A 124,261-nucleotide genomic window follows, 5' to 3' on the forward strand; every position below is an offset into this window, starting at 1 on the left:
TCCTAGGAAATATATATAAATATTTTCAGGATAAATTTGTAATTAGTAAAACAAAAACTATTGCTAAAGTCCTATCCTTCCTTATTAGTTGATATTTCTTGGAAATTCTATTAACTGTCATATGTTATTTAGTAACTTTTGTAGGTATATTGTTGAGGAAAATATTCGGGAATGGGATTCGGTGTTACCTCTGGAAGCTTTTACTGTGTGCTGTAGCGCCCAATTTAACCTGTGTGATTCAGTTTTGCTATTTTTACAGAGTAACATCTGATGCTTAGATCATAGGAAAATCAATATCTATATAAAAGTTTAAGTTAGGATGAGGGCTTACAATACAAATTAGAACTTAATAGGATATGTATTTTGAAACAAAATGGTCACGGGCCTATTATTAGCTTAATAGGCTCTTTTTTAACTTCTGAGTGGGAAAATGTGGAAGAAAAACTTTAATTATTCTCTGATCAAGAGAAAGAAGGAATATACCAAGTCAAACAACTCCCCTCTCCCCCCATAGATGGACCTAGAAAAACAAGCTCTAACTCCAAATGAGGAGATGCTACAAACATCTTTTAATGGGGGGGATCAGGACACATTTGTAATACCTTAACCAATAAAGAATTTTTAAAAATAAATAAAAATAAATTGGGACATTACAAATGATAATAATACCGTTTTATGAGGCTTTTTCCCCTCTCATTTTCTGAGATTTTGCAAAAAATTATTTTGGAAATTTTAAGGCAGAATCTCTGAATAAAGTTGATCTGACAAGTGAGGAGCATCATTCAAAGCACAAAGCCATATCTAAATGATAAAATCAGGATCACCCACTAGATATTGTACCTAAAGACACTGCACCACAAGGACGAATTTCTTGAGAAGTGATAGTCTTATAGTAAGTACCATAAGCAAAAATGAAAAATTCTACTCTTGTATGCCACAGGTTTGAACTAAGTTAAGGCAGTATCCTCTAGAGCAGTGGTTCTCAACCGTCCTAATGCCGCGACCCTTTAATACAGTTCCTCATGTTGTGGTGACCCCCAACCGTAACATTATTTTTGTTGCTACTTCATAACTAATTTTGCTACTGTTATGAATCGTAATGTAAATATCTGATATGCAGGATGTATTTTCATTGTTACAAATTGAACATAATTAAAGCATATTGATTAATCACAAAAACAATATGTAATTATATATGTGTTTTCCGATGGTCTTAGGCAACCCCTGTGAAAGGGTTGTTCAACCCCCAAAGAGGTCGCGACCCACAGGTTGAGAACCGCTGCTCTAGAGAATGCCATGTAGCCTCAATGTAAACATGCTCAAGGAACAATTAGGAAAAAAAGATAAGGTAAGCTATGAATTAGTTGCATTTAATGTATGGATTTTCTTTACTATTTCCCTGATACTAGCTAATCTCTTTGTTGGAAGACTACGTGTTATAACTCTTTTTCTTATAAAACTCCTGACATTTTGGTCATTTTTTTTTTCTAGTCTTGCTCTATCTGGGTAATAAAATGAATGGTAGAAAAATCACACGCATTTAGATTTGGGAAGAATCTTTTGCAGATTGTGTTGTAAATAGATTTAAGATCATTTTTTTCTTTTTTAAAAAATATTTTTTATTAGTTTCAGAGAGGAAGGGAGAGGGGAGAGAGAGATGGAAACATCAATGATGAAAGAGAATCATTGATGGGCTGCCTCCTGCACACTCCCCCATTGGGGATGGAGCCCGCAACCCAAGCATGTGCCCTGACCAGGAATTGAACCCTGGCCTTTTTGTTTATGGGACGCTCAACCACTAAGCCACACGATCCAGGCCATATTTTTTTTCAAATTAATGATAGGCCTCTTGGAACAATATATTGATATATTCTCCCCAAATCAAGTTATGTTGTATACATTTTGTATTAGATATTTGCACTCTTTGAAAAATAAGTAACTGAATACTCTTTCAGAAAGTAGTATGTTTCAATCTTTATATTTGCATAATTATAGAGACCACTGTCAAAATCTTTAGTCTAAGTACTTCACTAAGCTTGTAGCAAACAAAGTTTTCTAAATGGCATGTATTTACCTTAAACCCTTTTTTAAAATTAGTGAGCTTTATTTTTAAAAACTTATTATGAAGATAATTTTAAAAATAATCCTGCAGTAATGTTTTTCATGAAAAAACTAATATAGTTTAGCATAAATTCTGAATAAAATTATTATAATAAATGACACATTTCCCTAAACCCTGAAAATGCCAAATTATATCGGAAATTGGTAGAAAGAAGCATAAGCTAGAGTAGTTATATTACAAAATTCTATTACTGAAATTAAGTTGATAATTTTCAATGAGAATTAATTTTGTAAATACAATGAAAATACACAAAAGCTATTTCTGAACCGAAAGTGATTTTCCTTTGCTTCTATTCAGCACCACCGTGAGTCATACTAATTGTAGAAATACGTGACAATATTTAATTTTAAAATATATTTAACTTTTAGTAGTTTTAGAAATTATCAGAATCTGCTTGCACAAAAGAAATAGTAAGGTAGCTATGTTGCTGCTGGTTTCGCTTAATGAACACTTGGATTATTAAGGATAGTGACTGAGGTTAAAGGCTTGCTATTTTATTACTATCACCACATAAGTGATGGATATTGTATCAATACAAACACTGAATGGAAACTTCTGTTTAAATTACTTGTTAGGCTTTATTTGCAATGTAAACTGTTTAGAATCCATACCAGCCAAATTAAAATTTAAATATATGTATTTGATGAATAGCCAGGAAAAATTGATTTTGTTGCACTATTCTAAATATGGACTATTTGGTATGGCGTGACCTGACATAACTTTTATAGAGCATTTGACTTCTATTCCTTTTATTGCCAGCTTCTGATAAGAAGTTGTCCAAAGGGATGAGATATATATAAGAGCTTTCTTTAATTGGTTGGGGGAGGGGCATTACCTAGTTCTAAATGTGCATGTGCTTTATATAAAGGCTTTGATTTCTGTGATTGACCACTTAAGGAATATTTAAATTATACTGACTAATGCCTGCACAGAATAAAAGTTAAGGGTACAAGAGCCTTAAAGGGAAGAACATGGTCCTGTTGACTGCCTTACAACATGACTGACTAGCTCCCTAACACAGGCACACTGGTTCCTTTCCATGGGTCTGTTCAGTAAGTGGTGCCTTAATAGTGTTGGTGTTTCCGAAATACAGAACTCGCAGGGTCTTTGAGAGCTCCCACTCTTACGTACTGAATGGGAATTTAACTATCAAGTTTTCAAACCTGGTCGTACATTTGTAGTGGAAGCACCCGTGAGCAGGATAATCTGGGGCACTGGTGTGTTACTACATACGTGACTGTTAACATCATTACTATTTTGTGGTAGTTTGAGGTTTTTTATTGTTTTACATAACAAATTATCCAGGAAGCTGGACTTTGTGTAACCTCTCTAAGGACCAATTTGCATACCGTATTTTAAACACTAAATAAAAAAAGTTATACAGTTCCAAAAAAAATGGTTAATTTTTTAAGGGGATTTTTTCAAGACAAAAGAAAAATATTTTGTTTCAAGCCTACAAGCAAATTTCATTCAAAATGAAATGAGTGAATGTAGCTGTAAAAACATTACGACTATTGTGATTTGTTTGATTACATTCACATTTTTACATCCACTTTGCCTTTCAAAGCAGGAATCTTTTATAAAACTGAAAGAAAACTTTAAATTGTCAAGCTGGTGCTTAAAAGTATATAATTTCAATTTATAACAAGTGTCATTTTAAAGGACAGGGACCCAGAAGGAGGTGGGGATGGGGGGCGTCCTAGGTCTGTTGATAAACTCACTGATGCTTTGTTGAGTCTTCCAAGTTTTCAGTGTAAGTAAAATACCTAACAATGTAATTTTGCTGTTTTCTGATAGAAAATGGAAGAAATACTAATGTATTAAATTTATTTCATGATAAAACAGATTTCACCCATACTGTGAAATCCTGACTTTCTATCTTTGCAAAATACCATACTGAAAAAATCGTCTTAGACACGGATGCAGGTGGGCGCTATGCAAGCTGTTGCTGGTCAGTTGTATCATTGTAGATGTTGCTAGAAGTACCAAATAAAGTCTATGCACTTCCAATAATCGTCTTTCTATTTCTTTAAAGAAGTAAGAATTTTAAGATTATCATATGCCTTATAAATTCTAAGGCTTTTAGTGATCTGTTATATTTGAATAAGATGAAGATAAGGTTTTGATAACACTGGCCTTACAGTGCCTCTTTACATACTATTGTGTATAAGTATTTATTTAAAATATATGTGGTTTCAATTATAGGACCAAAACTACTGGATTTAATCAAAATGCACTTTCTTAAGACTTTTAAACAGGATTTTTTTGTGTGTGAAAAAATCTACTCAAAATCGCCTTTGGGGAAAGTTGACAGCAAAAGTCAGCTATGCAAATAAACCTTTTGTTTCAGTGCCAATTTGCAGAAATTTCTATCTGAATTCCCATAAATTTTTTCTGAAAATTTCTAAGATTGGAGCTGGAAGTTAGGCAGAGGGTGAAATCAAGTTACATCAGAATATACCCACAACTTTGAACATTAGGTTGATTTTATAGTTCTCTATTTAAAGATGATAGTCAACAGTTGTATGGAGAAAGGAAGATCAAAAACCATACGTTTCTCCATAGATGAAGGAAACGACTTAAAACCTTAAACCTTATGAAGAACACTTGACTTTAAAAATATTGCTTATATGGTGTCTTTTATAATATATACTAGAGGCCTGGTGCACAAATTCGTGCACCAGTGGGGTCCCTTGGCCTGCCCTGCGGGATGGGGCCTAAACCAACTCTGACATCCCCCGAGGGGTTCCAGATTGTGAGGGCGCAAGCCAAGGGATCTCACCAGTGCACAATCAGGGCGGGGAAGGATGCAGGAGGTTGGCTGGGGAGGGGTTGTGGGAGGGCTCCAGGGTCCAGCCTGTCTCGCTCAGTCCTAATTGGCCGGACCCCAGCAGCAAACTAACCTACTGGTCAGAGTGTCTGCCCCCTGGTGGTCAGTGTGTATTATAGTGACTGGTCGACTGGGGACTGTCTGCCCCCTGGTGATTAATGCACATCATAGTGAGTGGTTGAGCAACCTTAGTAAATCGTTAGCATATTATGCTTTCATTGGTTGAACAAATGACCAGACACTTAGCATATTAGGCTTTTATTATATAGGATTAGTTAGAACACAATAAAATCCAGATACATTTAAACCAAAGACACCTTTTTTCCTCAACAGATTTCCAGCTTCCCAATTAGATAATTGGAAGTTTAAGTATAAATTCGTGATAAAATGAGAAAACAAATGGCCTATTTTTTTAAAATATTAGCGGGGGGAAAAAGTTAACACTTTTCTTAAACTGGTCATTCTTTCTAACCTATGGTTCTGGGGGGGCAAAGGTTCCCACCCAGTTTCTTCTTACATTCTATACTTTCATCAAGCTGGAAGGTGTTATGGACTGAATGTGTCTCCCCAAAATTTACTGTTGAAACCCTCACCCCCAATGCGATGGTGTTTGAGGAGAAGGGCTTTGGGAGGTAACCAGGCCTTAGCCCTGGTGATGGGTGGCTGAGAGCTTGCGTTCTCTCTGCCGGGAAGATACAGCAAGACCTTGGCAAGAACCCAATCAGCCGGCACCTCGATCTCGGACTTCCCAGCCGCCAGAAGAGCGGGGAATAAACGTCCGTTGTCTCCCCCGTCCCGTGGATGTAACGTCCAGCAGCCGTGCAAAGGCATGGGGAGGAAGAAGAAACGGAAGTCGCCCATACCATGGGAGCTGGGACCTGGGCAAACCCGGGTCGGGTCCACAGTCCGACCTGCAACAGGCCCACGCTCACCTGCAGCTCCATTTACCTGCGGCCTCCTCGCATCCGGAAACATCCAATGGAGAAACCGCAGGAAGAACGCAGGCACCGGGCCTCCTGCGCGCTGGGCTGGGCGTGCGGGGAAAGCTCGCGTGGTGAGGTCTCGCGGTGAGGTCTCGCGCGATGAAATCTCGCGTGATGAAATCTCGCGAGGTCCTCCCCTGCGCACGCTCCTGCCCGTGCGTCACGTCGTGGCCGCGCCTGGGCAGGTGGACTGTGGCGGAGGCTCAGTGCTGCGGACCGTCACCCTTGTTCCAGTCATTGGAACATTTCGTAGCTAGACGATCCCACAGTCCTAGGGAGCAGTGATGCTTGGAATCGGGGTGCCCCCGAGAGGAGCCGGGAAGTGCCGCTCGTGTGTGACGAGGTGAGTGAGGGCGGTGAGGCCCTGCGCCTGAGAGCGGGCCCAGCCCGCCGTGTTGTTAATACGGGGCTTTGTCATACTTTTTAAAAAATATTTTTATTGATTTCAGAGAGGAAGGGAGAGGGAGAAGGAGATAGAAACATCAAAGATGAGAGAATCATTGATCAGCTGCCTCCTGCACGCCCCTACTGGGGATCAAGCTGGCAACTTGGGCACGTGCCCTTGACCAGAATCGAACCTGGGACCCTGCTGTCTGTCTGCAGGCTGAGGCTCTATCCACTGAGCCACACCGGCCAGGGCTGTCATACTTGTTCTGTAAGTTACCCTTCCTCCCTTCCTGTGCCGAATCCTAAGCGAGCACAGTGCGCATGCGCAGGGGAGAGCCTGGTGCCTTCAGGGGTGCACCAGCCCGGACGCTCTGCACACCCGTCCTTTTGGGTTTTTATGGGGATTCACCCCACAGGGTGAGTAAGTCATCCCTGAAGTCCCTCTTCCAGCCCTTCCCCCTCCCTGAAGGTGGGGATGGGCGCAAAGGTTCAGCCCTCTCCCACTTGCTTGGTTCCCCTGGCCGCCCGCCCCATCCTTCCTGGCTTTGCAGAAGTCCCCTCCTCCACACCGTGCAAATGCACACGGACGGGCCCACGGGAGAGCATCAGAGTTTAATACCCACGCGCGGGGACTCACGTAGGCATGAACCTCTACCCCACCCCCAACAGGCACCGTTCGCTGTGTGTGTGGACATTTGCACAGAGAAGAATGGGGCCTTCGATTTCAGAAGCGAGGGTGGGGGTTTCCACGAGCTGAGGCAGAGCTGCACACACGTGGCGGGAAAATCCCCGCTTGGCGACTGGGAAACGGTGGGACCTGGGGCATCTGGCTGACAGGCACCCGCGAAGCCCTGTTCTGCGTCCACACTTAATGCAGATTCGGCGAAGGTGGCATCCTCAGGTCTCCCTGAATCTCTTGGGCAGGAAAGCGGGGGAGAGTCAAAAGTTCTGAGCCTTTTGTTTCCTAATAAGCAGCTGAAAATCAATACCCCAAAGGCAGCTCCACGGTGGCCAAACTCTGGTTCCCCTCCGTTGCATTCCAGTGTTAGAACGGACCACGTGAGAATGAAACAGTCCCAGTTCCTGCTTCATCGGGGTCCCCCCAGTGGCAATTTCATAAACCCGCGTAGGGAGCCCAAGCCGCCGCCAGCTGTCTCCCGAGGGACTGTCCCAAGGTCCCCTGGTCCAGGTTGACCCCAGGGCAGAAGCACCCCACTTCTCTTACAATCCCTTTTCGTCTCTCTGGGTAGCTTCTCTCGTCCCAGCATCTGGTCATCGGTCCCTAGGACTGTGGGATCGTCTGGGAACACGCTTCCTAGGCACCACTAGTAACTCCAGGACGTTTCTGAATTGTTTCACACGGGGCGGACGTTTTCCTCCTCATTTCTGTAGAAGAGCTGCACGGAATGGAAGGCTTCGATGGGCAGAAGGGGTGAGAAAGGAAGCTTACAGCGGAGAGTTGGGGGAGCAGGGTCTCCAGGGGGGACCTCCCCGTGTGCTGACGGGGAGAGTCCAGGCTGACCGGCTACCTTTGCATTCCTGGGAGGGGCCGAAGCTGCAGTTAGTCTAGGTCTTGGGTGTGAGATCTCGGTCAGTGACGTGGGCCTGCTTTCTCTTTTTTCACGCTGCCCGCAGGTACAGTTCTGTTCTTTGGAACCACTAAGTCCTCAAATGCGTGATTTTGTTTTTCTGGAATAAGTTTCACTCCATCCTACCAATCCTCCTCTATCATAAAAGGCTAATATGCAAATTGTCTCCTTTGACCGGGAGTTCGAGCAGGGGGCGGGGCCAGCCAACCGCCTAGGGCCCCTACCCCCAGCGGTCCCTTACATTTTAAAGAGAAATTACACATCAACCCTCATCACTAAACTCTGTGAAAGGTAAGGCGTTAACACCTGAACAGTATACATAATAAAGAACACCAAATCTGTAAAATTCATATATAAATTCCCAATAAAACACATTTTTTCCTTTTCGTTGGACACAACTCCCATCCTCCGGTTTTAAACACCATCTCCTTTGCTCAAAAAAAAAAAAAAAATGGCAAGCAGGAAGGTGAGGTTTCCACAGCGATTTATTGTTCATCATTTTAGCGTTTTCATGAAGACTGTTCACATAGTGAGACATCCTCAAACACTGTCCCCGAAATGCTGGTTGCTTTTTTTAAATAACACCGATGAACCAGTGGAAGCAGTTTCCCGCCCTGGTGGAGCCTGTGGGTGTTGGTGTCCCTCCAATAAAAGTCCCATAGACAAATATTCTTGGCACCTGTCAGATACACAGAAGATCAGGTGTCACCCAGTGTCGGCAGCAGAACAGCACTGCGTGTAATGATGATGGGTGCTCACGTCCGGGTACCGTTATGGGCCGGGCACGACACTAAGGAAGCTCTTTCCTAAATCACCTATTTAAATCTTTCCATGCCGCGTCAGTTATAGTTTTTAGCCTTATTTTGGAGGGAAATGAGGCGGTTATTTGTCCAAGATCATAGTCAGTAAATGACAGAGCTGGGACTTAAATTTAGGACCATCGGACTCTCCAAGCCCTTCCTCCTAATCACCGCGCCACATAAAAGTCCCTAATTATTACTAATGTTTAACTCTCTTACAGATGTTGACTAAAGGGGAAGAGGACACAAATTTCTTCCATGCACATAAGAAGGAAAGTGACACCATGGGATATTTTTCTGATAAAGCATATTATGGGAAAACCCACAAAGTTCAAGAATCTGCCTGACGGGCATTGCTCAGTGGCTGAGCGTTGACCTATGAACCAGGAGGTCACGGTTCGATTCCCAGTCAGGGCACATGTGGGGGTTGTGGGTTCAATCCCCCATGTGGGGCGTGCAGGAGGCAGCCCAGCAATGATTCTCTCTCATCATTGATGTTTCCCTCTCCCTCTCCCTCTCCCTCTCCCTGTCTCTATGAAATAAATTTTTAAAAATATTTTTTAAAAAAAGAATCTAAGTACATGGAGCACTAAAGCACTCCTATTGAAACAGTCTGAACTGTCCAGTCAAACACACACGCACACATGCACACACATGTGCACACACGCACACACACAAATACACTATCTTGAAGGATAGAAATAAAACAAATTAACTCCCCTCTTTCCTAGTCTATAAATCTGGTTCCCGGATCTGCCATTTCTTGATCAATGTGAGATTTTCGGAGAATGTCCGGGTCCTGGTTCCTAACACGAGGGTGACCCCCCCCCCCCCCCCGCCCAGGTCAGCGCCCACTTTGGGGGGAAGCACCACAGAGCGGGACGCCCGTCCTCCCGCCAGTCATCCTGGCGAGCGTGTCCTGAGACCGGCTTCACATTCGGGTCAGCCCCCCGCTGCGCACTCCCGTTCACGTCCGGAAAAGCTCCTGGGCCAGGCTGCAGTGGGAACAGGATGTCAGCAGAAATGGTTTCCTGGCGTCAAACAAGTCATCTTAATGCCAGACGTTATCTTTCGGGAAGAAATCGAGGCAGCGCGGAAGGGCACGGATGCTGGGGGCTCGGGACTGAGTCGGGGCTGGGACCAGGTCTCCGTCCCCCCTTCCTCCTCGGTGCGGAGGGTAATAGTGTTCATTCCGAGGAACACGATGGGAACAAAGGTGCCACCGACCCGCCGATGGGAGGTGCTGGCCCGGAGTCCCGATGGCGGCAGCCGTTCATAGACACGAACACCCGTGTGCCTGACACGGCGCCCAGTGAGGCCGCTCCCAGTCCCGAGAGAGGCCCGGGGAAGGGACTAACTTACTCCAGGTCCCCGGCTACTCGGCGGCAGGGCCGGGATTTGAACCCCTAACAGGGACAGAGCCCAGGGCCGCGTGGGGGAGATGGGTGGGCACAGGGACCCGGGAGAGGCGGCGCGAGCTGGGGGGAGGAGGGAGGAGGAGACGACGCCGAGCAGCCTGGGGTCCCCGTGGGCTGGGCGGCAGGAGGACGCTCAGGTGCGAGGCAGTGCAGGGAAGGGGGCGCTTCCTCCTCCAGCCGCGCTCACCCGAGGCTGCCGCTGAACCCGTCCCCGCGCCGCTCCAGTCCCAGCCGCTCGGCAGGCGGGACCGAAGAGGGACGACAGCAGGTCGCGAGGCTGGTGCTGGCCAGGAGGGAGGGTGCGGAGCTGCCGCACTGGCAGCTGGGGCGAGGCCAGCAGGTGGTGGCCACCGCCCAGGGGCCCAGCCCAGCCGGGTTGCCCAGTGGTTGAGCTTCGACCTCTGAGCCAGGAGGCCACGGTTCCATTCCCATCAGGGCACAGGCCCGGGTTCCGGGCTCATCCCCAGTGCGGGGCGTGCGGGCGGCAGCCGATCCATGATTCTCTCATCATTCATGTTTCTCTCCCTAGAATGAATAAAATATATTTTTTAAAAAAGCGCGGGGGTGCCCTAGCTGGTTTGGCTCACTGGATGGAGCGTCGGCCTGCGGACTCAAGGGTCCCAGGTTCAATTCTGGTCAAGGGCATGTACCTTGGTTGCGGGCGCATCCCCAGCAGGGAGTGTGCAGGAGGCAGCTGATCGATGTTTCTCTCTCATCGATGTTTCTAACTCTCTATTCCTCTCTGTAAAAAATCAATAAAATATATTTAAAAAAAAAAAAAAAGCGCGGGGCCCAGAGTCCCCGGGGCTCCCGCAGACTGGCCGGGCCCCTGTGCCCGCGGTACCACTTCTTCCTGAGGCCACGCCCCTCTACGCGCGCGTCCCGCCTCCCTTGTGGCCACGCCCCTCGTCCTCGTGGCCACGCCCCTTCCTGCCTTCTGCTCTGTGTCATGGGTTTTTTTTTGTTTTGGTTTGGTTTTTTTTTTACAGAGAGGAAGGAAGAGGTTAGAGTAGACAGTTAGAAACATCGATCAGCTGCCTTCTGCACACCCCCTACTGGGGATGTGCCCGCAACCAAGGTACATGCCCTTGACCGGAATCGAACCTGGGACCCTTCAGTCCACAGGCGGACGCTCTATCCACTGAGCCAAACCGGTTAGGGCAATGTTTTTATCCTGAAATCGCGCATGAGTATGGCCCAGATTCCTCCCAGTAGCTAGTCAGGTAGCGTCCTGCCCGCTCTCTGTGCCCGTCGCATGCATCACCTAAGAATCCTCATTCACCCCAGAGCAGTTCTTCCTTGACCTCTTATCCCGAGAACTGGCGTTGGCCGTGGTGAACTCAGAAGCAGAAAATGCAGAGCTACCTATTCTAAGAGAATTTCTACCAGAGGATAGGTGCCTGGGCCATGTCACGCTGAGAGGACCTAACTACAGACTTGCGTCATGGCCTTTCCCACCGACTTCCACTCATGGCTCTCAAGACCCATAGAAGCTGAGGCCATCGTAGCTCAGGGAAACCATTGCACCTGTGTTTTTTTTCTGGAGCCTTTCCCTAGCAGGGGTAATACTACTTCCTTCCCCTATACAGCTAGGAGTGTGTTTGCTTCTGAATTTTTATGTCACCTTCCATAATCATTTATATGTAAAAAGTAATTAATAAAATATTTGATTGAAAGAAGTAGAAGGAAAGCTGTGCCAAATAGTGCTAATAAGGTACATACATGAAAAAATATTATATTTGTAAAGGATATTAGAATCATGGGTACAGCTTTATGAAATAATACATTAATATTTACATAATGTGCATAATTCTATTGAGACTGCATACAATCATGGAAATATGTGGCCTGGGCCTAGAAGGCGGTATTCAAAAAATCAATAGTTTTAGAAGAATGGTAGAAATATTGGTGATCACTTTTTTTTAATATATTTTGATTTTTTTTTACAAAGAGGAAGGGAGAGGGATAGAGTTAGAAACATCGATGAGAGAGAAACATCAATCAGCTGCCACCTGCACACCCGCTACTGGCGATGTGCCCGCAACCAAGGTACATGCCCTTGACCGGAATCGAACCTGGGACCCTTCAGTCCGCATGCCGACGCTCTATCCACTGAGCCAAACCAGTCAGGGCTGGTGATCACTTTTAATATTCTGTAAGTTTGTGGTGATATCATTTTTGCAACTGAGAAAATAGTACAAATACATCCTGTTGCTCTGTAAATAGCCTAATAGCTATGAATTGTGCCAGCATCCATTTTTAAGATATTCCCAAAAGCCGGTGCTATAATATGCATGCATGCCTACCGTCTCCACATGCCTTCCTCCCACTCTCTCTTTAATCCATTGCACCACTCACCTAGCTTTTCTCAAGGTGAACATAATGCACATCCCAGTGCTTAACTTCCAGTCCTCACTGTATGTACCTTATTAGCATTATTTGGCCCAGTTTACCACTCCTTTGTATTTGAATGCTTATCTGTAAATATTGCAGTATGTAGTTCTAATATAGACTATCACATAAGTAGCAACGTAACAAATTATAATACATCTAAAATAATAAACAGTAATTTCTCAATATCATCAAACATCTAGTTCAGGGGTGGGCAAACTTTTTGACTCGAGGGCCACAATGGGTTCTTAAACGGGACCGGAGGGCCGGAACAAAAGCATGGATGGAGTGTTTGTGTGAACTAATATAAATTCAAAGTAAACATCATTACATAAAAGGGTACGGTCTTTTATTTCAATAGTTTTATTCATTTCAAACAGGCCGGATCCGGCCCGTGGGCCGTAGTTTGCCCACGGCTGATCTAATTGGTGTTCCAATTTGCAATTGTCTCATAAATGTTGCAATCATTTTTCAGTTTGGTTGAGTCAGGATCTAAATAAAGTTTACACACAATGATTGGTTGGAGCATCTTTGGAGTTCTTTTAAATCTGTCCCCACTCCTTTTTTCTTCTTATGCAAATTCTTTCTTTGTTTTTTAAATATATTTTTATTGATTTCAGAGAGAATGAGAGAGGGAAAGAGAGATGGAAACACCAATGATGAGAGAAAATCATTGATGGGCTGCCTCCTGCATGCCCCCTACTGGGGATCGAGCCCACAACCCAAGCATGTGCCCTAACCGAGAATCGAACCATGACCTCCTAGTTCATACGTCAACACTCAACCACTGAGTCACGCTGGCGGGGCACCTTGCAGATGTTTATAAAGATGGACTCCATCTGTGTCACCTAGACCCGTGGTCGGCAAACTGCAGCTCGAGAGCCACATGCGGCTTTTTGGCCCCTTGAGTGTGGCTCTTCCACAAAATACCACGTGCGGGTGCACGTACAGTGCGATTGAAACTTCATGGCCCATGTGCAGAAGTCGGTTTTCAGCCTGGGCAAGTCTATTTTGAAGAAGTACTGTTGATATTTGGCTCTGTTGACTAATGAGTTTGCCGACCACTGACCTAGACCATAGGATTTTAACTAATTGTTGATAAAATATTAGACAACTTCTCCTTCCCATAAAGGGTTGAAGATGGAAAAACTTGATTCAACAGCAACTGGAGTAAACGGTATTGGAGATTGCGAAGAGGGGAAAGAAGATACGCAGAAAATCCTCTTCTCATCCAATAAATAACCCCTTGAAGAACTTCCTTCCCATTCAGAAGCTCACCCTTCCCCATGCCTGGCTCACTTTTCTGTTTTCACTAAAGGACAGTGCCTTAAGGAATACGAGGCATTTTTATTCTTTCTGACTGCTAAAAGTATCTCCATCTGTGATAGAAATGGCAGATGCCGAAATCCATTTTCATTTTTAGAAGCCCATGCTTTCCAATCCAGGGCAGCCGCAAGAATGAAAGTGAATGTTACTCTCCAAGGTGCCTCGAGGAAGAAGGCAAGAGGACTGAGAGTGGGTGTAAGAGGGGGGAAGGCAGGCCAGTGTCCCTTCTTGATCTTACCCATTCCTCTTCCCTCTCTGGAACTGCAGACACACGTGCGCGCGCACACAGTCAGTTTGTGGGAAAATACATCTCAGCCTCCTCCTAATACAGGGAGATTATGATGCAGGGGTGCCCTGTGAAGGACACTGGCCACATTGTGAAGTCAGATCTCCCTGCAAGGTTTGCCCGCGCGCCTTGCCGTGCATTAGACCTCAGTCAGGTTCCTCCCTGCCAACATCCTGGTGACCACTCAGACTCCTCGTCCCCACAGAATGGGATTGTAAGGTCAAAGGAATGAGTCCTAGAGCAACTGAGACGGCAGGAAGGCAACGTCACACCTGGGAGGTTATCCAAGTTGGCAAATTTGCGTTCTTTTTTCTGTACAGAAATAAACACTTCCCGGAGTCCCCATGGATGCCGGGAAGGAGAAGTGGCTCAACAATGCACTTCAGGTGGTCAGTTTCAAGATAGCCCTGAAGGGGTTCGAAAGGCTGGTCGAACGTACAGCGGCCCAGAAAAAGGATGAGAAAGCGGGCTTGTTTACCCAGAAAGAAGGTAAGCTCGGTGACTCCAGGGCGGTCCAGTGGAGTCTGTTGATTAGAACTGGGAAATGTTTGAAACAACACAGCTTCATAGCAAAGACACCAAATAGGGGGCCTGACTCCTCGTTCTGCCTCAGTCCTGAAAGCTAAGTGATCTTGGGGAAGTTTTTTTTTGTTTTTTGTTTTTTTCACTTGTCTGAACCTTAATATTCTCGAGCATAAAATTAGGGGGTGGATTAAATGACATCTAAGGGTTCTTCTAGCACAGTGATGGCGAACCTTTTAAGCTCGGCGTGTCAGCGTTTTGAAAAACCCTAACTTAACTCTGGTGCCGTGTCACATATAGAAAATTTTTGATATTTGCAACCATAGTAAAACAAAGACTTATATTTTTTATATTTATTTTATATATTTAAATGCCATTTAACAAAGAAAAATCAACCAAAAAAATGAGTTCGCGTGTCACCTCTGACACGCGTGTCGTAGGCTCGCCATCACTGTTCTAGCATATGGCTCAGTGAGCACGCTAACCTTGTTCTCATGTGAAAACTTGCAATCACAAAGCCGTATTGAAAAATCTCCTTCCTTTCCAGTATCCGTATGAGTGTATATATACACACACACACATATATTCCTTTATAGTATACGTATACATAGTATATGTATATACACCTATATAGAGAGGATATTATATATATATGTTTTATACGGATATTATAGTAGATAGTATATATTTTATAAAGTATAGATTTGATAAAGACTAAGTACTACTAGACAAACTAATACTAGACAAACTACCTTCTGTGACAGAGGGACTGACCTGACAGATTGAGAAGGGAGAGATGTAATCATGACTTTCATCAGACTGCTAATTCTGCCATACATTCACTTTTTGTTTGTCTGTTTGTTTGTTAATCCTCACCCTAGGATTTTTCCCATTGATTTTTTAGAGAGAGTGGAAGGGAGGGAGAGAGACAGAGAGAAACATCGATATGAGAGACACATCAATTGGTTGCCTTTTGCATGCACCTCGACCAGGGCCGGGGATTGAGCCTGCAACTGAGGTACGTGCCTTTGACCCTTGACTGGAATTGAACCCAGGACCCTTCAGCCCATGGGCCAATGATCTATCCACTGAGCCAAACCAACTTGGGCCACATTTTTGGTTGTTTCTTTGTTTAAATACATTTTTTATTGATTTCAGAGAGGAAAGGAGAGGGAGAGAGAGATAGAAGCATCAATGATGAGAGATCAAGCCCACAGTCCAGGCATGTGCCCTGACCAGGAATGAACTGTGACAATAAGAAAACTGTGATTCATTTCTGATCTTTGTATTCCTGAACCAAACTCCTAAAATAGTTGTAACATAAGCTACGGAGGAGGTATTAGACACCAAAGTAATACTTTCTTCTGACTACATAATCTTTTGCCAAGTCCTTAGTTCTATTTCCAATAGAAAGAAAACCTTTAAAGTGCAGACGAGCCCTAGTTGGTTTGGCTCAGTAAACAGAGCGTTGGCCTGCAGACTGAAAAGTCCCGGATTCGATTCCAGTCAAGGGCACATGCCCGGGTTGTGGGCTTGATCAATGATACTCTCTCATCAATGATGTTACTATCTATCTCTCTCTCTCTCCCTTTCCCTTCCTATCTGAAATCAATAAAAAAAAATTTTTTTAATTTTAAAAAAATCCTATATAATAAAAGGCTAACATTCAAATCGACTGAATGGCAGGATGACTGGTCACTATGACACGCATTGACCACCAGGGGGCAGACGTACAATGAAGGAGCTGCCCCCTGGTGGTCAGTGCAGTCCCACAGAGGGAGCACTGCTCAGCCAGAATCCAGGCTCACAGCTGGCAAGTGCAGCAGCAGTGTTGGGAGCCTCGCCCGCCTCCACCGTAAGTGGTTAGTACCGAGCGAGGTGTCCCAAACTGCGAGAGTCCCAGACTATGAGAGAGATGTCTGAGATCGGGCCTAAGCCAGCAGTCAGACATCCCACCAGGGGTCCCGGACTGCGAGAGGGTACAGGCTGGGCTGAGGGACCACCCCCTCCATACCAGTGCATGAATCTTGTGCACTGGGCCTCTAGTACATAAATAAAGTGCAGAAGAATTGAGCTTTAGTAGGCTGAGATAACGGAGCAGATTAGCAAATAGAAGAGGCCACAGCCACAGGCCGTGCAGCTCTTGGAATCTGATGCCCACGTGTTTGCCCTTTCTTCTGACGCAGACATGATTAACTATGAGAAGTTCTTTGCGGAGGTGCAGGACCTCTTCGGCATGGAAGTGAAGAATCAAGACGTGAAATGCTTCTACAGGAAACTCTGCAACAACCCCGATGTGCCCACAGACTGGTGTGAGGTAGTCACTCTTCATGTTTCTAGTATGAAATGCATGTCGTATTTTTCTTTCTCTTTTATTTTTTTTAATATATTTTATTGATTTTTTTACAGAGAGGAAGGGAGAGGGCTAGAGAGTTAGAAACACTGATGAGAGAGAAACATCGATTCAGCTGCCTCCTGCACACCTCCTCCTGGGGATGTGCCCGAAACCAAGGTACATGCCCTTGGCCAGAATCGAACCTGGGACCTTTCAGTCCTCAGGCCGACATTCTATCCACTGAGCCAAACTGGTCAGGGCTTTCTGTTCTTTTATTTTTTACAAGAAATAATTAAATCAAAGTGCCGGCTCCCAATAGAACTACCAGTCTGAGCAGGGACACCCGCCTGGTCCATCCATCTTTAATCAAAAAGGAAAATCAGGGATTGCTTAAGGACCATGCACCATCACCACACGGTGTGTTGAATGTATTAAACTGCCTTCTCTTCCTCTGGGGACCTTCTGCCAATATACAAAGCAAGGAGTTGACCTTTTTTTAGAAAATATATTTTTATTGATTTCAGAGAGGAAGAGAGAGAGAAAAACATCAGTGATGAGAGAGAATCATGGATCGGCTGCCTCCTGCACACCCCACACAGGGGATCGAGCCCACAACCCGGGCATGTATCCCGACCAGGAATTGAACTCTGACCTCCTGGTTCCTTGGTCGATTCCCAGCCACTGAGCCCCAGCGGCTGGGCAAGGTGTTGGGCATTCAACCAAGACTTTAAATCCAACCAGCATCCAATCTGTTACTTCGCAGTGGATTCTGAAATAGTATTCGTGTTGACATGTGTCGTTTGGGATTGTAGATCTTTGGGTATTACTCCTCTGAAGAAGATCCTCTTGCTTCCCAAATGAATGAAGAAAATTTGGTTTTCCTTGTGTCTAGAAAACAGCGAGTCATAATTACAGGTGATAGTATGACTTTCCCTTCCAAGTTAATATGGGTGCTACTCTTTCCCCCAAAGCAAATATTGGCATATAACGTTTCCATAGACTCCCTTTTCACTTACTTTACTTTGTAAGTGACGGTGTCACACGCAATATCAGAAGAAACTGTACCTGCGGTTGAGTTTGAAATGTTGTCATTGTTCTAAAGGACCTAATGGTGGGCCCCTCTCACCCCAACCCCCTCCCAGCGCCCTTCCCGCACCCCACAGCACTGTGTGTGCAGCTGTTCTTGTACCGCACGTACATCTGTGTGTTAGACACAGAAAGAGGGAGGCTCGTTCACATATCCCCAGCACCAGTTTCCGCCTTCTTGGGGGCAGTAGTTTCTCTGTTGAGCACAAGTTGGTTGTTTCCTTTTCTTCTTTAACAAACCTAACAAGTGACTTTTAGGGTCTTTACTGCTGGGAGTTGAACTGAATATTGTGCTGTTGACAGGGAGTCGGAGACGGGATGTGATTAAGTGCATGGTCAAGATCCCCCAGTTGGACTTACTAATAGCAGCTTCTCAGAGAGGATTAATAACAGTCTTTAACAACCAGGTAATTTGAACCTTGGACTCCTCCTTCCCTCTCTCCCTCCCTCCCTCCCTTCCTCCCTCTCGCTCTTTCTTCCTCCTCTCTCCCTCCCTCCCTCCCTTCCTCCCTCTCGCTCTTTCTTCCTCCTCTCTCCTTCCCTCCCTCCCTTCTTTCCTCCCTTCCTCTCTCTCCCTCCCATTCTTCCCTCCCTTCCTCGCTCCCTCCTTCTCTCTTTCCCTTCCTCCTTCCCTCCCTTCCCCCCTCCCTTCCTTCCTCTCTTTGTTTTGTCTATGCACTATACATATGTATCACATACAGCAGAAACCATAAACCACATTTCAGCGTTATTAAAAAAAACAAAAAACTACATATGAGTAAAATGAGAGGTTGCCGAACCCCAGAGCACTTTTTGAGAGTTTAGTAGCGGCATTTAGCACTGTCCCTGGCAGAGCTATCCTATGAACCAGGTGGCATCAGCACAATTACAGGATGAGCCTGGATAACGTCTCAGAGAACACCAGAAACATGCACAAGCCAAGTGATTTTGTCGTAATCCTCCCAAATGATAAAAGGTCTGAACAAAAACCTTGGAGTAAAAAAAAGGGGCGGGGGGGGGGGGGGGCTCAAATTCTAGCCACTCTAGTTTGCTAGCTATGATGTTAAGTAGGAACTTAAGGAGCCTACATGTGTTTTCACCTGTCTTTTCTTTGTAAAATGAGGACCGTAAGACCAGTCCTCTCTCCCTCAGAGGATTGTCACGAAGGTCAAATAAGATAATGAATATGGAAGCACTTTATGAACATGCATCCCCATGTAAATGTAATACATTGCTCTCAATGTCATTCTTTTCTAAATTGGACTTCTATTTTTAAAATAGGAGATATTTTAATGGAGACATAGTCTACATTGAATTTCATTATGAGAATATAAGGTGAATGTTTGGTGTTAAATATAAAAAAATAAGCCCTGGCCAGTGTGTCTCAATTGGTTGAGTATCATCCCATGCACCAAAAGGTCACAGGTTCGATTTCCACTCAGGGCATACGCCCAGGTTTTGGGCCCAGTTTCCAGTGGGGGACTGCGAGAGGCAGGTAATAGATGTTTCACTCTAACATCAATGTTTCTCTCTCCCTCTCCCTTCCTTTCTCTCTAAAATCAATTATACACACACACACACACACACACACACACTCACACTAGAGGCCCGGTGCACAAATTCGTGCACAAGTGGAATCTGGCTGGCCCACCCCAATTGGGGCCAATTGGGCCGGCCAGGGGGAGGGGCTACAAGTGGTTGGCAGGCCAGCCCCACCCCTGATTGGGGGCGGGTTGACTGGGGAGGGGCTGGCCGGGGGGGAAGGACTGTGGGTGGTTGGTGGGCCAGCCCCACCCCCTGGTCAAACTCCTGGTTAAACTCTGGGTCGAACTCCCGGTCGAGGGGACAATTTGCATATTAGCCCTTTATTATATATAGGATTATTTTTGTTGTTGTTGTTGTTAATCCTCACCGAGAATACTTTTCCCTTGAATTTAGAGAGAGTGGAAGGGAGCAGGAGAGACAGAGACACATTGATTGGTTGCTTCATGCACATGCCCCAACCAGGATAGAACCTGCAACCAAGGTACATGCCCTTGACCAGAAGCAAACCCAGGACCCTTCAGTCTGTGGACTGGCACTCTATCCACTGAGTCAGACTGGTTAGAGCAAATCAAAATATATTTTTTAAAATATCAAAAAATAATTCCAATTCCTGGTTCATTTCCAACTAGAGGTAAGCTTTATACAAGCTACCCCTCCTCACTCCCCTCCACTCGCTCTAAAAAATAATAATAATAATATCCTTGGGTGAGGATGTCTTTAAAAAGCAGCTAGTAAAGTGTAAGACCCTGAGAGCCGTCACCAGGCTTAAAGACAACACACAGAGCAGAGCGATTCCGTAGAGCTGGACCCTTCCGAGGGAGGAGGGGCCGGAGGGAGCGGTGGGAGAGGGAATGACCAGCAGGTTGGGCCGAGGAGAGAGTGGGCTGTTTCCGTCAGCATTCTCGCCTGTAACTAGGCCAGCGGGGCTTCCATATTCTCTCCCTTTGTTCACAGATGCGAGTGCAGAACAGCACCACGGTTACCGTAAGTGCATTTTACAAATTCCTACTTAAGTCACATGTAGGCCTAGGAGGATGGTGCCTCCATCACGAATCACAAGCTCAGTGACAGGCTCGGAGAATAAGATGTTTTCATGGGAGGTGCGTTCAGGTGTATGCACGACAGCTGAGCCTTGGGCAACAGCAAAGGGCACCCAGGTCCCGCTTTGTGGAGTTAAATGGGTTGCGGAGAATTGATGGGAAACTGATCACTCCCCGAAGCTTCCATTTAAAGCTTCACCGAGTTGTTCGGAGCACCCTCTACTCGGGAATGTAAACAATGGACACAACCCACACTGTGAGAAACAGCCAATAGAAGTAATTTTAAACATTTTTTTAAAACTGGAAAACAGCATAAACATTCGCGTGCAGTGTTGGAACTTCTTTCATCCATATTGCTAATTGGAAAGCAACCCAGCGGCAGGTGTAAAGCTAGAGCGGTTTGCTCCCAGCATCCCAGGGAGACGGGGATGCCTGGCTCGCCCCCTGCTTGCTGGCACCCAGTGCGCTGAACTATGAAGGAGGTGCCAGGCCATTAGGGAGGGAGTGAAAGGGGGGAGGGGGTGCCCGGTTTCTCTCCAGACCTCTGCGCCTTTCTCTCTCTCTCTCTAAATATATTTTTATTGATTTCAGAGAGGAAGGGAGAAGGAGAGGGAGAGAGAGAGATAGAAACATCAATGATGAGAGAGAATCATGGATCGGCTGCCTCCTGCACACCCCCTACTGAGGATCAAGCCCACAACCCTGGCACGTGCTCTTGACCAGAATGGTACAGTGACCTCCTGGTTTATAGTTGATGCTCAACCACTGAGCCACACCGATCGGGCAAGAAACATATTTTTTTATTTAATTTTTAAGCATGGCTACGGGGCCAGAGACCTGGATTAAGCTGGTCTCAATGTGTGTCCCTGTGAAGTTCTCACCTACATGAACAGGCCACACAGATAGCTGTGCTTCCAGGCCTGTGTGGGGCACTAGCTCCACTGTTCCCCAGCTCTGCTGTTCCCCACTGCTGCTGCTGAGAATCTCCGGGAAGGGGAGAGGGGAAAAGATGACACCCCCTCCTCAAACCAGCACAGAGGAGACCTTGGGAGGCTCCTCTGCAAATAAGGGGGCAAAACAGGGCTTTTCAGGTGACTAATCTATTTGTCAGTAACCATCGCCATTGACAGGACAAAGCACAACATACACCTCCCCGCCTCCTCCCCCCACCCCCCAATTCTGTGCTTTCCTATCAGGATACCTCCTGGATTACAGGATGTGACTACCTCTCTCAGCTGAAGCGAATTGTTGCCACGACGGAAAGGACCATCATTGTGTGGGATTATAAAGCTCAAGGGAGCAGCCAGGTACCGAAGAGAAATACTCAAAAAAATGAGATTGTCTTTTTTGTGCTGGGAGGATATGGGCACCACCTTTGTCTATGGAAGATCAGTTTCCTTATATGTAAAATGAGGGGATTTAACTAAATAATCAGTTTCAGCATTAACAGTACTATTAATATTTTCCACTTAGTGTGTATTTAATGTGGGGGTATTGGGGTTTGTTATTAGTTGTGTTTGTTGTTGTTGTTTTTTTTTAATTAAATCTTTATTGTTCAGATTATTACATTTGTTCCTCTTTTTTTTCCCCCCATAACTCCCCTCCTCCCAGTTCCCGCCCCACCCTCCGCCCTCACTCCCCACCCACTGTCCTCATCCATAGGTGCACGATTTTTGTCCAGTCTCTTCCCGCATCTCCCACACCCCTTTCCCCCCCAGGAATAGTCAGTCCATTCCCTTTCTATGTCCCTGATTCTATTATAATCAACAGTTCATTCTGTTCATCAGATTATTTATTCACTTGATTCTTAGATTCACTTGTTGATAGATGCATATTTGTTGTTCATAATTTGTATCTTTACCTTTTTCTTCCTCTTCCTCTTCTTAAAGGATACCTTTCAGCATTTCATATAATCCTGGTTTGGTGGTGATGAACTCCTTTAGCTTTTCCTTATCTGTGAAGCTCGTTATCTGACCTTCAATTCTGAATGATAGCTTTGCTGGATAAAGTAATCTTGGTTGTAGGTTCTTGGTATTCATCACTTTGAATATTTCTTGCCACTCCCTTCTGGCCTGCAAAGTTTCTGTTGAGAAATCAGCTGACAGTCGTATGGGTATTCCCTTGTAGGTAACTGAGTTTCTTTCTCTTGCTGTTTTTAAGATTCTCTCTTTATCTTTTGCTCTTGGCATTTTAATGATGATGTGTCTTGGTGTGGTCCTCTTTGGATTCCTTTTGTTTGGGGTTCTCCGCACTTCTTGGACCTGTAAGTCCATTTCTTTCACCAGGTGGGGGAAGTTTTCTGTCATTATTTCTTCAAATAGGTTTTCAATATCTTGCTCTCTCTCATCTTCTGGCACCCCTATAATTCTGATGTTGGTACGCTTGAAGCTGTCCCAGAGGCTCCTTACACTATCCTCGCATTTTTGGATTCTTTTTTCATTTTGCTTTTCCGGTTGGGTGTTTTTTGCTTCCTCGCATTTCAAATCATTGACTTGATTCTGGCGCTCCTCTGGTCTGCTGTCGGGAGTCTGTATAATATTCTTTATTTCAGTTAGTGTATGCTTAATTTCTAGTTGGTTCCCCAATATAACATCGAGGGTCTCATTAGTTTTCTTGTAGATCTCATTAAGTTTATCGGCGGCTTCTAAACAGTTCTTGAGAGACCTTAAAAGTGTGGTTCTGAACTCTATATCTTCCATTGACAATTTTGTCCTGTTTCTTTGTCTCCGCATTTTGTTATGCTTCCTTGGTGCACCCCCTAGTGGTCTTTGTTCGAAGTCTTATAGTTAAATCTTGATTGTTGTAGCTAATTCCAGGGAGGGTTTGACCTCCAGGCCAAGTGGCTATGAGAATCAGCTGTGTCAGCAGTGAGAGAACTTCTGTCCTCTAGGGAGGTGCTAATCTAGCCTTTGCCTGAGGCTATCCGGCAAATGCCTGTGTGCAGGGCTTGGGCGGGGCGGGTCACACAGGATCAACAGGGTGGGCCGGAGAGAGCAGTTATGGCGGCTCTCAGTCCCGTCCCCAGGGGCTCTGCCTGAGTCCCAGCACCCGCTGCAAAGCTCGGAGAGAAAGCTGCACTCCCTCTGACCGAAGCCAGACAGTCCCGCTTCTCCCGTTTGAGCCTGGGTCCCTAAAGACTCGCCCGGATCTGGAGCTCAGAGTCTGCGACTCCCTCCCGATTGAAAATGCCAACCGCGCCCTCCGCCGCCAGCCCGCTCCACGCACTCCGCACCTCAGAATTTGACTTCAGCACTGCGCCTCCTCTGAGTGTCCGTATGCGTTTCTCTTTCCTCCTAGTTGTAGGACTTCCACTCAGCCAGCGTTCCTGTGGTTCTGGGTGATGTCCCTTCCGTTTTTTGGTTTCACTTTTGAAGTAGTTGTTCAAGGCAGCAAACTCCGGCGTTAACCTATGCCGCCATCTTGGTTCTCCTCCTGGTCATACTCTGTTGTTTTTTAAATATATTTTTCATAGCTTTTAGAGGGAGGAAGGGAGAAGGAGAGAGAGATAACATCAATGATGAGAGAGAAGCATTGATTGGCTGCCTCCTGCACACCCCCCACTGGGAATGGAGCCCAAAAAAATGCAACCCTGGCATGGGCCCTGACCAGGAGTCGTGACCTCCTGGTTCATGGGCCTATGCTCAGCCACTGAGCTGCACCCACCGGGCTTGTTTTTGCTTGTGATAGAGGCTGATTCCTTTCTTCCTTTGACGCCCTTCTCTGAACCCAAGTATTAGCTTTTTGCCTGCGCTCTTATTATCAAGTTCACGGCTTTTCTCTCCAGTCCCGCTTCATTCGGTAAGAAAATTGCTCAAATCAAACGCCTCGTTCTGGCAAAAAATCTACTGGCGAAGCCCGGCCAATGTGGTTCAGTGGTTGTGTCGACCTGTGAACCAGGAGATAGTTGGATTCCCGATCAGGGCAGAGTGCGGCCGATCACTGATTCTCTCTCATCTTTGATGTTTGTCTCTATCTCCCTTCCTCTCTGAAATCAATAAAAGTATATATTTTCAAAATGTCCAAGTCTCACTCATTGTAAAGCAGTGGTTCTCAACCTTCCTAATGCCGCGACCCTTTAATACAGTTCCTCATGTTGTGGGGACCCCCAACCATAAAATTATTTTCGTTGCTACTTCATAACTGTAATTTTGCTACTGTTATGAATCGTCATGTAAATATCTGATATGCAGGATGTATTTTCATTGTTACAAATGGAACATAATTAAAGCATAGTGATTAATCACAAAAACAATATGTAATTATATATGTGTTTTCCGATGGTCTTAGGCGACCCCTGTGAAAGGGTCGTTCGACCCCCAAAGGGGTCGCGATCCACAGGTTGAGAACCACTGTTCTAAAGGGAACAAAACAAATAAAATTTTTAAAACATGTATGTTTGCTGCTTTAGGTAGAGACTGAGTTCCAGGAGAGCAATGGCTGTATAGCCTAGGGAACCCAGAGTGGCATTGGCAAATGCTTGTGACTAATTCTGGATAAGCCTGGATGTTAGGCTATTTTTCCCCTAATTACTCCTGGTGAAATAACTGGGACTTGGATTCTTAACTTTCCTGTTTGCCATCCAATTTTATGTCAATGGTCTTTTAACACCTGAACCTTTTTATGATTCCTGTTAATATTCCTTACAAACCCAAGAAAGGGGCATTCACAGAATTACACCAGAAAATCTCACCACTACTGAGCCACAGGCAAGCACCTCACCTTTTCCCCACTAAACAGCCCCAAATGCACTGTAGGGCTCACAGTGAGTATCCATTCACTTCTACTTAGTTAACTTGGTGATTCATTCAAGCTCCTTTAACACTGTGAACAGATCGAAAATAAGAAATATCAGAAGTAAAACTTTTTAAAAAATATATTTTTATTGATTTCAGAGAAGAAGGGAGAGGGAGAGTTAGAAACATCAGTGATGAGAACGTCTTTGATTGGCTGCCTCCTGCACACATCCCGATTGGAGATCAAGCCTGCAACCCAGGCATGTGCCCTTGACCAGAATCGAACCTGGGATTCTTGAGTCCACAGGCTGAGGTTCTATCCACTGAGCCAAACTGGCTAGGGCCAGAAGTAAAACTTTTATCAAACAATACAGACAGCCCAGCTGGAGTGGCTCAGTGTTTGAGCATCGACCTATGAACCAGGAGGTCACGGTTCAATTCCTGGTTAGGGCACATGCCTGGGCTTGTGGGCTTGATACCTAGGAGGGGGCGTGCAGGAGGCAGCTGATCAATGACTCTTTCTCATCATTGATGTTTCTCTTTCTCACCCTCTCCCTTCTTCTCTGAAATCAATTTAAAAAGTGTTTTAAAACAATAGGGACAATATTTAAATTTCATATTTAGATATTTGGAGCGATGTAATAACTTATGAAAAGTGCTCTTCTGTTCCCAGGAAAACTACTTCGTCATAAAGCCGATGGACCACTGCCTCCTGTGCGTGTGTGTGGTGCCCATGTCCGACCAGCTCTGCCGAGATGACATCCTGCTGGGAGACGACGGCGGGTTTGTGAACAAATTCACCGTGAATACAGAGGACTTTGGGTTAAAGCAGACCAAGACCAAAAAAAAAGTACTAAGTCAGGTCTTAGACTCCAAGGATTTTAAAAGGTCAGTATATCACACAGCTGGTCCAGTTGTTTTAATATAGACATTGTTCAAGTATTTATGTAGTTAAGTAAGCCCTAGCTAGCTTGGCTCAGTGGATAGAGCCTGCGGACCAAAAGGTCCCGGGTTCGATTCTGGCCAACGTCACATACCTTGGTTGCAGGCTCCTCCCTGGCCCCCCGGCCCTGGTTGGAGCTCCTGCAGGAGGCAACCAATCAATGTGTTTCTCTCAAATTGCCGTTTCTCTCTGTCTTTCCCTCTCTCTCCCACTCTCCCTAAAAAGATAAATAAATAAATGGAAAAATATCCTCGGATAAGGGTTAACAAAAAAAAAAACAACAACAATAAGAACAAAAGTATTTATGTAGTCAATAGGATGTGTCAGACCACAGGGTAAAGATCTGAAACATCAAACTGAATGAGGAATGCCTCATACCTCAAGGGACTTCCAGTACTAAGGGAAGACAGACAGAAAAGTAGCCACTGAAATTCCTATTCTAAGTGTCATTGACAATTAAAATCTATAGGCACTTAAATAAATTACAGAGTTAAATAAAAAATTAAATTATGTCCTAACGGTTTGGCTCAGTGGATTGAGTGTCGGCCTGTGGACTGAAGGGTTCGATTCCAGTCAAGGGCATGTACCTTGGTTGCAGGCACGTCATCCCCTGTAGGGGATGTGCAGGAGGCAGCTGATCGATGTTCCTCTCTCATCAGTGTTTCTAACTCTATCCCTCTCCCTTCCTCTCTGTAAAAAAGCAATAAAATATATTTAAAAAAATAATAATAATAAATTAAATTATGGAAAGCTATAAAAGGTCTGTGTAACTATTTACTAGCATTTAAATATGGAAAAAGATTCTAAACAAGAGCAATAGTTATAAAATTCAAAGAAGATAGATTTGACTCAACACAAAATAAAACCTGTGGGCCTCAAGAGCTAACCTATGTAAAGTAAATAAACTGAAATAAATATGTATAACCTATATGACAAACGATAGGTTAATACTCTTTCTTAGGTCTTAGACTTCAATTTAAAAAATAATTCCCTTCCCCTAACTGGTTTGGTTCAGTGGATAGAGCGTCGGCCTGTGGACTGAGGGGTCCCAGGTTCGATTCTGGCCAAGGGCATGTGCCTTGGTTGCGGGCACATCCCCAGTGGGAGGTGTGCAGGAGGCAGCTGATGGATATTTCTCTCTCATCGATGTTTCTAACTCTCTATCCCTCTCTCTTCCTCTCTGTAAAAAATCAATAAAATATATTTTTTAAAAAATAATAATTCCCCAAGAGAGAAAAATGGGCAAAGGTCATGAACAGGTAATTCACACACATGCACACACGGTACAAATAGTCAAGACACATTTCCAAATGCTCATCAGGCAAAAATGCTACCGACAGTTATCTCCAGCTGATGAGGTCCTGATTGACTACCATTGTCTTCTTCAGAACTCTAGTGTCTCTGAAGATTTCACAGTAAGTCATATTTTCTCTTATTAGCAGAGAAACAGATGTTGCACTGAATGTGTCCTCTCTATTCATCAAAGAAATGCCACTTCAAATTAGATATAATTTCTCTCTTATAAAATTGGAAAAGATTAAAGATGAGGAAGATGCTATGAGATGGGCAGACTCACCCACTACTGGTGCTGGTGGCTATGAGTTGGATCCCTTGGTGGAAAACACTGGGGCAGATGCATCAAGTGCCTTCATAAACATGTATGCACTGGGACCTGGGGTCCCCGTGTGTTAAAATACATACCTATCACAGTGTTATTTCTTTTAAATATATATGCTTATGTTTTTATTGATTTCAAAGAGAGGAAGGGAGAGGGAGAGAGAGAGAGAGAGAAACATCAATGATGAGAATCATCAACTAGCTTCCTCCTGCATGCCTTCTACTGGGGATCAAGCCGACAACCTGGGCATGTCCCCTGACCTGGAATTTAACCGTGACCTCCTGGTTCATAGGTGGACGCTCAACCACTGAGCCATGCTGGCTGAGCACAGTGTTCTTTCTTTCTTTCTTTCTTTCTTTCTTTCTTTCTTTCTTTCTTTCTTTCTTTCTTTCTTTCTTTCTCTCTTTCTTTCTTTCTTTCTTTCTTTCTTTCTTTCTTTCTTTCTTTCTTCCTTTCTTTCTTAAATATGGAATGCTTCACGAATTTGCATGTCATCCTTGTACAGGGGCCATGCTAATCTTCTCTGTATCATTCCAATTTCAGTATATGTGCTGCTGAAGCAAGCACCACAGTGTTATTTCTAATAGTAAATATCCAGTGTCTAACAATAGGGAAAGTATTGATTTAAAGATCAACAGCCATTGGAAAATATAAAAATGAATAGATTCATATGAGATATAAAACAATATGGAACACAGCTCTTCATCTGGATGATCAGAATTTTTTCAGTAAAGAATATAGTACCAGCCCTAACCGGTTTGGCTCAGTGGATAGAGCGTCGGCCTGTGGATGCAAGGGTCCCAGGTTCGATTCCGGTCAAGGGCATGTACCTTGGTTGCGGGCACATACCCAGTGGAAGGTGTGTAGGAGGCAGCTGATCGATGTTTCTCTCTCATCGATGTTTCTAACTTTCCCTCTCCCTTCCTCTCTGTAAAAAAAAAAAATCTATAAAATATATTAAAAGAAAAGAAAATAGTACCAATATGGTACCGAGATTCTTCTATATTATTTTTTTAATTCTGAATTTATAGCTCAAAAGATGATGATAATCTTTTATTTTTCCATTTTAAATGATTTAGGTTATAAAATTTTAATTAAATAATTAAAAGTGGCATAATGCATAGGGCGGTATTATATATTCAGGCTTTACTCCATTTCATAGTTGCACTTTGATGAAAGTCAAGTTGAAATGACAAATAGACACTCAGCATGATGTGTTTGTGTGTCTAACATAATCCCTCCCTTTTTTTCTCCTTTTAATTCCCAGTGTTAAAAGGAAGCTACATAATGACTGGGTTATGAAAATTAAATTTATTTCAACCCTAAATTGCTTTGGGTCCTGCTCCTTAGACAGTGTTCATTCGTTAGTTTTGGAATCCTTGAAGAAACTTGAGGATAATGGGTAAGTACAGTTTATATACATGAATATTCTGTGACTTTCAGGCTTTTTTTTTTTCTTCCAAATTATAAGAGGAAGTTTATTTAGAGAGTTACAGACATAGAAAGAAGTGAGCCAGTTGGGCTGCGTGGGCTCAGGAAACAAGTGACAGAGGCAGAAGAGGGCCCTGGAACGGAGGAGGGAGGAAGGCAAAGGTAATGTCCTGGAGGGAAAAAGGGGGGAAGGGAAAGGCTCGGGTGTGCTCCGCAGAGGGAGCGTGCACCTCGGGCTTTTTGTAATTGATAAGCCCTTGGCAGCCTTGGAGCTATCAAATTGGCTGTTAGAAAAAATCAACGTTAATTATTCCATCAGTTTGACAAGTTCAGGTTTTCAGGAGGAAATTGACATTATTTGTGCCAACGATGGGTCCTCCTGGCAACAGTTTGGCTCATTTGTTGTTGGTGGCTATAATCGATCGGAATAAATCAAGACAGGTATATCCACAACTATATTTTCCTTGTGATTCCTTTTTTTTTTAATATTTGCTCTTAAATGCTGGTGTTCTTTAAAGTTCTGTAGGTAGCCAATGTTAACTCTCACTTTCCGTGCAATTCTTAGAAATTCATGCACACATACATTCTAATGTTATGTATTCTTAATTTATGTAGTAGTACTGAGGAGAATTTAAATGCCCACTGTCCATAGTTTCCCATAGATTTGGTGCTTGGTGGTTGTAAACACTGAGATTATCTACAGCGGTTCTCAACCTGTGGGTCGTGACCCCTTTGGGGGTCGAACAACCCTTTCACAGGGGTCGCCTAAGACCGTCCTGCATATCAGATATTTACATGACGATTCATAACAGTAGCAACATGACAGTGATGAAGTAGCAACGAAAATAATGTTATGGTTGGGTCACCACATGAGGAACTGTATTTAAAGGGCCAGAAGGTTGAGAACCACTGATCTAGAAGGTGCGTTGTTGTTTTCCCCAACTAGCCAGCACTTTCTGTTTTGCTCTGAAAAGCACCCATTTTGCAATGGTCAGGAGTTCGTCTTGGAGCCCAGTGTTGTGCTTCCTGGTATGTACCGTGTCTCCTGGGATTTGGTTGATGATACATTCAGCCCAGGGGCGTCAGTCAACTGGCTGGGCTTTTCAGTTGCTTCCCTGGGCCCCTCTCCTTCTAAATCTGGAAGCAAAAGAGTGTTCTCAAGTGCTACAGTGTCATCCTGCTTTCCCGAAGCTCACTGCCACTGGAGTGTCCGTCACCCCAATAGGAGGAGAGCGGGGGCCACTCCATCCCCAGGTGCAACATATTCCTGCTCCTGTAGTTCCCTGTAATGAGTCTTGAGCTGAGCCAGATGAAACCACGTTTATCCCAGTCCATAACTGGCCAGCTGTTAAATGGGAGCTAGCACGGCTCCCAAGAAAGCTGAAAACAAACTCCTCTCAAAAAAATTTCCATTTCAAAAATGATTACTTATTCTGGTTAAAATTTTGTGTGATAATTTCACGAAGTTTTGTATCAGCAAAGTGAGCACTTACTATTAATTATGTCATGGAATGCATGTTGGCCGGTTGCAAGACATCTGCTGAAACGTTCACCCTTCCACAGCTTGATCATTTCCCAGAAATGTGCAAATAACTACCAGGCGGTTATTTATTTTATATATATATGTATATATATATATATAATGATTTCAGAGAGGAAGGGAGAGGGAGAGGGAGAGAGATAGAAACATTAATGATGAGAGAGAATCATTGATCCTGCACGCCCCCCACTGGGGATCAAGCCCGCAACCCGGGGATGTCCCCTTGATTGGAATCGAACCCAGTACCTTTCAGTCTGCAGGCCGATGCTCTATCCACTGAGCCAAACCTGCTAGGGCCAGGCAGTTACTTTTTGTCAATTACCCAATTCAGAGGCAGATTATTACATTGGAAAGCATGCAATGCCCTTTGGTAGGGTTGCGTGAAGCCAGACAGAGCTGGCTTCGGTCCTAGTGCCATAGCTCTTCTTTAATCTTCCCATCTTTAAGTGGGAATACCTACCTTACCATCTAATAAAAGTTTCCTGGCTGCAGTGGCTCAGTGATTGAGCACCAACCTATGAACCAGGAGATCATGGTTGGATTCCTGGTCAGGGCACACGCCCAGCTTCAATCTCAATCCCCAGTGTGGGGCGTGCAGGAGGCAGCTGGTCAGTGATTCTCTCCCATCATTGATGTTTCTATCTCTCTCCCTCTCCCTTTCTCTCTGAAGTAATATATAATAAAGAGATAATACTCAATTGACCGTCACACCTTCACACAAGATGGCTGCCCCCATGTGGTCACAAGATGGCCAGCAGGGGAGGGCAGTTAGGGGGGACCAGGCCGGCAGGGGAGGGCAGTTAAGGGTGACGGGGCAGGCAGGGGATGGCAGTTGGGGCGATCTGGCCTGCAGAGGGGCAGTTAGGCATCGATCAGGCAGGCAGGCAAGGGGTTGGGAGCCAGCAGTCCCGGATTGTGAGAGGGATGTCTGACTGCCAGTTGTGGGATCGGGCCTAAACCAGCAGTCGGACATCCCCTGAGGGGTCCCAGATTGGAGAGGGTGCAGGCTGGGCTGAGGGGACCCCCCCCCCAGTGCACGAATTTTGTGCACTGGGCCTCCAGTATATGGATATGTGTATGTATTGCCTAAGTTAACTCACATGAGGTGCCCAACCTAACGTCTGGAACAATGGGCACGCCCCACACTGGGGATTGAACCTGCAATCCAGGCATGTGCCCTGACTGGGAATCAAACCATTATCTCCTGGTTCATAGGTTGATGCTCAGCCAATGAGCCATGCCCGCCGGGCTGGAAATTTTTTCTTCAGTAGAAACAATACAAAGTATTGTGCTAATATCACCACATTATGGAGTAAATAAATCTGTGTGTCAGTGCGGATTTAATAATTACTTACAGTATTTTCTGTGCGTAAATGGATTTATAACCAACTGAGAATCATGAGCCCTATTGAACATAATCTACTTAAATTAGAATTAGCTTCATTCAGGAAAACCCAAGTTGGACATCGGATTTGTGTTTCCCAGGCCTGTCAGGGAGTTTTCCATGCCAAGAGGAGCGAACACTTTTTGCTACTGCATAAAAGCCAATGTCATTGTCACCGGAGGTAAGAGGACAGTCCATGAGATTTTCTATGTTGCAGACTGTGCTCTCCTTATTGAACATGGAATTTTCATAAAGCCGCATCATTTTACTGCTGGGAAAACCTTTTAGAGAATCTAAACATGTAAATAAAGTCAAAACTGTCTGCCTCTTGCTTGTTTGTTTTTGTTACTCCTCGCCTGAGGATATTTTTCCATTGATTTTTTTAGAGAGAATGGAAAGGAGGGGGAGAGACACAGAGAGAGAAACTTGGATGTGAGATATACATATCGACCGGTTGCCTCCCACACGCATCCTGACCAGGGCTGGGGATCGAGATCGAGCCTCCAACCGAGGTACAGGCCCTTGACTGGAATCAAACCCAGGACCCTTCAATCCTCAGGCCGACACTCTAGCCACTGAGCCATACTGGCCAGAGCTTTTTTTTTTTTTTTTTTTTTTTTTTGGTGGCTTCTGGGTTCTTAGAAGACCTTCTGTAGCCCAACAATATGTGAAGCAAATTCCTCTGTATTTCAATGTTATTTTTTATTGTTTCATTTTTACATTTTAACTTTAGTTCTTTAATGTATCTAGAACTTATTTCAATGTGTGAGAGCATGTGTTCTTAGCTTGAGATCTAGGTGTGGGTTTTCAAGAGTTCTGTAGCCCCTGAAACTGAATACACTTATGTGTCTAGGTACATTTTTCTGGAGAGAAAGTTAAAAATTTTATCAAATCGTCAAAAGGGATCCATGACCAAAAAAGTCAAGAGTCATGGTTTAGAGTTATCAGAGAAGGCCATGGATATAGCCTTAAAAAATGCCAACATCTAGCCCTAACTGGTTTGACTCAGTGGATAGAGCATCGGCCTGCGGACTGAAGGGTCCCAGGTTCGATTCTGATCAAGGGCATGTGCCTTGGTTGCGGGCACATCCCCAGTGGGGAGTGTGCAGGAGGCAGCTGATGGATGTTTCTCTCTCGTCTATGTTTCTAACTCTCTATCCCTCTCCCCTCCTCTCTGTAAAAAATCAATAAACTATATATTTTTTAAAAAATGCCAACATCTCAGGGCTAAGTAGGGTAGAAGATGGGTTATCTGCTGAGAATAAGGACCACGATGATCTAAGAAGCTGGGAAAGGTGGAGGACGGACGGGAATATTCTTTGAGCCTCAGATTCCTCATCTGTGATGCTGGGGTTCTAATTAGTGCAATGGCTTGGAGCCTGGGCTCTGAAGTCCGATTGTTTAGGAACAAAACCAGGCTCCCTTACTAGCAAGTTGTATGGCCTTGGGCAGGTTATTTAACTTCTTTAAGTTTCAGTCTCATCGGTAAGGTGAAGTTGACAACAGTACCTACTCATAAGGTGTGGCTCAGTGGTTGAGCGTTGACCTGTGAACCAGGAGGTCATGGTTCAATTCCCGGTCTGGGCACAGGCCCGGGTTGCAGACTCGATCCCCAGTGTGGGGTGTGCAGGAGGCAGCTGATCAATGATTCTCTCTCATCATTGATGTTTTTCTGTCTCTCTCCCTCTCCTGTCCTCTCTGAAATCGATAAAAATATTTCATTGTTGTTGTTAATCCTCACCTGAGGATTTTTTCCCAATTGATTTTTAGGGAGCGTAGAAGAGAGAGGGAAAGACAGAGAGAAACGTTGATTTGAGAGAAACACATTGATTGGTTGCCTCCTGCACATGCCCCGACCAGGGCTCCGTCCAGGGAGGAGCCTGCAACCAAGGTACGTGCCCTTGACCGGAATTGAACCCGGGACCCTTTGGTCTGCAGGCCGACGCTCTATCCACTGAGCCAAACTGACTAGGGCAAAATATATATATATATATATATATATATTTTTTTTTTTTTTTTTTTTTTTTTTTAACTGAACTAATGGAAGCAGAGAGTCTAATGGTGGTTACCAGGGGCTGGGAGTGGAGAAAATGGGGAGGCACAGACTCTTTACACTGTGACCCCTGTGCCCCTGAGAAAATAAGCAGCCATTCCACCTGTTTCCAGGAGACGACAAGGTGCTCCGGCTGTGGCACCCCAACATCAGCACCAAGCCCGTGGGGAAGCTTGTGGGGCACATGTTCAGTATCACCGAGGTCGTCACCAACGAGAAGGACCAGCTCGTCATCAGCCTTTCCTCGGCCAAGGTAACAAACGGGAAACAGCGGAAAGAAAGAAGCTGGGTTTTTTTGGTTTTTTTTTCTTTAAAATCAACTATTAGGAAATCTAGAATCCAGACAGTTTTTTGCCTGAAAGAGCTGACAGTCACTGAGAAAAGTATCTCAGTGTGGAGAAGGAGCTGATGAGCCGCTGTTCTGTCTGGGCTGATTACAGCACGAGGAAGGGCGTGTTAAAAGAGTAAAAGGATACAGCTCTGGGGAGAGAGCCAGTGTTGTCTCCATAGCAAACACAAGAGGCCCTCCCAACACAGACATCATCGTCATTAGGTGCAGGAAAAGCTAGGATTTCTGTCATTGCTGCTTTTCTCAAACAGTGTTTTATTTTGTTTTTGTTTTGTTAACCATCACCCAAGGACATTTTTCCATTGATTTTTAGGGAGAGTAGAAGAGAGGGGGAAAGACAGAGAGAAACATTGATGTGAGAGAAACACATAGATTGGTTGCCTCCTGCACAAGCCCGGACCAGGGCTCAGGCCAGGGAGGAGCCTGCAACCGAGGTACCTGCCCTTGACTGGAATCCAACCAGGGACCCTTTGGTGCGCAGGCCGACGGTCTATCCACTGAGCCAAACCGGCTAGGGCTCTAACAGTGTTTTAAGTGTTCTAACCAATGTGATAAAATAAGAAAAACCAGCTATAAACATTCTAAATGAGGAGACTGAATTACTATATTTGCAAGTAATGGGATTGCTTGAAAATGTTAATAAAATCAGCTTAAAATTTTAAAATAAGTTTAATAAGGTGACTGGTTGTAATAGCAATTTCTAAAAATAAATTTCTATGTAAGAGCAGTAACCAGTTGGGGAAAAAAATGATCAAGCAGATAACATTTACAAGAACCAAAAAATTATGAAATAGCCCTAACAGGTTTGACTCAGTGGATAGAGCGTCGGCCTGCGGACTGAAGGGTCCAGGGTTCGATTCTGGCCAAGGGCATGTACCTTGGTTGCGGGCACATCCCCAGTAGGGCGTGTGCAGGAGGCAGCTGATCGATGTTTCTAACTCTCTATTCCTCTCCCTTCCTCTCTGTAAAAAAATCAATAAAATATATTTTAAAAATATATTGTACTCTAAGATAGTGTTCGGCAAGTTAAGCTACATATTTAATGCCAATCAGGATTATTTAAGTATCATTTTTCCAAGTTTAAAGTTAATGTAAAAATAATAGCATGTAAAAATCCTATAAACTTTGGAGAATATCCTTATACGATGACACTTTCCCTGTCAGATGTTTACTAAAACATATTGTAAAGCCACAATAAATCACACGGAGCAGTAGTCAATACAGGAACTGTTAGACACACCTATGAGACAGATAGAAAATGCAAGAATTAGTTCATGTGTGTATGGGAATTTTGCGTATGATAAAAGTAGCATTTCACATCTCTGAGCAAAGAGTGGTTTTGTTCATTAAATTTGGGGAAAATGGATTAATCATATAAGGAAAAATATGAAATCAGATCATCACTTCATATTAAACAGAAAAATACATTCCATGTGGATTAAAGATTTTAAATGTGGACTACAAAACCACAGAAATTCTAAAGTTTTCCATAAGAACATATCGGTGGCCCAGCTGGTGTGGCTCAGTGCTTGAGCATCAACCTATGAATCAGAAGGTTGAGGTTCGATTCCCGGTCAGGGCACATGCCAGGTTGCAGGCTTGATCCCCAGTGTAGGGCATGCAGGAGGCAGCCAATCAATGATTCTCTTTCATCATTGATGTTTCTCTCTCTCTCTCTCTCTCTCTCTCTCTCCCCCTCCCCCCCCTCTCCCTCCCTTCTTCCCTCCCTCCCTCTACCTTCCTCTCTGAAATCAATAAAAATATATTTTTTAAAAAATATAATTACTCTATAGAAAAATCACAGGTTTCAAAGCATATTGACATCAACTCAGTAAGGTGGAGAGTGTTGGTGTTATTGAATCCCTTTCAGAAACAAGGAAACTGAGGCTAGAACTGAAATCCTAATCTTCTTTTGCCTCATCCCTTGCTGTTTCCACCAGCCACAATTCAGAAAGTAGACACCTAAAGTCAAAACACTGCCAACCGCGAATGTGTTGCCGCCAAGCAATAAGACTGGAAATAATTTGAATAGAGACCAATTTCTTCAAACCCCTTGATTCCACTCTTAGGTTCTTCCCTTACTTGCCTCTCATTCTAGGCTCTGAACCTAGATTCATAAATAGTCCAAGATACCTGTTTACTCAATAATACAAACAGCTGATAAGGTTTGATGTCATAGCTACTCTCTTAAAGTGTTTACTAGAACAAAGGAAGTACAAGCTCTGAGTACTACTGGCCTTCAGGGAGTATATAGTCCAAGCTCCTTCCCAAGTCACATGACTCAGTCACATGACTCAGGCATCCTTATGTGTTTATACAGAAGGACCAGCCTATATCCGCAATAGTGAAGCTTTTAACTCAATTATGTGTCTCAAATAAGAAGTTAGTATCTTTGTGAATAGAAGTGCTTATTAAAGCTTTATAAGTAGTTTTATAAAATAATCACTTATTTACTCAACAAAGATTATAATTTAATTTTTTTTAAATATATTTTATTGCTTTTTTACAGAGAGGAAGGGAGAGGGATAGAGAGTTAGAAACATCGATGAGAGAGAAGCATCGATCAGCTGCCTCCTGCACACTCCCTACTGGGGATGTGCCTGCAACCAAGGTACAAGCCCTTGACCAGAATCGAACCTGAGACCCTTCAGTCTCCAGGCCGACGCTCTATCCAGTGAGCCAAACCGGCTAGGGCAGATTATAATTTAATAGTTTAATAATAACTACTATAATTTAAAAATATTTAAGGCTGATGCATACTAGGAGATAGAATCCTTAATGAAATCACACTTATTTCTGAAATTCAATCACACTGTAAATTGCTAAAAGAAAAAAATAGAAGAAGATGAAAAACTGGAGAAGACGAAAACCATTATTTCAAGTGACAAAGGGTAAACTTTTCCTAGTTTTGCTGAATTAATTCTTTCTAGCCTCCTTTGCCAATCCAAGATGTATTTGAGAAGTTACGTAGTTCTCTTTCCTTCCTCAAAGGCGAGCTCCAATAACCTATTTCCCCACACTTTTACTATATTTACACCATCCTTAAAAACTGCTTTCGCACTAGCTGGTTTGGCTCAGTGAATAGAGTGTTGTCCTGTGGACTGAAGAGTCCTGGGTTTGATTCCGATCAAGGGCACATACCTCGGTTGCAGGCTTCTGACCCTGGATGGGGGCATGCAGAAGGCTACCAATCCATGTGCCTCTCTCACATCGGTGTTTCTCTCTGTCTCTCCCTTTCCCTCCCACTCTCTCTAAAAATCAATGGAAAAAATATCCTTGGGTGAGGATTAAAAAAAAAAGAAAGAAAACTGCTTTCTGTAATTCTTACATGCCTGGGCAGGAGAAAGGGGAGCGTCTTAAAACTCTCACTTAGTAAGATGCTCCCATCTTAAGTCATGAAAGAGCAATTTGAAAAAAAAAAAAAAAAAAAAAATTTAAAAAAAAAGTAAAAAAAAAAAGAGCAATTTGAAACACTCCACCTCAAATATGTCTTCCCTCTATTCTCTAATCCACGCTGTAAAGAAAAATGGCTTCTATAGCGCTGTAAATCATACTCGGTATTTTATTATTTCTCCAGATTCTCAAAGAATAATAGATATTATGTTTTCTCCTCCCTTCTGTAATGATGGAAAAATCCAGTTCCTTTAACACGATAAGCGCCCAGCCTGTTTTGTCTTCTGGACGGAAAGTACAGTGTCAGTCACCGGTGACTGACTGGGCGCTTAATGTGGTAAGCAGACTATTTCCCCCTGAACAGTAATTGAACCAACAGACAGATGAGAGCTGAGCAAATACTCGTGTGTACTATCCAACAAGTCATACTTTGCAGCTAGTTCTTAGGAGCATATTACAGACTCTGAACGGCTTTGAGTAGGGGAGGCCTGGTGTCACAGAGGTGAGCTGTGGTTTTCATCCCCAGGTGTTCAGGGTGTGGGATATACAGACCCTGTCGCTGTTGCAAGTCTTCCACGACAGCCAGGGAGGACCCGGAGACATGCAGATCTACTCCATGATCTATGACGCCAACCACGGCATGCTCATTGCAGGCAAGTGTCCCGACTCATGGCAAACAGAGCTCACATTCCGACTTCTAACCTTTTTGAACTAGTACACGAGTATAAGCTAGAAGAACAACAAAACTAGAAGGGGAATTTATAAACCTTTATTCATCACAGGAGGTATTTAATTCGGTTTTATTCCCTCCTGCATTTCCATGGCTGGGTGGATAAAATGTGCATGGCTGGTGTGGCTCAGTGGTTGAGCATTGACCCATGAAACAAGAGGTCACCGGTTCGATTCCCAGTCAGGGCACATGCCCAGGTTGTGAGCTCAATCCCCATTAGGAGGCCTGCAGGAGGCAGCCAATCGATGTTTCTTTCTAATTGATGTTTATATCGGTCCCTCTCTCTTCCTCTCTTTCTAAAACTCAATAAAAATATATATTTTTAAAATATTTAACTGTCCTCAGAAAATACCTAGAAAGATGTGACAGCATGGGTTAAGCAGAAACGTGAGATGTATAACCTGTTGCTAAGACAAGTTCAGTTCAGCTCTGTTTTGACTCTTGGAAACAGGAATATGGTCCATTTTATTTATTTATGCTTTTATGGTTAAAGGAAGCACTTTTATTTTTATTATTATTTTTTTAAATCCTCGACTCGAGGATATTTTTTTTTTCATTGATATTTAGAGAGTGTGGGAGGGAGAAGGAAAGAGAGAAAGAGAGAGAGAGAGAAACATCGATGTGAGAGAGACACGTCGATTGGCTGCCTCCCAGATCAGGCCAGCAGCCAAGGCACATGCCCTTGATGGGAATCGAACCTGGGACCCTTCAGTCTGAGGGCCAATGCTCTACCCACTGAGCAAAACGGGCGAGGGCAGGAATACAGTCCATTTTAGAGCAGATGCACCACTTTCTTCAGGCGTTTTGGCCCTGAGCCTTCTGGTAATGAGACAGTACTTAACACCAGTGATAGCGAACCTTTTGAGCTCGGCGTGTCAGCATTTTGAAAAACCCTAACTTAACTCTGGTGCCGTGTCACATATAGAAATTTTTTGATCTTTGCAACCATAGTAAGACAAAGACATATTTTTGATATTTATTTTATATATTTAAATGCCATTTAACAAAGAAAAATCAACCAAAAAAATGAGTTCGCGTGTCACCTCTGACACGCGTGTCATAGGTTCGCCATCACTGACTTACACAGTAATAAGGGTGCTGTCTCTCCTTCCGACCTGCCTTTACTTCTAGACAAAGTATAGAGAGAGAGGAGAGGCCCAAGTGACAGATGCCCAGAGCCGATGCCAACAGATTCGGTGCCTTCTTGTTGCCTCTCAGAAACATATGCTTACTAAAGAGGCACTCACAGCTGAGCACTGTTCACGCACATACCCTCAGGCTTTGGAGGGAAAATGAACCATATTAACAATACAACTTCCTTCTGGAACACCACCCCGGAATGCATTCCCTGAGCAATTTCCCAGTGACCACCTGCTCTGACTTCCCCTGGGATTCGTTAGGCCGAGGAGCTTCGAGTGTTGTTTGACTGGCTGGTTACCATATTCCTCCTAGTTCCATCTTGAGGTATTTGGATTGGGAAAATATTCATCACAGTCCTTTACCCGCGAGTAGGTTTTCTCTTAAAATTTGAACACCTGAGGAAAGAGTTTAGTAACTCGAAACTCCTGCTGAAATGTTTCCTAACGTTGAGATTTCCTGGGAGAGACTTCAGAAACTCAATGCAAAGGGGAAAATCCACACTGGAAAAAACACACAAAACAAAACAGGAAAGAGGACTTATTTTTATTTGAGCTATGGATGCTTTGGGGTTCTTATTTATATTCCCAGACGTTATACTCAACCAGGATACATGGTTCATTGATCTTGAGAGTCAAATCATACTTGCAGATTAGCCTGTTACTGTAAAACCAACCCAAACACCCTTAGGAGAAGGAAAGTAAGAATTACCTGCTCTCCATGTACTGCACTATGGTGATTTGGGAAATAATTTTATTTTAAAAAAATATATTTTATTGATTTTTTACAGAGAGGAAGGGAGAGGAATAGAGAGTTAGAAACATCTGTGAGAGAGAAACATTGATCAGCTGCCTCCTGCACACCCCCCACTGGGGATGTGCCCGCAACCAAGGTACATGCCCTTGACCGGAATCGAACCCGGGACTTTTTCAGTCCGAAGGCTGATGCTCTACCCACTGAGCCAAACCGGTTAGGCTAATCTTATTTTTTTAATATATTTTTATTGATTTCAGAGAGTAAGGGAGAGGGAGGGAGGGAGGGAGAGAGAGAGAGAGAGAGAGAGAGAGAGAGAGAGAGAGAGAGAGAAACATCAATGATCAGAGAGAATCACTGATTGGCTGCCTTCTGCATGCCCCCCACTGGGGATCGAGCTCGAAACCCAGGCATGTGCCCTTGACTGGAATCGAACCTGGGACCTTTCAGTCCGCAGGCTGGTGCTCTATCCACTGAGCCAAACCAGCGAGAGTGGAAAAAATCTTATTTAATAGTAATGTTGCAAGCGCTGGCTTGCAATTATTCTCACTGGTTACATTTAATAAGACCATGTTTACTGTGGGTGTTTTTGTTTTGTTTTTTTATCATTCGTTGGTTGGAAAAGGCTCTCTAACTATCAATTTCCATCACTAAATGGCAGCTCACCTCCCTTTTCCATCTCCATCCTCCCTCTGCACCAGATGGAGAGGCACTCTAACGGGGAAAACAGAAGTCACTGAAAAGAGGGTATCAGTGAGACCCAAATGGCCGGCACTTGAAAATTAATGCGGCCCAAAATGAATGTTCTTCTCTGGCTCAATCACATATGCTTTATTTATCAAAATTGTTTTGGAGTAAATGAATGCATTTTCCCCTCATTAAAGTCCCTAGGCATTGATATTACTAGTCTCACTGATTGGCTGTTTCCAAACACAACTGGTTGCATAAAATCCTTTGTGGTTCAAAACTTCTAATATTGCCGTGGCCTGTTTGGCTCAGTGGATAGAGCATCAGCCTGCGGACCAAAAGGTCCTGGGTTCGATTCTGGTCAAGGGCACTTACCTTGGTTGCAGGCTTCTCCCCGGCCTAGGCCCTGGTCAGGGCTCGTGCAGGAGGCAACCAATCAATGTGTTTCTCTCGCATGGATGTTTCTCTCTGTCTTTTCCTCTCTCTTCCACTCTCTCTAAAAATCAATGGAAAAATATCCTCGGGTGAGGATTAGCAATAACAAAAAAACTTGTAATATTGGTTCAAAAATAACCTTCTAGTATTGAGTATTTATGAGACTCTTACTTTTTTCCCAGGATCTACTGTTATTGACATGTACCCTTTGACTAGGATGATACAAGATACAAAACAGGTTCCTCACACGCACGAGCGAGAAATCAATGTCATGCTTCACAACAAATACTTCCACCAAGTGCTCACCATCTGCTCCGAGTCCATCGTTAAGGTGAGTGCGTGTTGACTCTGCAGAGAGAAAAAGGAAAGCAGGTCGAATTTTCCTTCTTCCTGGGAAGTCTTTGGATGATTAAGTAAATGCAGTGGCACCTGTGATGATGCCCTGCATTCGATCTATTTTTAAGCTTTCACAAACACATGAAAAACAAGTATGTTAAGCCAGCTCAGACTGCTTAGTATTCAGTGACATGCTCAAATAAATAAATAAAGCTAGTTGTTACTATCAGAATAGGAATTTTGCCCGGCCGGCCTGCGTGGCTCTGACTTCAGAAAAGTAAGGAGCAAGATGGAAACGTAACAGAGATGAGTCCAGCAGAAAAGATCACCCTGGATGGTTTCCCTCTGTTTAAAAAAAAATATTTTTATTGATTTCAGAGAGGAAGGGAGAGGGAGAGAGATAGAAATATCAATGATGAGAGAGAATCATTGATCCGCTGCCTCCTGCACACCCTACACTGGGGATGGAGCCCATAGCCGGGCACGTGCCCTGACTGGGAATTGAACTGTGATCTCCTGGTTCATAGGTCAACGCTCAACCACTGAGCCACGCCGGCCCGGCTTGCCACTTCACTTTTAATACAAGTGAACATAGCAAATCCATGAAGAGGGGAGATTCAGACCTAAGGACTGTGAGACTAAAGTGCCTGCTGTGTTTCCAAAGAGAGATAATGATGAGTCTTTTTTTTTCTTTCTTTTTTTTTAATAGTTTTTTATTATTGATTTTAGAGAGAAAGGGAGAGGGAGATAGAAACATCAATGCTTCAACATCAATCAGCTGCCTCCTGCACGCCCCCTGCTGGGAATCAGGCCAGCAACTTGAGCATGTGCCCTGACTGGGAATCGAACCCACCACCTCTTGGTGCATGGTTTGATGCTCAACCACTGAACCACACAGGCCAGGCAATGATGAGTCTTGACATGTTCCTGCATTTCCTGATTATACCCAGCCTGGTTACAGAGGCAGCCTTTTCTGAAGTCTTAGCCTTTCCCCCATCTCTCCATATCTCTCTCTCCCTCTCTCTCTCTCTCTTTCTCTCTCAACCCCTCTCCCTAATCACTCCTTGGAAAGCTCCCTCCTCAGGGTTCTCTCAGATTACAAGCGACCCCTCGCTAACTTGGATGAGTGCCAACAGAGGGGAAACCATCTAGGGTGATCTTTTCGGCTGGACTCATCTCTGTTCTATCTCCATCTTGCTCCATACTTACAATAGCGATGGACTGCTTCCTGCACAGGCTTCCTGGAACAGTCCCTGCCTGTCTCAGCCACAGACACCCCCAGGGCAGCACAGTCACTAGGAGGCGGCCTTGCTTCGTTTAGAACTTCCTTTGAGCAAATCAACATTCATGGCAGAATGCTGAGAAAGGTGTTAGATGGACGTAGCACCATTCTTTTTTTTTTTTTTAAATGCTCACCCGAGGATATTTTTTCCATTGGTTTTTAGAGAGAGTGGAAGGGAGGCAGGGAGGAGAGGGGGAGGGAGAGAGGAAAGACAGAAAGAGAGAGAGGGATTTGAGAAACACATTCATTGGTTGCCTCCCACAGGCACCTCAACCAGGGCAGGGATTGAAACCTGCAACCCAGTTATGTGCCCTTGACTGGGAATCAAACCTAAGACCCTTGGTCCAAGGGGCCAGGGTGATGACCACTCACCCAAACTGGCCAGGGCCGTAGCACCAATTGTGAGGCTGTCTTGAATATTGTAAATTTGTTAAGAACTGAAAGGCATTTGATCTTCTTGTTCTTACCTATAGGTGTGGGAACTTGAGACTGGCCTCCAAATATACCAGATTCTAGACCCTCATGGCTTCAATATTGAACTGACTTCTGCAGCTATCGATGACAGTGGATTTCTTTTTGCCACAGGAGCGTATAACGGTCAGACTAAGATTCAGAACACGGCCTCTCTGCGTTAGTGCTCTGAGAGTTTGCTCGGGAAACTCATTAGTAGTTTGGGTCACAGGGAGGGCACGAGCCTGGCTGGACCACGTAACCATGACAGCAAGATCACCGCGCCTGACGGGAGCGTGATAACTCTTCTCTGATGGGCATTCTTGTCCTGAGCTGATGTTCACTGTAATCAGTACTTTCCATTACATCATACAGCTGCTTCACAGTTTGCAAAAGTCTGCCCACATACAGTCTTCCTCCATCTTTGCTGGGACTTACCTGTGTTGCACTAACTCATCCAGCCCTACTTTTGGGGACCATCTGCTAAGATATACATATTAGGTTCCGTGCTTGTTGATAATATTTTTATTGACGGTAGATTTGGGGGCCACACAAAATATCCAACCAGCTTTGTCGTAGAACACCTCGAATTCTCCTTTCGACTTGTCTATCCGTGTGAGCTCTTTGGGGTTAGGTGCTGTGTACGTACACATTGGAGGCTCAGGCTGTGCTGTGTTGTTTTGTGTGTGTGTGTGTGTGTGTGTGTTTTTAAATATTTTTATTGATTCCAGAGAGGAAGGAAGAGGGAGAGAAAGATAGAAACATTAATGATGAGGGAGAATCACTGATCAGCTGCCTCCTGCACGCCCCCTACTGGAGATCAAGTGCACAACGGGGCATGTGCCCTGACCAGGAATCGAACCGTGACCTCCTGGTTCATAGGTCGACGCTTAACCATGGAGCCATGCTGGCTGGGCTGTGCTGTTTTGTTTGATGTCCCTCGTGTTGGGGAGCAGGGCATGGAACTTCCAGGAACTGGAGCTAAAGCCTGCTTCCCTCTCACTTCATTGTGTTGTAAACTCCCAGCAAAGAATTGCTTTATCTAGAGCAGTTGATGGCGAACCTTTTGAGCTCGGCGTGTCAGCATTTTGAAAAACCCTAACTTAACTCTGGTGCTGTGTCACATATAGAAATTTTTTGATATTTGCAACCATAGTAAAACAAAGACTTATATTTTTGATGTTTATTTTATATATCTAAATGCCATTTAACAAAGAAAAATCAACCAAAACAATGAATTCGTGTGTCACCTCTGACACCCGTGTCATAGGTTCGCCATCACTGACCTAGACCAACCGCATGCACTGCTCACAATACATTTATTCTAGGGACATATTTACTGGCATGAAAGCCCATTGATGGATTGAGTGGACATCCTGATGTAAAAGTCTGCTTTTTATTCTTTTAATATGTTTTTATTGATCTCAGAGAAGAAGGGAGAGGGAGAGAGAGAGAAACATCAATGATGAGAGAGAATCATTGATTGGCTGCCTCCTGCACGCTCCACACTAGGGATGGAGCTCGCAACCCAGGCTGTGTCCTGACCGGGAATCAAACCATGACCTCCTGGTTCAAAGGTCGACGCTCAACCACTGAGCCACGCCAGCTGGATTAAGAGTCTGCTTTTTAAAAGTGTGAGCAGGTAGCAATACCCATGAAATAAAATTGCCCCTGCTGAGTGGATGCGGTGTGATTGCGTGAATGCAGCTGCTCTCTCATGGGACAGTTCCTAAGAAAGCAGTCCCCTACTCTTAGCAACGCTGCACAATGTGAAAATTAGTCATAGTAGAAATTCTGAGCAATGGATACAGCTATTATCAGACATAAGCATTAAGCAATTCAATGTCACTGAGATGGCACTATTTTCATGCAAGCATAATATTTTATTGCATTAGTCATACAGTCTAGAGCAGGGGTAGGCAAACTTTTTGACTCGAGGGCCACAATGGGTTCTTAAACTGGACCGGAGGGCTGGAACAAAAGCATGGATGGAGTGTTTGTGTGAACTAATATAAATTCAAAGTAAACATCATGACATAAAAGGGTACGGTCTTTTTTTTTTTTTTAGTTTTATTCATTTCAAACGGGCTGGATCCGGCCCGCAGGACGTAGTTTGCCCACGGCTGGTCTAGAGGGTTTTTCAAGTAATAACAGTTAAGGGAGGGGAGGCAAAGTGCTGTGAGGGGCAGCCCACTATACCTAGCACTGAGGTGACCCTGTGATCTTTACTATTGCAGTGATGATCTTTCTATTAATAACAATTGTGGCATGCCCAGCAGGTGTGGCTCAGTGGTTGAACATCCACCTATGTACCTGGAGGCCACAGTTTGATTCCCTGTCGGGGCTCATGCTGGGTTTGCAGGTTTGATCCCCAGGAGGGGGCGTGCAGGAGGCAGCCAATCAATGATTCTCTCTCATCATTGATGTTTCTCTCTCTCTCTCTCTCTCTCTCTCTCTCTCTCTCTCTCTCTCTCTCTTCCTCTCTGAAATCAATAAACATATTTTAAATAATAATAATAATAATAATAATAATAATAATTGTGGCATAATGTTAGATATACAAATGGATAGATATCGGGGGTATTTAGCAAACTGGAAAGCCTTGGGAGAATAAAGGCAGAAAAGGTCCATTTAAGACAGAAAGCTCAGATAGGAGAGTTCAAAGAAAACGGTCGCAATTTCAAGACATTGCCTGGTCCCGTTTCGTGTTTGTCAGCCTGTGTCCAGTCAAGGCCCACAGAAACATACACTGTGCACAGCAAGGCCAGGGAGACTCACATTTCAGTAGGAAACAGACAGGATAAATCGTGGGCAGAAAGCTCTCAATGAGGTCCGTGTTCTCTGAGATAAGAGCCCAGCTTCCTATCAATTCCTTTCCACCCACCGCGTCTCCCTCTGTGCTCAGGAACCGTTAAGATCTGGGACTTCGGCAGCGGGCAGGAGCTGAAGGTACTCCCCGAAGGGAAGGACTGGAAGGAGGAGGAGCACTGGGTGAAGCACCTGTCGTTCCTGAAGGTGCAGGAGAAACACCAGCACCTGCTCCTCGTCTTGGAGCACAATGGGAAGATCAAAATGATGCAGGTTTGCCACCCCCTGTTGACACCTGTACTCTCTCTGCTCTTCTTGGGAAAACCAACTGAGTCTGGGGGACCATCCCCATTGAACTCCTCTCTTGCCAGCCAGCTGAGGATGGCGTTTCCCCATCCACCACCGTAGGAGGCTGCTAAGTAAGCTTGCCCAGGTCCAAGCAAAGAGCCAAAAAGGCCCTGGCTGGATTGGCTCAGTGGAGAGAGCGTCGGCCTGTAGACACAAGGGTCCCGGGTTCGATTCCTGGTCCAGGGCACATACCTCCGTTCCAGAATTCATCCCCAGTAGGGGTCATACAGGAGGCAGCTGGTCAATGATTTCCTCTCTCATCATTGATGTTTCTATCTCTCTCTCCCTCTCCCTTCCTCTCTGAAATCAACAAAGACATATTAGAAGAACAAAACAAGAAAACAAAAAAACAACAACAAAGAGCCAAAAAGAAGAGCTGCTCGGCCTGGCCAGTATGGCTCAATGGTTGAGTGTCAGCCTATGAACCAGAAGGTCACTGGTTCGATTCCCAGTCAGGGCACATGCCCAGGTTTCGGGCTAGATCCCTAGTGAGGGGTGTGCAGGAGGCAGCCAATCAATGATTATTTCTCATCATTGATATTTCTATCTCTCTCTCCCTCTCCCTTACTCTCTGAAATCAATAAAAATGTATTAAAACACACACACACACACACACCCCAAAACACAACTTAAAAAGAAACCCAGCAGTGATTAAGATGATTGATGGCCTGCTGCTGGGAAAAAGGTGATTCAATATACTCTTCCCAGAAAGAACTATAAGACACCTCTTGTAAGGTGTACAATAGTAAATGAATAGGACAGGAATCTAATTCATTCCTGAAGTTGGAGCTGGAAGTGGAGTGAAGGGAAGATGCACCAAACCTCTATCATCAGCTGCATTAAACAAACAGCAAACACTGCTTCCGTAGGCACAGCCGGCCACTCAGGGGCCATTGCTAATGCATATGTACTGAGGCAGGCTCCCCATAAGTTTGAATGTCCTTGAACCAGTCCTTAAGAGAAATGTAATGTCTCTTTGGCACTTATATTCTTGATTTTATCTTCTCTACCTCAGAAAAGTGCTTGTGCAACTGCCCGATCCTTTCAGAAATCATCACTGTGCTAGATTGTCTGGGTGTGGTCTTGGAGCCACGTAATGGGTTATAAACTGACCCATTGATAGAACGTCATAGACCACAAGAGACGGGAACAACAATTTTTTCATGATCTCAGTTTAAAGGAGATAACATTGCATTCTGCCAACATAATTTTTTTAAAAAATTTGGATACATTTTGCTCCTAAAATCTTCTTGATAAAACCCATTGATTGGTGAGAAATTGCTATCCTTACAGTATGACCAAAGCACTGTGTGAGGTTAGAGATTTTGATTAATGCACCGCAAATATTTCAAATACTAAAGAGCCACTTACGGCCCTAACAGGTTTGGCTCAGTGGATGGAGCATCGGCCTGCGGACTCAAGGGTCCCAGGTTCGATTCCGGTCAAGGGCATGTACCTTGGTTGCGGGCACTACCCAGTAGGGAGTGTGCAGGAGGCAGCTGAGCGATGTTTCTCTCTCATCCATGTTTCTAACTCTCTATCCCTCTCCCTTCCTCTCTGTAAAAAAATCAATAAAATATATTTTAAAAATAAATAAATAAAGAGCCACTTACATCTCTTTATTTTCCCTCCCTTCTGGCCACATTGCTTGGTGAGTTTACTCATGTAGCCCTATTTGTAGGTCCCTTAGAGCAAAGGAGCTTTCTCTGTGAAGCAATGAATGGCATGCACGCCCTTAGCATCCTGTGAGCTTCTGGTTTCCCAGAGCACCGATTCCCAAAGGCCTATCTGCCAATGCAAACCAGAGGTCAAAGTTTTCACCAATTAGGAATAAAACGAAGAAAACAAGGATAGCTTTTTCCTAAAGCTAATTTTACTTTTTTAAAAAAATATATTTTATTGATTTTTCACAGAGCGGAAGGAGAAGGATAGAGAGTTAGAAATATCAATGAGAGAGGAACATCGATCAGCCGCCTCCTGCACACTCCCTACTGGGGATGTGCCCGCAACCAAGGTACATGCCCTTGGCCGGAATCGAACCTGGGACCCTTCAGTCCGCAGGCCGACGCTCTATCCACTGAGCCAAACCGGTTAGGGCTAATTTTATTTTTTAAGTGTTAAGATTATATCTTTCCTACTTTTACTTTTTCATATTAAAATATAACCTCTCCTCTCATACGATGATGATAGCAGTGTTTCTAGTCCCTCCTTTCCTATGCCCTCTCTTGTAAAATTAAATGTTAGTAACTGTAAGTGAATATTTTGTGGGTTTTTATTTTTATTTTTTATTTTGCTGTCCTAAGTGGGTCAGTTGAAACCAGCTAACGCCATGAAAACCGTGGCGGTCAGCTCATACCACCAAGGGGGCATGTGAACCTAGCAAAGCTGGTACTGAGGATACTCATCTCTGCTCACTGTTTGGATGTGGCTGAGATGCATTCTGCTCCCACAATGGCACAAACTCTAACAAAAAACAACTAGTCAGTAGGAGAACCACTGGCCCATACTTTTTAAGGAAATTAGCATAAATATGAAAGCACAGAGACCTTAGATCACCTAGAAACAAAAAGCTTGCAAAAAATGAAAGGACTGCCCGGCCTGTGTTGCTCAGTGGTTGGAGCATTGATCTGTGAACCAGGAGGTCACAGTTCAATTCCAGGTCAGGCCACATGCCTGGGTTGCAGGCTCGATCCCCACTTGGGGCCATATAGGAGGCAGCTGATCAATGATTCTCTCTCATCATTGATGTTTCTGTCTCTCCTTCCTTCCTCTCTGAAATCAATACAGATATATATTAAAGTAAAAAAAGAAAGGACTTTTGTTTGTCAACTAGCTAAACTCCTCAGCTTATAAATAAGGCCCAAAGAAGACAGGTGCTCTGTTCAACTTCTCACTAGAACTGAGACTAGAAATCTGTTGTTTTCATGCTTAGGCCAGTATTCTCTCCACTTTACTGTAGCTGCTTTCAACCTTTAAAATCCCGCTCTGCTGGCAAAATGACCAACCTTGAAAATGTGGCTTTTATCCTCATTTCAAAATTAAATAGCATGTCATCAATAATAACCACCTAGAAAGCAGAATAAATGATTGCATTACAATAGCAAAGAAAAATATGAAGTGCCAAAAATAAATTCAATACAAATATGCCAGAGTTTTATGGAAATAAAAGAAAAGTAAAGGACATAAAAAAAAAACACTCCTGAAAATATGAGAGCTATAACATTTTCACAGATGGGATGCCACAACAATGTCTTGCTTTCAAATTAAAAATAAGCTCTTTTCTTAAAAAAGTGAAAAGACAAGTTACATCGTGTGAAAAGACCACTCACTGGATCCCAGGTAAGTGAGAAAAGATTAGGAACCAGAGTAGCTAAAGAAATCCCACAAATGCAGAACACCAAACAGCCCAAGATGAAAATGGACCAAGGACAGGTAAGGAAAGCCAAATGTTTCACAAACACATAAAAAGTTCAGTTCACTAATTCAGAAAATGTGATTGATATAATTAATACATTTCACAATTAAATTTTTTAATATTTTTATTGATTTCAGAGAGGGAGAGAGAGTGAGAAACATCAATGATGAGAGAGAATCATTGATCGGCTGCCTCCTGCACGCCCCCTACTGGGGATTGAGCCCACAACCCTGGCATGTGCCCTTGACCAGAATCGAACCCAGGGCCCTTCAGTCCACAGGCTGATGCTCTATCCACTGAGCCAAACCAGCTAGGGCTAAGATTAATTTTTACATGTCCCATTTCAAACCCATTAGGTAGGCTACATAATCGAGTAAAATCAAGTGTTGGCAAGAATGAGAAGAAAGGAGAACTCTGCTCTGCTCCAGTTGGGAGTGGGAAAAGATTAACACTCCTTGAAAAGTCACTTGGCAATATCTAGTAAAGTTGATAACATGCATCTCTTACAACTTGATAATTCCACTCCAGGAATTGTTCTAGAAGCTGTAGCAATTGTCCATAAAAACAAGCAGCAAAAAACTGACAACAAGCTTAATATCCATTACTAAGAGGATGGGTTAAATCAGTTGTAGTATATTCATACAACACTATAAAGCAGTTAAAAATAAATGAACTAGAGCTTTATGTAAAAAATCTCAAAAGTATAAATTTTTTAATCCTCACCCGAGGATATGTTTTTATTGATTTTTAGAGAGGGAGGGCTCGAGAGAGAAACATAGATGTGAGAGAAGCATCAATTGTTTGCCTCCTGTATGCGCCCCTACTGAGACCAAACCCCAACCCAGGTATGAACCTTGACTGGAAATTGAACCCTTGGCCTTCTGGTGTATGGGACGATGCTCCAACCAACTGAGCAACTCCGGCCAGGACTCAGAAATATAATTTTAAGTGAAACAAGAGAGTTGAAGAAGAATTTATATAGCTTGATAACTTTATTAAAAGGCTAAAAGCCTGTTGGAAGCTGAAATCCATCCGAATGCCGAGGTGAATGTGAATACTCTGACTATATCCTGGAAGCATTTTTATACCATCTTGAAATTTCAACAAAACTGGCTTTTGCCAGTTTATCCAGCTGTCTTTCAAAAATAAAAGTTAGGGTTTTCAAAAAAAAAATGGTTAAAAGCCTGAAAGCAATATTTATATAGATTTATTTATATATATATATATATATATATATATATATATATGTAGAATGTATGTATATATTTATGTATAAATATACAAACTTTCATAACTAACACCTGTTCAGGTTACTAATTACTTCTGGAAAGGGAAGAAAAAAGAGGAATTATATTAGGGAGGGGTAGATAGAACTTAAGACTTGCCAAAACTGGGTGGCAGATACATCCTGGCCTGTTCTATTTTTCTCTGTATCCTTACAACAGTTCCAAATAAAATAGTTAATTGAGTTTCTCATGTCCTCACTGGGTTTCTATTAAAGGGTAAAGAAAATGATATTTGTCTCATTGTGATATGGGAGCTGCCTGATGTCATACCTGTCCTGCGAGATGGTAATCATATCGTGCGTCTGAAAACGTCTACTAAAAACAGGAACATGGCTCTTCCCTTCCCATATGTTTCGCTGATAGCTGAGAAAACCCAGTCTCAAGATGTTCCTGTAAGTTTCATTTCTTGATTTTCTTCCCTTTTATTATGGAACATTACAAACAGACACAGAAGTAGAGAAAATAATGCAGTGAAGTTCAATGTACTATCGCTTAATTTCAGCTATAACATGAGTCATGGAGATGTAATGTACAGCTCAGGGAATATAGTCAATAACATCATAAGAACTTTGCATGACAGATGGTTTTCAGACTTATGGTGATCACATTGTAAGGCATATACATGTCGAATCACTATGTCGTACACCTGAAACAAATATAATATTGTATACCAACTCTACTCCAGTAAATTTTTTGAAAAATCATAAGACATTTTAAGTTAATGAGGAGATAACAAATTGTACACACAGCATATGGATTGTGGTTAGATACTGTGTTCATGACGGTCAATGAGTTGATATCCTCCCTTCTTTAGAATCCTGCAGTCAGTTCAGAAGTGAACTGCATTGATATATTGCAAGTAGAAGGATATAATTTGATAGCTGCTGGGACCGTAAATGGTGTGATCATCTTGTGGAATTTTGTAACATCCACTGTCAAAGAATTGTAAGTTGCATCTTTTTCTTAAATAATATAAGTTGTACTACAAAAGAGCCAAAGTAACATTCAATGCTAAAACAAATAAATCAACAAAATCAATAAATAAAAGTAGTAGATACTATCAAGGGAGGCATTCCTGGAGTCATGATCATGAGGAGACTATGTACTAAGTGTCTAAATCCCAGAATCCTATATAATAAAAGGCTAATATGTAAATCGACCAAATGGCTGAATGACCAGTCGCTATGATGCGCACTGACCACCAGGGGACAGACACTCAATGCAGGAGTTGCCCCCTGGTGGTCAGTGCACTCCCACAGGGGGAGCTCTGCTCAGCCAAAAGCCGGGCTCACAGCTGGCGAGCGCAGTAGTGGTGGTGGCAGCGCTCTGAGGGCTCCCAGACTGCGAGAGGGTGCAGGCAGACTGAGGGACCCCACGAGTGCATGAATCTCGTGCACTGGGCCTCTAGATAAGATGAGCCTTAAGTATTTGTGTTCTCAAGTGCTTTGACTTTTACTCTTCTCACTCTAGTACATGCTTACATGCGTTATCCTGTCCAAATTCATAACCTCAACAAATACTGAAAATACACACTAAACTTAAACTCTAATCTCCCCAGAGCTTCAAACATACATACCTGGCAATGATCAAGCCCCAATTACCTTAAAGTCCCACATGCCCCAAACTTTGGCCCAACCTCCCCTCCGCCCAAACAGCTCCTCTTCCTGTATACCCAGGGACACCATCTACTAGTCACCCAAATCAAATGGTGAGAGGCATGCTGGATGGGTTTTCCTTCTTATTCACCACCCCCAACACATCTAATTCATTACAGAGCAGTGCTAACAAGGCCATGGCATTTGCGATTCCAAATCTCCACCAATTAGATTTTCTTCATGTTATGGTCAAAAACTTCACCTTCTCCTTGCCATCCGTTTCTAAATGTTCTTGCCATTGGTTGTAAAGGAAACAATAGAACAATCGTGTTATTTGCTCTGGATGGATTGCAAGTGATAAGCAACCCACAGTTGTGCAATTGGGCTAGAGAGCAAGGGCCACGTGTGAACACCCTCGGCCAAAGGAATTTGTAATATTGTACTTTGAGGTACAAGGTGGTCAAGAACCTTGATGAATGAATAACAGGAAAGTCAAGTTTATCTGAGCATTTGGGGGAAGGGAAGAGGTAAAAAGGAGGGGAGAAGAGAGTGGGAGAGAACAAGGAAAAGAAAAAGAAAATGCAAAAGAAATCTCTGCCTCTCTATTTACAGTGCATTACATACTACTGGTCTACCCGGACTCCGTGTCCCTTCCCAATCTAAGTCTGAGTCTTTACTTTTAACCAACTTTTTAAAAAACTGATTTCAGAGAGGAAGAGAGAGGGAGAGATAGAAACATCAATGATGAGAGAGAATCATAGCATTGATTGGCTGCCTCCTGCTCGCCCCCTAGTGGGGATCGAGCCTGCAACCTGAGCATGTGCCCTTGACTGGAATCAACCTGGGACCCTTCGGTCCGCAGGCTAATGCTCTATCCACTGAGCCAAACTGGCTAGGGCTTAACCAACTTTTGAGAGAACATGCATCTTTCTTGTTTAGCCCTGGATTTATTCTCCTTTGAACCTTTAGTTGAAGTAGATGTTTCTGCAGAACGCTCCCTCTGTACCCCAGCTCGTGTTCTCTCGGTCCCGGCCCCTAAAATTTCTGTCACCCTTCTGTTCCTTCTCTTCAACCCTCACCCGTAAGCTTTTCTCACAGTCTACTTGTCATTTGCATATGCACTGTACAATTTCTCACCCTTTTATTAATGCCGTTCTCACACTATGAGTGTCGGATGGTGCGTGACTCACCACCAAGGGAAATCAGCTAGACACAAAGGGCACAGAGTCCTGATGCCACAGCCCAAGGAGGGGGGAGCTGCCCTGAGAACAGGTCCAGCTTAAAGGTGGAGCTCCTCCTTGTTGAAGTGCTAGGCATTTCACCAAGGGATGCATGCAAACACCACGTCTAATCAGAGAGTGACAGTGTCTCCTTAGGAAAAGACGATTATGTAAAAACAATCGATTTCGAATCAGGGGAGTATTTTTGCAGAACATATAATTTAGCACAGCAATGTCTAATGTAATTTAGGCCCAGCTTTAAAGGCTCTGACGCGAGATATGGTACCCATATTCATGGCGGAGGCCATCTCTACCTCTACCTCAACTTGGCCTAAGATCCCTTCACCAGTCAGGAAGAAACAGCTCTTCTCTTCCTGTTCAAAGCCCTTGGGGACCAAGCTCGAAATTGTTCTTGCCCATTAACAACCCATCCACCATTCAGCTAGGCTGCAGAGCAGAAGTGTGTAAAAAGTTTGAGCTTAACGGGTCATCACGCCCACAAGCTCCTCTTTTGCGCTTGGTCCACCTCCCCCGGCCCCTCAAGAGCTTCCTTCATCACTCAGCAGAGCCAATTAGCAGAGGCAATTTCCCTTAGAGCAGCGGCTCTCAACCTTCCTACTGCCGCGGCCCTTTCATACAGCTCCTCGTGTTGTGGGGACCCCCGATTTCATTGTTACAGATTGAACATCATGAAAGCAGAGCGATGAATCACAAAAACAATATGTAATTATACATGTGTTTTCTGATGGTCTTAGGCGACCCCTGTGAAAGGGTCGTTCGACCCCCAAAGGGGTCTGCATTAAAGGAAGAGGAACATTTTGCTTTGAGGTCCATTTGCTATGAGAAATGTTAAGTGTGGCTTTAAGAGCTGAGCATGGCCCGGCCAGTGTGGCTCAGGGGTTGAGTGTCAACCTATGAACCAGGAGATCATGGTTCAATTCCCGGTCAGGGCACATGCCTGGCTTTCAGGCTTGATCCCCAGAGGAGGGGGTCATGCAGGAGGTAGCCAATCAATGATTCTCTCTCATCATTGATGTTTCTCTCTCTCCCTCTCCCTTCCTTTCTGAAATCAATAAAAAAATATATTTTTTAAAAAGAGCTGAACATGAAGCGCCAGTGGAAACTGCCTGGGAAGGTGTTCAATTCTTTGGAATCTGGGTCAGTGGGAGACTCCAGTAACAAGAGCAGCATAATCACTGAATTCCCTGCTTGTCTTCTCCACTCCGTTCTAAGTTCCCTGATGGCAATAACTATATTTCATTCAAATTTATCACTCTACTTGTTCAAAGAGTAGAATTCTAACCTTTTTTTAAATCCTCACCCGAGGATATTTTTCCATTGATTTTTTTTTATTTTAGAGAGAGTAGAAGAGAGAGGGAGAGACAGAGAAATATCGATGTGAGAAAAACACATTGATTGGTTGCCTCCTGCACGTGCCCTGACCAGAGCCCAGGCCAGGGAGGAGCCGGCAACCAAGGTACGTGCCCTTGACCGGAAATGAACCGGGGACCCTTCAGTCTGCAAGCTGACGCTCTATCCACTGAGCGAAACCGGCCAGGGCTGGAATTCTAACCTTTAAATCCTATGAAACTTCCAGGATATTGCAGAAGCCCACTCTCTGACCTACAAGTAGGAAGAATAGACCAGCCACTTGAATTAAAGGACTTTTACACACCGAAACCGGTTTGGCTCAGTGGATAGAGCGTCGGCCTGCGGACTAAAGGGTCCCAGGTTCGATTCCGGTCAAGGGCATGTACCTGGGTTGCGGGCACATCCCCAGTAGGAGGTGTGCAGGAGGCAGCTGATCGATGTTTCTCTCTCATCGATGTTTCTAACTCTCTATTTCTCTCCCTTCCTCTCTGTAAAAAATCAATAAAATATATTTAAAAAATAAATAAATAAATAAATAAATAAATAAAAGACTTTTACACACTCAATGTTTGTGTCGCTACCCAGAGCCTTATTAAAAAAAGATATGTCCAAATGCTATACCTCTGGATTTTCTATTCATGTTCGCTATCAACATTTTAGGAGTTGGTGAGCTCTGCGTGGGATTTGTAATGTAAGGCATGTAAGTTACCTAATTCTTACAGGTTTATCATGTACACGTATGTTTCTTCCCAGGTACAGACCTGAAGATTGCTTCACTGTGAATCTTGACTTGGATCCCAAACGCTATAGAGTTAACGACATCACGTTCCTCTTCCGTACCCTTGAGTGTGCAAGGTAACTTGGTACTTACTGGTAGAGAAATGCTGTCTGAGTCTTACGTGGGTGACGTCAAAAGAGTTCTCCCCATCCCTGCCTTAAGGAAGGTACACGTGAGGGAAGGCAGGTTGGGTAGACGGCCTGGCTTCCGCTTTCTTCCCCGTCACTGGGTTTTGTAGCGGATGGTCCCCGGGGATCCAATTTGCTGTGTGGGAATGTCATTTCCTTCACTCGGTCAGACCCACAGCACCCTTTACAACAGTAGCAAAGAGGGGACATGCTCACTTGACCACACTCGTAGCCAAAATCAAACTCTGTGAGCACGGATGTGACGCAGACAGATCAAATGGCAGCAGGTCTCATATGGCCTTCAATAAAACTGAGCAATCATCATCCATTTCGGAGAGAGCGAGAGATCATTATTTAAATATTGAAGAGCTGAAATCGGTTTGGCTCAGTGGCTAGAGCGTCGGCCTGCGGACTGAAAGGTCCCAGGTTCGATTCCGGTCAAGGGCATGGCATGTACCTGGGTTGCGGGCACATCCCCAGTAGGAGATGTGCAGGAGGCAGCTGATCGATGTTTCTCTCTCATCGATGTTTCTAACTCTCTCTCTCCCTTCCTCTCTGTAAAAAATCAATAAAATATATTTAAAAAAATAAAAAATAAATAAATATTGAAGAGAAGGTATTTTTCTCTTTATATTTGCTTTATGGTCTGGTTTTCCATCCGTAGGCCTTGGTAAACACTTCTCTGAAGAGAAGTCAAAAGTTTCTATGCTAGCCTGACCAGTTTGGCTCAGTGGTTGAGCATTGACCTATGAACCAGGAGGTCAGGACGCATGCCCAGGTTTCGGGCTCAATCCCCAGTAGGGGGCGTGCAGGAAGCAGCCAATCAATGATTCTCACCATTGATGTTTCTATCTCTCTCTCCCTTCCTCTCTGAAATCAATAAAAAAATATTTTTTTAAAAAAATGTTTCTATGCTAGTTTTGGGTCACCCAGAGGTGAGCCAGAATATACAGAATATATTCCGTTGGCTTGGAATTCCTTATTCTGAGAAGATTTTGAGGACTTGCTGTGGATATGCTTGCCCTGACCCCAAGGCACTGTTCAGCCCATTCCAGCAGCTTCACAGAGTGGACCAGGCCAGAACCGGAAACTGTAGAGCCGAAGTTAGCCAGGCTACTCAGGGCCCCACCCCTACCCCCACCCACTCCCACCACTAGAAGCCGTGTCAGAACCTCTGGGACTGCATCTAGCCTTGGGCGTGGGACAGGCAGATGTTTCATTCCCAGACCAGGCAGCAATGAACCTGAATTCCTGGGGCTCCCCGACAGCCCCCACCAACACCAGGCAGATGAGCATTTGCGACACAAGATATGGGATGTGCTTTGTTTTGTACGTGAGCGGCTCAGTAGCCACAGAGGATGAAAGAAGTATCAGAGAATGAACTGAAATCAAAGCAGAGAAGAGCACCCGTCGAGTAGGAAAGAACCTTAATGTTTCCTCTTTGGGCTTCCTCTCTCTCCTTACAGGAAGACAAGTCAGGATTCCGTGTGCTCTTCGTCCCAGTGTGACTCTAGTAAGGGTCCTCAGAGCAGCAAGGTAAGCAAGAAATAGGGAGAGTGTGTCTTAACTTTTACACCCAGTGTTGGTTCAAAAATCAGGGTTGGTTGCATTTTCGCCCTTCCTTCGATAGAAGGTAAAGGGGCCCTGGCTGGGGTGGCTCAGTGGGTTGGGTGTCGTCCCGTGCACCGAAAGGTTGCTGGTTTGATTCCCAGTTAAAGGTTGCAGGCTCAGGATCAGAAGGCAGTCAATGAATGTTGCGCTCTCACATCTATGTTTCTCTCTCTCCCTGTTCCCTCCTCCTTCTCTAAAAAAATAGTCTTGCCGAAACCGGTTTAACTCAGTGGATAGAGCGTCGGCCTGCGGACTGAAGGGTCCCAGGTTCGATTCCGGTTAAGGGCATGTACCTGGGTTGCGGGCACATCCCCAGTAGGGAGTGTGCAGGAGGCAGCTGATCGATGTTTCTGGCTCTCTATCTCTCTCCTTTCCTCTCTGTAAAAAAATCAATAAAATATATTTTAAAAAAATATTCTTAAGAAGTAAAGGGGAAAAAGATTTCTGTGTGTGTGTATGTATGTAAAAGTGTTTTTTTCTAAAAAGCAATGTCTAAACTGATTTCATGCATTTTTCCCTATTTCTGAAGGCTTTCATTACTTCAAATAATCAATACATAATCATGAATAAAATAAATTACAGATGCTACTTTTTCATTGGTAAAATAATTTTAGACGGTTTTGCTAAACGCATTCCATACGTTTCACAGGGGGGAGCGACAACACAGTGTAATGTTTGGCTTTCAAACTGTGTTTTCAGTTACAATTTTACGTATGTTTACACGTAACACTTCTAGTTAGGATTTTGTTTAAAGGGGAGTTTTTTCACTGCAAAAATTAATTAAAAACCACTAGCATAGTGGAAAGAATAAACTTATGAGAATATTAGGAGTCAGATACACTTGAACTTGAATCCAAGTGTTCTGATTTATCTGATTAGCTGTAGAGACAGCTCTTAATCTCTGAGTTTCCATTTCTTCATCAGTGAAAATAATGAACAAATGGAAATAATAACACCCACATGCATGGTGGTTAATAAAATTCAAAATAATGTACACCACGAACGGGCACGCATTGGGCATTTAATTACTCTCGCTATTATGCTGTCTCTGAGCCACTAGGAGGAAGTTGTGTCACAGATAACCCAATTCAAGAACATGAAAATCTCTCAATATGTATTTCAAAGAATTAATCCAAAAATAACTTTAACGCTGAGCAATGTATCAGCTATCTGAAGCGTCTACTGATCCAGTGTATCTCACTTCCTTACAATGTCTTAGAAACACCTTGTTTTTCTCCCCGAATCCAGGGAAGCAAGCAGAGCATACATGACGGCGAGGGCAAAGGTCAGTATGAAGTCACCTCACTCCCTTATTCTAAAATGATCACTTTGTGCCTCAGCCGGTTTGGCTCACCGGATAGAGCATTGGCCTGTGGACTGAAGGGTCCCGGGTTCCATTCCGGTCAAGGTCATATACCAGGGTTGTGGGTTTGATCCCCAGTGGGGGGCATGCAGGAGGAAGCTGATCAATGATTCTCTCTCATCATTGATGTTTCTCTCTCTCTCTCTCCCTTTCCCTTCCTTTCTGAAATCAATATATATACTAGAGGCCCAATGCATGAAATTCATGCAAGAGTAGGCCTTCCTTCCCCCAGCTGTCGGCACCAGCTTTCCTCTGGACCCGGGCTTCCCTCGCAGCCCCAGATTTGTCCGGAAGGTCGTCTGGAAGGATGTCTGGTCTAATTAGCATATTACACTATATATATATAACTGTGCCTCTTAATCTCCTCTGAAACTGATACTAGATGCATAAGCCATTCTGTATGTGTAAGGCTTGAGCTGGATGTTTACGTGGTTTTAGCGGTTATGTACAGTGAAGAGGTTATGCAACAGGACCAAAAGCAAGCTCTCAGCTTTTTCCAGCGATATGGGAGTCCATTTGCTAATGCCGTGTTGTTCTCTGCCCTGATTGAAACTCTCTTGGGTTAAAAAAAATAATAATTCTAGGGAAAAGAATGTGTTGTTTTGGGTATTTTCTACCTGCGTTCTAGAAGACTTTGAATTCCAAGTGTTGCCAGCACCGTGGCAGCTCATTAATTTTCCAGTAGGTGAGCAAACGGATATCATTGAGGGAGAGCAACAGCCAGCTGACAAAAAACACGTTGCAAACATCGGTGTGGCCGAACCTCAGCCTCCTGTCCTGGTCACCGCTCATGAGGACGGCCACCTGCGCTTATGGACTATCGAGGTGACGATGCCCACTATTTACCCGGCATAGAAAAGGATGAAAAAGAGCCCTGGCCAGTGTGGCTCAATGGATAGTGTTGGCCTGCGGACTGAAGGGTCCCGGGTTCCATTCCAGTCAAGAGCACGTACGTACCTTGGTTGCAGGCCCCTCCCCAGCCGGGGCCCTGATCAGGGCACATACAGGAGGCAATCAATTGATGTGTTTCTCTCACATGGATGTTTCTCTCTGTCTTTTCCTCTCTCTTCCACTCTCTCTCTCTCTAAAAAAAAAATCAATGGAAAAATAGTGGCTGAGGATTAAAAAATAATAATAATAAAATAAAACAAGTGAAATGCACGTAAGCCTGTAAAGAATGTTTGTTTAAAATAATATGTAACTAAAAAAGAGATCTGAGGAATGGCATGATGAGGGGCAGGAGAAGTACAAAAATCAACCCCCAAATGATCTGTAATAATCAGAGTCCAGAGGCCAATCATGAATAGTTGTCTATACCTTCATGAATATTTAATTTCCTATGGGTAGTTTCAAATTACTTCTGCTACGCATAGGATCATGTTTTGGTAGTAGAGATAATTTTTTAGGTAGTCTACTTACAGAGAAACTCAACTCCCACCTGAATATTTTACAGAATTTGTGATTATACTTTCTGCAGGGACGACTGCTAAAAGACATGCTACCTTTTACAAAACATTCTGCCATTTCTCTGACATCACTGAACACCGATTCCTGTTCCCGGATCCTACTGACCAGCAACGTAGGTAAGTCATCGTCTTCATGTAGTTGGCTGTCTTAACCTACACGATATAAAAAAGGAAAGTATGTGGCATGTGTTCATACAGAGGAATAAGAGCGATGCTCAAAACTGAGAAGAGGTGTCGAGAGTGCCAAGGATAGCTTGCTGAGTGGACAGAACAGTCAATAATGTGAACACCTATCTCATTCCTATTTCCTTACAGTAAGACATTCTATTTCTTCCATCTTTAAGGTGCGTATAGGACTACCCTGACCTTACCTATTGGGGAGAATATAAAGTTTTCATTTTTAACCTTGAAAGGGTTGTGTTGCATTAAGTCTTCATTATTAAAGGGAGAAGTGGCATGAACAGAGAGGAAAGGAAGTCTTGGTTCTCAATAGGAGACTCTATTTTATACTTGTTAATAACTAATATAGTTGATCTTAATTCTTTAATGTAATGATATTCTTTTTGGTGTTTTTCTGGGTTTTTTATTTTTTATTGAATTTATTATTTGGGTGGCATTGGTTAATAAATTATATAGGTTTCAGGTTAATAAATTATATAGGTTACAGTTCTATAATACATCAACTGTATATTGTATTGTGTGTTCACCACCCCAAGTCTCCTTCCATCACCATTTATCCCCACCTGCCCCCATACCCTCTTCTACCATCTCTCCCCACCCTCTTCCCCTCTGGTAACCACTATACTATTATCTGTATATGAGGTTTTTTCTTTCTTGCTTGCTTAATCTCTTCACCTTTTTAACCCAGCCTTGCAACCCCCTCCCCTCTGACAGTTGTTAGTCTGCTCTCTATCTCTGTGTCTATTTCCATTTTGTTTGGTTGTTTATTTTATTAGTTAGAGTCCACATATGAGTGAAACCATATGGTACTTGTCCTTCTCTAACTGGCTTATTTCACTTAGCATAATGCTCCCCAGGTCCATCCATGCTCAACCCCTGAGCCACACCGGCCGGGCTCTCCTTCACTTTTGAAGAATAATTTCTAAGGACACAGAATTCTAGGTTGGTGGGGTTTTTTCCCTCAGCATTTAAATATTTCACTCCATTCTCTTCTTGCCTACATGATTTCCAGGTGTCAGATGCAATTCTTATCTTTACTTCTCTATAAGTAAGGTGAAATTTTTCCCTGTGGCTTCTCTCAAGCTTTTTTCTTTATGTTTGAGTGTCTGCAGTTTGAATATGATGTGCCTCAGTGTAGTCATTGTTGCTTTTTTAAAATCCAGTTGTTGTAACTATCATTTGGATTGTAGGACAATTATCGTCATAACTATTTGGGCTTCATTTGGTCCTTGTATACTCACCTCTCTTTCATCCACCCTGATGTCTAGAAGAGCTTTGACTTTGAGTGTATAAGGCAACCTCGTTTTGACTTATTAAGCCAGAAACAGAAAAGAATTGCCACATATAAAAGTCGATATGAAATTTCTTCTTTCACTGCTGGTTCCTCAGATCCTACTTTATTTACTGTTGTAAATGCCGTGGCAGGCAGTGTAGGTAGCATGGACTTGGACAACAGAATACTCAATCACATGGTGCGATGTTTACATTTTATACAGAAGGACACGTGATCCTTTGCAGCGTTAGCTCCTTCCTGGATCCGCCTCATGATGAAAAGGTAAGACTTTAGTCTTCGTCTAACTTGTGAATCGGCGCATATGGATTGACATCTCTCTGTGGTAGACATCACAAAAGATCTCCAAGCCAAGACTCCCTACTCTCACGTCATATAGACTACTAGGAAACTTAAGCCACATGACAAGTAACACTGGTCTACTGGGGAAAGGAGGGGGTTAGTGAATGAGCGAGCGAGCAAGCCAGCCAGCCATTCGTCATTTTCCACCTACTTCATGTGTTTTTTTTAATTTTATTTTTTAAATATATTTTTATTGATTTCAGAGAGGAAGGACGAGGGAGAGAGAGATAGAAACATCAATGATGAGAGAGAATCACTGATCGGCTGCCTCCTGCACGGTCCGAGCCCTCAACCCGGGCATGTGCCCTTGACCAGAATCAAACCTGGGACCCTTCAGCCCGCAGGCCGACGCTCTATCCACTGAGCCAAACCAGCTAGGGCTCTACTTCATGTTTTGACTTATTTGTGAGAATCTATGGAGAAACCCAGAGCTTAAAAGAGCTTATCCATCATTTAGCCCTCCACAGGCAGTTTTTATATCTTTTATACCTTCATAGACACTCTATGGTAGGGGTCCTCAACCTTCCTAATGCCACGACCCTTTAATACAGTTCCTCATGTTGTGGTGACCCCCAACCATAAAATTATTTTCGTTGCTACTTCATCACTGTAATTTTGCTACTGTTATGAATCGTCATGTAAATATCTGATATGCAGGATGTATTTTCATTGTTACAAATTGAACATAATGAAAGCATAGTGATTAGTCACAAAAACAATATGTAATTATATATGTGTTTTTCGATGGTCTTAGGTGACCCCTGTGAAAGGGTCATTCAACCCCCAAAGGGGTCGCGACCCACAGGTTGAGAACCGCTGCTCTATGGGAATGTGACTGTAAAGCAGTCTCTGCAATTGACACTCTAGTTCAACAATTAAGCAATGTCTTCTGTGGCCTGTGTAGGAGCTCCTAGAGTTGAGAATAAGCCACGTCCGGAAGGAACTTACCAGTCAAACATTGGGATGTCTTTGAAAGAGAATGAGCTGGGCCCGTTTCTTTTGTTAATTCCTTGTGTTTTAGAGTTATTATATATAGGCCCCCCACGCCCCCCCACACACATCACCAACAAAAATAATAAAATATACCTGGATAGCCCTGACTGGCTTGGCTCAGTGGATAGCGCATCGGCCTGTGGACTAAAGGGTCCCAAGTTCGATTCTGGTCAAGGGCACATGCCCCGGTTGTGGGCTCCATCCCCAACGGGGGGCGTGCAGGAGGCGGCCAATCAATTGTCCTCACTCATCACTGATGTTTCTATCTCTCTCTCCCTCTCCCTTCCTCTCTGAAATCAATAAAAATGTTTTTTTTAAAAAAAGAAAGAAAGAAATATATATACCTGGATAAAATTTTAAAATAGGAAAAGTCATTTTGTCACTCTCTCCTTTGGTCTCCACCTTTCAACTCTGCTTGCTCCTGCTCCTGAGTACATTCTCTCCGAGTTCCCCCACGGCCTTTATCCTGAGGCTGTTCTGTTCTTCCAGCAAGTCATTTAGTAATTTTCAACTGAATGGATTGCTAAACTCAATTAAATGATAAATTTCTAAAGACATAAGGTACTTTCTGTTCCAGGGATCTGTATAGATTATCAAACATCTAAAAAATGAATTTAAAAATATATATATTTTTTTATTTCCGAGAGGAAGTGAGAGAGAGAGAGAAAGAGAGAGAGAGAGAGGTAGAAACATCAATGAAAGAGACACAGCAAATGGCTGCCTCCTGCATGCCCCCCAATGGGAATCAAGCCCACAACCCGGGCATGTGTCCTGACTGGGAATCGAACCGTGGCCTCCTGATTCATAGGTCGATACTTAACCTCTGAGCCACACCAGCCGGTCAAAAAATGGAATTTTTGAGACCTTACCAAGCAAAAGAAGAGCTCATTGGGGCAGGGGCGCCATCACCTTCCACACATGCCCGCACCATTAATATATTTTTATATTTATATTAATATTATATTAATATGTAATTAATATAATATTTATGTTACTATATTTTAAGAGCTCCTAAGCTGGGCTCTTTAATGATTAATAGGTTGCTCAAGCTTGAACTTTAATCAGCACATACTTATTCCAAGGTACATGTGCTTTATCGTTGCCCTCTAGAAATTCAAGCAGCTGCTTGCCTGGCGTGCACATTCTTTAGAAATTGTTCAAGCGATCTACGTAGAAGACAAACAACTGGTGCTGACTGCCTCTGTCGATGGCTCCGTAAGGTATGGACTTCATGCTCTGTTTGTTATTGTTGTTGTTTTTAAAATGTATTTTATTGATTTCTTACAGAGAGGAAGGGAGAGGGATAGAGAGTTAGAAACATCGATGAGAGAGAAACATCGATCAGCTGCCCCCTGCACACCCCCTACTGGGGATGTGCCCACAACCAAGGTACATGCCCTTGACTGGAATCGAACCTGGGACCCCTCAGTCCGCAGGCCGATGCTCTATCCACTGAGCCAAACCAGTTAGGGCTGTTGTTGTTTTTAATCCTCACCCAAGGATAGTTTTCCGTTGATTTTTAGGGAGTGGAAGGGAGGGGGAGAGACAGAGGGAGAGAAACATCAATGAGAGAGAGATACATGGATGGGTTGCCTCCCGCATGCATCCTGACCAGGGCCAGGGATCTAGCCTGCAACCAAGGTGCATGCCCTTGACTGGAATCAAACCCAGGACCCTTCAGTCCACAGGCCAGTGCTCTATCCACTGAGCCAAACCGGCTAGGGCTGGATTTTCGTGCTGTGAATTCAGGGTTTTGAGTATGAGAGGAAAAGGATGTTAGGCTGCAGTCGAAGTACATAACCTAAACACAATCATGCTTAACTGACTGAAATAAATAAACAAATAACTAAAGGTGGCACACAAAACAGCCTTGGGAAGAGGGCCATTGGTTTGGAATTCTTTTGCAGGCCTAAGGAAACGAGATCCCTTGCTCATCTGTGTTCCAATGTATAATAAGTACTTTAAAAAAAAAAGTACTTTCAATAAGTAGGCTTTTGTAGACTTATTTCAAAGAATTAAGCAAGATGGATAGCTCAGAGAGGTAAGCCCAAGCCCAGGGTCCCCACAGGAAGAGACACAGAATCAGAAGTCAGTAAGAAGTCACAGAGCCCGGCCAGCATTGCTCAGTGGTTAGCATCGACCTATGAGCCAGGAGGCCATGGCTTGATTCCCAGTCAGGGCACATGCCAGGGTTGTGGGCTCGATCCCCAGTGGGGGGCATGCAGGAGGCAGCCAAAAATGATTCTCTCTCATCATTGATGTTTCTTTTTTTAAAATATATTTTTTATTGGTTTCAGAGAGCAAGGGAGAGGGAGAGAGAAATAGAAACATCAATGATGAGAGAGAATCATTGATTGGCTGCCTCCTGAACGCCCCACACAGGGGATCAAGCCTGCAACCCAGGCAAGCTTGCAAGCCCTGACCGGGAATCAAACCATGACCTCCTGGTTCATAGGTCAATGCTCAACTACTGAGCCATGCCAATTGGGCCTTCTTTTATTACGGTATAATTTACATATAACATTAGTAAATGACTCAATATTTGTATATGTTGTAAAATGATCACCACAATAAGTCTAGTTAACATCAAGTCTCCTTAACATCCATTACCACAAATAGTTATAAAAATGTTTTTCTTATGATGAGGACTTTGAAGATGTATTCTCTTAGCAACTTTCAAATATACAATATAGTATTATTAACTATAGTCACCATGATATATAAGGCCTACTTGTTTTAATTGCTTTTATAATGCTATATATACATACATAAAATTCTAAAAACACAAATATATATGTATTAATAGAAATGTCATTAAATTTATTGAGACAAATTGTCACATATGAAAATATCTTAAAATTATGGTGATGAATTGTCCTCTTAAGAGAATAAATTTAGGTAAGAGAGGCTTCAAAGTATATTAGCAAGTTTAAAATAAATAAAAGAATTTACAACTGTTACCACAGAAATACAGAGCATTATAAAAGAGCATTATGAATGGCTACATGCCACCAAATCAGACAACCTAGGAGTGGACAAAATTTTAGAATAATAAAACTTTCTTCGATTAAATCATGAAGAATTAGGAAACCTGAATGGACTGATAGTAAAGAAATTAAAACAGTAATCAAAACCTCCCCAAAAAACAAAACACTAGGACCAGATGGCTTCCCTGGTAAATTCTACCAAACATTCCAAGCAGATTTAATACCTGCCCCTTTCCAACTCTTCCAGAAAGTTCATGCTTCTTAACTCATTGTGCACGGCCAAATCTGACCCTGGTACCAAACCCAGGTAAGGATAACATCAACAAATAAAATGACAGGCTGATATCGCTGATGAACCTAGATGTAAAAATCCTCAAAAAAATATTAGCAAATCAAATACAGCAACACATTGTAAGGATCTTACACCACAATCCAGTGGGATTCATCCCAGGCATGCAAGGATGGCTCGACATGAGAAAATCAATCCATGTGAAACACCACATTAACTAAATGAAGTAAAACTGTCAGTTTTTGCACATCATATATTAGTTATATAGAGAAGAACGTAAAGTCTCCAGCGAAAAACCAAAAAACAAAACAAAAAAACACACCAAAACACACAAAAAATAATGATAAATGAATATAATGAAGTTACAGGATACAAAATCAATATGAAGAAATTGTTTGTTGTGTTTCTAAATACTAACAATGAACTATCTCTGAAAGAAAAAATAAAAAAAAAAGCAATCCCACTTATGATCACAATGAAAAGAATAAAATGCCTAGAAATAAACTTACAAAGGAGAGGAAAGGCAGGAAAGGCCTATACACTGAAAACTATAAGACATTGTTGAAATTGAAGACATTTGTGTTCATGGATTGGAACAATTCACATTATTAAAATGTGCGTATTGCCTAAAGCAATCTACAGACTCCAGGCAATCCCTATCAAAATACCAAAGTTATTTTTAGAACAAAATAGGACAAAACATCCTAAATTTGTAGTATGATACCATAAAAGACCCCAATTAGCCAAAGCAATCCTGAGAGAAAAAAACAGAGTCAGTGTGAGCTCTGATTAGCTTAAACGAGCAGTATTATTTGGAGAAAAACCTGTTCCTTATTTTCTGGCTTCAATGAATGGATATCATAAGTCCAAATTCAAATTGACATTTTCTGAAATTGTTGTAGATTAGAATTCTAGCTAATAAAAATGTTTATGTTATGATTAGATCCATATATTTAATGAAAAGAGTTCTGGACTCAAGTTTAAAATCCATAATGAAAACCTTGTTGTTAGCCCTGACCAGTTTGGCTCAGTGGATAGAGCGTCGGCCCACGGACTCAAGGATCCCAGGTTCGATTCCAGTCAAGGGCATGTACCTTGGTTGCGGGCCCATCTCTAGTGGGGGGTGTGCAGGAGGCAGCTGATCGATGTTTCTAACTTTCTATCCCTCTCCCTTTCTCTCTGTAAAATAAAATAAAATAAAATAAAATAAAATAAAATAAAATAAAATAAAATAAAATAAAATAAAATAAAATAAAATAAAATAAAATATATTAAAAAACAAAACAAAAAAAACCTTGTCGTTAACAAAATAACTTCCACTGAATTCCAGTGACTGTATTCTTCCTATCTTTTGCCTTTCCTTAGGCTCTGGCATGCCCTCAATGGTCATTACTGTGGGTATTTTGGACAGCGAAGGTCCTTTGACCTAGCACAGACAACTGATTTCATTTTGCCTTGTGATGTTAATGAGTACCCCATAGAAATAAAAGAAGAGAGCAAGTTCACAGAAAATAAACAAAAATATGACTATCCTCTGGTATTTGACCGGCAAAGGTAAGGTCATTGGGTTTCCTTTAGAGACCAGACAAGAATTAAGCTATTATCAGCTTTGCACAGTTGCAGTATTGTAGCCAATGAGGCTTATCCAAGGTGTGATTATTGCTAATTTAGAAATAATAGTAATAATAATAAGAATAAGAATAAGAATAAAACTATTATGATACCATAACACTGTGCCGGACATGAAAAATTCAAAGGTGAAAAACTCAAAACTTTTCAATTATTTTGCAATCCAGTGGGCGGGTGCACAAAGATTTACAATCTTATATAATAAAAGTGTAGTATGCAAATTGTCCCCTCCACCAGGAGGTCCTCCTGGAGTTCAACCAGGGGTCGGGGCCAGCCAGGGGAAGGGAGGGAGTACCCAGCCGGCAGCCAGCAGCCGCTAGGGACTCCACCAGTGTACAAATTTCGTGCACTGGGCCTCTAGTTCAGTATAATAGTACTACTAAGAATATCAATTCCTAAGATAATCAAAGAGGAGCAAATAAGATTTATCCAAATAAAGAAAACCAAAGAGGCAATTGCCTAAGCAAAGGCACAAAATGATGAAACACTATTATATAGTCATTAACATTCAGGGAGCAATTAGAGAAGACATGGTAGAAGATAAAGCAAGAAAAGTCTTTAGATTTCAGAGAGGAAGGGAGAGGGAGACAGAGAGATAGAAACATCAAAGATGAGGATTGATCGGCCACCTCCTGCAGGCCCCACACTGAGGACTGAGCCCACAACCCAGGCATGTGGCTTGACCAGGAATCGTGACCTTCTGATTCATAGGTGGAGGCTCAACCACGTGGGGCATATAAAGACTAAAGCAAAATGAGCTTTTGTTATGGACAACATAAAAGATTTTCAGCTTTACTGACATCACTGTGACAGAATGTACAAGAGGAAAAGCAGGTCTGGAGAAAAAAAAGATCGTGTGTATGATTGTCTAACCACTAAGCAGTACGTCTGAAACCAACACAAGATAAAACTGGGGAAAAAAGATACTGAGTTTGGTTTTGGACAGGTTGAAGTCTAAGATGCCTGTGGGATATGATTTTTTTAAACTAGAGGCCCGGTGCACGACATTCGTGCACTGGTGGAGGGTCCCTCAGCCTGGCCTGTGCCCTCTCACAGTCCAGGACCCCTCGAGGGAAGTCTGCTGAAGAGTCCTTAGCGCTGCCGCAGAGGAGGGAGAGGCTCCTGCCACTGCGCTCGCCAGTCATGAGCCCGGTTTCTGGCTGAGCGGCACTCCCGCTGTGGGAGCACACTGACCACCAGGGAGCAGCTCCTGTGTTGAGCGTCTGCCCCCTGGTGGTCAGTGCGCATCATAGCAACCGGTCTTTCCGCCATTCAGTCTATTTGCATATTAGCCTTTTATTACATAGGATGTTTTCAATGCTTAGTTATGGCTTTTTAAACATATGCAAAAGTAAGTTTTAACTAAGTAGAAGCTTCCCCGAGTCACCCAAATATCAAGCATTGGTTTGGTACCCAAGGTTTCCTCACCCCTACTGTGCAGTACTTTTCCCAATGGCTATATAATGAATTTAACAGCACGGAATGCTCAGGCCTAGGAGAAATCTCTTTCGTTCACCTGGAGAGAAATCTGGGGAGCCAGAGGGAATAAGACTTAGGCACAGAGGTGGCATCGTTAGGGCTGGTGCCATGGGGGCCGGGGGGTTGGGACCCAGCGGGGAAAGGTGTGGATAGGTGCGTAACAGCTTTTCTGTATCCTCCTGCGCAGGTGGCATCGTTAGGGCTGGAGCCATGGGAGCCGGGGGGTTGGGACCCAGCGGGGAAAGGTGTGGATAGGTGCGTAACAGCTTTTCTATATCCTCCTGTGCAGGTGGCAGAGGCTGAGCTCCATGGCTTTGCTTTTCAAACGGACGCCTTCTAAGCCCTTCAAAGTGGAGCATGATTTTAAGTTTTTCAAGTCTCTTTCTTCTCCCAAGGTAATTCTTAAACACCCAACAAGAATACTGTAGCTTTCCTGAATTATCATATGTACAGTCTATCAATTTGCTATTGCTGCTATGAGAGATTACTACAAACCAAGTGGTTTAAACAACACATTAATCACTTGACTGTTCTGTAAGTCAGAAGTCAGACCTGGGCCCGGCCAGTGTGAGTCAGTGGTTGAGCGTCAATCTGTGAACCAGGAGGTCATGGTATGAGTCCTGATCAGGGCACAGGCCCCAGTTGTGGGCTTGATCCCCAGTGTGGGGCATGCAGGAGGCAGCCAATCAATGATTCTCTCTCATCATTGATGTTTCTCTCTCCCTCTCCTTTCCTCTCTGAAATCAGTAAGAAATAAATTTTTAGGAGAATGGCAAAAGCTTGCCTAAGGCCCTGCAGCTAAGAAGTGGCAGAGTCAATTTGAACCCAGGAATTTTGCCGCTCACGGAATGTGCCCTTTTCATTAAACATCCGCTCCTCTGTTTTGCAGATTCGAAAGCATGCCTTGGAAAGTTACTTGACTGAAAACAGAGAGGCGGGGATTGTTTTTGGTTCTCTGCCCATATACAGGGTGAGTTGAATGCTTCCAGGACTGGAGTGGTGACGGGACAATAGGGAATCTCACATCTCATTCCCGACCCTGGGCTCCCAAGCCAGGTCGGAGAAAATCCACACCACCGGGCTGACTGATGTCTCCATCACCAGGCTGTGTCCGACCCCGAGAGGCCTTCGGTCTGTGTGGCGGCAGCCTTGATCACTTGCCTCTGCCTTCCCCGTGGAACACCACCACAGGGAACTGCTTTGAGCTTTATCCCAGCTCTTCGTTACTGTTTAGCCTGGCACACACACCTCTCACGCTCTGGCCCCCCGCCTGACCTGTGACCCCTGTCCTCCAGCTGAGCCAGACTACTTGCTGCTCCTTAAGCATCAGCATTCCTTCCTCCTCAGTGACTTTGCCTGTGCTGCCCCCCTGCCCAGAATTCATCCGCCTCTTGTTTCCCTCCAAATTCCCCCTCATCCTTCAGGTCTCCATTCCAGATCACCTCTGTCAAATTAAAGAACCAATCGGTTAACCGAGAGTAATAACATGAAGATAAAATATTTCAACTTAATTCTAACTTATTATTTCTTAAAATGTTACCCCTCCTTGCCCAAAACGCCTTGTGATGAGTATCAAACTCTTAAGCTGCAGGTTGATGCTGAGGGTGAACTATTAAGAATTAATAGTGGGGCCCTAGCCCATTTGTCTCAGTGGATAGAGCATCAGCCTTTGGACTGAAGGGTCCTGGATTTTATTTCAGTCAAGAGCATGTACCTCCATTGCAGGCTTGATCCCCAACCCTGGTCAGGACACGTGTGGAAGGCAACCAATCAATGTGTCTCTCTCACATCAATGTTTCTCTCTCTCTCTCTCTCTCTCTCTCTCTCTCTCTCTCTCTCTCTCTCTCTCTCTCTCTCTCTCATCTCTTTCCCTTCCCTTCCACTCTCTCTAAAAATCAATGGGCAAATACCCTTGGGTGAGGATTAATTAAAAATAAAATACAATAAGAGTTAATAGTGGGCAACTGTGACGGGGAGTATATTTTAAAGCAGCTGGAACTTCTCACTCCCTATCCCCCTCCCCTGAATTCACGTGACGGAAGCAATCACCTGAGTTCATGTCTCGCTCTTCGCTGTGGCTCGCAGGTACCGAGCCCCACAAGCCTGAAATTCCTTCCGCTCATTGGCTCGGAGGTCATAAAGGAGTCTTCCGACGGCTTCCCAGGAAAGAAGAAGGCAGGCCACGTTCAACATGAGAGAGTAAGTCAGCACTTGGCATTCCGTGGCCCCTCCCACTTCTGTTTGGGTTGGTATCCTCTGCACCTAAATGAATAGCAGGTAACAAACAACTACAACAACCAAAAGCTGCTTTGTCTATATCTATATCTATCTATAAAAGCCTAAGCTACTGGCCGACCGGCTGGTAGCTAGGACGAGCACTGACCACCAGGGGGAAGACACTCAACGCAGGAGCGGAAACCACAGGCATGAAAACATGGAACAGACTGATGAATCTCAGAGGGAAGAGATTAACCAAAGATCTTCTATGCATACTAGAGGCCCTGTGCATGGATTCATGCTCTGGTGGGGTCCCTCGGCCTGGCCTGTAGGGATCGGGCTGAAACTGGCTCTCCGACATCCCCTGAGGGGTCCCGGATTGTGAGAGGCCGCAGGCCAGGCGGAGGGACCCCACCAGTGCACAAATCTGTGCACCAGGCCTCTAGTTTAATATAGAAAACGTGACCCTAATTTTGTTAGCTTGTGCCCTTAATGAAGAAAATATGAGTGATTCTTGTTATCAACAATTCTACCAATTGTTTGAGAAAGAATTTTTGGCAATAGAAGAGTTTTTATTATAAGAATTATTTACTTTTATTTATTTTTTTAACAAAGGCAAATCAACCTTTTTTAAAAATATATATATTTTATTGATTTTTTTTACAGAGAGGAAGGGAGAGGGATAGAGAGTTAGAAACATCGATGAGAGAGAAACATCGATCAGCTGCCTCCTGCACACCTCCTACTGGGGATGTGCCTGCAAACAAGGTACATGCCCTTGACCGGAATCGAACCTGGGACCTTTCAGTCTGCAGGCCGACACTCTATCCACTGAGCCAAACCGGTTAGGGCCTTTCTTTTTTTTTTTTTAATACTAGTATATTTTTATTGATTTCAGAGAGGAAAGGAGAGGGAGAGATAGAAGCATCAATGATGAGAGAGAATCATTGATCAGCTGCCTCCTGCATGCCCCCTACTGGGGATCGAGCCCACAACCCAGGCACGTGCCCTTGACCAGAATGGAACCTGGGATCCTTCAGTCTGCAGGCCGACGCTCTATCCACTGAGCCATCTGGCTAGGGCTATATCAGTTCCTTTTAATTTGTTAAGTGATGGATAAAAAACAGTGGTATAAATAATCCAAAACTAACAGGAAAATCAAGAGTGTTATAGTTTTATAATTGGTTTATTTTATGCCCCATATGTGCATTGCTTTACCTCATCTGGTATTAAATATGTAGGAAACTAAAAAAAAGAAAGATCAGTGAAGTTTAGGAAGCTGCCTCAGCCGTTAGCAGATTGATCTGGGGAACGAAGTCTCCCACCTGGTCTTAGGGGTAAAAAGGAGCAGTCACGTGACCCATGAGTATCGAAGCCCAGGCTGCAGGTAGTTAAATGTTCACCTTGGGGCCCCGTCAGTCTTTTTCTTTACCTTGGAACTCTCTACATCTGCTCTTCTCCTCTCTGTCTTCTCTCTCTTCTTCCCCATCATGGACTATACAATCAAATTGATGTTTGCTGTAAATATTGGCTGAACATGATTGACAATATTAGACACTTCTTGATGTGATTTTTTAATGAGTCCAACATTTTATATGTATAACTTCCCAACACGCCCAATTCCAACCAAAACGAACTTTCCTTTCTCATTTGTGGGATCATCACTGGATTCTGTTTTCCTGTAAGTCACTGGACGCTGGCGATATTATTATACAGTATCTCTCTGCTGTGTCTCCACCTTAGCAAGCTGCTTTGCTCTGTTTCGCTTTAACCAGTCCTTTACAGTTTGGGCAGTTGAGTGACAGAATGAATAACTGCCCAGTCAACTATTTCTAAAGCGTCTGCTCTTCCACCCATGCCCTACACCGTTCGGTAGCGCCCCCTTCTGTTTTTAAACATTTTGCCCTGGAGGCACCCAGGATAGTTAAGTGAATAAATAGACTTTCTTTCTAGGAGGATGAAAATCTCTGCAAAACTTAGTGGTGCAGCCTGGCCACGTAGCTCAATAGTTGAGCATTGACCTACGAACTAGGAGGTCACAGTTCAATTCCCAGTCAGGGCACATGGCCGTGTTGTGAGCTCGATCCCCAGTAGGGGACGTGCAGGAGGCATTCGATCAATGGTTCTCTCTCATCATTGATGTTTCTCTCTCTCCCTCTCCCTTACCCTCTGAAATCAATAAAAATACATTTTTTTTTAATTAGTGGTGCAACTTGACTCTAGAAAATTATGTTTGTCTTGCAAGGCTAGCTCTTAACTGACATATCCTTTATTTCACAGCTGCAGCGGAGGAAAAGTCTGAAGAGGAATTTAGTCCCACAGATCAACCTGTCACCTTTCTTCTTCCCAGTCATCCCCAAATAAGAGAAAAATGAGAGCTGGCTGCCAGGGCCGAGCTGCACGAAAGCACGGCCTGAAAGAGAGGTCGGGCTTTATTTCAGGATGAAAGCGAGGGCCCCTCAGACACTGTCACCCTCTCTGTACCCTCAGACCCGCTGATGCCTGGAGAAGCTCATTCGTGGAGCGCAGGCGGCCTCAGCTCTGAACGCCAAGCAAGCTGCCAGCAGCCAGGCGGCCAACATCTTTCACCCATTGAAATGCACTTAAGAAACTGGCAGTGTTTCTTGTGTACCGTCGGAAAATGACAAAGGAAACAGAGAAAATCAATCGCATAAGTAAAATAATATGGCCCTAGTTATTACCTTTCCACCTTCCCCATTGTTCAGCCTAACTCATAGCCAGAATTATCCAACGGTACATGTTAAGAGACAAAAAAGATCAGAAATATAAACAATAAGATGGCAATAAATACATATCCATCAACAATCAAATCTAAACATCAAAATAAATGAACAACAAATCGAATGAACAAATTCAACTGATGAATAAAATTGAACCAGGGGCATGGAAACATAGAACAGACTGAGGAATCTCAAGGAGGAGGGGGTAGGAGGAAGCTGGAAAGATTAACCAAAGAATTTACATGTATATCTGCACTGCCCGTGAACACAGACAATAGGGCTGGGAAGGCCTAGGGCGGGGTGGGATCCGGGTAGAGGAGGGCAATGGGGGAGAAACATCTGTAATACTCTCAACAATAGAAATAAAAACGAAAAAGAGATCATTATTTTGCTGTGGCATACAAAAGAATTGTTATTAAAAGGAAAAATGTACCAGTCAACCTTCTAGCTTTTTTTTTTTTTTGTAAGAGAACATTTATTGGGTGAATCACAGAGGTAGATTCCTAGAAGCAATGGGCTTAGGAAACAGGTGGTAGAGGTAAAGGAAGGGCCCTTGGAGCTTGGTAGAGAGGAAGCTGATGGTGACGTGCCCGGGGCAGGGAGGGAAGAGGAGGGAAAGGCAGTGGCTCCTGGGAGGGAGAGGCACTGCGTCATCCTTCCTAAGGGCTTTAAGGTGGAGATTTTAGGGGGGCCCCAGGGAAGGTCTCAATAGATCATTCAGCATCTTTCCAGGTGTCCTTTCAGGGTTGTGAGCTCCACTGATTGGTTGGCGGCAGGAGGGCAGGGGTCATTACTCCATGCAGCTGGTCCTACCGTCAGCCTTCAGCAGTGGCAAGTTTTGTTGCTCATCTGGGCCTGGAGCTGAAATACAGCTGAGAACTAGATGTTACCTCTTGGGAGGAAAGGTCAGGGGCTCCAAACCCCAAGATGAGCCATATGCAAGGGGGTAAAAGTCACCCTGGGGCGAGTCCCACCCTACCATGGATTGTCCATTGCTAGGCACCTATGGCTTTCCACCCTGATGTCCTTCTGACCTGGCCCACCTTCCTGTCCGTGTAACTGCCTACACCACCAGTAGCTTCGGGCGTCTGGTAAGAACCTGCTTTCTGGCTCAGCGATGGCATCTACTTGGGCACTTGCACGGCAAAGGGTTCTTTGTCTTTTCAGGGAACTGTCATGTGGAAGAAAATGTTCAGAGTTTCTTAGGTAAAGTCAGGAGGAATTTTCATTTAGTCTAGAAATGACTCGAGATAAGTAGAACTTGAATGATTATCTGAACTTCCTAGGGGTTATCACTTACTAATTCTTTTAACTCATTGATTTTGTTACTTGGACCAAATGATTCATTTCACCAATGGGGACTCATGTGAAAAATAAAAATGCATCTAAATTTGATCAATAATAAATGAGATGTTAATTAAGTCATATAAAATAAATTTAACTGGTTTTTCTTTTTCTTTTTTTTCACTTAAAAAAATCCTTGAATCCTTATTATATAACTTGTTATATTTAAAAAAATAGCTTTTACATTTTGTCCAAACTCCTCTATGTGATTTCCAGTTATTTAAGTGGAAATTAGTTATTTTCTGTAAGGCTTATTTCAGCCAGTTTCCTCTCTTTCAGAGAAAAGAGCATGATTTACTGTATAGCAGTGGTTCTCAACCTTCCTAATGCCACGACCCTTTAATACAGTTCCTCATGTGGTGGTGACCCCCAAACATAAAATTATTTTCGTTGCTACTTCATCACTGTAATGTTGCAACTGTTATGAATCGTCATGTAAATATCTGATATGCAGGATGTATTTTCATTGTTACAAATTGAACATAATTAAAGCATAGTGATCAATCACAAAGACAATATGTAATTATATATGTGTTTTCCGATGGTCTTAGGCGACCCCTGTGAAAGGGTCCTTCGACCCCCAAAGGGGTCGCGACCCACAGGTTGAGAACCGCTGCAGTATATAGGAAGGGACAGCAGTTTCTTTCAAGCAAGTGTTGCCCTCTAGTGGATCAAAAGAGACAACACAGTTTTTGAACAACTGACTGACATTCTGGGAAGAATGTATTTGGGGAAAGCAGAGAGATTACTAATGCAGAAGAAAACAAAGACACCAGTTATTTTGCCAAATATCATAATTGTTTTCGATGAAATCAGATAATATTAGGATAACTGACTACCTACTAAATTTAAAACTTAAAAATGCATCATAAGCACAAGTAAATTAACTAGAGACAACACTTCTCACAAACAGGGCATAAAAATAGAGCAAAGTGCCCAAGAGATTTGAAAACCTACAAGAAAAAAAACAGGAAACATACAAAAATGGGTGAAAGTTATGATTAGGTTATATATACAACAGGAAACCTAGAAAGCAATACTCAATACTCGCAGTCGTTAGCAATCAGAGAAATGCACGTGGAAACAATAACGTCTCACTGTTACATGTTAGAGTGTAGGAAAAATGTAGGAAAAAATGTAGGAATTTATACTGGAATTCCTATCTGAAGAGCAAGTGACAGGTTCGTCAGATTAGGTGTGACCCAGCCCGGTGGGCGTGGCTCAGTGGTTGATCTTGGACCTATGACCCAGGAGGTTGCTGGTTCAATTCCCCATCAGGGCACATGCCCAGGTGTGGGCTCCATCCCCATTGTGGGGCGGGCAGGAGGCAGCTGATCAATGATTTTCTCTCATCATTGATGTTTCTCTCTGTCCCTTCCTTTCTGCAATCAATAAAAAAATACAGTAAAAATAAACCAAAACAAAACTATGTTTGTGGGTTTTCAGATCTATGTAGTCCAAGGTTAAAGCCTAGTTGAGAATGAAGAGGGCTTCGAGGAGCCAGGCCAGGAAGGAGAGAACCTTTGTCCCTTCTTAGTTAAATGGCTTACCAAGCGCCACCTCTGTCCCTTCCTAAAGTCTCTCAGAGCTCATGCTGCACCTCCTGTTTCCCTGGAGCCCTTTTTTAGGTTTTAAAAACAACAAAGACACGCGGAGGCGGTTAGAACTTCAGCAGCTCTGAACTAGGCTGCGGTCGCGGGAGAACTACAACTCCCAGCGGCCCCCGCGCGAGAAACAATTCTCCACGCCCTGGCGCCATTCCATGTTGGCCAATCAGCTCAGCTCTTCCCGCCCCTTCCACAGGCTGCATGGGCTTCCGGCGGGCAGCGGCACCCGGAGTCGCAGGGCAACGGGACCACGGTCGCTTCCGGGCAGAACGCCCTTCCGGCGGCGCGGAGATGCGTGACGTCACTTCCGCTGGGCGGGCCGCGGGCCGTCCCGCGCAAATTGAAAGGTTGGTCCGTGCAGCGCGGCGGCGCCCCGCTCTAGTGCCGGGACCCCGGGGAGTCAGCGGCGCTGGGGCCGGGTTTCGGAGCCCCTGCCCGGCTGCCCGAGAAGCGAACGGAGCGGGCCGTGCAGAGGCTTTGGGTGGGTTCCTGCTGGTCCCCGCGGCGGGGGTGGTCTGCGCGCCCCCACATTCCGGGCTGGGGATTCGGGGTCTGCGTGGTTCCCCGCCCCCCGACCCTGCAGCCGGGCTCCGGGGAGCGCGGGGGGGTCGCTGCCTGATGCGGCTCGTGGCCCGGGAGGGTGTGGGGTCCCGAGGGAACGTGCTGGGCTTGGCGGGGGCTGCAGTTCGTGAACCGAGGGGCCGTCCGCGTGGCCTGCAGGCCATTCATTCCCTGCCGGGCCCGGCCCCGGTGGTCGGACCCCAGCCCCCCCGTCTTTGTGCAAAAGCTCGCAGTCCCGTTTTCGCATGCGATCTCCCAGCTTTTTTTTTCTTTATTGATTAAGGTGTTACACATGTGTCCTTATCCCCCCATTTCCCTCTACTCCCACCCCCACTCTTGCCCTCACCCCCTGGTGCCCGTGTCCATTGGTTAAATGGTGACAAGTACATTTTTCCTTTCCGCAGGCCAAGGAACACGCGCCTTCTGGGATGGGCCTGCGGGCCTCGCCCCTACACCTCCGGGCGACCTAGGAGCCAGGAGGCGCGGGTGCAGCTGCTACGGCACCTCGGGCGCCACCGGGGGTCTCCGGGAGTGACCGGTGGCCTATGGCGCGCCGTCACTGCCCCTGGGCCGAGCAGACAACATGCATCCGAGGGCATTTACCTAGTTCAGAAGAAACCACGTTTCACGCAATGTCGGCGGCGCCAGTTTCCCTCCCGGTGCGAGGAAGCGCTCTGTGAGGACGGTATCGGTATCGGAGGGAGACTCATTGTGATTCTGGGACTGTGGCTGGAGGGCCAGCCGCATCCGGATGGCCTGCGGCGATTGCAGTTGAGCTTCTGCGAGCTGCTGGCATCTGGGGACTCGCTGGACTAGCGCAGCGGGCATCGGAGCTTCAGTCCGGGATCCGCAGGGTGAGGCTGCCTTCTGACCGACCCTGCGCCTGCTTCCTTCCCTTCCTCCCAAGCGCGGTGTTTGCGGGGAGAGACTCACTCTATGAAATGCCACGCACCTGCTCAGTGCCCACTGCTGCCTCCGCTCATCGTGGGGAGCTGGGATTCCGCAGTTTCTGTACAGAAAGGGCTCAGGGGGTGCCACCTGGGTGGAAGGGGTCGGAAGTTAAAGCGTTTGTCCTGAAGCATTTATTACACTTTTTGGTTGAAACGCCTGCCTGCCTACAAGCCGTTTTGAGTTTCCACTCCCGTCCTCATTTGCACGTTGCCTCTTATAATGCCTGCGTAGAGGGAGAGTGATGCCATAGCAAAACAATGTTATCGGTTTTAGCAGTGCCTCTTTTTTTTTTTTAATGTTTTTATTGGTTTCAGAGAGGAAGGGAGAGGGAGAGAGGGAAACATCAATGATGAGAGAGAATCATTAATCAGCTGCTTCAGCTGCTCTTCACCAAATGGGCAGATGGAACTGGATCCTTAACTCTAATCCAGGGGTCAAGGGCAGATCCTGGAACTGTGGCTGCCTCCACAACTCCTGTTGTTGCTGTTGTTTTTAATATTATTTTATTGGCTTCAGAGAGGAAGGGGGAGAAGACAGAGATAGAAACATCAAGATGAGAGAGAATTATTGATCCGCGGCCTCCTGCAGGCCTCCTGCTGGGGATCGAACCCTGGACCCTTCAGTCCTCTATCCACTGAGCCAAACCAGCCAGGACTGCTGCTGTTTTTTTAAAATATATTTTTATTGATTTGGGAGAGGGAGAGAGAGAGTGAAGCATCAATGATGAGAAAGAATCATTGATTGGTTGCCTCCTGCAAACACACACACACACACCACACTAAGGATTAAGCCTGCAACCCAGGCATGTGCCCTAATCAGGAATCGAACCGTGACCACCTGGTTCATAGGTCCACCCTCAACCACTGAGCCACGCCGGCCGGGCAGCAATGCATTTTTAGAGAAGAGAGACTCAGACCTCTTCAATACCTCCCATGTGTCTAGTACTGTGTTAAGGGCTTGGAGCACACATCATGATCCCATGTGGGAAAGCACTTTGGGAAGAAAATTCTAGACTACGGAAATTGTTTGACAGGGAGGAGCCCAGTTAAAATATTTGAGAACACTGATTCTCAAATATCTCAATAGTAACAGGTCCTTACTCGTTTCCAGACTCTCTTTTTCTTGTTTTGTTTTTATTTTCCTAAGACGTTTGGGTAAATGTATATTTGCCTTTAAATATTGCTGTTTTCCCCTTCTCCTCTCACGCCATGTAGTTCACTTGGCACGATGGGGATACAAGGATTACTGCAGTTTATCAAAGACGCCTCCGAGCCCATCCACGTGAGGAAGTACAAGGGGCAGGTGGTGGCCGTGGATACGTATTGCTGGCTTCACAAAGGTGCTATTGCTTGTGCTGAAAAACTAGCCAGAGGCGAACCTACCGATAAGTAAGTCTGGACCTCATGTTTCTAGTAGCTTGTTGCCAAGGAAGAATGAGCCTTATTTTCTGTTTTGAGTTAAAAGGTCCCCCTTTTAAATGAAATGATGGGAGATGTAAATTAACGTTCATTTCCTATGAAGACACTTTTTTTAAAAAAATTAAAAATGCCTTATTTTTTATTCAGTGCCAGGTTTATCCAAAAGTGTGTTTTCGAACATTGCCAAGTCAGGAATGACTTCCTTCTGTGATAGAGACCTAGTTTTTACTTGGATTAAGCCAGACCATCAGCACACCGATGGACAAAACCCCCAAATCGTCTCCTATTATTTTTTGTCTGAGATAAACAGTGTTCTGAGAATCCATAGTGATTTCAGACGCCTACTTCCTCCGGTGCCGACAACACTAAGTCCTGTTACGGGAGCAAGGCGTCCGCTTCAAAGGACAAGGGCGTGTGGCTCCCTTTTCCTTCCCTTGGAGCCGTCTTGACATCCAGTTATAAACTCCGCGACCTCATTTGAGGCAGGACTGATGTCCTCTTTATTTTTAGATAGAAACATCAGAAAAACAAGCACAATTTTTGGACAGATTTTCTGCAGGGATTTGGGCATGAATTATACATTTTTTCTGTAATATATAACCTATCTCTTAGAGCAGTGGTTCTCAACCTTCCTAATGCCACGACCCTTTAATACAGTTCCTCATGTGGTGGTGGCCCCCAACCATAAAATTATTTTCGTTGCTACTTCCTAACTGTAATGTTGCTACTGTTATGAATCGTAATGTAAATATCTGATATGCAGGATGCATTTTCATTGTGACAAATTGAACATAATTAAAGCATAGTGATGAATCACAAAAACATGTAATTATATAAGTGTTTTCCGATGGTCTTAGGCGACCCCTGTGAAAGGGTCATTCGACCCCCAAAGGGGTCTCGACCTACAGGTTGAGAACCGCTGGTCTAGAGGAAAGGCTCACAGATCTTAGTATTACCTCAGCTCAATAGAGAACAGGTGAAATGTGTTAATCCTGTTTGTTTCTTAGAGGGAAGGGGGGGGAGTCATTGCATGGTAATGTTTGGGGCTGTTAGGGTTAATTTGACCAGGCAGCCTGCAGCTGTGGGATCTGAAGCAGTCTGGGCACACCTGCCACTCCCGAGCTGTGGTCATGTTTTAAAGCAGTTTCTTTTCCACCATTACATTTAAGCAGCTGCAACTGTGCTTGAAGAATACAGGTTTTCCATTGCTTCTTAAGACCAACGAAGGGTCGTTGTCAGTAGTTTTCAGTAAAAAGAGAAGCACAACATAGTGAGTCTTTCATTAAGATGAGTATATTTCAGTGGTTCTCCACCGTGGCTGCCCATTAGAATCACCTGGGAATCTTTTTAAAATCCTGATTTCTGGGCCTCATCCTCCGGAAATTCTGTTTCTTTGTTACTAATGTTGTGGCCCCGCCCCATAACAAAGAAACAGAATTTCCGGAGGATGAGGCCCAGAAATCAGGATTTTAAAAAGATTCCCAGGTGATTCTAATGTGCAGCCAAGGTGGAGAACCACTGGTATATTTGATTTAAATGATTGCTTTTTAAGATTATGCCTTTTTATTTCTATTTTGAATTAAAAGATCCCCGTTTTTAATGAAATGATGGGAGATGTAAATTAATGTTCATTTTCTATGAAGACATTTTCTTTAAAAAGAATAAAAACCTCTTTTCATAATTCATTTTATCAGGTTTTAAAAAGAGCAGAAGTATTACTTACAAGATGCAAAACACTTTAAATGCCTTTTATTTTCATAGGTATGTAGGATTTTGCATGAAATTTGTAAATATGTTACTGTCTCATGGGATCAAGCCTATTCTTGTGTTTGATGGATGTACTTTGCCTTCTAAAAAGGAAGTGGAGAAGTCCAGAAGAGAGTAAGTTGAACCAAGCCCTATCATACTGTGTTTTCCTGCACATACAGACATATGACAATGTTTAACTTGTAAATTAGGCACAGTGATTAACAACAGTAACTTAATAAAATACAACAACCATAATAACCTATAATAAAAGTTATGTAAATGTGATCTGTCTCTTCTCCCTCAAAATATCCTATATTCTACTCACCTTGTTCTTATTTTCTTTTAATATATATTGATTTCAGAGATGAAGAGAGAGAGAGATAGAAACATCAATGTTGAGAGAGAAAATCATGGATCAGCTGCCTCCTGCACGACCCCCACTGGGGACCAAGCCAGCAACCCAGGCATGTACCCTGGACTGGAATGGAACCCGGGACCCTTCAGGCCGCAAGCTGACGCTCTATCTATCCTCTGAGCCACACCGGCCAGGGCCTCACCCTTCTTGTGATGTAGAGATACGATGCCTATGGGATGAGATGGAGTGAAGTAGATATGGCACAAGATTTCATCCTGCTACTGAGAACGGCACACAATCTAAAACTTACTAATTTTGTTTATTTCTGGAATTTTCCATTTAATATTTTCAGTCTTCACTTGACTCTGGGTAACAAACTATGGTAAAAACGGGGGATATACTCAACAAGACTAATACTCCCACCACCAGTGTGATTACTGAAAGCAATTAAGGTTTAATATATTTTATTGATTTTTTACAGAGAAGAAGGGAGAGGGACAGAGAGTTAGAAACATCAATGAGAGAGAAGCATCGATCAGCTGCCTTCTGCATGCCCCCACAGTGGGGATGTGCCTGCAACCAAAGTACATGCCCTTGACCGGAATCGAACCTGGGACCCTTGAGTTCGCAGGCCGACGCTCCATCCACTGAGCCAAACCGGTTCGGCTCCTTACTGAGTTTTGATTCTACAGTTTACTATGTGGTCATCACCCGTCCTTATGTCCTCTCATCATGTTATTTTGGTTTTTCTGAAGCTTGTTCTCTAATAGATTTCACAGGGAAGCTCACAGAAACAGCGTTCCTCAAGTTCCTTGTGTGCAGATACAGTTCCACCCTTTACGCGTGGAAGTGGGTTTGATGGTGTGAAAGCCTTGACTCGCGTTTTCTTAAGCGTCTTGGTTCACTTTCTTCTGACAGAGGCGTTGCTGTGGCAGAGCCCGCTGAGCTGGCCGTGAGTGCGCCCTAGAGAGGGCTTGCTCTTTGCTTAGGAGCCCAGGGCCTGTGGGCTAATGCTCTCAAGGACCAGGGGCGCACTTTCAAATGAGCCAGGCTTCGCATTCGAGTTGTATCATAGTTTCTTGATCCAGCTCTGGGTTTTCCTGTTCCTTGCAGGCGACGACAAGCCAACCTCCTTAAGGGCAAGCAGCTTCTTCGCGAGGGGAAGGTCTCGGAGGCCAGAGAATGCTTCACCCGCTGCGTCAACATCACACATGCGATGGCCCACAACGTCATTAAAGTAAGCAAACAAGGAATAACCCGCCCTCGCCGGTGTGGCTCAGTGGAGAGAGCCTGCGGACCGAAGGATCCCGGGTTCGATTCCTTCCGAGGGCACATACCTCGGTTGCAGGCTCCTCCCCGGCCCGGGCCCCGGTCGGGGCTTGTGCAGGAGGCAACCAGTCAATGTGTTTCTCTCACATCGATGTTTCTCTCTGTCTTTCCCTCTCTCTTCTCTCCCTAAAAACCAATGGAAAAATATCCTCGGGTGAGGATTAAAAAATAGAAATGATGCCTAAGTAACAAATAGTGACGTTCATGGAAGCTGGTTGTAAGTTGTTTATTGATGGGAGAGCAAGGAGATGAAGGGAGGGGAATTATTGTAGGCCTGACCTCCTGGAGAGGGCTAATGTCAGCAAGAAGGGAACAGTTTGCTTAGATGGAATTCAGCATTTCCAAGGGAGAAAGCCCGAGGGATAAGCTGAGCTCTCCCTTTTTAAAGAAGACCCTAGGTGACCCCCATCAGCATGTCCCGGAGATGGAGGGGTGCACTGCTGGGGGCTCAGTCCCACCCCCACTGGCATCGAGTCTTCACTTACTGACCCTTCGCCTGGACGCCTGTCCGAGACCCTGAGCCACCCTCGCTGACTTGGGAACTCTGCAGACTTCCAGGCTACCCCATCTGCTCTGCTTAGACGAGTCTTCTATCACCAAATATTAGTGTCCACGTGCCCACAGTCCCAGCCCTCCCTCCCCCTTTTCAGGCCTGTGTTCAAACTGCTCGAAAACAACTGGGATTATAACTATGGTGATTAGATTCAATGTTAGGTAGACTCTTGTAGTCTGACAAGAGAGCCTGTTATTTTCATGGGGAAAATAGATTTAGAGCTCTAAATATGTCAGATACTTTTGGAGCATAGCTATTCTTTTTTTTTTTTTTTTTTTTTTCTCGGAGAGGAAGAAAGAGGGAGAGAGAGAGAAACATCATTGATGAGAGAGAATCATGGATCTGCTGCCTCCTGCACGTCCCCTACTGGGGATCGAGCCTGCAACCTGGGCATGTGCCCTTGAGGGGAATCGAACCCAGACCCTTCAGTCTGCAGGTGGAGCATAGCCATTCTTCAGATGGAAACTTGTCTTTTGTGACTTACAGTTACTGGCCCCCTCCCCGTGTAAAGCAGTGTTTCTTTTCTCCAAATTTATAAGTTGATTTAAAAAAAAGACTCAGTGGCTATCTGATCAGCTCATTATATACTAGGACTAAAAGTAGAAAAAGCATACTTGAAAGGATATGATTTTTATATGTATACTCGAGGCTCGATGAAATTCGTGTGAGGGTAGGCCTTCCTTCCCCCGGCTGCCAGCACTGGCTTCCCTCTGGCACCCGGGGCCCGGGCTTCCCTCGCAGCCCCAGCTTCATCCGGAAGGACGTCCAGAAGGACTTCTGGTCTAATGATGCTTTTATTATAGATATTTTTATTGATTTCATAGAGGAAGGGAGAGGGAGAGAGACAGAAACATCAAAGATGAGAGAGAATCACTGATTGGCTGTGCCAGCACGCCCCCTACTGGGGGTTTAGTTTGTGACCCAGGCATGTGCCCTTGACCAGAATTGAACCTGGGACCCTTCAGTCTGCAGGCTGACACTCTATCCACTGAGCCAAACCGGCTCCGGCAAGGATATGATTTTTGAAAATAGTATTAAATCGTGCATGGTGAGCCCTAACCAGTTTGGCTCAGTGGATAGAGTGTCGGCCTATGGACTGAAAGGTCCCAGGTTCGATTCCAGTCAAGGGCATGTACCTTGGTTGTGGGCACATCCCCAGTAGGGAGTGTGCAGGAAGCAGCTGATCGATGTTTCTCTCTCATCGATGTTTCTAATTCTCTATCCCTCTCCCTTCCTCTCTGTAAAAAATCAATAAACTATATTTAAAAAAATAAAAGTGAACAGTGAAGCTGGTGATATAATGGATTTGAAACAGGGAGTTGTTCAGTTCTTTCCAGACGCTGTTCTGCACATTGACTGCCCCTCTCCCACAGGCTGCTCGGGCTCAGGGGGTCGACTGTCTCGTGGCGCCGTACGAAGCAGATGCACAGCTGGCCTATCTGAACAAAGCTGGCATCGTACAGGCCATCGTCACGGAGGACTCTGATCTCCTCGCTTTCGGCTGTAAAAAGGTGCTAAAATAGTGTGAACCAGGGAATTAAAGTTTCTCCTCTGCAGTAATATTTCATTTAATACCTGAAATTCTTACAGTGTTAATAGTTATATTTAAAATGAAAAGACGGGTTTTGCTGCTTGATATTTGTATAATCTGGGTGCTTTTTCAGACTAAACTTAAGGTTAGAGCATTTTATTGTTTTGTACAAATTCTTTAGTAGAATATAGACTTAGTCTTATTTTTTAATAATTATTTACTTTATATTTTTCAATTAGATTAGGTAAATTTTTTTATAATGGGATTGTGTATAAACTGTTTAATGGAAATTTTTATGATATATTATGTAGGAAAGTTAAGATACAGAAATATAGGATGATCTCATTTTTGTTATTCTTATCATCTATACATAGATGACTAGAAGGATCTATGTCAAAAGGATTTGCTGGGTAACAGCAATAGATGAGAGATTTAGGGCCACTTCTATTTTATTCCTTTGGAATTTCTGTTTTCCAAGTTTTCTATAGTGAACATGTCTTACTTTAACAATAAGAAAACGGTTTACTTTTTAAAAAGTAACAGAGGTAGGTAAGGGGGGAGTGCTTTCTGTATGAATTGCTATCTGATCACCATGACAACCTGTAATGTCGGTAGGAGGTAAAGGTGTAGAAAGGGTATTCCTTGTGTGAAGAGTCCTAGCCCATGCTTCACCTTGATTTGTCTACGGATTTGACAGTAGTTAACTGGCCGACCTGTCTCAGCTCTCTCATTGCCCTGATGAAGAACAAGAAAGGTTTCTTAGAAATATTGCAGTGAATTGAATAATAAAAAATAAAAATGGCCCTTATAGGTATTAACAGTTTCCTTTCCTCTTAAAGGTGATTTTAAAAATGGACCAGTTTGGAAATGGACTGGAAATTGACCAGGCTCGGCTGGGCATGTGCAGACAGCTTGGGGATGTGTTCACAGAGGAGAAGTTTCGGTACATGTGCATTCTTTCAGGCTGTGACTATCTCTCATCACTGCGCGGGATTGGGTTAGCAAAGGCCTGCAAAGTGCTGAGGCTGGCCAATAACCCAGACATTGTAAAGGTAAGAGGGACTCACCAAGGGTCATACTCGACTTCTGAAGCGTTTCTTAAATAATAGATAAAACACTAAGAATATGGATTTTAAATATTATACTACGTTAGTAGCCAATAATGTGTCACTGAAATAAAATGACTAAGACACTAGAACTTTGCTTTTGGCAACTATAATGAGCCATGTTTTCAGCAATTACAAACTAGTGGTTTTTAAAATGAGTAATATAGAGACTTAAGGGCTATTTAAAATATTCTAGGGTAGGAATAATGTTAAAACGTACCATCTTTTGCCCTAACCGGTTTGGCTCAGTGGATAGAGCCTCGGCCTGCGGACTCAAGGGTCCCAGGTTCAATTTCGGCCAAGGGCATGTACCTTGGTTGCGCGCACATACCCAGTAGGGAGTGTGCAGGAGGCAGCTGATCGATGTTTCTCTCTCATTGATGTTTCTAACTCTCTATCCCTTTCCCTTCCTCTCTGTAAAAAATCAATAAAATATATTTTTAAAAAAAGTACCATCTTTTGTAAAAAAATGTTTAATATATATTTTTATTGATTTCAGAGAGGAAGGGATGAGATATCAATGATGAGAGAGAATCATTGATTGGCTGCCTTCTGCACGCCCCCCACTGGGGATCGAGCTTGCAACCCAGGCATGTACCCTTGATCCGAATCGAACCTGGGACCCTTCAGTTCACAGGCTGATGCTCTATCCACTAAGCCAAATCGGCTAGGGCAAAATGTACCATCTTTTTATCTCTGTCCTATTACTCAATGTAGTGGTTCTCAATCTTTAGGTCTCAGGATCCCTTTATACTCTTTTTTTTTTTTTTAATATATATATTTTTTTATTTCAGAGAGGAAGGGAGAGGGAGAAAGAGACAAACATCTATGATGAGAGATAATCATTGATTGGCTGCCTCCTGCACGGCCCCTACTGGGGTTTGAGCCCACAACCTGGGCATGTGCCTTGACTAGAATCGAACCTGAGACCCTTCAGTCCCTAGGCTGACCCTCTATCTACTGAGCCAAACCGGCTTGGGCCCCTTTATACTCCTAAAAGCTTTTGGTGGTGGTAGTTTGGTTTATATAGGTTATAGCTATTGACATTTACCAAATCAGAAATTAAAAGTTGAAATTATTTATGACTTCATTTAAAATTAATAATAAATTCATTACATATTAACATAGCTGGTACGTTTTTATGAAAAATAACCATGTCTTGTAAAACAAATGAAATGATGAGAATTGCACGTTTATGTACGTAAATCTCTGTGATGTGGCTTAACGGGAGGTGGCGGGTTCTCGTCTCTTCCTCCCGCGATCTGCTGTGCTATCCCAGGTGTCACGGAGCCTCTGGGAAACGCTGCCTGTAATCCTCACATCACATCTCTGCTCGCATCACTGCTCTGGGATTGCTCTGCTGTCTTGGCCCTTCCTCCCCGCTGGGTAGTTCTCCAAAGCCCTCGGGTTGCAGAGCAGAGTTCCCTTTTCCTTCCAAGGGTCAACGCGCGTCCTCAGGGCTGAGGCTGGTGCAGCATCGTGGTGTCTGGGGAGGGAGACGGTGGGAGAGCTGGGAATGGAGGGTCAGGCCCTGGCCTCCTGGATCCCTTCAGTTCTCTGGGTCTTCCCTTCTCCATCTGTGAGTTTGATAGAAACTATTTAAAACCACGTCAAGCTTTAATCATCCTTGACTGTTAGTAGGGGTTAGAATGCCAATTTCCCTTTCAAAATGTGATCTAAGAATATTTGGGGGTTTTTAATTCTCGAGTCGTGTATGTTTTGGTTTTTTTGCCTTCTGAATAAAAGGGACTTTGAGTGTGAAGAATATGTACTTAGGAATGTAAACTTGATGTGCAACTGAATTTCTCATTATTTGGATTAATAGGAGAAGATGCAAAGAAAATACTGTTATAGAAACACAGCATTTTAAGTGCTCTGACATGGTTGTGTTTGCTGGTAGAGGTTTTTAATGTAGATAAAAACAATTGGTTTTTCTATTTCTCCTCATCCTCTCATGTAAGCAGATGGGTCTTGGGGCTAATACATTCTGTATTCTTGTGGATAACGCGTAAATATTTTTGCATCCGTTGTTAGGTTATCAAGAAACTTGGACATTACCTCAAGATGAACATAACAGTCCCAGAGGACTACATCAAAGGCTTTATTCGGGCCAACAACACCTTCCTTTACCAGCTCGTGTTCGATCCCATCAGAAGGAAGCTCGTCCCTCTGAATGACTACGGAGATGACATTGACCCTGCAGCGCTGAGCTATGCTGGGCGGTATCCTTTCTGAACCATGTGGTAGGATTTTTCAGTCCCTCCGTGTGTCCCTAGTGGCATTTTTAGGGAGACATTCAGTGAAAAGCTTACCGACTATTTCTTGCTTTCTTTTCTATAATGAAATCTGTGTTTTGTTCATTTTAACTAGCATGCTGGTGAAAACTTAGAGCAACTTTTTGTTTGTAAATCTGCGGCTCATTCGCGATAGCTTGTTAATTACTTAGTTTGACTTGATAGGAACGTATTCCAACGGTGACACTTACAACTCCTTTCCACAGCATTAGGAATGCTGCCTGGTCTGTGAATCCTCCAATGGAGCCAAATAGATCTTTTAAAAAAACAACAACAAAAACAAAGGGGACACCTAAGAGAAACACTTGTGGCCAGCAAGCTGGATGTATTAGGGGAGGCGTTGTGGGTGTGCGAGGACTCCCAATGAGGGTGCCCTTCCCACAGCCACTGGCCACTCACTTGGGCAGTGCCGAGCCTGAGCCTGAGCCACTCAGCTGGCCGCCGGAGAGGGAGTAAGCGAGGCCTCGGGGCTTTGCTGCAGGACACAGCCAGCTCCTGCAGTGACAAGTAGAGATGCGTCAATGTGCTTGTGGTTCGTGGTTCGGGAGTGCTGAGTGTGGAAGTCAGCATCCATTGACGTTATAAACCTGAGGATTTTCTGTGACAATGGAATACACTTTTCTTTCTTTCTTTCCATTTATATTTTTATTGATTTCAGAAAGGAAGGGGGAGAAATGGAGAGAGAAATATCAATGATGAGAGGGAGAATCATTGATTGGCTGCCTCCTACACACCCCCCACTGGGAATCAAACCCACAACCCAGGCATATGTCATGACCTCCTGGTTCATAGGTCAACGCTCAACCACTGGGCAACACTGGCCAGGCACACTTTTCTTTCTTATTATAGTGGGTTTTGTTCCATTGTTAATAAAAACATTTTTCCTTAATCTTACCAACCTAGGTATATTGATGACTCGATAGCTCTTCAAATAGCACTTGGAAATAAAGATATAAATACTTTTGAACAGATTGATGACTACAATCCAGACACTGCTACGGTAACCTTCCAATGGCTTCTTTCTAAACACACATCAGTTGTGTCTCAGAACTGTGACTGAAGGCAGATCTCCATTTAGTGAACATCTTTGAAGCATTTTTATAGCCAGGCACTGTGCAGAGTATAGATCAGAAACAGCTTGGTGCTAAAGAAATTATGTCTCTTAGAACATAGGCATGTCGGGTAATTTCCTTCCATTAAAAACCTGTAGACTTGAACGTTCCGTTTGAATATACCAAGCATTTGATGCCTCTTTTCTCCTCTCACCCTGTTCACCCTGTCATGTTGCTGAAGACCCAAAACTAGAAACACTACCCTTACAGGTACAACTTGGTTTCCCCTGATTCACAGCTTAGCAAATGTTTAATGAACACCCCCGCTGTGTTCTGTCGCCCTTCCCTGTTTTCTTCTACTTTTCCCCAATTCTGTCTATCCCTTATGGTCCACTCTCCCCCATTCCCTCTTTTCTGTTCATATTTTCACTCAGACTCTATTCTCTTTTCATTCTTATTTATTCTAACCCAATTTCTAGTCTGTGTACCAGCCACGTAATCTCTACGTAAATGCCTTCCTGTAACCTGAAATCGATCCACAGTCAAAAACAAACTCTTCTTCATCTAATAACATTTCTCTTTTTTTTTTTCCTTTTTACCACTTACTACTATGTAATTTATTTGGTTTATTTTCTGATTCTTCCCAAAATAATGTAATCTTCATAAAGGCAGGGTTTTATGAGCTTTCATTGCAAAGTCCTTACAAGGAGGGATTATGTTTTTTTTCTTTGTACTCCAGAACATCAGCTAGCCTAAGCATGTTTTATGTGCTTAATAAATGCTTAGTAAAGGACTGAATTATTAAATGAGAATGAGCAAGGGTAAAAAGGCCTGGATTGGACTGGAAACTATGAGAAAGAAGACACTTACTAACCAGCGAGACAGCTCAAAGAGGCAAAAGGACTGGGCAGTGAAGGCAGGCCAGCTTGTTCCCAAGTGTTCTGGTCTGAGGATGAGAGATCCTGTAACTGACATTCACTCAAATAACGGTGGTAAATACACCAGTACTGCCTGCAATAAGCCCTTTCTCAGAGAAAGTGTTATGGAAGTCTCAGTGTAGACCAAAGGAGCTGTTTCTTCATCTCGTCCACGGAAGTCAGTTCCAAGTATGGGTTTAATAGAAACGAAGAGTTTTGGAAATTAGATTGTTTTTGTTTGGCCCAACCGATTGCTAGAGGTGGGATAGTTGATTACTTTGAAGACATAATTTTATGGCTTTAACTTTCAGGTGGTTTGTAAAGGGTATGTAAATGATTATTTAGAGGCTTAATTGCCAGATGGTTATTAAACTAATGTCAAATTTTAAAAGTACTTTTGTCCACATTTCTTCCATTGCAGCCTTTATATCTTACACCATTTATCTTAGGAAGTTTATTTTTTCCTTTTTTAATATATTTATTTTTATCTCACTTTTTTAATTGATATTTTACAGAGAGGAAGGGAGAGGGATAGAGAGTTAGAAACATCGATGAGAGAGAGACATTGATCAGCTGCCTCCTGCACACCTCCCACTGAGGATGTGCCTGCAACCAAACTACATGCCCTTGACCGGAATCGAACCTGGGACCCTTCAGTCTGTAGGCTGATGCTCTATCCACCGAGCCAAACCGGTAAGGGCTTTTAATATATTTTTTATTGATTTCAGAGAGGAAGGGAGAGAGGGAGAGAGATAGAAACATTAATGATGAGAGAGAATCATTGATCAGCTGCCTCCTGCACGCCCCCTACTGGGGATCGAGCCTGAAACCCAGGCATGTGCCCTTGACCAGAATTGAACCTGGGATCCTCAGTCCACAGGCCGAAGCTCTTTCCACTCAGCCAAACCAGCTAGGGCTATTTTTTCTTAAGATGAGCTAATATCACTTGCCTCTTGTTAGAAGAGGAACCTAAGAATACAAGGTACATGTAACAGAAAGTGTAGAACATGTCATTAGAGGACAGATAATTCATTAAAAAGCTGTTCTTTTTAAGGGTAATTATTTGCTTATAATTTGTGTTGCTACAGAGGGAAATAATTGACTATTTTCTTCAGGAAACCTTTCTGCTTTTACTATTTTAGCCTGCCCTGTCGAGAAGTCGTAGTTGGGATGACAGTACATCTCAAAAGCCGTCTGGTGTTCATAGCATTTGGCATAGGAACTACTGCCCTAGACCTGAGCTGGCCCCTGTTCCAGGAGCTACAAGACTGAAGGCGAACCCAAGCACTGCGGGCAGGGAGCAGGTGGTCAGCACCAAAGGGCTGAACCTGCCAAGGAAGCTGTCCATTGTCAAACGGCCAAGAGGCGGTATGTATTTCGCTTTTGTGAAATGCTCGGTAGCAGTGGTCATGTTTAAGAAATCTATCTTTGCTAAACCCAGGGTCACTAAGATTTCTCCTGTTCCTTTTAGGAGTTTTATAGTTTTAACTCATATTTAGGCCTATGATCCATTGTTAATTGATTGTCTTATGTGATATGAGGTAAGGATCAAGGCTGCGTTTTTGCCGGTTCAGTCGTCCCAGGACCATTTGTTAAAAAGATGATCCTTCCCCACTGAATTGCCTGAGCACAGTAGGTGGCCATCAGTTGGTGTGTGTATGAGTCTCTCTGAATGTTAGTGTGAAGCATTGCTCTCTCTCCCTATCTTTATGCCGGACACACTGTCTTGATCACTGTAACAGTCAGTTTCAAAATCAAGTAGTATATAGTTCCTTCGTTCTTCTTTTGAAAAGTTGTCTTGGCTAACTCTTTGTTGTGCACATTTTCATTTAAATCTTAGAATCAACTGTCAGTTTGTTGTTGTTTTTTGAAAAGCTTGCTGTGATGTTGACTGGGAATTAGTTTAACTTATAGTTCAATTTGGGGAGAACTGACATCTGAATATTGAATCTTCTGATCCATTTATTTAAATTAAGTCTTCAGCAGTGCTTTATAGTTTTCACTGCACAGGGGTTGTACATCCGTTATAAAATTGATCCCCATATTTCAGATTTGTTATGCTATCGTAAATGTAAATTTTTTTTTTTTAAATATATATTTTATTGATTTTTCATAGAGAGGAAGGGAGAGAGATAGAGAGAGTTAGAAACATCGATGAGAGAGAAACATCGATCAGCTGCCTCCTGCACATCCCCCACGGGGATGTGCCCGCAACCCAGGTACATGCCCTTGACCGGAATCGAACCCGGGAGCTCTCAGTCCGCAGGCTGACGCTCTATCCACTGAGCCAAACCGGTTTCGGCGTAAATGTAAATTTAATTTCAATTTCTAGTTGGTCATTCTAATATATAGAAAGATAATTGGTTTGTGTAATTTGCAACCTTGCTGAATTCACTTTGGTAGACTCTAGGATTTTCCATATAAACAATCAGATTACCTATAAGTAAAGACAGTCTTGCTTCTCCTTTTCCAGTCTGGATGCCTTTTTTTCTCTTTTTCTTGCCTGCTGGAACCCCAGTACAGTGTTGGACAGAAGTGCTGAGAATGGAAAACTAGGTATTGGGAAACGTTTTTGTTTTTTGCTTTTCACCATAGAACAGCCGTGGGCAAACTACGGCCCACGGGCCGGATCCGACCCGTTTGAAATGAATAAAGCCAAAAAAAAAAAAAAGACTGTACCCTTTTATGTAATGATGTTTACTTTGAATTTATATTAGTTCACACAAACACTCCATCCATGCTTTTGTTCCGGCCCTCCGGTCCAGTTTAAGAACCCATTGTGGCCCTCGAGTCAAAAAGTTTGCCCACCCCTGCCATAGAACATGTTAAGAAGTAGAAAGAATAACTATAATCTATTTCTTCTTTCCCTCAAACATCTACATGAATGGAGACTAACAAAAACAAAGCAAACACCTTTGCAAACTTACAATTCATGCTTTTACTTTTTATTATTTTTTAAAATATATTTTTATTGATTTCAGAAAGGGAGAGGCAGAGAGAGAGAGAGAAACATCAATGATGAGAGAGAATCATTGATCAGCCGCCTTCTGCACTCCCCCTACTGGGGATTGAGCCTGCAACCCAGGCATGTTGATTGTTCATAATACTCTCTCTCAACCTTTGTTTCCTCTTCTATTATGGGAATGAAATTGACTATTTCACAAACTTTTGTGTATGTTATGTAAGGTAACATATAAGAGCACCTGGTACATGAGCAAGTAACTACACGTGTTCGTTCCTTCCTGTCCTTCTGCCACCCACAACATAGAGGATCCTTTTTGTGTGGGGCTCATTATTAGTAGGCTCTTTATGTCAGACTAAGTCTGCTTTGTTAAACTACATCTCATCAACGGATCTTGTCCTCTGGGCATGCACACAGACCCAAAAATAAAACAAAATAGAGTAAGTCGAATCCCTCTTTCCTGTGACAGCCCGTCATATAATTAGAGACAGCTCTGTGACCCTCCTGAATTTCTTCCCAAGCTGAACGTTCCGCATCTGTTCCCGGGGGAGCATCATTGTGCAACTGTCGCAGTGAGTGGTCGTTAGCATGTGGTCCGCTTACCGCAGCACAGTAGAGGTTTAGAGTTGTGGCACTGTTCCAGTTCTTTATCCAGACGGGGATTTTGTTTTTGCAGACGAAGATAGTGTTAGCTTTTATTTGCATTTTTGTCATTTTGTTGGCATTTACTGAGTTTATCATCAAAATCCACCAGTTCCTATTAAACTAGGTACAGTTACACATTTACACTTAACTGCAGGTGAAATTATTCTTACTGAGGTGTTCTGAATTCATTTTAATCCATTGTTCTGCCCACTAGTCTTTTTTTTTTTCTTTTTTCATTTTTGAATCTCTGTATTATCTAACATATGGGTATTAACTTTGTCAGCTAGAAATTTGAGAAGTATGGCTTCCTGTGTCTTAAAGTTTTGGTTAAAATGTGTTTGCTTATGTAATGTTCACCTGAATCAGAGACAGTGCAGAAACCTAAAGCACTATGTAGAGACACCCTCCTTTCAGACTGATGACCGCCAGTAGTTTTTCAGGGCTGACCAGCCTGCTGCTAACGCCACGTAATAATACACAGGAGATGCTGGCTGCTGTCTACTGGGATAATGGGAGAGACACTGAGTGTCCTCCTCAGGATATGCTAAAGCTTATTCCAAAAAGAAAACGAGGTTAGTCTGGCGTGGCTTCTTAAGGAAGCCTTGTTGGGGCTCCTACAATATTTGTTTTCTGTAAGGGCTCATAATGCCCTTCATAATAAACAAATTTAGGCTCATGCCAGGAGTCAAAATCTCTGATCTATAGCTTTTTATTTTTTATTTTTTTTAATATATTTTATTGATTTCTCACAGAGAGGAAGGGAGAGGGATAGAGAGTTAGAAACATCACTGAGAGAGAAACATCGATCAGCTGCCTCCTGCACACCCCCTGGGGATGTGCCCGCAACCCAGGTACATGCCCCTGACCGGAATCGAACCTGGGACCCTTCAGTCCGCAGGCCGACGCTCTATCCACTGAGCCAAACCGGTTTCGGCTGATCTATAGCTTTTTAAAAATTGGATTGGAGGTATCATCTTCTTGGCTCTGGTATTTTGGGGCCCTCAACTATTTTACTGACTTTTTCGAGTAATGGGCATTTAATCCTATGAGAGTGGAAGCTATTCAGACCGAGAGTTCATTGAACTAATTTAAGACACTTACTGCTATCGCTGTGTCTCAGCCTATCTCGGCTGCAGCCTTTGTATTGCTTTGTCTTTGATCTATTCTAATACCACAGGATACGTTTGCCGTGCAGCCAATTAGGGCTCCTTAGCAAATTACTTCTGACTCCTGACAATCACCATATCACATAGATATGGTTTTACTGGGACATTTTTAAAATCAAACATTAAATTAATTATGTATCTACATGTAAATCTCCTTAAAATTGGTTTTTTATTTTTTACATTCAAAATTAAGTCCTTAGTATAATGAGTATATACCCTTACAAAATTGAGTGTCCTGAAATTTTGGTTTGGGTAATTTCACATAAAATTGTACAAATATGCCAGCACCGGTTTGGCTCAGTGGATAGAGCGTCGGCCTGCGGACTGAGGGGTCCCAGGTTCGATTCCGGTCAAGGGCATGTACCTTGGTTGCGGGCACATCCCCAGTAGGGGGCGTGCAGGAGGCAGCTGATCGATGTTTCTCTCTCATCGATGTTTCTAACTCTCTATCCCTGTCCCTTCCTCTCTGTAAAAAATCAATAAAATATATTTTTTTAAAAAAACTGTACAAATAATTGACATTAAAGCATACTAACTTGTGAAACTGTAAAACACAGCCAAGAAAAAAAATTTTTTAAGTTATCCTTGGATTTTCTTTTCTGGTGCATAGTTTAAAAAAAAAAGACTTTATCCTTAGAACAAAGGGACATGGATTGTGAAGCTAAAGCCAAATCTTTAACTGCATGTGGACAAACATTTATTCATGGTCACTTTGTTTTTATTTAGAGGAGGTGTCAGAAGATGATCTGCTGAGTCAGTATTCTCTTTCATTTACAAAGAAGACGAAGAAAGATGGCTGTGAAGGTAGTACATTATTGAACTCTTCCAAAATGCTGATGCCTGACCCGGTGGATGGAACTACTATTAAAAAAACCTTAAGCACACCACCTACGACAAGAAATAAGTTTGCAGCATTTTTGCAGAGAAAAAATCAAGAAAGTGGTGCCGTTGTGGTTCCTGGGACCAGAAGCAGGTAGGGTTCCATCTCTAGGAAGCTGTTTGTCTGTCGTGTTATCTACTGCGTTGCCATGTGCTTTACTGGTCTCAGGTAAACGTCGAGTCTAGTTGGGGGAGGTGTAGGGCCTGACTTGATCCAGTGACAGTTTTTATTGCCTGAGTTCAGACCTGAGTGCACAGCTTTCCCCTTGAACTTCTGCTAATTTTTGTTTTAGAAAAACTCTGTTTTTGGAGGCAGTCCCTACTTCTTTGTTTCTACTGTCTTAGTTTCTTTAAAAACTAAGTACATTTTGCAAAGTATTATTAGAAGTATATTTAAATACTGATGAATATAAGAGCTCTAATATTAATTAAGAACTTGATACAATAGTAGGTGTGGGCTACAAAAGTGAGAGACGTAGATTTTATTCTTGAGAAGCTTGTAGTATAGTTGGAAAAATAGGTCCATAAACAAAATCTTTTCATCCCATGTGGTAAGTGCTGTGATATAAGCGTGCATAAAATTATTTATGAGATTTCATTTTAAAAAGAAACGGCCATATTCTGAATCTTAACACCTTGCGAGGAAACTAAAATACTTATGCATTCTTTCCGTTGGTTTTTCTATTAGGTTTTTTTGCAATTCTCTGGATTCTATGGACTGTGTATCAAAGAAAGCAAGCCCCCAACATCTAGATGAAACTGCTGACACAGATAAAAAGACCAGTCTCAATGAATCAGATTGTCTAGATGATAAGAAAGTGGTTGATCTCAATGAATCAGACTGTTTAGAGGGCAAGGAGCTGGTTGATCTCAGTGAATCAGATTGTCTGGAGAGCAAGAAGCTGGTTGAACTAAAGGAATCAGATTGTCTAGATGATAAAGTTGTTGATCTAAATGAATCAGATTGTCTAGAGAGCAAGATGCTGGTTGATCTAAATGAATCAGATTGTCTAGAGGGCAAGAAGCTGGTTGATCTAAATGAATCAGATTGTCTGGAGAGTAAGAAGCTGGTTGAACTAAAGGAATCAGATTGTCTAGATGATAAAGTTGTTGATCTAAATGAATCAGATTGTCTAGAGAGCAAGATGCTGGGTGAACTAAATGAATCAGATTGTCTGGAGGGCAAGAAGCTGGTTGAGAGGAATGTCGCACACACTCCGAGTGATGAGACTCCAGATGGCGTAACTGTGATTGCTGATGAAGGGTCTCCGTCTTTTAAGACCATCGGATTCACAAAGACCATTTCACCACCCACTCTGGGGACACTAAGAAGCTGTTTTAGCTGGTCTGGAAGCCTTGGCGATTTTTCAAGAACTCCGAGCCCCTCTCCAAGCACAGCATTGCACCAGTTCCGGAGAAAGGGGGGCTCGTCCAGCTCTCTGCCTGGGAGTACGGTGTCCGATGCGTCTCAGGTCAAAGGCGATGCGTCGGGTGATGAAGCGCTTCCTGTACATGAACTGAGTTTGTCCTCGCAGTCTCAGGAGAGTGCGGAATTGTCCCCACGCAGCTTAAGTGCATCAACACTTCCTCAGCCTTCCAGGAAGGACTGCAGTCCAGAGGTAAGTCACACGAAACCTGTTTTCAAATCTATATGTAAAACAAAGTGGGGTGATTAGCCTATAATTGAGAAAAGTCTGCCTACATTATGGGAATAATTGACTGTCTTAATTTTCACTCTAGGTATTACTGTGTAGTAGACAGTTTACATTTCATTCAACTGAAGAACTTCATGTCTTTGCTATTTTAAACTCGTATCCATTTAATCTAACTACATTTTTTAATCACTGTGTGTTCCATTGATAGGTGCCTCAAGTTATGGAGTAGTTAAGACCTAAGCAGAATAAGCTATGAAATGAAAAGTTGTTATATAAATTTAATATTTATGCCGAAACCGGTTTGGCTCAGTGGATAGAGCGTTGGCCTGCGGACTGAAGGGTCCCAGGTTCAGTTCCGGTCAAGGGCATGTACCTGGGTTATGGGCACATCCCCAGTGGGAGATGTGTAGGAGGCAGCTGATCGATGTTTCTCGCTCATCGATGTTTCTAACTATCTCTCTCCCTTCCTCTCTGTCAAAAATCAATAAAATATATTTTTTAAAAAATTTAATATTTATTCCTTAATATACTCTTAAATTCAGAGAACATTTAAGGAGATGGCCCTATTAATGTAATGGTGTTCACCTTAAGTTCTAGTACTTCAAAAATACCTTTCAGCCGTAACCGGTTTGGCTCAGTGGATAGAGCGTTGGCCTGCAGACTGAAGGGTCCCGGGTTCGATTCCGGTCAAGGGCATGTACCTTGGTTGGGGGCACATCCCCAGTGGGGGGTGTGCTGGAAGCAGCTGATCAATGTTTCTCTCTCATCGATGTTTCTAACTCTCTATCCCTCTCCCTTCCTCTCTGTAAAAAATCGATAAAATATATTTTTTAAAAATACCTTTCATTTACTCTTATTCTTGCTAAACTTCTCCTTTATAACAAAAGTGATTTTATGTTATTTTGTTTTAAATTAATAAAAGCATCCTAGCCATTTTTTAATTTATAAAATACCTTTTAATTTGACGTTAATAAAATCAAAACCCTAAATAAGTGTGTTCATAAGACCCAGTGGCATATTTTAAAATGACATGATGACATATAGCTTTTTTCAAACCTGAGTTATGTCATCATACTTCAAAATCTCAATGTGAGATACCTTAGATAGTGTATCTCAATATAAGACACTTCATTTTTTTATCTACCGACTTTACTTACCACGTTGTGAGAACAGTTATAGCCTCGGTGGTATGTGACAGAATTTCGATGTGTGATGATCCTGATTTTGGACAGCATCTAACCAATCAGCTTGTATTTAGCAAAAGGAAATATTTTATTTAAGTTCCTAAAGGAAACGTTGTATTGGACTCAGTTAAAGAAAAGAACTAAGTTAAGATGTGGAGACGAGTTGTTTTGACTTGGAGAAGCTGAAACCAGTTAGTACATTCGGGTCCCCAGTCTGTTCCGTGTGGTGTGAGTTGGAGAGAGCGCCGCCCTGATGCCGGGCTGCCATTATGGCTTTTCCTTCTTTTCCCTTTGCCGTTGGCTCCCCCAGACTGGTCTGGACGACTGTTTCCTTTAACTTGTGCCTCCATTGCAGTGTCATCGCTCATTTTCCAGTTCATACTGCATTTTTCCTTGGCACCATGGGTACGACTGCACTTGCTAGCTCTTGAACGTCTTTCATCTGTTGCCGGCTCCTGTTGCTTAGAGGTTGAGTGTTCCCTGTCAGGACACATGTCAGGATGCGGGCTCAGTCCCCAGGAGGGGGCGCGCAGGAGGCAGCCGATCCATAATTCTCTCTCATCATTGATGTTTCTATCTCCCTCTCCCTTCCTCTCTGAAATCAATACAAATATATATTTTTTAAACACCATCGATTGGTGAGGATTCCTTTAAGTCTGCTGAGCTCCTCTGGGAGATTTTTTGCCCTTTCCCAGTGGATGTCTGTGTAACTGACTTTGTAAGCTCGTAGCCACGGTTTACTAAGAAGCCTTGTTCCAGCTCACAGCCTGTGGGCCAGTCCTGCCCCCAGAACTCCCGCGCTTGGTCTTCTGGGCTAACCATTTGTTGTACTAATTCATTACGGAAACGTGAACCCTCCTCCCTCCGCAAAACACCAGCTGAACTAGAAGTGATTCTTTAAGTCATCTTTTGCTTCGGATGTAAATTCCTATTAGGATAAATGAATTGTTAGTGAGAACTGTGTAATCAGTGTTTGATTCAGAAACTTTCAGAGCCACAGTGCATGGGGGCCTCATTCGAATACGGGAGGGAGACTCCATGTGGCTCACCGGGTCTGCGTGTATGAGTCCAGTGGCCCCGTCTGAGGTGAAGTAATCTTGGGATCTTACTCGTGATCTGTAAGAAACCGATAGCCCAGGGTCGCACTCCTGTTAGCTCTGAGAGGAGAATATTAGAGTTTCTATAAGTGGGTTAAAGAGCTAGAAACATCGATGAGAGAGAAACATCGATCAGCTGCCTCCTGCACACCTCCCACTGGGGATGTGCCCACAACCAAGGTACATGCCCTTGACCGGAATCGAACCCGGGACCCTTGAGTCCGCAGGCTGACCCTCCATCCACTGAGCCAAACCAGTTAGGGCGGGCTACAGTCCATATTAATGCAGTATTTTTCACTTTGTTTTTTAAGTATATAGTAATACTATGTAGAACCCCAAGATTAATATAAAAAAAAAAACCCTCATGAAAAATGCAGAAATGTGAAGCCTTCTAAATTTCCCCCCATTGTCCTTTTTATTTGACGTTAGTGGGGATCCAGTCTGTCTGTCAGTAGAAAAGTCTCACCTGAAGGGTTGGGAGCAGCAGGCAGGCCTTCGCGTCATCGCTAACGCTAACTGCATTCGATGTGGCACGACCCTACTTCCTGAAAGCAGATAGATGCCTTTTCTCTTTCACGTTGAACACATTACACCATTAAAAGGTGTAGAACGATCCTGGTTCGGCGTTTCTGGCTGGGAATTTAGGACACGGAGAGCCAGGCTTGTGTAGGAGGCGGCTTGTGTCATCTGAACTTGAGCGTTTGGGCCGGCTTCTGAGCCGATGCAGAAACGGCTTCCGTTTCAAATGTGTTTTCTCCAGCTCACGCACCTTGCTCGTTCCTTCCCTGCATCTGAAGTGACACTGGCTAACCTCATTCTTTCCGCATTAGGCCCATTTATCTTTACTCTATCCCTAGTTTCTTATACTTGCTTTTCTGGGGGGGAAAAAACATTTTATTTATACTGATGATTTTCTCACTTCGTTTTATGTTTTGTTGAATTTTGATTAGTCGTCATATATAAATTCCATAGTAAAAATCTAATTTCATTTTATTTTTTTGATCTGGGGGATCTAGGAATCTGATTGCAATTTTAAGTCACTTGCTAATCAAGGTAATCAGAAACCCAAGCTACGTGTATCTCACTTTTCAAAAAAAGACACGCTTCTAAGAAACAAGGTAAAACATTTATTTATTTGTTTCATGTCAGAAGCAGCGCATGATTGTTTCCAGAACGTGAGAAACATTTCATGTCAAGATTAAAAATTGAAATGCCTATATTTTTATTTACACAAAAATGTCTACTTTCAAACAGACCTTCTAGCATCATGTTTGTGCTTGACCAGTGGTTCTCAACCTTCTGGCCCTTTAAATACAGCTCCTCATGTTGTGACCCAACCATAACATTATTTTCGTTGCTACTTCATCACTGTAATGTTGCTACTGTGATGAATCGTCATGTAAATACCTGATATGCAGGATGGTCTTAGGTGACTCCTGTGAAAGGGTCGTTCGACTGCCAAAGGGGCCGCGGCCCACAGGTTGAGAACCGCTGTGCTTGACTGTAGGTGTTTCAGTTGTGAAACCTGCTGTGTTTCCTTGTGGTATAAAGTATAAAGGTCTTTGTTCCATGTGCTTATTTAGCATTTATTTGTAATGACTACATAGTCACGTTCCTTTTCACAACGCAGATATGTTCTGAAAGTATAGTGAGATATAGAATCAGATATTTAAGGGACTGAATTGCCCTGCCATTTCTGGAAAGCAATTTGAAGGAGTTCAAATTATTTAACCCAGTAAGTGCATTCTAGAACTTGAACCTAAGGAAATGGAGTTTTACAAGGACATTTACTTGTGAATTGGTCACAGTGGTGATGACTGGAGATAAAAGGCGAGTTATTAAATACAGTTTTGGTTTTAGGTCTTAGCTGGTAGGAATAAAGGTGAGTTTGTTTTCCATGTTTTTCTGTAGTGAACATATTTTTTAAAGCATAAAAACTTTTAAGTATTTCAAAAGTCTTCATATCCATCTGAAAGGTTTCCATCCCATACTCTAAAATATAATCCCAAATATATTAAAACATTAATGTAGCCCTAACCGGTTTGGCTCAGTGGATAGAGCATCAGCCTGCGGAATCAAGGGTCCCAGGTTCGATTCCGGTCAAGGGCATGTACCTTGGTTGCAGGCACATCCCCAGTGGGGAGTGTGCAGGAGGCAGCTGATCGATGTTTCTCTCTCACTGATGTTTCTAACTCTCTATCCCTCTCCCTTCCTCTCTGTAAAAACAAAACAAAACAAAAAAACATTAAAGTAGCAAATATAAGACTTAACATTGTTGAATAAGAAAGACTTTTCAATCATATCCTGCCTTAGAAAGATGTCCATTTTATTTTGAATGAAAAGGAAAACCCATGTTATTAACATGGTGTTTTTGTTTGCTTTATAATACTTAACAATATTCATGCTCGTGTGTGTTTATATGATTATAGTAAGAAGTCTGGAAATAAATACCAAAATTATTCGCAGTAACCGGTAGGACTAGAAATGTAGACAGTACTGTCCCCAAAGGAGTTAGGTCCAGACATTAAACCATCACCTTTTGTTGTTCTTGCTGTCAGAGATTCGCTTTGTCAGGGTTTTAACGGCCACTCCTGGTTCAGTGAAAACTCTGATGAACCCTCCCTCTCAGTCCCGTTTTCATCATCTTATCGCTAAGCAGAGCTTCTCAGCATAAAATTCTATTATTTTTCTCATTTAGTTTCAAAATCTTCGAGTTGTCCTTTTTCTTTGTAACTGCCAGCTCAGCCCGTCTTCGGCAGGGGATGAAGTGAAACCACCGAACTTTGTCCTGTCCGAGTTGGGACGTTTCTTTCTTTGTCCTGTGTCTTGCTCTCTCCGTCGTCCCTCAGCCGGGATTTCCCCTTTCACCTGTGAGTCCTTTCTTTCTTTATACACCGTCTGCGGCTTCATCGGTTCTCTCTACCGCACTTGTTTCACATGTCTCACTGTTGCTGTCCTGAAAAACACCCACGCTCCAATGGCCCCGTATTTCATCCAATAAAAATCAACCCTTTGCTGTAAATAGCCTGTCAATAGAGATCTGTTTAAGTAAATGATGGCACATTTACACAGTGGGGGAACAGGCAACCTATTCAAGACAAAGGTAAGTTTTATGTGTGAAGTGGAAAAATCTCCGAGATACATTATTAAGTAAAATCAAGATATATTAAGTGAGAAAAACAAAGTACGCAATAGTGTGTATTATGCTGCCGTGCGTGTGTGTGGGTGTGTGTGTGTGTGTGTACGTACGTACATACATACAGTAGTTCCCTTATCCACGATTTTGCTTTCTGCTGTTTTGGTTACTCATGGTCAACTATGGTCTGAAAATATTAAATGGAAAATTACAGAAATGAACAATTCATAAGTTTTAAGTTGCATGCCATGTTCTACATAGCACAATGAAATTTCATGTCCCCATCCCGCCTGGGAGGTTAATTCTCTGTCCAGTATATTCACGCTGTAACCCACCCATTAGCTGGTCAGTAGCCATCTCTGCTCTCAGACCAACTGTCCTGTTATCTCAGTGATTGTGTGCAAGTCACCCCTATTTTACTTCCTGTCCCCAAAGCGCGACAGTAGTGATGCTACTACCACAATCCAGATATGCTAAGGGAGAAGCTGTAAAGTGAAGAGGTGAATGTTCTCAGCTTAATAAGAAAAAACTTGTGTGCTGAGGCTGCTCAGATCTATGACAACAACGAATGTTCTGTTGTGAAACGGTGAAGAAGGAAAAGGGATTTGTGCTAGTTTTGCTGTCGCCCCTCAAACTGCAAGTTACAGCTGCAGGCTGTGTCAGGGCTTAGTGTAGACGGGAAAGGTGTTAAACTTCATCATAGGTGTGTGTGTGTATAGGACAGAGCATAGAATTTACAGTGAGGTACTGTCCACAGCTGCAGGCATCCATTGGGGTCTTGAAACAGATCCCCACAAACAAGGGGGGAGCGGCAATGCAGACAGCGATTGCCTAGAGGCAGTGAAGGACTAAGGCAGAGAGAGGCTCACTTACTTCTTGAATTTAGTGCTAGGTGCTATGTGTATTAACTGCTAAAATTATAATTTTTGTAGTACATATTTATAAATAGCACATTTTTACATGATGCCTATGTTATGCTTCTGTTCCGGAGTATAAAGGACAGCTTGAAATTAACTGAAGGTAGCTGCTTTAACAAAGGAGTATTAAAACAGGCGTTTATTCTTCAGGTTCCTGGGCTGTATAGGTCTAGTTCCCTGGACAGTCTCTCTACAACCAAGATCAAAGCGCTAGTGCCCGCGAGAGCCAGTGGGCTGAGCAAGAGGCCAGCGAGAGTCCAGAAGAGGAAACACCACAACGCCGAGAACAAGCCGGGGCTGCAGACGAAGATCAACGAGCTCTGGAAAAACTTCGGATTTAAAAAGTGAGTTGTCTTGTTACTTTAAAATAAGATAAATTTTTCCCCCTGCAATTTCAGTCCTTCTCCCAAGTCTTTCTGTTCCCATATGAATCAACTTCTTTTTCTCTTACCTATTTCCTTTAGCTGACTCTCTACAACTATATTTAATTGCAATATCTGTGCCTTCTTTTAGTGAAAAGATGGCAAACTGAAAAACCTCAGTTCTCAGTCGGCTCTGGGGGTCTCTCTCTTATTAAGCAAATCACATTACTTTTCCTGGCCTGGGTGTCCCCGCTTTCTTTCCTTAGGACTGTAATGAGAACAAGGTTAAGACATGGGGTTTGGGAAGATAATGGTGCTTCTGGGTTTAATGCACTTTGTTTCCTTAAATTATCACATCTAAAATGGGAGGAGCCCTAGCCGGTGTGGCTCAGTGGATAGAGCGTCAGCCTGTGGACTGAAGGGTCCCGGGTTCAATTCTGGTCAAGGGCAGGTACCTTGGTTGCAGGTTCCTCCCCAGCCAGACCCTGGTCAGAGCGCATGCAGGAGGCAACCAGTTGATGTGTCTCTCCCTCTCCCCCCTTTTTTTTAATATATTTTATTGGTTTTTTACAGAGGAAGGGAAAAAGCTAGAAACATTGATGAGAGAGAAAGATCCATCAGCTGCCTCCTGCATACCCCCCACTGGGGATGCGACCAACCAAGGTACATGCCCTTGACCGGAATCGAACCTGGAACCCTTCAGTCCGCAGGCCGACGCTCTATCCACTGAGCCAAATTGGTTTGGCTCTCCTACTCTCTTAAAATAATTTTTAAATGAGGAATTACTGCCCTGGCCGGTTTGGCTCAGTGGATAGAGCATCGGCCTGTGGACCAAAGGGTCCCGGGTTCAATTCCAGTCAAGGGCACATGCCCGGGTTGTGGGCTCAGTTCCCAATAGGGGACATGCAGGAGGCATTATCTCAATGATTCTCATCATTGATGTTTCTCTCTCCCTCTCCTTTTCTCTCTGAAAGCAATAAAAACATATATACATTAAAATAACAAATGAGCCCTGGCCAGTTTGGCTCAGTGGCTGGGGCGTCGGCCTGTGGAGTCGTGGGTTCGGTTCCGGTCAGGGGCCTGTGCCTTGGTTGCGGACACATCCCCAGTGGGGGGCGTGCAGGAGGCAGCTGATGGATGTTTCTCTCTCGTGGATGTTTCTGGCTCTCTCTCCCTTCCTCTCTGTGGAGAGTCGATAAAATATATTTGAAAAAAAATGAGGAATTACTGAGTTTATAAGATGAATTGGCCAGATTTCTAATGTATGTGGCAAACATGGTTTTAAATGAGTTGACCCTGTGTATATCTACAATACTTGTTAGATTACAAGATTAACTACAGAGTAACATTGATTTACAATTCACTTTTTTCTTTTTAAATCTTTATTATTGAGAGTATTACAGATGTCCTTTTTCCCCCCAATTCCCCCTCCACCCGGTTCCTGCCCCACCCCAGGCCTTCACGACCCTACTGTCCTGTTCATAGGTAAGATCCTTGGTTATCTCTTCCACACCCACCCCCCTTCCCTCCGAGATTCATCAGTCCATTCCATGCTTCTGTGCCTCTGATTATATTTTATTCACCAGTTTATTTTGTTCGATTTATTGTTCATTTTGATTTTTAGATTAGATTGTTGATAGATAAAATATATGAACAATATATTTTCTTCCTTCTCTTTCTTCCTCCCGTCCCCGCCATTTTGGCTGCTTCCCTGTGTTTGTTTCTATGTATTAGGTAGAGCTGCTCAGTCTCCTAGAATTGGTAGAGGTCCTATGGCTCAGCCCCCCAGTCACCTGAGCTGGGGGGCACTCTAGGTGCGCCCCGTCTTGTAGGTGAGCCTTGAAGGCTGTTGCTGTCACTGGGAGGAGCTGACCCCCAGGCCAGGCTGTGGGGAGAGCTGCTGTGCAGGAGGCACCCCTGTGCAGCAGGACTTGCTAGTGGGGCTGTGGTGTTCACTGAGTCTGCCTCGTGGGTATGTCGCATGTGGGTGTGTAGAGTTGTAATCTACTGTGGTCAAGGCTGTCCACTGGGTGCACTGGCTCCAGGGCCACTGCCTGGGGCCACGCAGCAGGAACTACAGAGAGATCTGCTATTGGTATTGGGCTTAGAGATGCCCAGGCAAGGCCTGGCCAGCTGTGGAACAAGGCGGGCTGGTGCTAGTGCTGGGTCTTGGGCCTTTTGTTGATCCCTTTGACACCAGCTGCTGCCTGTTTGAGAGATTTGTTTGGGAGATTTTAGTGAAGTCTGAAGCCGGAGCCAGGACAGGCCATTCATTTGGAAAAGCAACTGGAAACAGGGTGGGTGAGGCCTCAGGGAATCCCCAAGGCAGAGCAAATAGTGTGCTGACAGACTCAGATGTGGCTGCCAGTCAGCCCTGTGACAGGGGAGGTCCCGGCACAGGAACAGTGGCCACTGTGAGCACCCCTGTCTGGGAGAAAGCCGCCCCCGAGTTCCTGCCACGATGCCAGACTATCCAGTTCCTCTCCATGTGCCTGGTTCCCCAGCGCTGGAGGTTGGAAGAAGTGGGACCCTGTAAGTGTGTGCGTGAGCCCTTTGCTGGAATCCCAGTGTTCCCCTTAGTCTCCTTGTCACCTAGCCACAGCCCCCCTGCTTTTTACAGCCTGTAGTTGCGTGGACTTCTCTTCCCAGCCCTGGAACCCTAGGCTGGGACCCCTTGCGCCTCACTGGCAGCCTCCTTAGGACATCTCCCTCCCAATTAAAAAAACACAACGGCACATGAGGCTGTCGGACCAGCCAGTTCCGCCCCTCCTACCGGTCTCGGTGCTGCCTTCATTTCTCCGGTTGTAGGACTTCTGTGCAGCCAGCTTTCGGGCAGTTCTGCATGATGGTTGCTCTGTATTTTCGTTGTCACGTTGCTGTGGTTACGGGAGGCTGCGAGTACGGGTGTTGACCTACGTAGCCATCTTGGTTCGCTCTTCATTTATTTTCTTGTTCTTAAAGCAAACGTGCTAAAAAATCAATGAAAAACAAAGGAAGATTACCTGGGTGCGATAGGATTAAACCTTACCTAATAGAGATGTTGTCACAACCAGATGAAATGGTGCAAATGGGAACACTCTGTAAATACGTGCTGGGCAGTGTTCTCACTATTTTACATTGTGTAACGTCTAGGATTAAACCATAGAGCATGAGTTCTCAAACACCTGTCTTCAGAAACCCTTTATACTTTTAAAAGTTGAGGGCCCCAAATTACTTTGAGTTACATCTGTCAACATTTAACCATTTAGAAATTAAAATAGACACTTAAAAGATAGTTTTAAACTTATTAAGTATTTAAAACCAATAGCATAGTTGTTTTACAAATGCTAAATTTACGTTTGCAAATCTTTATTGCCTAGTTTAATAAATTAGCTGGGTTCTTGTATCTGTCCTGTGTTCCATCTGTTGTATGTTGTTTTGGTTGAAGTATATGGAGAAAACCTGGCCGCACCATATTTGCAGCTTGAACATTTGTATTTTGATAGCCTTTTTATTTCACCGTAAATCTTTTTGACATTCCATAAGAAGTCAACAAGCAGCAGGTGTTTAGTTACTGTGATGTCGAGCAGGAAACCCTGACAGTGAACTTCCCGCGCCTGGCATCAGGCGTTCCACTGGCCCGTGATGCTCTGAGAGCATCTTGCGCTTGTGCATGACGGCGCGAATTGATCATGTGTAAGATGATGTGCCTGGAGGTGGAAAATACCAAAAAATGGGGGTGGAGGGGGGTAAGAGTAGGGCTAAAACATTTGTTCATGCCTCACTTACATTGGTTCTTAGCAAGACTTGAGGTGCCAGGTAGAAAAGAACTCGTTTCTCTATTGGAATCATTCTGCCTTAGCACGTGTGTATTCAGGCATTGAAGCAGGTTTTATTGGATGTACCCACACCTGCGGGCATTGAAGCAGATGTTATTGGAGGTCCTCGGAGAACTTGGATGTGCATACGATGAACTGAGGCATATTCCACACAAAAGGGTCTTGTCCTCTTTATATGCTTCACTTTATCCAGGGAGAGCATTCTCTAGGAATCACTGCCCTTTAAAGACACCAAATTCGCCCTGGCCGGCTTGGCTCAGTGGATAAAACGTCAGCCTGCGGACTGAAGGGTCCCAGGTTCGATTCTGGCCAAGGGCACATGCCTGGGTTGCAGGCTCGATCTCCAGTAGGGGGCGTGCAGCCAATCAATGAATCTCTCTCATCATTGATGTTTCTCTCTCTCTCTCTCCTTCTCCCTTCCTCTCTGAAACCAATAAAGAAATAGATTTTAAAAAAGACACCAAATTCATGGCATTCTGTTCTGTTTTGCAGAGATTCTGAAAAGCTTCCTTCCTGTAAGAAGCCAGATCCCCTGTCTCCAGTCAAGGATAATATTCAACTCACTCCAGAAACGGACGAGGACATCTTCCACAAGCCGGAGAGTGCGCGTGTGCAGAGAGCCATATTCCAGTGACCGGCAGCTGGGGCCGCCCCGAGCCTTTCTGCCCGTGAAGTCCCCTTGGCAGGGAGGCGGGTACCAGTCTGAGATTTGTTCTTAGAGCTACGCCACGTTTTTTAATAGACTACATTTTGTATATGAACTATGTGATTGTTTCCTTTGTTCAGCTTTTTATATTTTCATAAGAAGCTAACTAGGGAAATTATTTTTAACAGTTTTGGAAGTTTTAATGTTATTTAGGCAAGTTTGCTAGAAATTTATAAAAATTTACTCTAAAGATTTCTGTTACATTGTCAAGCATAAGACTGGCAAATGGAAAACCACATTTCTGTAAATTATCTTACCCTAGAGGAAATCACTGAATTCTTCCAAGCTTTACAATTTTCCACGTGCCTCTGTCTTTTGGGGTTGAATGGAAAATAAAGTTGCTGGGAGGGGAGGGGCAGTTGGAGGCGTGAAGGTCGTTGCACAGCGGGACAGGCCTTTACTACCCACCCCTGAAGGGTTTGGTTGGGATACACATTTGACAGTGGAAGGAACTACTACTTACATCATTAATATTCTTAAGCTTCAAAATAGCCTGTTTTTAAATATGTCTTTTTAAAAAATATATATTTTTATTGATTCCAGAGAGGAAGGGAGAGAGAGATAGAAACATCAATGATGAAACAGAATCATTGCTCTGCTGCCCCCTGCACCCCCCCCCAGGGATTGAGCCCACAGTCAGGACATGTGCCCTTGACCAGAATTGAACCTGGGACTCTTCAGTCCACAGGCTGATGCTCTATCCACTGAGCCAAACCAGCTTGGTCTAAATATGTCTTTTTTTTTTTGAAGTACAGGCTAGAAATTCCTTAACATATATTTAAAATTAGTGTCCTAGGTGTGATGTAAGATACTAAAATTGCAAAGTCTATAACAGCAGTCGCCAACTGGTGGTCTATGGACCACTGGTGGTCTGTGAGGTCCAAAAGGTTGGCGACCGCTGGTCCATAATATACACACTCTACAGAGAAATAGACATACCTGGAAAGAACCAGCTGTGCAAGTGAAGATCTGGCATGATGTAAAGAAATTTTTTTAAAATATGTTTTTATTGACTTTAGAGAGGAAGGGAGAAAGAGAGGGATAGAGAAAATCATTGATCGACTGCCTCCTGCACGCCCCACACTGGAGATGGACCCTGTAACCGGGCATGTGCCCTGACCGGGAATCAAACTGACCTCCTGGTTCATAAATCGATGCTCAACCACTGAACCATACCAGCTGGGCTAAAGAAATTACAGAATTACCTAAGCCAGCCGTGGGCAAACTACGGCCCGTTTGAAATGAATAAAACTAAAAAGAAAAAAGACCGTACCCTTTTATGTAATGATGTTTACTTTGAATTTATATTAGTTCACACAAACACTCCATCCATGCTTTTGTTCCGGCCCTCCGGTCCAGTTGAAGAACCCATTGTGGCCCTCGAGTCAAAAAGTTTGCCCACCCCTGACCTAAGCTATAGAAGATAAAGGATAGGGACCCAGAATATTTTAATTTTTAAATGAGACTTAATAGAGGACTATTGGCTAAAAGAGGTCAGAATGAACATAACATTGTAAGAAACAGCATAAAAAATTTTAAATAACCAATCTGAAAAGAAAAATCCAAAGAACAAGCAAATCTGAATTTTCTATGAATGTTTCCTGCTACAGAGCGATTCAGAATGTGAACCAGCCCTAGCTGGTTTGGCTCAGTGGATAGAGTGTTAGCCTGGGGACTGAAGGGTCCCGGGTTCGATTCCAGTCAAGGGCACATGCCCGGGTTGTGGGCTCGATCAATGATTCTCACCATTGATGTTTCTCTTCTTCCTCTCTGGAATCAATAAAAATATATTTTAAAAAAAGAATGTGAATCAAACACTGTCTACAAATGTTTACCTTCTCACCCATTTAAAATACCACTTGAAGGACAAAAGGAATAAAACATACTATAGACTCACAAAGGTTAACAGAAGAGACAGGCAAGGAAACGCATTAGTGGCAAGTAGTTTAACATCTCCTCCAGGGGCAGGAGCCAACAAGGGTAAAAGTTCAGAGGAGCTCACAAGTGGGGATACCACGTAGGTCCCTTTAAAGTGGGGGCTCGAAGTGAGGCTGAAACGGGGCTGCCTCGAAGCATTTAAAGTTGGGGCGGGAGAAGAGGAAATGGCAACAGCACAGCCGTTCCTCCATCTTCAAATCCCCACACCAGAAGCAGATCAAACCCGATGAGCATGACGACAGATGTAGGTAACGGGTCTCACTGAGTCCCACACCGCCACCAGGACACATGCGGGCGCTGGCACCTGCTCAGGAGCAGAGGCGGAGCGGGGCCGCTAGTGCACCCGAGAGGAGAGCTTTAGAGCAGCCACCCACACGCACAGCAGGCCCACCTGGAAGTGGCACTGAGACAGGCTTTGCCCTCCAGCGGCGTGCGTGCAAGACAGAAGCCATCCAGTCCAAATGAATCATGGGAACTGGCTGGCCCAGGCTTCCTTCTAGGGTAGGGGGCCCACAGGAGACAAACTGCTGGAAGCTGAGCCAAAAATGAGGAGGAGAGAGACCACAGAGGCAGAAAGGTTAAAGGAGAGGGGACAGTTGACCGAGAAGGCTCAGCAGAATACCCTGCTCTTGAGCCCGTCGGGGGCAGGGGAGGGCTTAAAGCTCCTGTAAATCATGTTTCTCAGCTTAAATTTTACAGCGGGGCCTTGACTTACGAGTAATTCGTTCCGAGACTGAGCTCGGTAAGGAGCTTGTTAACTCAAATTACTCTGTCAACTCAATGCAAAAAAATCGGCCGAGAGACAGCTGGTATCTCAAAAAACTCCTTAGTCGGGACACTCGTAAGTCAAGGCCCCACTGTACTTCAAAATAAACCACAGAATAGCTTTAATTTATTTTTTTTTTAATTTTTTTTTTAAATATATATATTTTATTGATTTTTTACAGAGAGGAAGAGAGAGAGATAGAGAGCTAGAAACATCGATGAGAGAGACGCATCGATCAGCTGCCTCCTGCACATCTACTGGGGATGTGCCCACAACCCAGGTACATGCCCCCGACCGGAATCGAACCCGGGACCCCCCAGTCCGCAGGCCGACGCTCTATCCATTGAGCCAAACCAGTCAGGGCCAGAATAGCTTTTAGATTCATCTCTTACAAAGTTAATATTTTTAAAAAGAGTCTCCAGTAGAATAACATCTTTACAGATGATGGAAATCTACCAGAAAGGCCCACAAGTAGATTAAAACCAGTTCCCTAAGATTAGGAAGTGACAAATGTTGAAGTTACGGGCAGAAAGTCTAATATGCAGATAATAGGAGTCTCTGAAGAAAACACTAATTTCAGAAAATCTTCCTACTTTAACAAGATTTATAACTCTACAATGGGCCCTTGTACCTAAGATGACTGATCCTAAACAAGCCAACAGCAAGACAGTCAACAAAGTTACTCTAAAGAAAAAAATATATATTGGATAAAAACAGCAAGTGACATGTAAGGAAAAAACTAGGTTATGTCATTTTCACAATTCTGAAATCAAGAATACTTTTTTAAAAAACCATAGAGAATGCATAGGTAAGTGGAACAACAAATCAATGTTTCTCCCTCTTTCTCGAATCAATAAATAAGTAAACAATAAAACCAAAGACGCATTTGTCTCAGAGTACCTCCCCTTCGGGCGGGGAGGGGCTTTGTGGTGGGAAGTGCTCCGTCCACCTGCTGGGACCAGGGGCCGAGGACTCGGCGTCCCCACATCCAGGGCCTCCCACTCGGAACAAAGGCAGGTGAGCGAAGGCCGCTGACTTAGAAAAGCTTCACGGGTTACAGCGCTCACCTGCCAGCTGAACGCCATAAAAAGTGACATGACACTGAGACAGCTGAGTGGGCAGTGCCTGAAACCTCCAGTTTCTCTGGCGCAGTTATGATATGTTATGAGCTCCCTGGGAACCTGCCGCAGCTCCGACCAGCTGCGGGTTAGGTCAGTGGCTGGCAAACCCATTAGTCAACAGAGCCAAATATCAACAGCACAACGATTGAAATTTCTTTTGAGAGCCAAATTGTTTAAACTTAAACTATACAGGTAGGTACATTGTTAGTAACTTAATCAGGGTCCTCCTAAGCTGGCCTTTGCTAAAAAGTCCTCATTTTATAATAATAACGCCACCAACACAAAATAATTTCAATTCTTAAATGGATGACAAAAATACCTGTAGGATTTGCAGCCGGTTGGAAAAGTGCAGGTAACTTTCTGCTTCGAGTAGGTGCTTTTGTCACCCGTGTGCGATTTGCGGACGTGACTAGCACTAACCACTGAGACTGCTGACCTGACTGGCTCACTCAACTCCTGCATGTACCCCGCGGCCCGCCTGCGCCAGACCGACACCCCCCACTTCCTCTAACGCCACTTCTTCAAAATAGACTCGCCCAGGCCGAAAACCGACTTCTGCGCATGGGCCACGAAGTTTCAGTCGCACTGTACGTGGGCACCCGCACGTGGTATTTTGTGGGAGAGCCACACTCAAGGGGCCGAAGAGCCGCATGTGGCTCGCGAGCCGCGGTTTGCCGGCCACTGGGTTAGCTGAATCCAGTGGGAATGAAAGAAAAGCCTATGCCAGGCTTAGGTCCTCAGACTATAGGACGCTGGGGCCATCAGTGGCTTCCTCAGCAAGGGAGTCTTGCCACGCTTTCCCCCTTTTCCCATACAGGTGCGCCTCTAATTTTCGTGCACTCGCCACTCTCCACCCCAGTCATTGTGAATCTACAGGAAAGCATTTAAACATACTGACGGTGAGCACACTATACCAGGCCGTGTTCTGGGCTCCCCGCAAAGAACGATGAACAAAGCAGATGAAAAGTCCTGCTCTAAACATCTTCCAAACCAGAGAGTCCTCACTCCTGGGGACTCCTCAACTTAATCACATGAGAGCCAGGCAGCAGCAGAAGAGATGAGAGACAGCTTCTGGACAGGAGCCCAGAGCGACAGGGCCACCTTCAGCGCCACCATCTCCCATGCAGACAGGCATTTGCTCACCACGGGAGAGCAGACCAGGGTCGGAGCTCAGCCTTTGGATTATCCAGCTTTAGTTAACCGCCTTCGGAAACGATTTCCCTTCCCACCCACCATGTAAACTTAGCCACTACTAATGAACAGGGTTACCCATTACCAACAGCCTCAACTTGCTTTGGTATCAAAAACAACTCAGGCATAAATAAATAATGAATAAATGAACAAGTGAATGAATTAATGAATGGATGGATGGATGATGAATAAGCAAATGGATGGATGAATGAATGTAGAATAAATGAATAAATGAATGACTGAATAAATAATAGATACATAAATAGATAAACAAATAGCATTTTCCTGCTCCTATTTCCCATTTTGGTCTGTTTCATATAAATTACATTTCCATATTGTGTGGTTATGATTGGTCAGTATAGATGCAAATGAGGATATAATTTGCATAGTTCTGATAGGACGGGGCCAATCTCGGTCTGTTGGTAGAAAGATGAAGCTGAAAGAGGCGAAATAACAACAGACCCCTCAGAAATTCAAAGCATTGTTAAAAAATAGTATGAACAACTCTAAGAAACTAGACAACCTGGAGGAAATGGACATATTCCTAGAAAAATACAATCTTCCAAAACTCAATCCAGAGGATTCTAAAAATCCAACAGGCCAATAACGATGGAAGAAATTGAAGCGGTCATCAAAAAGCTCCCAGCAAACAAAAGCCCGGGGCCAGACGGCTTCACAGGGGAGTTTTACCAAACATTCAAGGAAGAACTAAAACATATCCTCCTTAGACTATTCCAAAAAATTCAAGAAGAAGGAGCACTTCCCAGCTCATTCTATGAAGCCAGCATCACCCTAATACCAAAACCAGGTGAAGAGAACACAATGAAAGAGAACTATAGGCCAATATCCCTCATGAACATAGATGCCAAAATCCTCAACAAAATCTTAGCAAATTGGATCCAACAGTACATCAGAAAGATCATACACCATGACCAAGTAGGATTCATCCCAGGGATGCAAGGATGGTACAATATCCGCAAATCAATAAACGTGATTCATCACATAAACAAATTGAGAGATAAAAACCACATAGTCATATCAATTGATGCAGAAAAAGCATTTGACAAAATTCAACATCCTTTCTTGATAAAAACTCTCAGCAAGGTAGGAATAGAAGGATCATACCTCAACATAATAAAAGCCATATATGACAAACCCACAGCCAACATCATAATCAATGGGCAAAAACTAAAACCATTTTCCCTGAGAACAGGAACAAGACAGGGATGCCCCCTCTCACCACTCCTGTTCAACATAGTACTGGAAGTACTAGACATTGCGATCAGGCAAGAAGAAGAAATAAAAGGCATCCAAATTGGAAAAGAAGAAGTAAAACTGTCCTTATTTGCAGATGACATGATACTGTACATAGAAAACCCTAAAGACTCCATCAAAAAATTATTAGACTTAACAAATGAATTTGGCAATGTAGCAGGATACAAAATTAATGCCAAGAAATCTAAGGCATTTCTTTACACCAATAGTGAACTTACAGAAAGGGAGACTAAAAAAGCAATCCCATTTACCATCGCACCAAAAAAATTAAGATACCTAGGAATAAACTTAACTAAGGAGGTAAAAGACTTATATGCGAAAAACTACAGGACACTGAAAAAAGAGATAGAGGAAGACATAAACAGATGGAAGAACATACCGTGTTCATGGATTGGTAAAATCAACATCATCAAAATGTCCATACTACCCAAAGCAATCTATAGATTCAATGCAATCCCCATTAAACTACCAACAGCATAGTTCACAGATTTAGAACGAACGTTCCAAAAATTCATCTGGAATAAAAAAAAGACCTCGAATAGCTGCAGCAATCCTGAGAAAGAACAAAGTAGGTGGGATCTCAATACCAGATATCAAACTGTATTACAAAGCCACTGTTCTTAAAACAGCTTGGTACTGGCACAAGAACAGACATATAGATCAATGGAATAGAGACCCCAGAAATCGACCCAAACCACTATGCCCAATTAATATTCGACAAAGGAGGCAAGAGCATACAATGGAGTCAAGACAGTCTCTTCAATAAATGGTGTTGGGAAAATTGGACAGATACATGCAAAAAGATGAAACTAGACCACCAACTTACACCATACACACAAATAAACTCAAAATGGATAAAAGACTTAAACGTAAGACAGGAAACCATAAAAATACTAGAGGAATCCATAGGCAGCGAAATCACAAACATATGTCGAAGGAATTTCTTCTCTGATAATGCTCCTAGGGCAATGGAAACTTAAGAGAAAATAAACAAATGGGACTACATTAAAATAAAAAGCTTTTGCACAGCAAAGGAAACCATCAACAAAACAACAAGAAGACCCACTGCATGGGAGAACATATTTGCCAATGATACCACCGATAAGGGTTTAATTTCCAACATTTACAGGGATCTCATGAAACTTAACAAAAGGAAGATAAACAATCCAATAAAAAAATGGGCAACGGACCTAAATAGACACTTTTCGAAAGAGGACATACAGAAGGCCGAAAGACATATGAAAACATGCTCAAAGTCACTAATTATACGAGAGATGCAAATCAAAACGACAATGCGGTATCACCTCACACCTGTCAGAATGGCTATCATCAACAAATCAACAAACAACAAGTGCTGGAGAGGATGTGGAGAAGAAGGAACCCTTCTGCACTGCTGGTGGGAATGCAGACTGGTGCAGCCACTGTGGAGAACAGTATGGAGCTACCTCAAAAAACTAAAAATGGAACTCCCATTTGACCCTGTGATCCCACTTCTAGGAATATATCCCAAGAAGCCAGAAACACCAGTCAGAAAGGATATATGCACCCCTATGTTCATAGCAGCACAATTCACCATAGCTAAGATTTGGAAACAGCCTAAGTGCCCATCAGCAGATGAGTGGATTAGAAAACTGTGGTACATCTACACAATGGAATACTATGCTGTGGTGAAAAAGAAGGAACTCTTGCCTTTTGCAACAGCATGGATGGAACTGGAAAGAATTACGCTAAGTGAAATTAGCCAGCCAGAGAAAGATAAATACCACATGATCTCACTCATTTGTGGAATATAGAGAACAACATAGACTGATGAACAGGGACAGATCCAAAGACTGAGAAACAGCAATCAGACTATTAATCCCCAGAAGGAAAAGTAGGGGAGGGTGGGGGTAAGGGGAAGAGATCAACCAAAGGACTTGTATGCACGCATATAAGCCAAACCAATGGACATGGACAACATGGGGATGAGAGCATGAGTGGGAGGCGGGGGTTAATGGGGGGGGGGGGTGAGGACACATTTGTAATTCCTTAACTAATAAAGAATTTAAAGATTAAAAACAAAAACAAAAAAAAAAACTAAGTTCTTACTTAGTTGTGGCTATGTGCCGCTCTATTGAGCTCCAAATGTAACCCCTGAAAAACAAACAATTTCAAAGTTTTAAAATCAATTCATAGAGTAACATAAAATGCCTTTCTATTCAGCAAAATAAAAGCATGCGATGGGGTGAATGACAATAACTCTGTTGTTCCACCAGGAATAGCCATCTTTAATTCGAGATTATTTTTGACTTCACTTCCTAAGGTATATAAATGTCTAATCACTGCTGTGCACCCGAAGCTAGCATAATATTGTACGTCAACTCTAACTGAAAAATAAATTTTTAAAAAGATTCTTTTCTTTCCCTCCTAACCTGTAGCTAAATATTCATGACAAAGCGAGGGGTTTTATAAAATACTACCAGAGAAGGAATGAATCTGTGGAGATTTCTTTGCATAGCACCGATGAAGGGAATTTATAACTTCAGGCTTATTAAGTATTTCTAGATGATGCTTGAAGAACATAATGCATGTTGGATCACTATCTCCACCCCATTCCGTTTTCAACACAGAAATTCTTAGGGGAACGTTCTTACTTTTAAATTACCCTCTTATTTAATACCACACTGCTATAAAAAAGAAGGAACTTTTACCATTTGCAACAGCATGGAGGGAACTGGAGAGCATTATGCTAAGCGAAATAAGCCAGTTGGAGAAAGATAAATATCACATGATCTCACTCATACGTGGGATATAATGATCAACATAAACTGATGAACAAAAACAGATCCAGAGACAAGGGGGCACTGAGTAGACCATCCAACCTCAGGGAGAAGGCAGGGGAGGGGGGTGGTTAGAGATCAACCAAAGGACTTGTATGCATGCATATTAGCATGACCAATGGACACAGACACCGGGGTGGTGGGGGTCTGCCCTTACGGGTGGGAGTGGCTTGGGGGGTGTTATTTGGAGGGGGAAGAGACATGTAATACTTTAAACAATGAAAAAAAACACCCTCTTGTTTTACTCATAAAAAAAAAAAAAGATGAAGCCAAGAAAAATTAATAAAAAACTAGTTAACCCTACAACTTAAAGAATTAGTAGAAAGAACTCTAGCCGGTTTGCTCAGTGGATAGAGCATCGGCCTGCAGACTGAAGGGTCCCAGGTTCGATTTCAGTCAAGAGCATATGCCTGTGTTGCCGGCTCAATCCCCAGTAGAGGGCATGCAGGAGGCAGCTGATCAATGATTCTCTCTCATCTTTGATGTTTTATCTCTCCCTCTCTCTTCCTCTCTGAAATCAATAAAAATTAAAAAAATTTTTAAAAAACCATTTTATTTTTATTTATTTCAGAGAGGAAGGTAGAAGGCAAGGGAAAAATAGAAACATCAATGATGAGAATCATTGATTGGCTGCCTCCTGCATGCCTCCCACTGGGGATTGAGCCAGCAACCCTGGCATGTGCCCTTGACCAGAATCGAACCCAGGGCCCTTCAGTCCGCAGGCTGACGCTCTATCCACTGAGCCAAAACAGCGAGGGCAAAATTAAAATATTTTTTATTGACTTTTTACAGAGAGGAAGGGAGAGTGATAGAGAGTTAGAAACATCGATGAGAGAGAAACATCGATCATCTGCCTCCTGCACACTCCCCACTGGGGATGTGCCCACAACCAAGGTACATGCCCTTGACCGGAATCGAACCTGGGTCCCTTGAGTCCCCAGGCCGACGCTCTATTCCACTGAGCCAAACCAGTTAGGGCTCAATTAAAATATTTTTTAAAAGAATTAGATAGAGAACAAAAAAAATGCCCAGCGTAAGTAGACGAAAGGAAAAAATAAAGATTAGAGCAGAAATAAATGATGGAGACACACACACAATACAAAATATCAATGAAACCAAAAGCTGGTTCTTTGAAATGGTAAACAAGATTGATGAACTGCCGGAACCGGTTTGGCTCAGTGGATGGAGCGTCGGCCTGCGGACTGAAAGGTCCCAGGTTCGATTCCGGTCAAGGGCATGTACCTGGGTTGCGGGCACATCCCCAGTAGTAGACGTGCAGGAGGCAGCTGATCGATGTTTCTCTCTCATCGATGTTTCTAACTCTCTATTCCTCTCCCTTCCTCTCTGTAAAAAATCAATAAAAAATCTAAAAAAAAAAAAAAAAAAAAAGATTGATGAACTGCTAGACTCACCAAGAAACAAAGGGCCGAAACCAGTTTGGCTCAGTGGATAGAGCGTCGGCCTGCGGACTGAAAGGTCCCAGGTTCGATTCCGGTCAAGGGCATGTGCCTGGGTTGCGGGCACTTCCCCAGTAGGGAGTGTGCAGGAGGCAGCTGATCGATGTTTCTCTCTCATCGATGTTTCTAACTCTCTGTCTCTCTCTCCCTTCCTCTCTGTAAAAAATCAATAAAATATATTTAAAAAAAAAAAGAAACAAAGGAAGAGGACCCAAATAAATTAGATCAGAATGAAAGCAGAGAAGTAACAACTGACACTACAGAAATACAGAGGATTGTAAGAAAAGACTTTGAACAACTATACGCCAACAAGCTGGATAATGTGGATGAAATAGACAAATTCCTAGAAAAATACCATCTCCCAAAACTGAATCAGGAAGAATTAGAAAACCTGAATAGGCCAATAACAACTGAGGAAAAAGCAGCAGTAATCAAAAAACTCCCAGCAAACAAAAGCCCTGTTCCGGGTAGCTTCATAGGGTAGTTTTACCAAACATTCAAAGAAGAATTGACACCTATACTCCTCAAATTATTCTAAAAAATCCCAGAGAAAGGAACACTTCCAAGCTCTTTTTTAGGAGGCCAGCATTTTCCTAATTTCAAAACCAGATAAAGACACTAAAAAGGAAGAGAACTACAGGCCACTATCCCTGATGAACACACATGCTAAAATCCTCCACAAAACATTAGAAATTCGGACCCAGCGATATATTAAAAACATCATACACCGTGACCGAGTGGGACCTGTTCCAGGGATGCAAGGCTGGAACAATATTCGATATTATCAATAGATATTATCAATATTCGATAGAATCAATAAATGTGACACATCACATAAGCAAGTTGAAAGACAAAAATCATATCAATAGACGCAGAAAAAGCATTCGACAAAATCCAACACCCATTTTTTTACAAAAACTCTCAGGGGGACAGGGGGGGAGAGGCAATGAGGGGGAGAAGGACACATGTAATACCTTAATCAATAAAGGAAAAAAAAATTAAAAAAAGAAACCTCTCAGCAAAGCGGGAATAGAGGGAGCGTATCTCAACTTCCTAAAGGCCATGTATGACAAACCTACAGTGAACATCATACTCGATGGGCAGAAACTAAAACCATTTCCCCAAAGAACAGGAACAAGACACGATGTCCAGCCCTAGCCGATTTGGCTCAGTGGACAGAATGTCAGCCTGCGGACTGAAGAGTCCTGGGTTCCAGTCCGGTGAAGGGCACATGCCCAGGTTGCAGGCTCCTCTCTGCCCAGGCTCTGGTCAGGGCGCATGCAGGAGGCAACCAATCGATGTGTTTCTCTCACATTGAAGTCTCTCTCTGTCTTTCCCTCTCTCTGTCACTCTTATTGAAAATCAATGGGAAAATACCCTCCAGTGAGGAGTAAAAAAAAAAGATATGATGTCCGCTTTCACCACTCTCATTCAACATAGTGCTGAAAGTCCTAGCTACAGCAATCAGACAAGAAAACACAGAAGGCACCCAAATTGGAAACGAGGAAGTAAAACTCTCATTATTTGCAGATGACCTGATACTGTGTGTATAAAACACTAAAGACTCCACTAAAAACTACTAGATTTAAGTGAATCTGGCAATGTAGCAGGATTCAAAAACATTTTTTTATATATTTTTATTGATTTCAGAGAGGAAGGGAGAAGGAGAGATAGAGATAGAAACGTCAATGATGAGAGAGAGTCATCAATTGGCTGCCTCCTGTACACCCCCACACTGGGGATTGAGCCTGCAACCCCGGGCATGTGCCCTTGACCGGAATTGAACCTGGGACCCTTCAGTCCCCAGGCTGATGCTCTATCCACTGAGCCAAACCAGCCAGGGTCATTTTTTTTTTTTTTTTAAGAATTTTTGTGGGTTTATTTGAGCCAAACTGTCGACATATGCTGGGAAGCAGAACCTCAACGAATTGAGATAATGCTCCCAAGAATGGCGGGTTACATTGCAATCAAAGGAAAGGGACGCAGGTGGGTTACATGAAATCCATGGGTGATAGACTACAGAGGCGGGAGAAAGCAAAGCAGGGAAACCGCTGGGATTGGATAAAAAGTAAAATGATAGACACACACTGAGGCGGGTGCAGGAACAATTAACATGGAAATGAAGGAATTTGTGGTATCTGTCCTGGAGCCCAGGCACATTAGGTTGTGCCCCAAGGGGTCCAGAAAAAGGGAAGTTACAAGTTACCCAGACATTGCAAGGATATGTTATTATAGATGCAAAAAGACAGATAGGCTCAGTGAAGGTCAAGGTTGACCTTGTGGGATTCATAATCAATACCCAGAAATCGATGGCCTTTTCATACCCCAATAATGAATTCTCAGAAAGAGGAACTAAACAAACAATCGCATTTACCATGGCAACGAAAGTAATTAAGGTGCTTAGGAATAAACTTAGCTAATGATGGATGGCCTTGCACTTGGAGCCCATCTGAGCGAGAGTACTGGGGGCGCTAGAAAAGGTACAGCCTTTCAGACAGGTTCTCCGGGCTCTCTTGTTACGCAAGGGACACTGTAGAGATGGAGGTAGGCAGGTTCTCTCATTTCTTTTATTATTATATCTTTAATTCTAAAAAAATGCCATATTACCATTTTTTCCTGCTCTGTTAATTCATGTATGTTACTTTTTAAAATATATTTTTATTGATTTCAGAGAGGAAGGGAAATAGATAGAAACATCAATGATGAGAATCATTGATCATCTGCCTCCTGCACGCCCCCCACTAGGAATGAAGCTCACAACCCGGGCATGTGCCCTGACCAGGAACCGAACCATGACCTCCTGGGTCATAGGTGGACACTCAACCACTGAGCCAAACCGGCCGGTATGTTCATTTATTTTATTAATTACAATTTTTTTAAGTGAGCAGTTCACTGGCATGAGGTATCTTCACATTGTGGTATAAATGAGAAGGCTAACCCCTATTTTGTAAAACTACTGTTTGGAATTCT

At 43.5% G+C, this 124,261-nt stretch overlaps 2 protein-coding genes and 1 non-coding gene across 6 annotated transcripts; 2 read left to right on the plus strand and 1 right to left on the minus strand.

The window, feature by feature from the left end:
• Positions 1-14,476: 14,476 nt before the first annotated feature.
• On the plus strand, positions 14,477-75,568 carry WDR64 (WD repeat domain 64). The gene is made up of 28 exons (XM_036354966.1): positions 14,477-14,621; positions 16,841-16,971; positions 17,802-17,904; positions 18,379-18,482; positions 20,554-20,583; positions 21,836-21,946; positions 26,046-26,260; positions 29,201-29,335; positions 32,390-32,469; positions 34,455-34,594; positions 38,610-38,736; positions 42,008-42,156; positions 43,917-44,040; positions 46,799-46,974; positions 51,966-52,142; positions 52,565-52,695; positions 56,690-56,791; positions 58,309-58,378; positions 59,702-59,738; positions 60,502-60,641; positions 61,294-61,399; positions 62,959-63,017; positions 65,199-65,308; positions 68,730-68,918; positions 70,762-70,867; positions 71,362-71,442; positions 72,558-72,671; positions 74,970-75,568. The coding sequence occupies exons 1-28, from the start codon at positions 14,477-14,479 to the stop codon at positions 75,051-75,053; spliced, it is 3,276 nt and encodes a 1,091-aa protein (XP_036210859.1). The 3' UTR covers positions 75,054-75,568.
• On the minus strand, positions 28,394-28,500 carry LOC118678999. Its single transcript, XR_004975091.1, has one exon. It is a non-coding gene; the product is annotated as a U6 spliceosomal RNA (small nuclear RNA).
• Positions 75,569-78,728: 3,160 nt separating the features above from the next.
• On the plus strand, positions 78,729-111,270 carry EXO1 (exonuclease 1). Of its 4 annotated transcripts, XM_036355076.1 has the most exons (16): positions 78,729-78,862; positions 79,347-79,796; positions 81,108-81,281; positions 83,073-83,192; positions 84,529-84,652; positions 86,671-86,808; positions 87,668-87,880; positions 89,969-90,156; positions 91,132-91,228; positions 93,340-93,565; positions 97,697-97,943; positions 98,538-98,919; positions 98,959-99,468; positions 102,802-102,903; positions 105,989-106,182; positions 110,511-111,270. In XM_036355076.1, exons 3-16 carry the CDS (start codon positions 81,121-81,123, stop codon positions 110,650-110,652), a joined length of 2,844 nt encoding a protein of 947 aa, XP_036210969.1. In that variant the 5' UTR covers positions 78,729-78,862; positions 79,347-79,796; positions 81,108-81,120; the 3' UTR covers positions 110,653-111,270. The 4 variants fall into 4 exon arrangements, with proteins under 4 accessions (XP_036210969.1, XP_036210968.1, XP_036210970.1 ...); XM_036355075.1 differs by having other exon boundaries at positions 78,730-78,862; positions 98,538-99,468; positions 110,511-111,266; XM_036355077.1 differs by lacking the exon at positions 102,802-102,903 and having other exon boundaries at positions 78,730-78,862; positions 98,538-99,468; positions 110,511-111,264.
• Positions 111,271-124,261: the final 12,991 nt, after the last annotated feature.

Source organism: Myotis myotis, unplaced genomic scaffold (assembly GCF_014108235.1).
Source record: "Myotis myotis isolate mMyoMyo1 unplaced genomic scaffold, mMyoMyo1.p scaffold_m19_p_21, whole genome shotgun sequence".
NCBI classification, from domain to species: domain Eukaryota; kingdom Metazoa; phylum Chordata; class Mammalia; order Chiroptera; family Vespertilionidae; genus Myotis; species Myotis myotis.

Coding starts and splice junctions, on each gene's coding strand:
- WDR64 (XM_036354966.1), top strand. CDS start 14,477: ATGGATGCCGGGAAGGAGAAGTGGCTCAACAATGCACTTCAGGTGGTC. Junction 20,584..21,835: donor AGAACAGCACCACGGTTACC/GTAAGTGCATTT, acceptor CTTTCCTATCAG/GATACCTCCTGGATTACAGG. Junction 42,157..43,916: donor GCTCCGAGTCCATCGTTAAG/GTGAGTGCGTGT, acceptor TCTTACCTATAG/GTGTGGGAACTTGAGACTGG.
- EXO1 (XM_036355075.1), top strand. CDS start 81,121: ATGGGGATACAAGGATTACTGCAGTTTATCAAAGACGCCTCCGAGCCC. Junction 86,809..87,667: donor TCGCTTTCGGCTGTAAAAAG/GTGCTAAAATAG, acceptor TTCCTCTTAAAG/GTGATTTTAAAAATGGACCA. Junction 97,944..98,537: donor GTTCCTGGGACCAGAAGCAG/GTAGGGTTCCAT, acceptor TTTTTCTATTAG/GTTTTTTTGCAATTCTCTGG.